Raw genomic sequence first — 144,179 nt, 5'->3', positions numbered from 1 at the left:
GGAAAATTTGACAAATCAACTCAATCTGTCTTCCTGCTCTCCTTATTGACTGCAAGCAACACCAGGGCCACCCCTGCTTTTTGTTCCGTAAACAGCTGTGCATGTTTACCAAAAACCACAATAGTACTTAACACTGAGTTAAAGCAATAAGAAAACAACATGATTTGCAGCTAAATTATTTTATTTTGTTGATTAGAAGATTATCACTTTGTCATCGCGAACAGGAAAGACAAAAAAACAAACAAAAAAAAACACCCGAAAAACATTGATTATGTAACTTTCATGAGTCAATCATAAAGGGAAGCGTGAAAGATGATAGATAGAAAGAACAACCAAGCAAGTGATAATAGGAGCTCCTCTCTATCTTCTCATTGGTGGTGTTGTAGAGTCAGATATCAGGATTAGCATAGGCATCCATAGCGAACTTTGTAGTCATGGCAGTTTCCAAATTCCTGGTCGTTATTCCGGCAAACAAAACCGAGGTACTGGTGATTTCTGAAAAATTATTTTAAGCAATTAAATAACATCCTGAATAAAGACGGTTAGATGAAGAGATAACATCAGCTGTAAAACATTGCAAAGGTGTCATGGTAACATTTATCATAAATATGGCGTGATTGTATGCCATGTGCTCTTATTACCACAGGGAATTGAACCCATGTCTTCCAGCACCTGTGTCTTCTACTCATAGAAGATATGTGTCCTGTGCTGGAAACACTTTACCATAAGCTTGTATATTTTGTCCTGTTAGTAAACTTACATATAAAAGATCTGTCCTGTTTCGATGGCTGGAGTCAAGGTGACAGTGGTAACAACCTCCATGTGAACAGGTCTTCTACAAATCTTTTTTGGGTGTTCCTTCCTCAGGTCTTTCAAAAGCTCCCAGTCTCCTGTTCCAGCGGGATGATCTCGATCAAACCACTGGGTCAAGCACACTGCAGTGAAATAAAAAAATAAAAAAAAGAGGTTGAGGACGAGCGGACTTGAATGGTAATGCTTATATTTCTATTTCACCCACACAACCCAAGAATTTAAAACAAAATCCACCTCGTTTTAGGGGTTGATCATCATCAATGGGAATTCCCCGGATGTCTGTTTAGGAAAAAAATTACAGTGTTGATTTTATGATTTACAGACAAGAATGGAAAAGAGAAATTGATGATTTTATATTACTTGGTAATTCTTTGGAACAAAGAAAAAGAGACGAAACATTTTCAACGGTTAAAAATATATGAATTATCTTTTTTTTTTTTAATCTCTAAAAACAAACATTGTTCTTCAGAGAGAAAGCATATGTAAATCTATGGACAGTAAAATGTTATAGCTTCTTTAAGCATTTGCTCAATATTGTCCATGTTAAGGGTAGATAGAAACAGGCTTGGCTAGAAACATCATTTTAAATGCAGATAGTTTGTTCATTCTGGATTTTCAGGATTGTTACTGGATTAACTCAATATTTGGGATACATGTTGAATTCATCAGATAAGGTGACATTATACATACAGAGCTCAATGATAAATGTTTTCTATGCAACGACTATGGTAAAAGATACAACATGTAACGATAAAAACAGACATTATTCATACATCCTACCTTGGTCTGTTGTTTCTGTGGAATAACGAAAAAATTTAGAACATTTTAGCAACATTTTGAACTGAGTTACCAACTAAAAAATACATCTACATCTCACCTGGAGCTTCAGTTGGTTCCGCATATATTTGGTTTCTTTCTGTAAGAAATAAATGCGTACATCCTTTCAATGCGTTTGTTTTTTATTTCTATAGGGATCAGAAAATGTTTAGAAATGTTTAAACTGGTTTTCATTAGAAGATAGACCCACCTGAAACCAGAATGGCAACAACGGTAAAAATAATCTGTAACAAAAAGGAAAAAAATAATAATTTGAATTACAGGTGTTTGAAAATGATTGGCATTTAAAAGAAGAGATAATACGTTACCAAATGAAGCATGTTTGCAGATCAGCAGAAATCCTGTGAAAAGATTAAATTAATCTTTGTCTAAAAACTGGCAAGAAAGAAATCAGCAAAATTACAGATAATAAAAGAGAGAAGAGATATTTACCAAAAGCCTTCTCAGAGGAACAATGTGGTGATGTGACCCTGTCCACCTGACTGAGTATGGCAACAGCACTGGTCATTTTATAGTCACTTTAACGCCTCAGGATATACGTGTCAGACGACATACCTAAAAGATCATGACCCTAAGGACAAAACTGAACCAACCAAAAAATTAAAGACTATGACTTAGAAATGTTGTGCAGACCTAGAATATTTGTGCAGAACTGCAGAGATAACAATGCTTCTGCTGAACTTCAACTTCTTTGAATTAGTTTACTACAGTCAGCTATGTTTGCTAGCTTGTTTGCTAACCCTTTATAAATACCTTGTTAAGTTAAAGGTTGGATTGAAGGCCTACAGCTGCTGGTTCTTTCATATCCACTGAACCTTTATTCATGGAATATTAAGTCAAGTTAAATGCACTTGCACTCAGCATCCCACAGTACAATATAGTGACTGCAAAGTCTGCATTTAACATAGCTGAACAATGGATGAATTGTGATGGAAGGGAGAAATCGTGCATTTTTTATTTATTTATTTATTGCAAAACACCCCAATGCAAGTCTAGCAATTAAAAGGTTTGACAAATTTGTACTTAAATGAAGCAATAAATGATTATTTATTCTACCTCTGAAAATCTAAGTGCCAGGAATGTGTATAAGACAAACCCTACTGGCAAAACTGGTTGTTGAGAGTAGATATTTTAGATAAACTATCTTTGGGCAAAATCCACCCAAACAGAAAAATGTTACTGATCTCGTGAAGTTACTTTAAAACAAGAAAAACAAGCTGCTACACTTTAGATAACAGACTTTTATAGGAACTATAGGAATTTTTCAAATGTTTATACATTAAAACCTATTTTAAACCTATTTTAAAACCTATTAAAATAGGTCAAGATATAATCAATGATTTATTTAAGGTTCAACAGGATATTTAACCTAAAACAAAGGGTTGTTGAAGTGAATTGTCCAATTATTTGGAGCATCTGCTGCTAATACCAACTAACTTCTGGGCACTCTCAAGGCTAATACACAGATTTAAAAAAAAAAGATCCTATGACATTTATGTAAATCAGATTATTTCAAATGTGACTGAGACCTTTACGTAAACTAAAAAAGCATATATGACATCTGTTTCACAAGTGTATATGATTGTTTAATCCATATTTCTGAAAACTACTGTACAACAATTCAGTTTTGTTATAATATCTAAACACTACTGCATGTTCAGAAGATGCTGCATCAAAATGCACCTATAGGTGGTGGGGGGCTTGGGGTGAATCATTATAGGGTTGATCAAAAATATACAGGGGTCCAGGACCCCCCAAAAAAGGTTGAGAATACTGCTCTTATTTGATGTAGCAGACTGTAACACTCATAGGACAGATACATTCTCATCCTCTCATTCATCACACAAATATTACACTATTTTACATTTCTCTGGTGACATATTGCTGTCCATATTTATGAATTAATTACTGAAGGATTAATTATGTCCTTTGAATTTGATGTTCTTTTCCAGATTTATTGACTTAATGAGAAAGTAGTTTACTTAAGGGAAATTAAAGCTGCAGTAAGTACTTTTTTTGGCTTCATTTGGCACAAAATCCATAATCACCTTTGAGCAAATTGTAATTTGAAGTGTTCTGAAAGGGAAACTCTTCTCTTGCCTCTTTATTTGACCTTTAGAAATCCAGGAGAGTGACGCGACTTTTGAGCCAATCAGAGATCTTTTTACAAACAGAGCTGTTTCGGAGTGTTACTATTGACTGCCCAACTGAAGTCGATGCACGTTCACGTCCTCCATAGTAAAGTACAATGGCGGACATTCCAGCAAGAGAAGTCCCCATCGCGGCACAAATGGAAAAAAAAAAGTCAGATGTGGAAAGTAACAGTCTAAATTCCCAAACATACTCGGGAAGAACAGACTTCATTGAGGACTGCTTTGAGGAGGCGGGGTCCACCCCATGTACTGGTTTTAGAGGGAGAACATGTGGTATAAATTGTGTGTAAACCTAAGAGAAGCATATTAAAGATGGAGAGAACAGACACAGTAGTCCTTCCTATCTCCTTTCCTATCCATTTTTCCTTCATCACCGAAAGTGTTTAAGTGGCGGCCATAAAAAAAATAAAAAAACATTTCAATTCTTTAAAAGCTAAGAAAAGGATGCTCAATGCTTACTTTATAACCTCCTTTAGCGTAGGAAACACTGATGCATCTTTTACCAAAGAAGACGAGATATGCTGCTGCACAATTCCTTGCGCCAACAATATTTAAAGGGGCCCATTAATCCGAGTGTTCACAAAAACTCACAATGACTGAAAACAAAGCACTCTGTCGTTCAAGTAAAAGGGATCACATTGTGTTTTATTCAATATATTTTATTCACCTAGGAATGCTCTGTGCAGTTACACATTTGTATGCCTATAATATTATGTAGACCTATAACTTGCATAAATGTAACAATTTCATAAAATTATACTTATTTTGTTTTAATGTTGATTTCTGAGTGGAAGGTGAGTGTGAGAAACCATTCTTAATGTGAGGTTCTTTTCATTTCACTTTTGTTTCTCGTAGCCTCTTTTCCTTTGATTTCAATTCAACCTTGTGATATTTGATATTATATCAGCGGTTAGAGGCACAGGATTCGCTTTTTGGAAATTTGAAGTTTGTTTACTATAGCAGATTTCACTAACCTTCACTGCCGTGGGATTATTGTCAAAGCAACTTGATCGCCACTACTTTAGAAAGTCTCCTATCACCTTTCCTTGACCCCATGGGGACATCCACTGGGTTAAGGAAAAGTGGATAGAAAAGCAGATAGGAGAGACTATTCGAACGCACTCTCCAGAAAACTCTCATTAACAAAAGTCCATACATTTGTCACTAGTCTCTCTTGAGAAAAAAGTCGCTAAGAGTTCCACAGTTGTGCGCGTTCACGAGGATACCTTAAGTACGTCTCATAATTCTACCTACTGCAGCTTTAAGCGGGAAATGAACATAAAACGTAGCTCACCAACAAGAACAGCACCAAACCCCTTTAATATTGAATCAAACTCTGTTTGATCCAATCACCTTCTTCTCTTGTGACCCATAACCAAACACCTATTGGCCCTGCACTGGTTAGCAAACCATTGTTTGGAAGAGACTTTAGCAGCTGACGCTGGCTTTATGATAACACCCTTTTCTTTGAATAGCAAAGCAAACACACCATGTTCAACTTGTCCTCTCACTTCAATAGCATTACATTGGTTTGTTAATACTGCAAAGACATGAACAATTACTCTGATAGCTCTAAGTAAAGGTGCTATCCAGCTCTGCTTCATCTCAGACCCTGCTTCTATCAGAGTGCATTGGTCAAGAGAACAAACATATCTAATCTAATAAAGGTGCTTTAAGTTTTAACAGTTCACTGAAAAGAAAAGGGTAGTACTCGCTTGTGTTTTTACTCCAGATTACTGACCTTTAAGTCTTAGAAAACAACAATTTCCTACAACTGAAGTCTTACAGGTGTAGAAGATATTAGGAACATCAACTCAATCTGTTTTACCGCTCTACTTATTGATTATTTTATAGCACTTAACATTGAGTTAATGCAATAGTAAAATAAAATAAAAAACAAGCTGAAATAAAGACCCCCATGATTTACTACTAAATTATTTTATTTTGTTGATTAGAAAAAGATCATCACTTTATAATCACTAACAGGAAGGATAGAACTGTAAGTAGCACAAGCTGTTTTTGTAAAACAAAAATCAGGCACCCAAAAATATTGGTTATGTAACTTTCATGAGTCAATCATAAAGGGAGCTATGAAAGATGATAGAAAGAAAAATCAAGCAAGTGATAATAGGAGTTCCTCTCTCTCTTCTCATTGGTGGTGGTGCAGAGTCGGATCTCAGCATGGGCATGAAAAACGAACTTTGTAGTCATAGCAACCTCCAGATTCCTGGTCCTTATTCCGGCAAACAAATCCCTTGTTCTGTTCGTGTCTGGAAAATAATTTTAAGAAATTAAATTCCATCCTAAATAAAGACGATTAAGACAAAGAGATAACGTAAGCTATAGCACATTGCCAAGGTGTCTTTCAAACATTTACTATATACAGTACATGGCTTGATTTTTTTGCCATGTGCCTTTATAATAACAGGGAATTCAACTTATGTCTTCAAACACCTCCACCTCTGTCCATAAAACCTGTGTCTGCAGAGTTAATTTATTCATAGAAGATATGTGTCCTGTGCTAGAAGCTGATTCTGCTGCTTTACAGTGGTAACAACCTCAATGTCAAGAGGTTTATAACAAACACTTTACCATAAGCTTGAATATTTTGTCCTTCATGTAAACTTACAGATAAATGTTCTGTCCAGCGTTGAGGGCTGCAATCAAGGTGTCAGTGGTAACAACCTCCATGGCAAGAGGGAATTCACAAATCTGTCCTGGGTTTTCATTCCTCAGGTCTTTCAAAAGCTCCCAGTCTCCTGTTCCACTGGGATCATCTCGATCAAACCATGCGGTCCAGCACACTGCAGTGAAAAACAAAGAGTTTGAGTCTGCGCTGACTTCAATAGTAATGCTTCCATTTCTATTTTACCCACACAACCCAAAAATCAACAAGTATGTAATTTAAAACTCAACCCACATGGTTCCATTTGTTTTCCATATAAGAGAATTTTCCGGATGTCTGTTTTAGAAAAAAAAAAAAAGACTCAGTATTTATTTAAATTTACAGAACCGGTTTTAATAAAAATACAGAAACAATTCGAAAAGAGAGATTGTAAATTTGATAAAAAATAAATAAATGTTCCTACCTTGTAATTCTTTGGGAAAAATGAAAAAGAGAAGAAAAATAGTTAAAAATATATGAATTTATTGTATCACATTTTAATCCCTAAAAACAAATGTTGTTCCTTGTGAAAGCACATTTAAATCTATAGACCGGGTAAGTTGTGTATTTTTTTCAGTATCTGCTCAATAGTGTCTGCATGTAAAGGGTTAATTATATCATATATTACCTGCACAGTAAGGAGGGAAGCAACGAAAACGAACTCTATAATCCTCACACTTCTTATCCTTCTGGTCTTTATTTTTGCAGATCAATCCTACAAATGGCCAAATCCTAGAAAATGACAAATACATTTGAGATGTACTTTTTAAACAAAAATGTTTTATTATCTGAAGAAACAAGCAACGCCATCATTTTTTAGAAAGACAATTAATGACTAATACTCACAGAACATTATTATCTCCTGGTGCAGGTGCATTTTGGCCACTCAGAGTTTGGGCCTCAATGTCCCTTGGTTGGGGACAAATTTTTCCAGGGTTCTCTTTGCGAAGGTCTTTGAATGTTTCCCAGTCTCCAGAACCACTGGGATTATCTCTATCAAACCACTCTGTCCAGCATCCTGACACAAGGATTTATTTATTTATTTATTTATTCAGTTCATTTCCGACATGGTTGCATTCACAGAAATTCATTTGACATTCAGAGCAAAATCACATCATTGTTTGTTTTTTTTTTTTTTTGTCCTTTTTCATGCCGGAAAGGGCGACGGAAAAAAGCATAATGCTTATCTCGATCCGTCCCCTAATTTGAACACAGATAATTTTACATCCAACCTCGTTTCTTCCCTTTTTTTTTTTTTTTTTTTTTTTTGTGATGTGTTCTCGTTGTATGGATGTATGAATGAAATTATCATGATTAAAAATGTACATTATTTAATCTTGCTGTGGCAGTAAGAATCGTTTATAAAACTCACAAAGATAAGGGAAATGTTATGTTTATGCACAGTTTAAATGTATTTTTTTGTGATTCCTTGGAAAACCAAAGTTTAGCAACTTACAGTATGTCTGAGAAAATAAGGAGGGTGAGCAAAAGAGGATTATGGGTTAACAAAAATTCAAATATGTAATGTAAAACAAAATCCACCTCTTTTCATGGGTCCATAACCATCGAAAATTCTCTGGTTGTCTGTTTAAAAATAAAACTCAACATTTATTGAAATTTACAGTATTGGTTTAATAAATTATAGACATAAATGGAAATGAGAGATTGTAGAATTTAAAAAAAAAGAAATGTCCTACCTGCTAATCCTTTAAGACAAATGAAAAGAGAAGGAAAATGTTCAACAGTTAAAAATATGTGAATTTAATGTATCATATTTTTAATCTCTAAAAACAAATGTTCAATAAAACTTTAAATGAATACAAAGATGAAAGTCAGGTTAAAAGTTTTTATAGCTTAACACTTTATGTTGATAAAGTCAGATTTAAAAATGTACAGATTTTTCTGACCATGAACGTAAGATAGAAACAGGCTTGGCTAGAAACATCATTTGAAATGCAGATTGTTTGTTCATTCTGGATTGTTACTGGAACTTGAAGGATTTCAGACATTTTTGGCCCTATACAGTATTTTCCAGATTAGATATTGAATTCATCAAACATTTATTTTGTGTAATTTACCGTACAGAAATCAATGATAAATTGTGTCTATGAAACATCTAATGTAAAAGATACAATATTTATTTATTTATTTTTTTTTTTTATTTATTTTTTTTTACCTTGTCTGCACATGCTGTTGAAGGTTAACACTACAAGAAGTGCAATCTTTTGACAGCAATGCATATTTTATTATTGCAATTAAATAAATTTATTTATTTCATTGCATAATTGTGACCGTCACCAGCCCTCCCTAGGGAAGGGTAAGAAATACTTTATTAAAGGGAGGATGTAAAAAAGAGAGGGCAGTGTTACACCAAGGTGAGGGGTTGGAGGGGGGTGGGGAAGTTAACAGGGAAGAGGGATACAAGATAGGATATGGAATGGGTGGGGAATAGTTTTAAGTGATGCGATGTGAAATTGTGGTTGTGTATATTGTGTCTATTGTTGTGTTGTCAAGCCAGTTTGGTGACCAGTGTGTGGTTTAGGAATAATGGTGGTGGCTGTGAACAGAGGAAGAGGTGAGTGGAAATTCCATAAAACAGGTATTTGGGAACAACGTGGCTAAGGTTGAGCCCAGTATGAGTGTTATCCCACAGCCCAAGGCCAGTGCATCCATGACAAATGTATTTCCAAGTACCGCCACTGCAAAACCCAAGAGCCGCCCCCGGGCCCGAAGAAGCAGTCAGGCCAGCAGCAAGAGCAGGCAGCCTAAGGGCCCCCGGCGACCACCCCACGGCCAAGCAGTCCCCCGAACGCCCCCAAGATCCCAAGCCGAGAGGCAGCCATCGCCCCCCCATACACACCCGAGAAAGCCCCAAGGAGCCAAGGACCCAGCGCACCACGCCACCGATCCCACCCCCAACCCCCAGACCCCCCATCCCATCGACCCCCCCACCCCGCCACCCCACCCCCGCGCCCAACCCCCCGAGGGGAGGGCCCAGAGAACTCCCTGCCCGAGGCCCCAGCGGAGGAGCCGAAGCCCACGCCCAGCAGACGACCAGAACCGCGCCGAACAGGCAGCCAGTGGGCACCCGCCGGCGAGCCCAGAGCCAGCAGGGGCCCGACCCCAGGCCAGAAGGACCCGGAACGGATGCAGCACCAGGAGCAGCCCGCCCAGGGAGGACGACCACACCCCAAGCCGCATAAGGCACCAGGGGGCCGCTGGGAGTCTCCCCGCCGGCCCCCAGGCACCCCAACCTAGCCCCCCACGGCGCCCCAGATCACCCTTCACTGATGCCGCCCGCGCCACGAGCTTCAGTTTTTTTTTTTTTTAAAGCCAGGGCCCCCTCCAAGGGCCAAGCCAGACCGCCCCGCCGGGATGTGGCCCCCTATTCCGGCCCCCGACACCCTACCTCACGGGGCACTGCCCAAGCAGGGGCCGTACCAGTAGGTACGCAAGGGCGCTGCACGCGCCACCCGCCCCGAAAGACCCCCGCCAGGACCGGCCCGGCCAGCAGGCCAAGCACCCCGGGCCCCAGGAGCACCCCCCGGGACCAGGACCCCCCAAGGGCAAGCCCCCGGGCCAAGCCCCCCGGGACGCATCCCCCACCCCCGCCCGGGACCCGGCCACGGCCCAGCAGGACCGCACAGCCCCGGACAGCCCACGGCCAGCAGCCCAGGGCCCGCCGCCCCCCGGACAGCGCCAGCCACGGAGCAGCGCCCCCCGCCGGCCCGCGAGCAACCGGCGATCCCCACCGCGGGGACGGAGGCACCCCAATGGCACACATCAAGTGCGGGACAGCAGCCCCCAGCCAAAGATGCCCCGGACCCACCCACCAGTCCGCAAACGGCAGGATAGACCCACCAGGCGGCCGACAGCAACCTCCACCACCGGAACAGCTAGCGCCGCCCCCCAGTAAACAGCATCACCCCGAGGCGCCAAGCAACCCCGCCCCAACCCCGGCGAGGACACCAGCACACCCCCAGCACACCCACCCCCCAAACCGGCGAGGCAGGCCGCCCCGGGCCCGCACACCGCGGGGCCCGCCCCCAAGGCCACCAGGAGACGAAACAAGCACCCAGCCACACCCAAGGGGAGGAAGCACCCCCGCGCCCCACCAGGCCGACACCGCCCGGAAAGACCCCGCAAGGAGAGACCCCAGCAAAGCCCCCCCGAGACCCACCGCCACGCCCGACCGCACCATCCTGATGTATTTTTACTCTAAGCAGTGGCCCAGCCACCAACAGAGGAGCCAGGCCCCCACCGGAGAGGCCCAAATATGTGAACCAACCCACCACCCTGTTATGGTGCCTCTCCATTCCCCAATGGAGAGGCACTTCCCTATCCCCTGTGTGAATGTGTGTTTAGTGAATGTATGGGGTGTAATTAAAAGAAGGGGGAAGGAGGGGAGCGGTGCTCCCCATCCTGCCTCTGTGGATATATGTGTATGTGGTGTAATAGGCCGGAGGGTGTAGGTGAGTACACCCTCCGGGGGGTGGCATGTTGAAGTGCGATTAAAATTGGAGGGATTAGTATGGTAACTAGAGGTGGGAGTGCCGCCCCCACGCCACTACATAGTGACACAGGTGGCGGCCCCCTCCACCCCCAGTCCCACCATCCAGCCCCCCAAGGGTTGGGTATGGGTGTGTGGTGCATTATGTGAGTGAGCCAGACCAGCTGGGAGTGAGGTGAAGTGTACATGTAGGAGGCCTGTCTGGTGCGAGCCGGGCCCGTCCGCATGGCGGGCCACGCGAGAGGGTAGATGGTGCAGACGGGCAAGCGGCACTGCGGGCCCCGGAGCAGCAAAGCCGGAGACCCCCCCCACGGCACCCCCCCAGACCGCGACGGCCCCGCGGAGCACGGCGGCACCCCCCACCCCCGGGCGCAGCCAGGCACCAACCCCATCCCCCGGTGCTCCAGGGGGCGACCCCCGCCGCACGCCGGCCCAGAGCGACGCCCCCCCGCCGCCAAGGAGGGCGGCCGAGCAGGGGGGAGGCCCGTGCCCGCACCAGGGCCAGCACAGGCCCACCCGGCGCCACGATATAACACTCTCGACCGGGAGGCGGCCCCGGCCCCCCCGACGAAAGAGGACACCATCTACCGCCAAGCAGGGCCACCCCGCCAGCCACGGACCGGCAAGCCCGAGTACCGAAGCACCCCCAGCCCGGTACCGCCATCCCACACCAACGGCGCCAGTAGAGCCCCCCCCCCCCCACGAAGGCGATCCCCGACGACCCACGCACCGGCACGAGACACCCCCCCGACGCCAGCACACCCCGGACGACAGCGGGCCCCAGGCCACCAGCCCCGCCCCGCCCCGCCCAAGGCTGCGCAGCGCCGCCACGCGCCGCGGCCGGTCCCCGGGCAGATGACAGGAGAGCACGCCCCCGGACACCCAGACCACGGATCCACCCCCGGGGCGCCCCCGCCCCGGAATGGCGCCCACGGCGCCCGGTGCACCCAGCCAGCAGACCAGCCAATCCCGACGCGGATCCACCAGGCCAAGAGCCACGCGCCGCGCCCCCGCACACCCACCCAACACGACCCCCGGGGAGGCCCCATAGCACCCCCCACCCCACACCCCTAGCCGTAACGGCCACACCCCAACCATTGCGGCCAAACAAAAGCCCCGGAGGGGGCCCCGCCTGGCTCGTCGCGCAAGCGACATCCATGGCAAGGGCGCGCCCTAGGGAGCCAAGCCGAGGACCCGCAAGGGCCGACGGAGCAACCCACAGCCACACCCCGCCACCCAGCGACCCAGGAGGCAATCCCCGACCCCGGGCAGCAGCCACCCCCAAAGCTACCCCCACCCCGGATCCCCCCGGACCGGAGCCAAGGACCCCACCACCCCAGGCCCCCCAACGAGACCACCCCCCAGCCAACCCACCCGGCACGGCACCGCCCGCCCCCCAGGCGGGAGCCACAGCCCCCCCACCAGTGCCCCAGACCAACGGGAGCCCCCCACACCCAACCCAACAGGATGGCGGGCGCAAGAGCAAAGGAGGAGGAGGGGGGGAGGACGAGACAGGGGGACAGGGAGCAGGAGGAAGGAGCGGCAGGGGAGCACGCAGGGCCCCAGCCCCAGAGACCAACCAGATGCGTATGCAAGGGGCAACAGCGCCAAATCAAACAGCCCCGGGACCTCGTGAACACCCAGAAGGAATGCACACCCGTGCCGAGGCAACAAGACACCCCGGCAACCCACCCCAGCCATCCCGGCCAAGACCACCCCAGAGGCCCAAGGCGGCCCAGGCCTACAGTTGGGCTAGTGCGTTAGTAAAGAGTGGTGCTGGCAGTCGCTGGCAGGCTAGATCATCAGGCTTTTAAAAATTTAGATTTAATGCAATTAAAAAAGGAGTCCAACGCTCCTCAAAGCACATTGTTTTTTTTTGTTTTCTGAGAGCAGACATCTTTTCCATGGAAATAAATTCTGTGAGGAGATTTTGCCATTGGTTTATGTTTAAGGATTTTTTGTCTTTCCAATTTAGTAATATTGTTTTTTTTGCTATGGCTAGTGCCGCAAGGATTGATTGTGATTGGTTTGCTGGAAGTTGAAGCAATGTCAGGTCTCCAATCAAACAAAGATTTGGAGATAAAGGAATCCTGCAGTCCAAAATGGAGGACAGTTTTTCAGTGATTAGAATCCAAAAGTGTTGAACTGGGGGGCAAAGCCATAAGGCTTGTAGATAGGAATCCGCTGTATTCTGGGTGCACTGAGAGCAGATGTCTGTTGCTGAGAAGCCCATTTTATGCATTTTCTGTTGGGTAATGTGGGATCTGTGGAGGACCTTGTATTGAATTAGCTGAAGGTTTGTGTTTTTTGTCATCTTAAAAGTATTACAACAAATTTCTGTCCAGAAATCAGTGCTCGGGGTGATTGAGAGTTCAGCCTCCCACTTCGCGATTGGTAAGTAATTACAGTTAGTGTTCGAGAGCGCTCTGTATATTTTTGAGAGTTTTTTTGATTTTGTTGAAATTTTTTTCATATATATAGCCAGTTCTGGAGGTTGTAAAGTAGTTAAGTCTAGTGGAGTAGTTTTCTTTATTGTCTCTGTTACTTGTAAGTACTGTAGAAAGTTACTTTTATTTATATCGAATGCTTGGGTTAGATTGTTATATGTCCTGAGCTTATCATTTTCGAAGAGGTCTTGGAGATGAATAATTCCGCTATCTTCCCATGTTTTTAGATAGAGTGGTGTTTTTTTGTTTCTTAAGTCAGGGTTGTGCCAGATTGGAGACAGCACGTTAGTTTTTAATTGAACATTTGTTATGTCCAGGGCTTTCCACCACGCAGTCAGGGTGGAGGCAATCAGTGGGTTTTTAAAGCAGTTATGATGTTTCAGGGTCATAGTGATAAAAGGGAGATCAGAGAGTTTAATATGTTTGCAGTCTAGCTGTCATGGTTAGTTGTGGGTATGGACCCAAATGCAGGGAAAGATGGAGGCAGGATGCAGGAATAGCGTTCTTGGAAAAAGTCCATGTTTATTAACCCAAACAAAAGTAACTTAAATCCAACGTGGAAGGAGGTACAGGGAACAAAACGCAGCAGGACACGAGGAGGAGAGACAACATACAAACACACAATGATCCCGCAGCCATACTGTGTCCAGACACTCAGCTAAATAGTGGAGGAGGCCTGATTGGGAATGGGCCACACCTGGGTGAAAACACGAGGGAGCTAATCATTCACCAGCCAAGCACACAGACATCACTGAGGGGTGGAGCCACAAACAGGAATCCCTGAAACACAGACGAGAGTTAACACAAACCAAATAAACAAAGACACAACATAACCCCCCCCTTAAGGAGCGGGTTCCAAACGCTCCAAAAACAAAACCTAACCACCCAAACACCAAACCAGGGTGGGTGGACGGGGGCCAGGAGGAGGGTCGAAACCAAGCTCAGGCAGCCTCCCATGAGGCGGAGCCGGCGAAGCAGGGGACCAGGAGTCCGGCGGCCTCCCCTGAGGCGGAGCCGGCGAAGCAGGGGACCAGGAGTCCGGCGGCCTCCCCTGAGGCGGAGCCGGCGAAGCAGGGGACCAAGAGTCCGGCGGCCTCCCCTGAGGCGGAGCCGGCGAGGCAGGGGACCAAGAGTCCGGCGGCCTCCCCTGAGGCGGAGCCGGCGAGGCAGGGGACCAAGAGTCCGGCGGCCTCCCCTGAGGCGGAGCCGGCGAGGCAGGGGACCACGAGTCCGGCGGCCTCCCCTGAGGCGGAGCCGGCGAGGCAGGGGACCAAGAGTCCGGCGGCCTCCCCTGAGGCGGAGCCGGCGAGGCAGGGGACCAAGAGTCCGGCAGCCTCCCATGAGGCGGAGCCGGCGAGGCAGACGGGAAGACCTCCGGCAGGCCGGGCGAAGAGGGCTCAGACGAGGCAGACGGGAAGACCTCCGGCGAAGAGGGCTCAGACGAGGCAGGCGGGAAGACCTCCGGCGAAGAGGGCTCAGACGGGCCAGGAGGGAAGACCTCCGGCGAAGAGGGCTCAGACGGGCCAGGCGGGAAGACCTCCGGCGAAGAGGGCTCAGACGGGACAGGCGGGAAGACCTCCGTCGGGCCGGGCGAAGACGGGACAGGGGGGAAGAACTCCGGCGGGCCGGACGAAGACGGGACAGGGGGGAAGAACTCCGGCGGGCCGGGCGAAGACGGGACAGGGGGGAAGACCTCCGGCGGGCCGGGCGAAGACGGGACAGGGGGGAAGACCTCCGGCGGGCCGGGCGAAGACGGGACAGGCGGGAAGACCTCCGGCGGGCCGGGCGAAGACGGGACAGGAAAGCTGGGAGTTGGCGGCCTGGTGCGGGGAGCCGGCACTGGCGGCGACGTTGGCGGCCTGGTGCGGGGAGCCGGCACTGGCGGCGACGTTGGCGGCCTGGTGCGGGGAGCCGGCACTGGCGGCGACGTTGGCGGCCTGGTGCGGGGAGCCGGCACTGGCGGCGACGTTGGCGGCCTGGTGCGGGGAGCCGGCACTGGCGGCGACGTTGGCGGCCTGGTGCGGGGAGCCGGCACTGGCGGCGACGTTGGCGGCCTGGTGCGGGGAGCCGGCACTGGCGGCGACGTTGGCGGCCTGGTGCGGGGAGCCGGCACTGGCGGCGACGTTGGCGGCCTGGTGCGGGGAGCCGGCACTGGAACGCTAGCCTGACAGCTAGGAGACACAGGGACGCTAGCCTGGGAGCTAGGAGACACAGGGACGCTAGCCTGGGAGCTAGGAGACACAGGGACGCTAGCCTGGGAGCTAGGAGACACAGGGACGCTAGCCTGGGAGCTAGGAGACACAGGGACGCTAGCCTGGGAGCTAGGAGACACAGGGACGCTAGCCTGGGAGCTAGGAGACACAGGGACGCTAGCCTGGGAGCTAGGAGACACAGGGACGCTAGCCTGGGAGCTAGGAGACACAGGGACGCTAGCCTGGGAGCTAGGAGACACAGGGACGCTAGCCTGGGAGCTAGGAGACACAGGGACGCTAGCCTGGGAGCTAGGAGACACAGGGACGCTAGCCTGGGAGCTAGGAGACACAGGGACGCTAGCCTGAGAGCTAGGAGACACAGGGACGCTAGCCTGAGAGCTAGGAGACACAGGGACGCTAGCCTGAGAGCTAGGAGACACAGGGACGCTAGCCTGAGAGCTAGGAGACACAGGGACGCTAGCCTGAGAGCTAGGAGACACAGGGACGCTAGCCTGAGAGCTAGGAGACACAGGGACGCTAGCCTGAGAGCTAGGAGAAACAGGGACGCTAGCCTGAGAGCTAGGAGAAACAGGGACGCTAGCCTGAGAGCTAGGAGAAACAGGGACGCTAGCCTGAGAGCTAGGAGAAACAGGGACGCTAGCCTGAGAGCTAGGAGAAACAGGGACGCTAGCCTGAGAGCTAGGAGAAACAGGGACGCTAGCCTGAGAGCTAGGAGAAACAGGGACGCTAGCCTGAGAGCTAGGAGAAACAGGGACGCTAGCCTGAGAGCTAGGAGAAACAGGGACGCTAGCCTGAGAGCTAGGTGAAACAGGGACGCTAGCCTGAGAGCTAGGTAAAACAGGGACGCTAGCCTGAGAGCTAGGTAAGACAGGGACGCTAGCCTGGGAGCTAGGAGACTGGCGGGGCTGACCCTTCCTTCTCGACCGACCTTTACCTCGTTGTAGGCTCCGGGGTCCTCCCAAAGCCAGTCGAGTTCCCCAGTAGGGATCCCTAACAGGCTCGTCCTCCCATCCATACAACAGATCTTCCCTTGCCTCCAGCAGGTAGCTCTGCCAGTAGGCAGTCCTTTCGGCCATGTCCATCTCACCCAAATCTGTCTCTGCTGGGTCCACTTGTGGCGGGATCATTCTGTCATGGTTAGTTGTGGGTATGGACCCAAATGCAGGGAAAGATGGAGGCAGGATGCAGGAATAGCGTTCTTGGAAAAAGTCCATGTTTATTAACCCAAACAAAAGTAACTTAAATCCAACGTGGAAGGAGGTACAGGGAACAAAACGCAGCAGGACACGAGGAGGAGAGACAACATACAAACACACAATGATCCCGCAGCCATACTGTGTCCAGACACTCAGCTAAATAGTGGAGGAGGCCTGATTGGGAATGGGCCACACCTGGGTGAAAACACGAGGGAGCTAATCATTCACCAGCCAAGCACACAGACATCACTGAGGGGTGGAGCCACAAACAGGAATCCCTGAAACATAGACGAGAGTTAACACAAACCAAATAAACAAAGACACAACACTAGCTGTTCTATTTCTAGCCAGGTGGTGTGGTATTCTTTTGGTTTTAACCATTCTGTTAAATATAGAATTTGGTTTGCTAGGTAATAATGCGTGAAATTAGGGGCTTCCAACCCTCCCTCGCTTTTATTTTTTTGAAGAGTTGAAAGGCTTATTTTGGGTTTTTTATTCTTAGCATAGAATTTTGTAATTGCAGAATCTAATCTTTTGAACCATTGCGTTGGTGGTTTCAGTGGGATCATAGAGAACAGATAGTTTATTTTAGGTAAGATTTTCATTTTAACTGAGGCTATTCTGCCAAGGAGTGAGATGGGGAGATTGTTCCATCTCCGCAGGTCTTCTGTGACTTTATCCAACAGAGGGTCTAGATTCAGTTTAATTAATTCATTTAGGTTTGGTGATATATTTAAGCCTAGATATTTAATTATATTTGTGGGGGAGGGGTATTGTGGGTTTTGGATTGCTGGGTTCCATGAATTTTTCGTTAAAGGAAGGATTGATGATTTTGACCAGTTAATGGAATAGTCTGATAGTTTAGAGAAGCTGTTTATTAGTTTAAATAATTCTTCTAATGAAGATTGGGGTTCTTCTAAATAGAGTAAAATGTCATCCGCATAAAGATTAATTTTGTGTTCTGAGATGGATGAGTGGATCCCTCTAATAACAGAGTTCTGACGAACAGCTGATGCGAGAGGTTCAACAAATATTGCAAAAAGCAAAGGTGAGAGTGGGCAACCTTGTCTCGTTCCCCTCTGCAGTGTGAAGCTTTGGGATGTTATTTTGTTTGTGGTTACTGAGGCCTTAGGTTTAGAGTATAGGGTGGAGATCCATTGTATGAATGAATCTCCAAAGCCAAATCTGTCAAGGACAGCAAGGAGGAACGACCAGTTGACTCTATCGAATGCTTTTTCTGCGTCTAGTGACAAGATTATTGTTTTCTTTTTAGAGTTCTGTGCCATGTTGATCAAATTAAACAGTCTTCTAACATTGTCTGTGGAGTGTCTATTTTTAATAAATCCTGTCTGGTCTTGGTATATAATTGACTGTATGACTTTCTCTAACCTGGAAGTGAGTGCTTTGGAAATAATTTTTATGTCTGTGTTAATAAGTGAGATGGGACGGTAACTTGAGGGTAACATGGGGTTTTTGTCTGGTTTAAGTAGTAATTTAATGTTTGCTGTATTCATGTGACCTCCTACATAACCTTTATTTTTAATCTCTGTTACTACTCTGAAAAAGAGCGGGGCCAGCATTGACCAGAAGTGTTTTAGTAATTCAGCAGGGAACCCATCTGGACCTGGTGCTTTGCCTGTTGACATGCTATCCAAAGCATTTTGTAGTTCTTGTAAGGTTAATGGTGAGTCTAAGGTGGTTTTCTGCTCTATGGTGAGCTGTGGTAGGTTTAAGTTATTGAGGAAGGTTTTCATATCTTCAGGGTCAGGGTTTAAGTTTGATGAGTATAGGTTTTGATAGTAATCATGAAAAACCTTATTAATGTCCTGAGGTAAGTTTAAAGTTTGACCTGAATTATCAGAAATTGCCGCTATGAAATAGTTTTCTTTGTTGTGTTTAAGCTGATTTGCTAAATATTTGCCTGATTTATTATTGTAGTCAAAGTTTTTGTACCGTAGTTGCTGTAAAATAAAATCCGTTTTCTTAGATAAAATTATGTCCAGATTAAGTTTTGTATTTTGGAGTTTTTTCCATAAAAGTTCAGACGGGTTAGCTGCGTATTCTTCCGTAAGTTTCTTAATTTTTTCTTCGATCGTTTTTTCTGCTATCTGTTCCTGTTTTTTCTTATAAGAAGAGTATGATATAATCTTCCCTCTGATGACAGCCTTGCCGGTTTCCCAGAGTAAGGACGGTGACACTTCCAGAGAATCGTTTGTTAATAGAAAGTCCTCCCATTCTTTTCTTATCATTTTACCAAATTCACTGTCATTAAGTAAGGAAGTATTAAAGCGCCACAGAGAGGATAATTTCTGATTAGGGTCACACTTCAGGGTGAGGGATATCGGGGCATGATCGCTAATGATTATAGGATGTATTTTAGAGGAAATCTTATGTGCAATGGATTTATTTGAGAGAAAAAAGTCGATTCGGGAGAAGGATTTATGCACAGGGGAGAAGAAGGTGTATTCTTTTTTAGTTGGATTGTTCAGTCTCCATACGTCACCTATTCCAAGATCATCCATGTAATTCATTAATACTTTAGTAGATCGAGACGGTTTTGTATTTGGGCACTTACTGGATCTGTCTAATGATGTGTTGAGTGTCAGATTGAAGTCACCTCCGATGATTACAGATGAATCTGCAGAAAGGTCCGATAGCTCCGAAAAAACTCTATGGAAGAATTCAGGGTCGTCGTTATTGGGGGCGTAGAGGTTTAGAATTGTGAAACATTTATTATAGATTACCACTTTGATAATAATATATCTACCCTCTGGGTCTATGGTGGAGTTGATTATGTTAAAGAGCAACCTTTTGTTGAAAAGAACCGAGACTCCTCTTTGCCTGGAATTGAAACACGAGTTATATATTTTGTTAAAATTTAAGTCTGTCAGAGATTTTTCTTCTGATTGAAGTAAGTGAGTTTCTTGAAAGAAAACAATGTCTGCATTTAATCTTGATACATAATCAAATATCTTGATCTTTTTAGCCTGCGAGCGAATGCCACGCACATTCCAAGATGTTACTGTAAACTGAGACATGGAAAGGAGTGCGGTTTAGTCCTTACGAATGTGAGCATAACCAAGAGTCTGAGAGCATTTGTGCACAGCTGTGTCGTGATAGACTTCAATGCAAGAAAGAAGGAGAAGAAATGCTTATCATGCGATACCACCACAAGGTAAGGGGCTGGGTTGAGAAGGTTAGTGAGAAGCACAAACATACAACAACAACAACCAGTACCAAAAGAATAAAACACGCAACGGGTAATTATATAAAGTGTAGGAAGGGGGGGGTATTGAGTGGATGTGAAAGAAAAAAAAAGGTTAGGGGTTGGAGAAGAAAGAGGTGACATGGGGGTAGAGAGTGTCATGTGAAACTGTACGAGCCTATACGTGTTTACCAACATCTGAGCAAACATACACATACATACATACACACACATTTAGTATATATACACATATCCATTATTTTATTTTATTTATCTTTTGAATTATTTCAATTATTTTATATATATATATATATATATATATATATATATATATATATATATATATATATATATATACACACATACATACATATTTAATTATTATTGTTTATATTTCTTTTTTTTTTTTTAATTTGGTTTTTTTTTTAAGTTTTGTTAACATACATATATATAGATATACATACACATAGAGTACATATATATACACACACACACACATACACATTTTACCTTTTAAATAGTGCTACCTGAACTACACCATGAGTGGAGAATTATCCTTTCAATATTAACTCATAAATCATCTGTGTGTTTTTTTTTTTTTTTTTTTTCTTTTTTTTTCTTTACATGTTTTATTTTATTTTTCTTAGTAGAGCCAGGGGGTGATGTTAGAATCCCTAAATAGTTGGCCATCTATGTAAAGCTTGTCTACGACCAGTTTGGAATTACGGCCTCTCTGTCGGTTTTCTTTGAAGATAGGATATAAGGTTTTTCGGCGTTCATTTATTTCTCGAGGGAATTGATCATTCATGCCGAATTGCGTACCTTTAAGTTCCCTACCTTTACTTTTAACCTGGATTTTCTGTTGAAAGTGTTCAAATTTGGCAATGATAGGGCGTGGGTGATTACCTCTGCGTGGACCGAGACGATGGACACGGTGAAAGGTGATGTTTTTCACGGCTTCTGCTGGGATTTTAAGCGCAGACGACATGAAGTTTTTCAGCAGAGCCTCTGGGTCGTCGTTGGGGGTTTCTGGAATACCTGAGAATATTACGTTGTCTCGCATACTGCGAGATTGGATATCCAGGACTGTCTCTTTAAGAAGCCTGTTTTCATTTTTCAGCTCTTTTACCTCCGTGGTCACCGCAGATAAAGCCAAATGGATATCTTGATTGACTTTCTGTAAGTCCTGAATTTGTTGGTATGCAAATTCCAGGCTGGTTTTCATTTCCTGAAAATCTTGGTGCAGCAAGTCGACCACACCCAGCCTCTTATTGATGGATTTTAGGACCTCGGTGTGGGATTCTGCCTCCAGATCTGACGTGTCTGTTGATGTCGATTCATTTTTTCGGCGTTTAGCGGACTTACCTGATGTGCTCGCGGCTTTCGGTCCGGATTCCATTACGTACTCGGCGTAATATCGGTCGATGAAGTCTTCGAGGTCCTCCACTCTGGCTGGTGAGAGGGCGCGTGGTCGGCTCTCGTTTGTGGCGTGGATTTAACGGTAAGAAGTGTTAATATTTACAAATAAACAAAGTTGGTATGCTAGTCAAGGCAGCTAGCCGCCATGTTGAATTTTCACAGACTGTCACGTGACTCTCAGAACATCTCGCGTCTCCTTACCTCTCCTTACCTCTCGCGTCTCCTCTTACCTCTCGCGTCTCAATATTTAAAGATGAAAACAGACATTCTGTATACCTTTCTCTGTTGTTTCTGTGCAATAAACAAATAAATTAGAACATGTTAGCAACACTTTGAACTTTAACAAAACAGCCTCATTAATGTGTTAGGACTGAATAATACATCTACATCTTACCTGAAGCTTCAGTTGTTCCAGCATTTATTTTGTTTCTTTCTGTAAGAAATAAATGTGTACATTCTTTCAATGTGTTCTATAGGATCAGAAAATGTTTAGAAATTGTAATTTCTTTTACATTTTTATTTTGGTTATTTACAAGATAGTCCCACCTGAAACCAGAATGGCAAAAATGGCAAAAAGGACCTAAAACAAGAATGAAAAATGACTAATTTGAATAACAGGTGTTTGAAAATGATTGGCATTTAATAGAATTAAGATGTTACCAAGCAAAGCATTTTTGTAGATCAGCAGAAATCCTGTGAAAGGATGAATGTTAATCTTTGGTAAAAGACTGGCATGAAATAAACCAGCAAAAAAAGAGAGCAGAGATATTTACCAAAAGCCTTCTCAGAGGAACAAGGTGGTGATGTGACCCTGTCCACCTGACTGAGTACGGCAACAGCACCGGCCACTTTATAGTCATTTCAACGCCTCAGGATAGACGTGTCAGAGGCCACACATGAAAGATCATGACCCTAAGGACAAAAGGACTTTTCCTCCAAAAGATCCCAGTGTTTAGATCTAAAAGTCAGTCTGTGCTCTATGTATCAGAGGAAAATGATCAAGACAGAGCTTTGGTTTACAATGCAATAATGAGTTTTCATGCATATGTTTCATTCTATTCCTTTATTTGCATACATTTTTGTTCAACAACAACTGTTACATGAGGGATTAAAGTGTTTTATCCTAAATATTAAAAGAGATTGTGAAGTTTGTATGAAAAAATACAATCCCCACCCGCGACAGAGCTGCTGGTTGCAGGTAAAACATTTTATTTTGCCATCAAAAGCCCTTTCTCAGTGTTGTTTTTGCTGTTTTAAAGAAGGAAACCACTGTTTAGATATTTGAAGTGCCACTAAAGCAAAACATTATTAGCTGTTCTGCTTGATATGTTTCTTTTTCACGAAAGGCTTGTTTCTGGTCAAACCAGCCTATGTTTTACTGCTGATAACTAAAGAATGGAAAAAGGTGGAAACAATTAGTTTTTTTTTTCCTGACAAAAGATGAGAGTCTAATCTTTCTTTTGGTGGTTTCTAGGTTTACATAGTCATTGCACACATATCCTGTGGGTCTTGAAAGATCAGGGAACGTCATCTAAAATGCCTGGCAACATGGGGTTGGCTGCTCTGAAAATGGCTGGCAGCCAATGAGTTAATTATCCATTTGGAAGCCCTCCGTCTTTGTTGCAAATCAGTTAGACATACCTGAACCAGCGAAACAAGTTGTAGAGTCACATTCTTAAGATTATTTGCAATATTACATTGTTAAATAAATAACACTTGTTTTCAAGCTTTATTTTCCAAAATAAAGACAATGGTATATAATACATGGCTGGGTACAGCGGTACTTCTGATTTCCTTAGTTGTTACTTTTGTTTTAATTGCAAGGAGTCTTAGTTGGGTTTTTGCCAAAGCATTTTGTGATTGTTTGCACATGTTTGTTTGAATTGTTCCATTTGTTAAATTATAAATACATTGATTGGTTTTTATACTTTTCCAACTGGTTGTGGTACACTACTTGCAGCTGGACCTTAGGGGTTGCAACAAACAATAAATTATTACTTTTCCTACCACTGAAAGTCTAAGTGGGGGCGACCGTGGCTCAGTGATAGAGTGGGTCGTCCAATAATTGAAGGGTTGGGGGGTTCAAATCCTGCTCTATCCAAGTCATTGTCGTTGTGTCCTTGGGCAAGGCACTTTATCCACATTGCCTTGTATGAATGGGTATGCAGAGGGGCCATAGGTGTGAAATGACAGCCACGCTTCTGTACCACCACTGGTATGACCGATATGAGTGACTGGTGTGAATAAATAATGGTTTCTATACCTTCTGTAATGCGCTTTCAGTCTCCTTGAAAAAAGTGCTCTATAAATCCAAACCATTATTATCCTTGTCATCATTAAGTGCCAGGAATGTGTATAAGACGAACCCTACCAACAAAACTGTTGAGAGTAGATATTTTATACAACCTATCGTTGAAAAATGTCACTGATCCCCTGGAGTTACCTTAGAACAGGAGTGCCCAACCAGTTGATTTTTGTCTATTGACAGGAAAATGACAGCAGTCAACCATAGCTAGCAGCTAGCAATCAGTCTGTCATCAGAACGGTCACGAGCACACTCTGAAACTTAAAGATGGCTGAGGGGAAACAAGCCAAGACCTACCATTTCACCCTAAATTGGAGGAAGATAAATCTTTTATTTATTTTCATTCAAAGCCTGTTTGTTTAATTCACAATGCAAAGGTGGCATTGAAAGAAAGGGAATCTGCATGGAGAGCATTATAAAACGGTACACCGAAGGTACGAGACGAATTTCCCTGCAAAAATGCCTTTACACACCACAAAAGTGAGTGAATTGAAAGCACCTCAGTTATAAAACTTGCAGCATGGCAGTCAATTTTAACCAAACCGAAGAAGGCCGCAACTATTGCTTCCTATCGCATCAGTCACGTTTTTGCTAAACATAAGAAGCCATTCAAAGATGGTGATGACGGTCTTTCTTGAGGCAGCAGATAGCCGATTTAAACAATTTAAAAAACAAAATGAAGATTGTGAAGGCCATTTAAAAAGTGCAATTCTCCCGCAATAGCACTACAAGGCCATGTGAGGGAATGGCTGTGGAAGAGCAACTGAGCTCCAGTATTGACGGGTTTCAATGCTTTTCCCTCAAATTTGACAAGTCGGCTGACGTGGTGGATGTGGCACAATTGTATGTTTTCATCAGGATGGTTTTTGAAGACATGAGCGCCATTTTGCCATTAAAAGGACACACCAGAGGTGAGGATATTTTGAATGCTTTTATGGGATTTGTTAGTGAGACAAAACAGCTGCTCTTCAAGCTGATCTCCATCACAACTGATGGATCGCCTGCTATGATGCGCCGCAGCAGTGGGTTCATTGCACTGTGCAAAGAAAGTAAATCTTCCTGGATATCTTGAATTGTCATTGTACAATTCCTTGGAGGGAAAAAGACTTTTTCATGCTCACTTGGAGAACATTCACACAGAGTGGTTAAGCAGAGGTATATTTTAGGCAATATCTCCGGAACTGTTGCCTAAAATCAAGGACTTCTTGAAGCTCTCTAAGCATTTAGATTACCATACAAAGCTAGAGGACCCCTAGTGGCTTTCAGATGTATCTTTCCTCAATGATCTTACTGGCAAGCTCACTGAATTGAATTTAGAGGGGCAGGGTAAGGGTAAAGGTGTAGTCAACATGATGACTTCAGTGAACACATTTAAAAGTAAGCTATAGTTGACACAACTTGTTGGTGCACATTATGAAGAGCATGTCCAGAGCATCTTTTCAGAGTTTGAAGACTATCAAAAGTCCCTTGATTCTGATAGCTCTTTTTGTATGAACATATTTGTGGAAATCTGCTCTCTTGCACATGAAAATCATCAACTCCAAGTACAGATAAACAATGACTGATGACAACCTTGCATCCTGCTTTTGCCTATGCAAACTGGCAACTGTGTGAAAGGAATTTGTCTGTTTATGCGTTGGGGAGAGGGAGGGTTCGTGATGTATTGTCTAGTGGTTGTGTGACAACGAGAAAAAAGTGTTGTATGGTTAGTTACTGCAGACTGGAAATGATGAGTGTGGGTTTGCAATTTTGACACAGGAATGTAGATCACAGGGGGTTGGCTACTTAAAAAGTAGATCTTGGGTGAAACAAGGTTGGGCACCCCTATTTTAGAACAAGAACAAACTGCTTCACTTTAGATAACAGGCTAAGGATATTTTAGACTTTGTCAAATGTATATACATTTTCTTTTTGCTATTACATTTTTGCAATAGGTCAAGGTGTAATTAAGGATTTACAGTATTTAAGGTTCAACAATTATTTTATTTTGTCCTCTTACCTGAAGCAGCAAACTGTGACAGTCAGAGGACAGACACATTCTCATTCTCTCATTCATCACACAAATATCACACTATTTTATATTTCTCTCATAACATATTTCTGTCCATATTTATAAATTAATCACCATAGTCTAAATTACATCCTTTGAGTTTGATTTTTTGCGAAAGTAGTTATGATTATGCACTTGAACAGCTCCAGTTTCTAATTACATACTGACTAATAATTTCCCTCCTTATTGTCCTTTAAAAGATTTGTCATCTACGGAAGGAAAACCAAAGCCATATGTAAGTTTTTTTTTTGGTTTTATTTGGTCCAAATTTTTTAATCACCTTGGGGCATACTGTAATTCAAAGTGTTCAGAAAGGAAGATTTTGTATCTTCTCTTGGCTCTGTATTCGAGCTTTAGAAATCGGGGAGCATGACACGACTTTTCAGCCTATCAGAGATGTTTTTACAAACAGAGTGCTCCACGAGCTGTTTTGGAGTGTTACTATTGGTTGCCCAAATGAAGTCGCTACGCGTTCACATCCTCTGCAGTAAAGTACAATGGTGGACATTCCAGCAGGAGATGTTCCCATTGTGGAATTAGACACAGGGGTTACGCGGTAAAAAAAGTGGAAAAAGGAACAGCGGCGTAGATACGCAACAGCCGCCTGTGTGAGCTTGTGGCGGGAGAGGAACTTACGCAGCACCTGCTGCTCATGGAGGTAACTACAGGGTGATACGTGCATTCATATCAGAGTCATAGTCTAAAACACCAAGTCCATACATTTGTCACTAGTCTCGGTACTAGGGTACTGGTAATGGACGATTGGTTTCTAAACAGGGAGGGGAGGAGTCTCACGATTCTACATACTGCAGCTTTAAGTGGGAAATGAACAAAAAACATAACTATGAACGCAGAACAGCATCAAACCACTTTAGTATTGAATTGAACTCTGAAAGTCATTAATCACCCTGTTCACTTGTGATCCATAACCAAATATCCAGTGGCCCTGAACTGGTTTGCAACCCATTGGTCGGAAGAAAGTTTAGCAGCTGACTCTGGCTTTATGATAACACCTACAGTAGCAAAGCAAACACACAATGCAGAACTCATCCTCTCACTTCAATAGCATTACATCAGTTTGTTAATACTGCAAAGACATGAACAAATACTCTGATAGCTCTAAGTAAAGGTGCTTTCCAGCTCTATCTAGTCTCAGACCCTGCATCTATCAGCATGCATTGGTCAAGAGAACAAACATATCTAATCTAATAAAGGTGCTTTAAGTTTTAACAGTTCACTGAAAAGAAAATCCTAGTACAAGCCTGTGTTTTTACTCCAGATTACTGACCTTTAAGTTTTAGAGAACAACAATTTTCTACAACTGTACAGTGACCAGCTCAATAAACGTCATCAATGTTGGGAAGTAAAACAACCAAGTCTTACAGGTGTAGAAGATAATAAGAACATCTACTCAATATGTCTTCCTGCTCTCCTTATTGACTGTAATTAACATCGGTGCAACCCCTGCTTTTTGTTCAGTAAACACTGTGCGTGTTTACCAAAAACCACAATAGCACTTAACACTGAGTTAAAGCAATACGATAATACAAAAAAAAAAAAACAAGCTGAAATAAAGACCCCCATAATTTGTTGCTAAATTATTTTATTTTGTTGATTAGAACAAGACTCAAGATCATCACTTTATCATCGCTACAAGGAAAGTTAGAACAATTTTGTAAGACAACAACCAGGCACCCGAAAATATGGATTATGTAACCTTCATGAGTCAATCATAAAGAGAGGCATGAAAGATGATAGATAGAAAGAAAAATCAAGCAAAAAATAATAGGAGCTTCCCTCTCTCTTCTCATTGGTGGAGATGGTTGCATGGGCATGAAAAACGAACTTTGTAGTCAAGGCAGCCTCCATGTTTCTGGTCCTTATTCCGGCAAACGAATCCCTTGTGTGGGTTGTTTCTGGAAAATGATTTCAAGCAATTAAATTACATCCTAAACAAAGACGATTAAGATAAAGTGATAACTTAAGCTGTAACACATTGCACAAGCTGATTCTGCTGGTTTTGCATTGGTAACAACCTCAATGTCAAGAGGTTTATAACAAACAACTAACCAGAAGCTTTTGTCCGGTTAGTAAACTTACTGATAAAAGATCTGTCCTGTGTTTCCAGCTGCAGTGGATGGTTTACCAGTGGTAACAACCTCCATGTCAAGAGGTTTTTCACAAATCTGTCCTGAGTTTTCCTTCCTCAGGTCTTTCAAAAGCTCCCAGTCTCCTGTTCCACTGGGATTATCTCGATCAAACCACTTGGTCCAGCACACTGCAGTGTAAAACAAAGAGGTTGAGGCTGAGCTGACTTCTGGACAACTGGAAAAAAATAAATTGTGAATTTGGAAAAAAAGAAGTGTTCCTACCTTTAAATCCTTTGGGACGAATGAAAAAGAGAAGAAAAATGTTCGATTAAAAATATGAGAATTTATAGGATGACATTTTAGTCTCTAAAAACAAATGTTCCTTTACAGAAAGCACATGTAAATCTATGGACAGGGTAAGATTTATATTTTCTTCAGTATCTGCTCAATATTGTCCATATTAATGGTTATTTATATCATATATTACCTGCACAGTAAGGAGGGAAGCAGCGAAAACGAACTCTATAATCCTCACACTTCTTATCCTTCTGGTCTTTGTTTTTGCAGATCAATCCTTTAGTTGACGAAATCCTAGAAAATCACAAATACAATAAAGATGTACTTTTTAAACAAACATTTATTGTTTTTTCATTATTTGAACAAACAAGCAACGCCATCCTTTTTTAGAAAGACAATTAATGACTAATACTCACAGAACATTATTATCTCCTGGTGCAGGTGCCTTTTGACCACTCAGAGTTTGGGCCTGAATGTGGCTTGGTTTCCGACAAATCTTTCCAGGGTTCTCTTTCCGAAGGTCTTTTAATGTTTCCCAGTCTCCAGTACCACTGGGATTATCTCTATCATACCACTCTGTCCAGCATCCTGACACAAGAGAGAAAATAAATTGTCATGACTAAGAATGTACATTACTGAATATTGTGGCTGTAAGCATTATTGATAAAACACACAATTATTTCTTAAATGTATTTCCCTTGGAAAACCAAAGTATAGCAACTTATGTCTGAGAAAATAAGGAGGTTGAGCAAAAGGGGGATATGGATTAAACAAGGTTGTGACAATGATTTGTTTGTTCAGAAACTATTAAATGTATTGGGGTTTGTCTCTTCTATTTCATAAACTTCTTTATAAATAACGTTTCAACAATTAGAGACAAAGCTCATGTGCTCCTGCAGCAGTGATCAATGATCTCTTAAACACAGCAGCTTTTATTTACACAGTTTCACTCCCATTGTTGTATGAGGCTGAGCTGACTTCATTACTAACGCTTCTATTTCTACTTTACCAACAGAACAAAAAAATCAACAAGTATATCAATTAAAACACAACTCACCGGGTCGTCTTCTGTCTGTATCATATGATAGGAGTTAATAATAAAAGTTAGTATTTATTCAAATAAAAAGTGTTGGTTTATTAATTATCGATACAATTGTAAAAGAGAGATTGTTGATAAAAAGAAATGTTACCTGCTAATCCTTCGGGATGAAAAAGAGAAGAAAAATGTTCAAGAGTTAAAATATATGATTTTTTGTATTATATTTTATTTCCTAAAAATAAATGTTCATTAATGGAATTCAAAGATAAGAGTCATGTTTACAGTTTTTATAGCTTAACACTTTATGTGGATAAAGTCAGATTTAAAAATGTACAGATTTTTCTGTAACTTGTAAAAGGTGAAAGTCATGGACCATGAATGTAAGATAAAAACAGGCTTGGTGAGAAACATTATTTTAAATGGAGTTTGTTAATTCTGGATTGTCAGGATTGTTATTGGATTATTTTGAAGGTTTTCAGAATATATTTATTCTCCATATATTCCACATGACTATACAGTGTACATTAACACAGAGAGCTCAATGATAAATGGCTTCTATACAACATCTAATGAAAAAAATACAACATTTAAAGATGAAAACAGACATTCTTCATACATCCTACCTTGGTCTGTTGTTTCTGTGGAATAAACAAATACATTAGAACATTTTAGCAATGTTTTGAACTTTAACAACACAGCCTGAGTCATTAATGTGTCAGAACTGAATAATACATCTACATCTCACCTGGAGCTTCAGTTGGTCCAGCATATATTTGGTTTCGTTCTGTAAGAAATAAATGTGTACATCATTTCAATGTTTTTTGTAACTACAGGGATTGGAAAATATTTAGAAGTTGTAAAATTGTTTTTTATTTGGAAATTTAGAAGATGAACCCACCTGAAACCAGAATGGCAACAATGGCAAAAAGAATCTATAACAAAAAGGAAAAAAAATAGTAATTTGAATTACAGGTGTTTGAAAATGATTGGCATTTAACAGAAGAGATAATACGTTACCAAACGAAGCATGTTTGCAGATCAACAGAAATCCTGTGAAAAGAATCAGTTCATCTTTGGTAAAAACTGGCAAGAAAGAAATCAGCAAAATTACAGATAATAAAAGTGAGCAGAGATATTTACCAAAAGCCTTCTCAGAGGAACAATGTGGTGATGTGACCCTCTCCACCTGACTGAATATAGCAACAGCAATGGTCATTTTATAGTCACTTTAACGCCTCAGGATATACGTGTCAGACGGCATACCTAAAAGATCATGACCCTAAGGACAAAAGAACTTTTCCTCCAGGGTAAAAGAATAAAAGGAAAATTTAAATTATCCCTTTGAAAATTCTCCATCTTAGTTTAAAACCAGTTAGACCTACCTGAACCCGCAAAACTAGTTGTAGAGTAATTTGTAAGATATTTTGGCTTTGTAATATTGCATTGTTAAAAAATAACATTTGTTTTCAAGCTGGTCAGTTGTATTTTGAATTAAGTCCACTTGTCTATATGCTTTTGTTTTACTCATGAACAGAATAAAAAGTTAGCGTTGCCACCGACTCTTGAAAAAACGATGAAAGTCAGTAAATTACGTGATGTATTTTGAAGGTGAGCGACTGCCAGCGGTTGACGACAGGGGGTAGAATGGGGTTATAGTAGATTAATGGATGTTAAGACCGCTAATAAAAGCTATAGTTAGTTACTGACAGCTATGATGGTGGGAAGTTAACATGCACAGGACTGGACGGAGGGCGCATGGTAGAGTAATTGGACACCGAACCGGGGGGTCCAAACAGTTACTAAAAAATAGCAACACAGTCACTAATTTTGCAATAGATTAGAATAGAGCTTTATTGATCCCCATATGGGAATTTTACAGGTTACAGCAACACCATAGGATAGCAAGAGTAAACATTACAAACAAAAATAAATACCAATTGTACACATATGCAATGTGGGAAAGACATAAATCAGAAAAAAAAAATAGAATTAATTAAAATGAAATTTAAAACAAAAACAAAACAATGGCATCAAAACAACAATACTCTACAAAGTTAGAGATGGTTAAATTTGCAGAAATTTGAGGACATTTTCCACCTTTGTTTGCTCTACTGTAAAGAAACAATCTTCATAGTTAAGTCAGATGAACTGAACTGACCAAAAATATGAAGATTATTACCAAGAATTATTGTGCAATATTGCAGAGATAACAAGGCTTCTCCTGATCTACAACTTCTGCGAATTAGTTTACTACAGTCAGCTATGTTTGTTAGCTTGTTTGCTAACCCTTTATAAATATGCTGTTAAATTAAAGGTTGGAATGAAGGCCCACAGCTGCTGGTAATTTCTTTAATAGCCACAGCAACTTAATTCATGGAATATTAAGTCAAGAAAAAGGCACTTGCACTCAGCATCCCACAACACAATATAGTGACTGCAAAGTCAGCATTGAACAAAGCTGAACAATGGATAAATTGTGATGAAAGAAAAATGTGTATTTTTTGCAAAATACTTCATTGTAAGCAGTGTTGTGCTGGTTACTGAATAAAAGTAACTAGTTACCGTGACTAGTTACTTCATTCACAAAGTAACTCAGTTACTATTTTGATTACTTACACCAAAAAGTAATGCGTTACTGGAAAAAGTAACATTTGAGTTACTTAGAATTAAAGAATGTATTATTTATTTTGGGTCATTTGTGTCAATACAGCTTCATATTAGTGCTGTAATATGATAATAATCCACTGTTGATCAACTGCTATAAAACAACATAAATGATGTGCATATAAAGCACAAAACAGCCGCTCCAAAATTAAAACAGAATTTTTTCAGCCTTAGCACAGTAAAGAAAGCTGTGCATATTCCAGGTGCACATTCTGCTGTTGAAAATGCTTATAAAAATAAATGTGGAAAAACTAATTCACAGCATTTTTCTCAGCTACACAATGCTAAACATTTCAGGCTAATGAGCTGCTGTTAATAACAGCGTTATTTCTTTAGAAAAATATTGCGTTACAGTACTAGTTACAGTCAAAAGTGACGTTGAAAGTCGTATTGAAAGTAACGCATTACCGCCCAACACTGATTGTAAGTCTAGCATTTTATAGGTTTGACAAATTTCACCTTAAAGCAATAAATGATTACTTATCCTACCGCTGAAAATCTACGTGCCAGGAATGTGTATAAGACAAACCCTACTGGCAAAACTGGTTGTTGATAGTAGATATTTTAGATAAACTATTCTTGGGCAAAATCCACTCAACAGAAAAATGTTACTGATCTCGTGAAGTTACTTTAAAACAAGAAAAACAAGCTGCTACACTTTAGATAACAGGCAGAGAATATTTTGGAGTTTTAAAAATGTTTATACATCTGGGCGACCGTGGCTCAGGTGGTAGTGGGTCGTATTCTGATCGAGAGGTTGGGGGTTCAATCCCAGTACCTGACTATGTGTCGAAGTGTCCTTGGGCAAGACACTGAACCCTAAGTTGCTCCCAGTGGTCAATTAGCGCCTTGCATGGCAGTCCTGTCCCATTGGTGTGTGAATGTGAGAGTGATTGGGTGAATGAGCTGATATGTAAAGCGCTTTGAGACTGCTTCAGTGTGGTGATAAAGCGCTATATAAAATCAAGTCCATTTACCATTTACCATTCTTTTAGTGAGTGATCTTATAACTGACCATCAATTAGGTTCATTATGCCTCATTGAGACTTGGCTCAAAAAAGAAGATTTAGTTACTCTTGATGAAGCCAGCTCTCCCAATTATGGTAATCACCATATTCCCCGTGAGAGTGGTCGGGGAGGAGGAGTGGCAGCAGTTTTTCACTCAAGCTTATCAGTCACCCTAATAACCAAACTTCATGACTCTGGCTTTATGATAACACCCTTTTCCTTGCGTAGCAAAGCAAACACACAACGCAGAACTTGTTCTCTCATTTCAATAGCATTACATTAGTTTGTTAATACTGCAGAGACATGAACAATTACTCTGATAGCTCTAAGTAAAGGTGCTATGCAGCTCTGCCTAGTCTCAGACCCTGCATCTATCAGCGTGCATTGGTCAAGAGAACAAGGCAAGGCAAGGCAAATTTATTTGTATAGCGCATTTCATACACAAGGCAACTCAATGTGCTTTACATGATAAAACATTCAACTGTTTAAAATCAATAAGAACATTTAAAATCATCAGTAAAATCAATTCAAATCATCAACAAACACATTACATCAACAACATGATCAAAAATCTCTCTCTCAATCATATGCAGTAGAGAAAAAAAGTGCCTTTAACTTTGATTTTAAAATGTTCACATTAGATGCTGACTTCAGCTCTGCTGGCAGTTTGTTCCACTTCTTTGAAGCAAAACAACTAAACGCAGCATCACCATATTTACTGTGAGCTCTGGGCTCCACTATCTGACCTGTGTCCATAGATCTGAGAGACCTGCTGGGTTCACACCTGACTAACATGTCACTGATGTATTCTGGACCAAACCCATTCACAGATTTATACACCAGCAGCAGAACTTTAAAGTCTATTCTGAGACTGACTGGGAGCCAGTGTAAAGACTTTAAAACTGGAGTAATGTGATTTGACCTCTTTGTTCTGGTTAAGACCCGAGCTGCAGCGTTCTGAACCAGCTGTAGACGTTTGATGCTCTTTTGGGGGATTCCTGCCAGAAGACCATTAAATAGTCCAGTCTGCTGGAGATAAAAGCATGGACCAGTTTCTCCTGATCTTTCTGAGTCATTAAACCTTTCACTCTGGAGATGTTCTTTAGGTGGTAGAAGATGTTTTTGTTATAGATTTGATCTGACTGCTGAATGTAAGATCTGAGTCAATCAGAACACCAAGGTTTTTGACTTGGTGTTTAGCTTTTAATGATCGAGACTCAAGAGAAAACAGCAATTCTCTCCAACTGTAGAGACACGCTCATCAATGATGGGAAGTAAAACAAGATAATAGGCACAACTCAACTCAACTCAATATGTCTTCAACATCTCCTTATTGACTGCAATTAACATCAGGTTCACCCATGCTTTTTGTTCTGTAAACACTGTGCTTGTTTACCATAAGATAACAAAAAAAAAAAAAACAAGCTGAAATAAAGACCTCGATGATTTGATGCTAAATTATTTTATTTTGTTGATTAGAACAAGATTCAAGATCATCACTTTATCATCGTGAACAGGAAAGTTAGAGTGATAGACGGTACAAGTGGTTTTTGTAACAACCAGGAACTCGGAAAAATATTGATTATGTAACTTTCATGAGTCAGTCATAAAGGGAGGCATGAAAGATGATAGATAAAAAGAAAAATCAAGCAAGTGATAATAGGAGTTCCTCTCTCTCTTCTCATTGGTGGATTTGCAGATGGTGGATCTCAGTTATCAGCCTGTGTATGAAAAGCAAACGTTGCAGTTATAGCAGCAACACAGACTTTATTGAAAATTACAGTGTTGCTTTTTTTTGTTTTTTAATTACAGACACAATTGGAAAAGAGAGATTGTAGATTTGACAAAAAAATAAATGTTCTTACCGGTATATCCTTTGGGACAAATGAAAAAGAGAAGAAAAATGTTCAACGGTTAAAAATATATGAATTTATTGTATCACATTTTTAATCTCTAAAAACAAATGTTGTTCCTATACATAAAGCACATGTAAATCCATTGATAGGGTAAGTTTTATATTTTTTTCAGTATCTGCTCAATATTGTCCATATTAAGGGTTATTTATATCATACATTACCTGGACAGTAAAAGAAGGAGCAGCGAAAACGAACTCTATAATCCTCACACTTCTTATCCTTCTGGTCTTTATTTTTGCAGATCAATCCTATAGTTGACAAAATCCTAGAATATCACAAATACAATAAAGATGTACTTTTTAAACAAACATTGATTATTTTTTCATTATTTGAACAAACAAGCAACGCCATCTTTTTTCAGAAAGACAAAGAATGACTAATACTCACAGAACATTTTAATCTCCTGGTGCAGGTGCATTTTGGCCACTCAGAGTTTGGGCCTGAATGCCAGTTGGTCTGCGACAAATCTTTCCAGGGTACTCTTTGTGAAGGTCATTTAATGTTTCCCAGTCTCCCAAACCACTGGGATCATCTCTATCATACCACCGCGTCCAGCATGCTGAGACAAAGTATAAAATGAATTGTCATTACTAAGAATGTACATTAATGACTATTGTGGCAATAAGCATTGTTGATAAAACATACAATTATTTTTTAAATGTATTTTGCATGTGTTCCTTGGAAAACCAAAGTATAGCGATTTATGTCTGAGAAAAAAAGGAGGATGAGCAAAAGAGGGATATGGGTTCAACAAGGTTGTGACAATGCTTTGTTTGTTCAAATTAAATACTTTCCATTACATCGAATAATAAATCTTATAATGTTTTAATAAAAGCATAAAAGGTCTGCGTGCGTGTGTGACGCGGTGTCTGTCCAAATACCACAAGTGTGTGCACACGTTATTTTGGAGTAATTTGGTGTTGTAAAACGTTCATTTTAATTTTAAGATTACGGTTCCCTCTCGGTATTGAGCGTGCGCTATTGAGCTTGCGGTATTGAGCGTGCTCCTTCCGGTTCCGGGTCATCGGTTCATGACGTCACTGTGTCGCAGTTAGTTTGGGTTTAAAAAAGAGGGTCAATATTAAAAAAGTTTTTGTACAGCTAAAAGTTATTTGAGTTAATATTTCATTATTATTTAAAATGATTCCTGTGACCCAAAACTTCCCGGGTCACGGAGTCCACTTCCTCCTCCATCTCCATTACTGTGTGCAGCGGCACCATATCTAAACTATCTGGTTCTTTAGACAGAGGAATATAACTCCACAACACAGCTCCACGATGATTATTATTGTTTGTTCTGTGCAAGGGTGAGTGATATACTAACAAACCTCTCAAGTCAAAAAGGGTGCATGCGCGCAGGTGATGCACGTGTGTACACACACACACACACACACACACACACACACACACACACACACACACACACACACACACACACACACACACACACACACACACACACACACACACACACACACACACACACACACACACACACACACACACACACACACACACACACGAAGTGAGGAGAAGGATGCTTAACACTCTAGTGAGTGTTTGAAACAGCTGACTCAGATGACAGTTTACTCCGCTGCTGCCGCACACACACACACAAACACGATAATCACCCCTGCACTAAGAAATGTTAAATGCTAAAAAAATATTTTTATTTGTACAAATTTGTCTTTTATCACATTCGACCTAAACCGACGCATTGGCACAAACTTTAATTATCAAATCATCATGTGCATGTCCCATAGAATTAAACCAAGGAAATTGCACACGCTATGTTACTTTGCACCCACAAATGTTTCTTTTATAACACGTATGTACACCTATTTGGACATCCAACCTTCAAACACATACTCATTTGGTCATAATTGACAACTCTACTTCAGCCCCCACTATATAAATACATACTTCACTAGTTCTCTTAAAAAAAAAAAAAACTATTAAATGTATTGGGGTTTAAAATCTTCTATTTTTCCTTGATCTCTTAGCAGCTGTAAACAGAGTCAGAATTGATCTAAATCCACACATCAGTGAAACACTTCATAAACTTATTCATAAATAATATTTCAACAATTAGAGACAAAGCTCACGTGCTCCCTGCAGCAGTGATCAATGATCTCTTAAACACAGCAGTTCCAAAAGGCAGCTTTTATTTACACAGTTTCACTCCCATTGTTGTATGAGGCTGAGCTGACTTCATTACTAACGCTTCTATTTCTACTTTACCCACAAAACAAAAAAATCAACAAGTATATCAATTAAAACACAACTCACATTCATCATATATCCGGAGGTCTGTTAAGAATGAAAGCCAGTATTTATTCAAATAAACAGTGTTGGTTTATGAATTACAGACATAATTGTAAAGCAAAGATTTATAAAAATGAATGTTCCTACCTGCTAATTTTTCGGAATGAAAAAGAGAAAAAAAAAATGTTCAACAGTTAGAATATATGATCATATTTTTATTATCTAAAAACAAATGTTCAAAAATGGAATACAAAGATAAGAATGAGGTTTACAGTTTTATAGCTTAACACTTTATGTGGATGAAGTCAGATTTAAAAATGTACAGATTTTTCTGTAACTTGTAAAAGGTGAAAGTCATGGACCATGAATGTAAGATAGAAACAGGCTTGGCGAGAAACATTATTTTAAATGCAGATAGTTTGTTAATTCTGGATTTTCAGGATTGTTACTGGATTATTTTGAAGGTTTTCAGAATATATTTATTCTCCATATATTCCACATGACTATACAGTGTAAATAAACACAGAGAGCTCAATGATAAATGGCATCTATACAACATCTAATGTAAAAAAATACAACATTTAAAGATGAAAACAGACATTCTTCATACATCCTACCTTGGTCTGTTGTTTCTGTGGAATAAACAAATACATTAGAACATTTTAGCAATGTTTTGAACTTTAACAACACAGCCTGAGTCATTAATGTGTCAGAACTGAATAATACATCTACATCTCACCTGGAGCTTCAGTTGGTCCAGCATATATTTGGTTTCGTTCTGTAAGAACATGTACATCCATTCGATGAGTTTTTTTTTTTTTTTTTTTTTTTTTTTTGCTACAGGGATCAGAAAATGTTGAGAAATTGTAACATTGGTTTTTATTTTGTAATTTAGAAGATGGATCCACCTGAAACCAGAATGGCAACAATGGCAAAAAGGATCTATAACAAAAAGGGAAAAAATAATAATTTGAATTACAGGTGTTTGAAAATGATTGGCATTTAATAGAAGAGATAATACGTTACCAAACGAAGCATGTTTGCAGATCAGCAGAAATCCTGTGAAAAGATTAAGTTAATCTTTGGTAAAAATTGGCAAGAAAGAAATCAGCAAAATTACAGATAATAAAAGAGAAAAGAGATATTTACCAAAAGCCTTCTCAGAAGAACAATGTGGTGATGTGACCCTGTCCACCTGACTGAGTATGGCAACAGCAATGGTAATTTTATAGTCACTTTAACGCCTCAGGCTATACGTGTCAGACGGCACACCTAAAAGATCATGACCCTAAGGACAAAAGGACTTTTCCTCCAGGGTAAAAAAGAAAGAAATATCTCAGTTATCCTTTTGAAAATACTCCACTTCTGTTTAAAACCAGTTAAACCTACCCAAACCCGCAAAATTAGTAGTAATTTCTAACATATTTTTGGTTTTGTAATACTTCATTGTTAAAAAAATAAGATTTGTTTTTAAGCTGGTCAGTTGTTCCTTGAAATAAGTTCACTAGCCTACCGCAGTGGTTCCCAAACGTTTGACAGTCCAGTACCCCTTCAGACATTTAACCTGAACCCATGTACCTCCTACTCTTGCACAATTAAAAAACATAATAATGTAATATCATATACATTGTAGCCCTACAGTGAATTTTACCTATCCTGTTGAGGAATAATATATACTGTAATAATAATAACTAGAATATTTGCATTTCCTGAAGAAAATGCAAGTGAGGATGCAGGTGCTGGCCCGCGTCGCACTGCATTAGCTTATCATTGGCATTAGCATTATCTAGCATTAGCCTAGCAATGCAATACCCTAGCATCAACATGAACATTAGCACAGCAGTAGTGTTAGCCTAGCGTTATTATTGACTCAGTATTAACTTTAACATAGCATTATTATTAGCCTAGCAATAGCATTACCCTAGCATTCGCATTAACATAGCAATAGCAAAAACCTAGCAATACCATGAACCTAGCATATAAATGCAATAAAATTAGCCTAGCATTAGCATCAACCTAGCATTAGCATCGAATTAACATTGACCAAGCATTAGCTTTAACCTAGCATTAGCATAGCATTAAGATTGACCTAGCATTAGCATTAACCTAGCATTAGCATTAACCTAGCAATAACAATAACCAAGCATAAACATTAGCACAGCATTAGCATTAACCAAGCAATAGCATTAACCTAGCGTTAGCATTAATAACTGCTCTGTTTAGTTTCCAATGTTGTGATTGTTTTTAATTTTCATTCACGTACCCCCTATGAGAATTTGCATACCCTTGGTGGTACCCGTACCCCATTTCAGGAACCTCAGGCCTACAATATATCTTTTGTTTTACTCATGAACAGAATAAAAAGTTAGCGTAGCCACCGACTCTTCTGCTTGAAAAACTGACGGAAGTCAGTAAATGACGTTATGTATTTTGAAGATGAACCGAATGCCAGCTGTTGACGACGGGGGGTAGAATGGGGTTATAGTAGATTAATGGATGTTAAAGGGGACATATCATGGTTTTAAATCCTTCCTTTTTACATATAAATCATACAGTTGTGGTCTATATAAAGCGGAACTGCAATGCTTGGGTCTGAATTCCTCATTATTATAGCTCCACCCCTTTTCTACCCCTTTTTTGATGTGCTTCTGAGAGCAACTCGTTTTGGTGCTGTCTCTTTAACACTAGAAGTCCCAGGGATTTCTATATCCCCCCAGAAGTCCCAGAGCAGGGTCAAATGAACTCTAGGACCAAACTGACGACTCTGATGGCTACAATTTGCATCTATTCATTTGTAAATGAATCACCTGAGAAATCAGCAGGGGGGAGAGCCTGACTCTAACAATGGAAGTCTGGAATGTTAGGGGGAAGTGCCCTGGAAGCTAAAGTCACAATGCCCCGTTTATTAACTCGTTCTGCTTGATGCTGGGGGAGAACAAACACAGACTACAAACATTGAAAGAAACAGAGTCACCTCTTCCAACACACCTGATTCAAATGATTATCAGGCTTCTGCAGAGCTGGATGATCATTTGAATAAGGTGTGCTGATTAGTGGCCCTCGAGGACCGGAATTGGACACCCCTGGAATACCCTGTTGTCATGCAGCCTTTTGTGCTGTGGGGAATAAATAGCTGGCTGCTTCCAACTGCTGACACTCCACACTTATTCTACTCAAAATGCAGAGAAGATTTACCACTCAAGAAGCGTTGGAATTGATCCTGAACAATGCAAACCCTTGTGACTCAGATGGAGAGGACATAAACCTTCAGCCAAATTCGGATTCGAACTCTGAGCTGTCTTCAGGTTAGATTTCCCAAACATCCTATTTTCATTTCCTGACTTTATTTTTATTTAAAACAAATTTAAAGAATAATTTGAATTTGTTCACATTGCAGATGACGAGACTGCTCCTCATCTGGAAAAAAGAGCTCGGTTGGAGAGTGAGCCCACAGAGACGGCGAAAGAGGGCACAGTGTGGCATGAAGAACATGTGGGTACAATTCTCCGTTTCACTCCAATGGAACCGTACGCTGCAGATGGAGAGCCAACAGCAAAGGCCAGAAGAAGAATCAGGAGTCGCCTTCAGAGCTTCCTCTGTTTCATTACTGTTGGCATGCTCCGTACCATTCAAGAATGGACTATTCAGCATGCACGGCAAATGGAGCAGACGGACTGGTTCATGATCCTCCATGAACTAATGGCATTTATTTCTGTTATTATTTTGAGGGGGGTGACCAAGGTTCCATCTCTGCATGACAGCTGGTCAGCATGCCTGGGAAACCCACTTATCACTGGAATTATGTCACGAAACCGTTTCCAAGACATCATGCGTCACCTACGATTTGATGACATGTTTACGCGCAGTGAGCGAGTGCAGACAGATATGTTTGCTGCAATTTCGGATGTGTGGGGATCGTTTGTTACCAACTGCATCACATGCTACAACCCTGGTCGACACATCACAATTGATGAACAGCTTTTCCCATCGAAGACTCGCTGCTGTTTCCTGCAGTACATTGCAACAAAACCCGACAAATTTGGCATAAAGTTTTGGGTGGCTTGTGATTTGAAAACAAAGTACATCTGCAATGTCCTCCCATATCTTGGAAAGGACCCCAGTCGTCCCAGTGAGGAGAGACTTTCTGAGAGTGTGGTGATGAAGCTGATGGAACCATTTATGGACAAAGGCAGGACTGTCACCACGGACAATTTCTTTACATCACTGACACTTGCACGACGACTGCTCAGCCGGAAAACCACCATCCTCAGGACAGTCAACAAGATTCGCCGGGAAATTCCTCAGTCAACTAGAAAGATGGACCGCAAGGAATTCACCACTCAGGTATGTTGTTGGTCTTTTTATTCCATCAACACCTCTGAGTGTGTCATTGTGTTTAAAACCGCTATAATAACAACAATTTCTTCTTTTTTAGGTGTTTTCCACCACTGGTGCCACGCTGACGGTGTATGCGCCCAAACGAAAAAAGACTGTCTACATTCTCAGCAGCATGCACAGCGTGGTTGAGACTGAGGAAACCATCAAAAGGAAGCCAAACACCATCACCCAATACAACACCACAAAGTGCGGAGTGGATGTGATGGACCAGATGGTGCGGGAGTACAGTGTGCGCACAGGAACACGGCGATGGCCAGTCGCCGTGTTCTACAACATGATCGACATGGTGGCACTCAATGCACATCTGCTTTATCAAGCATGCACCGGGGTGCAGGAGAGACGGGTGGACTTCCTGGTTCAGCTAGCAAGAGAGTTGGCTAACTCTCATGTGAGTGAAAAGAAGGCACTCAAAGAGCAACTGCGCCAACAACAACCGCCTACACCTGGCCCTGGGAAAAGGGCTAAGTGTCAGATCAACCATTGCTGCAAGAGCAATAGCGCAACTGTGCGATGTGTTCATTGCCACAAATACACATGTGGCAAATGTAAGAGAGAGATACCGTGGCAGTGCCAAGTATGTCACGAGTCTCAATAAGAGGATGAAGGAGATTCTTCTAAATATGTGCACAGTTGCTTTGTTATTATCATTATTTTTATTTTTTTTTTATTTTTTTTTACACAAATAAAAACCATTGAAAACAAATCACAGTTGTTCTTTTGCACATTTCTCACACCACACTGTCATTAAAAATAAATAATTTTTGTGTTCTCTTTGGGCCAAATGACACCTCTCTGGGTTTTATAGGTAAAAAGTTCATTTGACACCTCTGTGGGACTTCTAGTGTTAAATGCAAAAGAGACACTCCAAACCCCGCCCCCTCTTCAGGTGACACTCGGTTCAACTCCACCCTGCTCGGCCATTTTTGTAGTTTGATAGAAGAGATACGGCTATGTAGCGGCGCATAAACTTTTTATTCAGAGGTTATTTACAAAATGTCAACAACGGAAGACTTGTCCATCCAGCCTTACATGTTACAGCCAGAGTCGGACCCGGCGGAGCGAGATGAAAATGAAGATGATGAACCTGCAGAACCCTAACAAGTGAGCTAACACAAGCACCGAGCTAACGCTAGCGCCAAGCTAACGTCTCGAAATGCATTTTAATACAGTCTTTTCAAAGACAAAAATGGCAAAATGAAATGGCTAATGAAAACTTTAGACTTAAATTAAATCATGTAGGCCATATCATCAAGGATCTAAAACGAGCACACAGCGCTAACATATGAAGTCTGAAGACGGTGCAACTGCTAATGCTAACAGAACAATGACAGGGACGTCTTATCACACTTTTTAGCGTTATTTACAGCTTACCGTAAGTGCTCTGTTCGTCGTCTCCAAAGATAGAAGGAATTGACCCCTCAATCAGACAAAGTCTTTCGGCAAATCCTTCTTTATACTGGTGGAGGTTGCAGAAGCAGTCATCCTTGAAGTGCTTCGCGCACACAAAAATGACCTTACCCACAGATGTGGGTACATTTCCATGAAAAATAAAACTCAACCAGGCACTTTGAAAAGGTTCTGATGCTGGGAGACGGTGTAATGAAGCGTGTGGGTTACTACATCCAACAACCCAACATTTTGACTTATCCTCTCGTAACTTCAGCATCCTTGAGCTTGGACTACAAAATAAAAGCGAGAAATAAAATGGCGGATTGAAGTGTTGGACCTGGAGTTGATGTCCTAATTTGGCAGTTCCGCTGCAAATACTGTGATGTAATAGTTCAAAAAACGTAATAGAGAATAGAAAAATCAAAACAGATTGAAAAATAAGAGCAAAACAGAATATAAAGATATCAACGGAGCACCTGAAGAGACGAATTCGATTTTTTCTGTACTTCTAAGCACTCTAAATATACAACAAAATGCATTTAAGGGTTAAAAAAGTGGATTTAGCATGATATGTCCCCTTTAAGACTAATAAAAGCTATAGTTAGTTACTGACAGCTATGATGGTTGTTAGTTAACATGCACGGGACTGGACAGAGGGCGCACGGTAGAGTAATTGGACACCGGGAAAGAGTCAATAATTATGCTTTTAGCTTTTTTACAAAAATAAAACCAAGTTGCTAAGGGGTCTGAACAGTTACTAAAAAATAGCAACAAAGTTACTAATTTTGCAATAGAATAGAATAGACCTTTATTGATCCCCAAATTCACAGGTTGCGCAAACAGTAAGAATAAAAATAAATACCAACATAGGATAATTGTACACATATACAATATGAAACAGACATAAATTAGAAAAAAACAAAAAAAAATTGAATTAATTAAAATGAATCTTAAAACAAAAACAAAACAACGGCATAAAAAACAACAATACTGTAGAAAGTTAGAGATGGTTAAATTTGCAGAAATTTGAGGACATTTTCCAATTTTGTTTGCTTTACTGTAAAGAAACAACCGTCATAGTTAAGTCAGATGAACTGAACTGACCAAAAATATGAAGATTACCAAGAATTGTTGTGCAATATTGCAGAGATAACAAGGCTTCTCCTGATCTACGGTCAGCTATGTTTACTAGCTTGTTTGCTAACCCTTTATAAATATGCTGTTAAAGGTTGGATTGAAGGCCCACAGCTGCTAATTTCTTTCATAGCCACAGCAACTTAATTCATGGAATTATAAGTCACGTAAAATGCACTTGCACTCGGCATCCCACAACACACTATAGTGACTGCAAAGTCTGCATTTAACATGGATGAATTGTGATGAAAGCAAAATATGTGTATTTTTTTTATTTATTTGTAAATTACCCCATTGTAAGTCTAGCATTTTGAAGGTTTGACAAATTTTAACCTAAAGCAATAAATGATTACTTATCCTATTACTGAAAATCTACGTGCCAGGAATATGTATGTCTTATACATAAACCCTACTGGCAAAACTGGTTGTTGAGAGTAGATATTTTAGATAAACTATCTCTGGGCAAAATCCACCCAACAGAAAAGTGTTACTGATCTCGTGAAGTTACTTTAAAACAAGAAAACCAAGCTGCTACACTTTAGATAACAGACTGAGAATATTTTGGAGTTTTAGATATGTTTAAACCTTTTAGTTTAGCTATTAAATTGTTGCAAGAGGTTGAGGATTTATTGAAGGTTCAACAGGATATTTAGCTAATAGAACAAAACACTGATTCTCACAACATCAGCCTGGAAATTCTTGATTTTATTTGTAGGGAAGAAAATAGGTTTGAAAAACAAAGGGTTATTGAAGTGAATTGCCCAATTATTTGGAACATCTGCTGCTAATATCAGCTAACTTTGAGCAGAAGAAATGGTTCAGCCTAGACAGGACTCTGGGCACACTCAGGGCTAACACACACAGAGGTTATCCAGAGTTCTATTTCATAATATTTTGTGAGATATCTCACTCTGTTTCTCAACCGGGTTGGGAGGGGGGGAGTCCTTAGGGTTGACCCCCAAAAAAGGTTTAGAACCACTACTCTTACTTGATGCAGCAGACTGTAACAGTCAGAGGACAGACACATTTTCATCCTCTCATTCATCACAATTCCTCTGATGAATATATAAAGTAGGCGGATCTCACAAGGGGAGCAAAAAAAATGGGAGAGGGAAATGCAAATAAATTAATGCAGTAGGTGTAATGCAATTCATCAAATCTGGAATTGTTTGCGGTGACTGTTTTCTGCGCTGAAAATAGTATGAACCACAGAAAGGTGCAAACTCACACACAGAGGTCATGGCTGCAGTAAATGCTGATACAATAAACAGCGGAGATGAAAAAAATGGTCCTGTTAACCTTTCTGGTATAAGAAAAATAAATAAATAAAACAATAGGAAACATTAACAGCCACTGAATGAGAAAATTTAGTCCGGTGTGTGCGTGTCCGTTGCGGTGCAGAGGGTCACTGTGCACAGACCTCCATGGATGTCACTCCGGAAGCACCAATCCAGTTAGCTCCCGTTTCTTTCTCTGCATTGTTTTGATCATCAAACTCTCGTGTTGTGTTGAAGTCATGCCAGAATCAGCTGATCAGCTGCACGATTTACCCAACATTGGAACAACGTTCACATCTGAGTGTCCATGGCACAGCGCTGCTCTGCAAACCTGCTGGATTATGTTTTCCATGGACTGATAAGAGCAAAGTTACAGGAGCTGACGGGGCAGCCACATTAAATTAGGGGGGAGGACGCACCTGGTTTACGACCACTCATTTCAGATCTTAGTGACACACACTGGATCCCAAAGGTGGTACCATCCATCTCTCGATCAATTTTTGTTTGTTGGCTGCAGGTGCGTCTCGTGTGATGTGACAGACGTAACGTCTTAATTATTAGAAGAGCTTTTAAAACATCCATATACAGGGGCGGATCTAGGAATAATTCAATGGGGTGGCAAGGGGGGGCAGGAATTTTGTAGAGGTGGCAACATATAGCACACGTACATAAAGCATACTGAATTGTAGGGCCGGGTATAGTCAGGTACCTCGCGATGCGATCTATCGTGATAACAATTGCCGTGATAGCGATATCGCGACAATATGTTGCAGGAAAATGAATCCATGATCCATCAAGATAACTGTGACTGAAGAAATTCAGAATTCATCTACTGCACTGAATCAATTTCACAGGAATTACTAAACATTGTCAATCAATTGCACATGAATGACAGCCACGAGTAAACAGCACAGTATAAAAAGTCTGAATAAGTTTTATGGCATGGTTATAATGAGCCACTGCAACAGTGACTTCTTAACACACACTGACCACAACTAGTCACATGTCCTTGAGTTAATGTATTTGAAGGGCTACAAAAAATAACTTAAATTAGATGACACATGATCATGTCGGTCAACACATGCTAATTGCTCATTTATCGCAACATATCAAGCATGCATATAAAGCCAACATGTTGGCAGTTACTGTAAATGAAACTTTTCTCACACATAAAATCTCTATTTTCTTCCAAAATAGCCTTTTTGTTAGTTTAGTTTTATTAAAAGGGATTTAAAGCTTAAGGTTAGCCACAGGTGGAAGGAAAGTTGATGGTCTGTAGATGTTGCAGGAGATGAAGTAGGAAGGTGTTATTGCACAATATGATTTATTTTTAGGTTAACAAATGGTTTGATCATAATTATATTTGAAATTAATGTCATTAATCATCAATACCCACGGTAAGAATGAACAATTCCTTATTTTAATATATTTTTGAAAACTATAGGGAGCCATCACAAAAACAGTCAAAGAGCCACATGAGGCTCCAGAGCCGCAGGTTGCAGACCCCTGGACTAGCCAATAGCTGGACACTGTTAATATTTACTGGAGTGGAGACTAACATCCACACAATCTAGTAGTTTTCTTTAAATTACTGCGGTGAAATATGTTTTTAATTTTACAAAAATATGGCCTTAAATAAGTTGTTTTCACTGTAATAAACCGTAACCAGATGGGGAAAAAGTGTCACTGCCATGTTGTCATTACAATTATTATGTTTGATGCCATAAAATAAACTTATTTTAAGGGGCATATGATGAATTTGTGTAAAGCAAAAATAACCACACCGTTTATTTGTTATTTTGATTTGGTTTTAAAACGGAATAACCAAAGAACGAAGGGTACAGGGATTATGATGCCACATATAAATATGCTCCCCAAACGTGTGCACATTCAGCACACACAGCAGACACTCGCGTCAGTACACATTGCCTCACACACACTCAAATCTACACAATTCGTGAATACACAAGCTGCAGCGAACAAAACACACTCAAACGAGCAAAACCTGCATGTGCACAAACACTCACCGATGTCTGAAGGCAGTGGAACGTCGGTCACGGAGGGAGGTAGGGGAGAGAGACTCCAGGGCTGTTACTCCATTTTGGAACGACTTCTTTTCTGTACAAATGCATTTCCGTGCTGCTCTCGCGATACTTCCGCATCTTCTTCGTTGGTGTTTTAGAACGTTGGCTTCGCAGTCAGGAAGCGGCAGCGGGGCGTTACCGGTTGGCGGACCACGGCCGTAGAGTTCCGTGCCGTGTGTACAAATTAGGGTGGCAGCAGGGAGACAAGGCTTTGTTTTGGGGTGGCATCTGCCACCCTATGCCACCCCGATAGATCCGCCCCTGTCCATATAAAGTCTGGCGTGCTTCAGTCCAATGCATTATTTCTGTGCAGCGATACAATTGATGGATTACCTTTCAAATCGATTTTAGCTTAATATCATCTGAAAGGCTAAATTGCTGAGCACAGATTGACGTAGTTGGATCGTAGGAATATAAATCGATTCATCAATTTAATGGATGAATCATTACAACCTTACTGCATGACTAAAGTTGATGCGCGTTCACGTCCACTGTAGTAAAGTACAATGGCGGACATTCCAGTAGGACAAGCCCCCATCGCAGCGTGAGGCACAAGAGTTACACAGTAAACCAAGTGGAAAAAGGAAGACCGACGTAGAGAAACAACAGTTCAAAGTCCCAAACGTACTCGGGTCGAACGGAGGTTCGCTTTGAGCCCGCGCAGACCATCGTGAATGTGCAGGGTCTGCCCCACATAGTGATTTCAGAGGAACAGTGACAACAGATGGGATAAATCGCGTATAAACCTAAGAGAAGTATATCCAAGGTAGAGAGAACAGATGCAATTTATTTGGAGTCTGGATGCGGAATGGTGTGGGTCTGCTCTGACCTGCAGCTGGGATTACTGTTGCTGCCTGTGTGAGGTGTGTGGTGGGAGGGGAGCTCATTCTGTCGTTATTAATGCAATTATTTGGGTCTCAAATATTTTTTTGCATTTGAACACTTTTTGTCTTTGATTGAAAATATTATTTTTGAAGTATTTATTTATGTATTTTTCTTTGAATATTTTTAATAAAGACACAGATCTACCTCCATAAGTGTGAGCAACCATTCTCAATGTGTTTTATTTTCACTTTTGTTCCTCATAGCCAGGTAGCCTGTTTTCCTTTGATTTAAATTCAAACCGTGTGATATTTGATATATCAGAGACACAGGGGAAAGTGTGATACATGTCCTTTAAGTACTTCATTTTTGAAAATTTTAAGTTTTTTCACAATGGCAGACGTCATTAACCTTCACTGCCATGGGATTATTGTCAAAACATTGTGATCACCACTACTTTAGGAATTATCCTAACACCTATACTTGACCCCGTGACATCATCCATTGGGTTTAGGAAAAGTGGATATGAAAGGAGGTAGGAGGGACTATTCAGATGCACCCTCTGTCTAAAACATCAAATAATTCTCCAATAACAAAAGATAAAGTCAATACATTCATCACTAGTGTCTATTCAGAAACAAGTTGCTAAGAGCTCCACAGTTGTGCGAGTTCACAAGGATACCGGTAGGTCTCACAATTCTACATACTGCAGCTTTAAGAGAGAAATGAACAAAAAACAGAACTCACCACCAACAACAGCATCAAAGCACTTTAATATTGGATCAAACTCTGAAAGCCCTTAATCACCCTTTTATCTAGTAATCCAAAACCAAATCTCCATTAGCCCTGCATTAGTTTCCCACACATTGGTTGGAAGAGAGTTTAGCAGCTGACTCTGGCTTTAAAACACCCTGTTCCTTCAGAAGCAAAGCAAACACAACGTTGAACTCATCCTCTCACTTCAATGACATTACATTGGTTTGTTAATACTGCAGAGACATGAACAAATACACTGATAGCTCTAAGTTAAGGTGCTATCCAGCTCTCCCTAGTCACAGAAAAAGGATCGTACTAGTTTGTGTTTTCACTCCAGAATAATGACCTTTATTTTTTAGAGAACAGCAATTATCTACAATTGTAGAGACGCCATCAATGGTGGGAAGTAAAACAAGATAAAAGACACATCAACTCAATATGTCTTCCTGATGTCCTTATTGATTGCAATAAACATCAGGGCCACCCCTGCTTTTACCCAAAACCACAATAGCACCTAACACTGAGTTAAAGCAATAAGATAATTTAGAAAAAAACAAGCTGAAATAAAGAACCTGATGATTTGCTGCTAAGTGATTTTATTTTGTTGATAAGAACAAGACTCAAGATCATCACTTCATCATCGCTAACAGGAAAGATAGAACAATAGACGGTACAAGCAGTTTTTGTAAGACAACAACCAGGCACCGGAAAATATTGATTATGTAATTTTCATGAGTCAATCATAGAGACATGAAAGATGATAGATAGATAGAAAAATCAAGCAAGTGATAATAGGAGCTCCTCTCTCTCTTTTCATTGGTGGTGTTGCAGAGTCAGATCTCAGGATATGCATGGGCATGCAAAGCGAACTTTGTAGTCGAAGCAGCCTCCAGGTTTTTGTTCCTTATTCAGGCAAACAAATCCCTTGTGCGGGTTGTTTCTGGAAAATGATTTCAAGCAATTAAATTACATCCTAAATAAAGACAATTAAGACAAACAGATAACTTAAGCTGTAACACATTGCCAAGGTGTCATGGAAACATTTACCATATACAGTACATGGTTTGATTTTATGCCGGTGCCATTATAACCACAGGGAATTGAACCCAGGTCTTCAAGCACCTCTACCTCTGTCCATAAAACATGTGTCTGCAGAGTTAACTTATTCATAGAATACATGTGTCCTGTGCTGGAAGCTGATTCTGCTGCTTTACAGTGGTAACAACCTCAATGTCAAGAGGTTTATAACAAACACTTTACCATAAGCTTGAACATTTTGTCCTGCTAGTAAACTTACATATTGAAGATCTGTCCTGTGTTGATGGCGGCAATGGTTGGGTTGCCAGCGGTAACAACCTCCATGGCAAGAGGTTTTTCACAAATCTGTCCTGGGTTTTCATTCCTCAGGTCTTTCAAAAGCTCCCAGTCTCCTGTTCCACTGGGATCATCTTGATCAAACCACTTAGTCCAGCACACTGCAGTGAAAAACAAAAATGGTTGAGGCAGAGCTGACTTCAATAAAAATGCTTCTATTTCTATTTTACCCACTAAACCCAAAAATCAACAAGTAATTGAAAAACAAACCTGGGTGAGTAAGAATTAAACGGTTCAACAGTTAAAATTATATTAATTTATTGTATCACATTTTTAATTTCTAAAAACAAATGTTGTTCCTATAGAGAAAGCAGATGTAAATTTATGTACAGAGGAAGTTTGATATTTTTGTCAGTATCTGCTCAATATTGTCCACATGTTAAGGGTTATTTATATCATATATTACCTGCACAGTAAGGAGGGGAGCAGCGAAAACGAACTCTATAATCCTCACACTTCTTATCCTTCTGGTCTTTATTTTTGCAGATCAATCCGACACTTGGTGAAATCCTAGAAAATGACAAGAACAATTAAGATCTACTTTTTAAACAAACATTTTGTCTCATTATCTGAAGAAACAAGCAACACCATCATTTTTTAGAAAGACAATTAATGACTAATACTCACAGAACATTATTATCTCCAGGTGCAGGTGCATTTTGGCCACTCAGAGTTTGGGCCTGAATTTGGCTTGGTTGGGGACAAATCTTTCCAGGGTTCTCTTTGTGAAGGTTTTTTAATAATTCCCAGTCTCCAGAACCACTGGGATTATCTCTGTCAAACCAGTCTGTCCAACATCCTGACAACATGACAAAAAATAAATGGTCATGACTAAGAATGTACATTAATGAATATTGTGGCAGTAAGTATTGTTGATAAAACAGACATTTTTTTTTTTTTTTTTTTTTTTAAGTATTTTCCGTATTTTCCTTGGAAAACCAAAGTATAGCAACATACGTCTGAGAAAATAAGGCAGTTGAGCAAAAGAGGGGTATGGATTAAACAAGGTTGTGGCAATGATTTGTTTGTTCAATAATACTTTCCATAACATTTTCTTTAAAAAACTATTAAATGTTTTGGAGTTTGTCTCTAAACTTCTTTATAAATAATATTTCAACAATTAGAGACAAAGCTCACGTGCTCCTTGCAACAGTGATCAATGATCTCTTAAACACAGCAGTTCCAGAAAAAACTCCAATGTACAGCTTTTATTTACACAATTTCACTCCCATTGTTGTATGAGGCTGAGCTGACTTCAATAGTAATGCTTCTATTTCTATTTGACCCACACAACCCAAAAATCAACAAGTAAGTAATTTAAAAAGAAACCTGAGTGAGTAAGAATTCTCGAGATGTCTGTTTAGGAAAAAAGCAACTCAGAATTTATTGAAATTTACAGTGTTGTTTTAAAAAAAAAAGACATCTGACAAACAATTAGAAAAGAGAGATTGTAGATTCAATAAAAAGGAATGTTCGTACCTGGTACATCTTTGGGACACATGAAAAAGAGAAAAAAAAACATTACGGTTACACGATATTTATTGTATCACATTTTTAATCTCTAAAAACAAATGTTGTTCCTATACAGAAAGCATATGTAAATCTATGGACAGAGGAAAAAAGAAAATGACGAGAACAATTAAGATCTACTTTTTACACAAACATGTAATTTTCAAACATTTTGTTTCATAATTTAAACAAACAAGCAACACCATCATTTTTTAGAAAGACAAATTATGACTAATACTCACAGAACATCTTCATCTCCTGGTGCAGGTGCATTTTGGCCACTCAGAGTTTGGGCCTGAATTTGGCTTGGTTGGGGACAAATCTTTCCAGGGTTCTCTTTGCGAAGGTCTTTTAATGTTTCCCAGTCTCCAGAACCACTGGGATTATCTCTATCATACCACTGCGTCCAGCATCCTGAGACAAGAGAGAAAATAAATCATTGTGACTAAGAATGTACATTAATGAATATTGTGGCAGTAAGTATTGTTGATTAAACACACATTGAGGAAACTAGGATGAGCAGAAGAGGGTTATGGGTTAAACAAGGTTGTGACAATGATTTGTTTGTTCAAAAATTAAATACTTTCCACAACATCTATCTAATGAATCAAAGATTGTCCGTCTGTGTGTGTGTGTGGCCCGAATATTTACCTGAGGGGGTGTCTGTTCACCGGAAACTTTTTTACAAGCATTACGTTGGAGTTATTTGGTGTTGCAAAACGATCATTTTAGCTTTATTTTGCACGTGGATTATTCCGAATGGTTTACAAGAAATGAAACAAATTCCGCATTTGAACTCAGTGTGGGGGCGGTAGCGCACCAATCTGTTCATTTACACCCTCTGACAATCAATAGAAGTGTTTGTAGAGCCGACGCAGTGTTTGGTCAACCTGAAACTTTGTTAAGAGCCTTCCCATGGCCCGAGGGTGTGCATCCGTTATTTTGGACTTATTTGATCATTTCAAAACATTCATTTTCATTTTAGTTTGACCGCTTGCACAGACGGACCGGACCCGGAAGTTATGACGGGACCCGGAAGCAGCGACTGTGCTCAAAGCGAAACAAGCACATTTCTAAATACTGACATTTTCACCACAAGCTGTATAACCTAATGCGCACCGTGGATATACATGATAAACGCACACAAAGCCGTTTAGAGAAAGACAACGGAAGAATGCCCGGACGTTTCAAATAGTTCCAGGAAGTTGTTGACGGCCAATAGCCGACCTATCTGGTTCTTCAGACAGAGAACGCATTTCAACCTGATGTGAGGAGCGGGTGCACACGCGGCTGATGCGCGTACGTGTATGTGTGAGACTGTGCCCACGGAGGAGCCCACGAACAGGTAGCAGGACACACACGCGACATTCAAGAGAAGAGCTCTTGAATGTCAGGGCAACAACCCCGGGAGATTTATTTCCCACTTTCATCGCTTCCTCTGTGGATTTACTGGACATTTTACTCAAAGGTGCGCTCACCTTTGCTCACGCAGTGAAGCGCCGGAGGAGAGGAAAAAGAGCTGGTGCGCTGGTGCGCCTCCGCCAGCGCGGCCGACGCACACCGTTACCGGGGATATTCCTCTCTAACGTGCGCTCACTGTGTAACAAAGTGGACGAACTCCAGCTGCTGTTAGGTAGAAACAGAGACTTCTCCTCATCTTCTGTTCTGTGCTTCATGGAAACGTGGCTGTGTGGAGCGGTACCGGACTCTGCGCTGCAGCTGGCCGGCTTCCAACTTCACAGAGCGGACCGAGACGCGGAGCTCACCGGGAAGAAGAAAGGTGGAGGAATCTGCTTTTATGTGAACAGTAACTGGTGTAACGACGTGACAGTGATCCTCCAGCACTGCTCTCCTCACCTGGAATCCTTTATTATCAACAGCAAACCCTTCTATTCTCCCCGTGAGTTCGCTTCATTCATCCTGGTTGGTGTGTACATCCCACCGTCAGCTGATGTGCGCGAGGCACAGCGCACACTCGCCGACCAGATCCTGTGCATGGAGCGGACCTACCCGGACTCTTTTATCATTGTGCTTGGTGACTTTAATAAAGGGGACCTCTCACACCAGCTCCCCAAATATAGACAATTAATTAAATGTCCGACCAGAGAGGAGAAGACACTGGATCACTGTTACACCACACTAAGCAGTGCTTATCACGCCGTTTCCCGTGCTGCACTGGGCCAATCGGACCATTTGATGGTCCATCTGATTCCTTCATACAGACAGAGGCTGAAGCTCTGTAAACCTGTGGTGAAGGAATCTAAACAATGGTCCAGTGAAGCAGTGGAGAAACTCCAGGAGTGTTTGGACTGGACTGACTGGGATGTTTTCAGGTCTGCGAACAGTTCTCTGGATGAGTTTACAGACGCTGTGACGTCCTACATCAGCTTCTGTGAGGACAGCTGCATTCCATCAAAGACCAGGGTGAGTTATAACAATGACAAACCCTGGTTCACAGCTAAGCTCAGAGGGCTGAGGACAGACAAAGAGGACGCTTTCAGGAGTGGAGACAGAGCCAGGTACAGGGAGTCGAAGTACACGTTTGAAAAGGAGGTGAGAAGAGCCAAACGTTTGTACTCAGAGAAGCTACAATATCAGTTCTCTGCAAATGACTCGGCTTCTGTCTGGAGAGGGCTCAGGCAAATTACAAACTACAAGCCCAGAGCCCCTGCTGCTGCTAATGACCTCTGCCTGGCCAACAGTCTGAATGAGTTCTATTGTAGATTTGACAGACAATGGGACAGACCTGACTCCAACCCCCCTCACACCTCTGACCAGCCTCACTCCAACACCTTCACCCCCCACATCAAAGCTACAGTTTCACCCCAGCTGCCTACGGAGGCTCTCTCCCCTATCTTCCCCCCCTCCTCCCCCCCTCCTACAGAGACACCTTTCTCCATCAAAGAGAGAGATGTGAATAGACTTTTCAGGAGACAAAACCCCCGTAAGGCTTGTGGACCGGACTCTGTCTCTCCCTCTACCTTGAAGCACTGTGCTGATCAGCTGTCTCCAGTGTTCACAGACATTTTTAACACCTCACTGGAGACATGCACCGTACCAGCCTGTTTTAAGGCCTCCACCATCGTTCCTGTCCCTAAAAAGCTGAGGATCACAGGACTTAATGACATCTGTGGTCATGAAGTCCTTTGAACGCCTCATGCTCTCCCACATCAAGGACATCACCGACCCCCACCTGGACCCCCTGCAGTTTGCCTATAGATCCAACAGGTCAGTAGACGATGCTGTAAACCTGGCTCTCCACTTCATCCTCCAGCACCTGGACTCCCCAGGCTCCTACGCCAGGATCCTGTTTGTGGACTTCAGCTCTGCTTTTAATACAATAATCCCAGCTCTCCTTCAGGACAAGCTTTCCCAGCTGAACGTGCCAGACTCCACCTGCAGGTGGATCACAGACTTCCTGTCTGACAGGAAGCAGCACGTGAAGCTGGGAAAAACCATCTCTGCTCCCCGTACCATCAGCACTGGATCTCCTCAGGGCTGTGTTCTTTCTCCTCTGCTCTTCTCCCTGTACACCAACAGCTGCACCTCCTCTCACCAGTCGGTCAAACTCCTGAAGTTTGCAGACGACACGACCATCATCGGTCTCATCGCTGATGGAGACGAGTCCGACTACAGGTGGGAGACAGACCGGCTGGTGTCCTGGTGCAGCCAGAACAACCTGGAGCTCAATGCTTTAAAGACAGTGGAGATGATAGCAGACTTCAGGAAGAACCCAGCCCCCCTCACCCCCCTCACCCTGGGAGACTCTACAGTGAGCTCTGTAGAGTACTTCTGCTTCCTGGGGACCATCATCACTCAGGACCTCAAGTGGGAGCTGAACATCAGCTCCCTTATCAAAAAAGCTCAGCAGAGGATGTACTTTCTGCGGCAGCTGAGGAAGTTCAGTCTGCCAACAAAGATGATGGTGAACTTCTACAGCTCCATCATCCAGTCCATCCTCTGCTCCTCCATCACCATCTGGTACGCTGCAGCTACGGCCAAGGACAAGGCCAGACTGCAGCGTATCATCCACTCTGCAGAGAAGGTCATCGGCTGCAATCTGCCCTCCCTCCAGGACCTGTGCGCCTCCAGGATTTTGAGGCGTGCAGGAAAGATTGTGGCCGACCCCTCCCACCCCGGTCATAAACTGTTTCAATCTCTCCCTTCTGGTAGGAGGTTTCGGTCCATCAGGACCAGAACCTCCAGACACAAAAACAGCTTCTTTCCCTCTGCCACCATCCACATGAACACACCCCAAGTCACCCACTGAACCCCCCCCCCCCCACCCGATCACCACCTCCACCAGCTTGATACCTGCTGCACTGTATATATATATTTATATTTATCCTATTTATCCTTTATTCTCTATCTATCCTTTATTTATCCCTCATCCTTTATATTTATCATTATTATTATTATTATTGTTGCTGGGTTGTTCTTTGTTGTGTTGTTTTTATTTCTTTTATTTCTTTTTGTTGCTTGTTTTGTGCACCAACCACCAAGTCAAATTCCTTGTACTGTCCTCAAAACTGTACATGGCAAATAAAACATTTCTGATTCTGATTCTGATTCTGATTCTGAGACTGTGCCCACGGAGGAGCCCACGAACAGGTAGCAGGACACACACGCGCGGCTGTTGCGTGAGTGTCGGCCTGTTCTTTCTATGTGGTACCACAAAGAGGAAAGATTGTAACAGCACCTTAGCACCTACAATAAACAGCACTAACCATAATAACACACACACAAACTTTTTTTATCAATTCATCATGCGTATGTCCCATAGAAATAAACCAGGGAAATCGCACACGCTATTTTACTTTGCACCTGCAAATGTTCCCCTTTATAACACTACGCATACTTATTTGGCAATAATTGACAACTCTACTTAAGCTCCCACTATATAAATACATACTTCCAACGGACACTGCACTAGTTTTCTTAAAAACTATTAAATGTATTGTGGTTTGTCACTCCAAAACTTAAAAATCTTCTCTTTTTCCTTGATCTCTTAGCATTTACAAATATCAACAGCTGTAGACAGTCAGAATTGATCCCTATATCTACACATTAGTGAAAGACTTCATAAACTTATTTATAAAAAATATTTCAACAATTAGAGACAAAGCTCATGTGCTCCCTGCAGCAGTGAGCAATGATCTCTTAAACACAGCAGTCCCAGAAATTTTTGCAACATGCAGCTTTTACTGTATTTACACAGTTTCACTCACTTTCTATTTGACCCACACAACCCAAAAATCAACAAGTAAGTAATTTAAAGAGAAACCTGAGTGAGTAAGAATTCTCGAGATGTCTGTTTAAGAAAAAAAACAAATCAGAATTTATTGAAATCCGGGGTGTTTTTTAAAAAAAAAAACAGACATCTGACAGACAATTAGAAAAGAGAGATTGTAGATTAAATAAAAAGGAATGTTCGTACCTGGTACATCTTTGGGACACATGAAAAAGAGAAAAAAAAACATTACCGTTAAAAAATATTAATTCATTGTATCACATTTTAATCTCTAAAAACAAATGTTCCTATACAGAAAGCATATGTAAATCTATGGACATAGGAAGTTTGATATATGTTTCAATATCTGCTCATTATTGTCCATGTTAAGGGTTATTTATATCATACATTACCTGCACAGTAAGGAGGGGGGCAGCGAAAACGAACTCTATAATCCTCACACTTCTTATCCTTCTGGTCTTTATTTTTGCAGATCAATCCGACACTTGGTGAAATCCTAGAAAATCACAAGTACAACTACTTTTTAAAAAAACATTTTGTCTCATTATCTGAAGAATCAAGCAACACCATCATTTTTTAGAAAGATGATTAATGACTAATACTCACAGAACATTATTATCTCCTGGTGCAGGTGCATTTTGGCCACTCAGAGTTTGGGCCTGAATGTGGCTTGGTTGGGGACAAATCTTTCCAGGGTTCTCTTTGCGAAGGTCTTTTAATGTTTCCCAGTCTCCAGAACCACTGGGATTATCTTTATCAAACCAGTCTGTCCAGCATCCTGATACAAGACAAAAAATAAATTGTCATGACTAAGAATGTACATTAATGAATATTGTGGCAGTAAGTATTGTTGATAAAACACACAGTTATTTTTTTTTAAGTATTTTCCGTATTTTCCTTGGAAAACCAAAGTATAGCAACTCATGTCTGAGAAAATAAGGAAGATGAGCAAAAGAGGGGTATGGATTAAACAAGGTTGTGGCAATGATTTGTTTGTTCAATAATACTTTCCAAAACATTTTCTTAAAAAAAACAATTAAATGTTTTGGGGTTTGTCTCTAAACTTCTTTATAAATAATATTTCAACAATTAGAGACAAAGCTCATGTGCTCCCTGCAGCAGTGATCAATGATCGCTTAAACACAGCAGCTCCAGAAGTAACTCCAACGTACAGCTTTTATTTACACAGTTTCACTCCCATTGTTGTATGAGGCTGCGTTGGCTTCATTAGTAACACTTCTATTTCTACTTTACCCACAGAACAAAAAATCAACAAGTATATAAATTAAAACAACTCGCCGTGTCGTATTTTGTCTGTATCATATGACGGGGTGTTTGTTAAGAATAAAAGTATTTTTTCAAATAAACCGTGTTGGTATATGAATTACAGATGTAATTGTAAAAGAGATATTGTAGATTTATAAAAAGAAATGTTCTTACCTGCTAATCCTTCAGAATTAAAAAGAGAAGAAACATGTTCAACAGTTAAAATACATCATTTTTTGTATTATATTTTTATTTCCAAAAACAGATGTTCAATAAAACTTCGATGGAATACAAAGATAAGAGTCAGGTTTACAGTTTTTTTTTTTTTATAGCTTAACACTTTTTGTGAATAAAGTCAGGTTTAAATGTACAGATTTTTCTGTAACTTGTAAAAGGTGAAAGTCTTGGACCATGAATGTAAGATAGAAACAGGCTTGGCTAGAAACAACATTTAAAATGCAGATAGTTTGTTAATTCTGGATTGTCAGGATTGTTATTGGGTTATCTTAAAGGTTTTAATAATTTATTTATTCCCAATATTTTCCACATAAATACAGCGTCATTATACATAGAGAGCTCAATGATAAATGGCTTCTATGCGACGTCTAGAGTAAAACATACAACGTTTAATGATGAAAACAGACATTCTTCATACATCCTACCTTGGTCTGTAGTTTCTGTGGAAAAAAACAAATAAATTAGAAAATTTTAGCAACGTTTTGAACTTTAACAACGGCCTCAGTCATTGATGTGTGAGAACTGAATAATACATCTACATCTCACCTGGAGCTTCAGTTGGATCAGCATATATTTGGTTTCTTTCTGTAAGAAATAAATGTGTACATCCTTTCAATGTTTTTTGTATCTACAAGGATTGGAAAGTATTTAGAAGTTGTAAAATTGTTTTTTATTTGGAAATTTAGAAGATTAACCCACCTGAAACCATAATGACAACAATGGCAAAAAGGACCTACAACAAAAAAGGAAAAAATCATAATTTGAATTACAGGTGTTTGAAAATTATTTGCATTTAATAGAAGAGGTAATACGTTACCAAACGAAACATGTTAGCAGATCAGCAGAAATCCTGTGAAAAGATTAGGTTATTTTTTGGTAAAAACTGGCAAGAAAGAAATCTGCCAAAATACAGATAATAAAAGTGAGCAGAGATATTTACCAAAAACCTTCTCAGAACAACAATGTGGTGATGTGACCCTGTCCACCTGACTGAGTATGGCAACAGCACTGGTAATTTTATAGCCACTTCAATGCCTCAGGATATACGTGTCAGACGGCATACCTAAAAGATCATGACCCTAAGGACAAAAGGATTTTTACTCCAGGGTAAAAACTAAAGGAAAATTCAAAGTATCCCTTTGAAAAAGCTCCATCTTAGTTTAAAACCAGTTAAACCTACCTGAACCCGCAAAACTAGTTGTAGAGTAACTTGCAACATATTTTGGTTTTGTTATACTGCATTGTTAAAAAATAACATTTGTTTTCAAGCTGGTCAATTGTATTCTGAATTAAGTGCACTTGTCTATATGCTTTTGTTTTACTCATGAACAGATTAAAAAGTTAGCGTAGCCACCGACTCTTCTGCTTGAAAAATTGATGTTAGTCAATTACGTTATGTATTTTGAAGGTTACTGACTGCCAGCGGTTGACGACAGGGGGTAGAATGGGGTTATAGTAGATTAATGGATGTTAAGACTGCTAATAAAAGCCATAGATAGTTAACATGCACGGGACTGGACGGAGGGGGCAGGTTGAGGACATTTTGGAGTTTTAAAAATGTTCATACATCTTTTTTTAGTGATTGATCTTATAACTGACCATCAATTAGGTGTATTATGCCTCACCAAGACTTGGCTCAAAAATGAAGATTCTGTTGCTTTTAATGAAGCCAGCCCTCCCAATTATGGTAATCACCATATTCCCCATGAGAGTGGTCGGGGAGGTGGAGTGGCAGCAGTTTTTCACTCAAGCTCATCAGTTACCCCAAAAACCACACTTAACCAAAATTAATTCGAAAGCCTCTCCCTTGAAAATTTTAATCCCAAAAACAAGATAGAAAAACCCACTTTACTGGTTATAGTTTACCGTCCTCCTGGTCCATATTCCGAGTTTCTCTGACTTTCTCACTGATCTGGTGCTGAGCACTGATAAAGCTATTATAGTAGGTGACTTAAACATTCACGTTGATGAAAACAGCTTAAATAAATTGTTTATTTTAGTATTAGATTCAATCGGCTTCACACAACATGTAAACAAACCAACTCATTATCTTGATTATGCCCTGGACCTTGTTCTAACATACGGTCTCAATATTGATCACCTGACAATATATCCTAAAAATCCTATTATATTAGATCACTTCCCGTTATCCTTTGAATTCAGAATATCAGCCTGCTTAAATTCTGAGAGCAGAGTACACTATAGAAGATCACTGTCTGAGAAAGCTGTAGCTCAATTTAAAGATTTAGTTCCATCATTGCTCACCTCTCATCCATATTATATCTCAACTGAGAGTAGCTATTATTGTCCTACGACAAAGAAAATAGATTATCTTATCAGTTGTCACAGCACTCAGCTCTGGATGCTATTGCCCTGCTTAAAAACAAGACGATATGTCATAAAAAGGTTGCCCCCTGGTATAAATCTGATTTGCGTCTTCTAAAACAGGCAGTGCAAAAATTAGAAAGGATGAATGGACTATCCTTCTATCCTATTCTGTTTGCCCTTCTGTTCACTAACCCAACCAGTAGAAGCGGATGGCTGCCACCTCTGAACCTGTTTCCGCTGGAGATTTCTTCTTATAAAAGAGAGTTTTTTCTTCCCACTGTCCCCAAATGCATGTTCATGTGGATCTTGATGGGTTCTTTCTTACTATGGACTTTATTTTTCGTTAAGCACTTTGAGATGACTTTGTTGTAATTTGTGCTATATAAATAAAGTTTAATTGAATTGAAATAACTGCATTTGAACCCTTATTTTTTCCTTGAAAATGTGTTTTCTTTTTTTTGTAATTGAAAATGCTTCTTTTATTTAAGTCGTCTTTTTTGTATTTTGGTCATATTATGGGTGGGTCATTTGTGTCATTATTAATGCAATTTTTTGGGTCTTAAATATTTTTTTGCATTCGAACACGTTTTGTCTTTGATTGAAAATATTTATATTTGATTGAAAAGGGTTTTTTTTTTATTTGAAGTACTTTTTTATTATCTAAAAATTTTTTGAAAAACATAAATCTACCTCGATAAGTGTGAGCAACCATTCTCAATATGACGTTTTATTTTCAATTTTGTTCCTCGTAGCCTGGAAGCCTCTTTTACTTGGATTTCAATTCAAACCTTGTGTTATTTGAAATTATATCAGCGGTTAGAGAGACAGGGGAAAGTGTTATACATGCACTTTAAGTAGTCCATTTTTGAAATTTTGAAGTTTCTTCACAATGGCAGACTTCACTAACCTTCACTGCCGTGGGATTATTGTCAAAACAACGTGATCGGCACTTTTTTAGGAAATCTCTTAACATCTTTCCTTGACCCCATGACGTCATCCATTGGGTTTAGGAATAGTGGATACGAAAGGAGATAGGAGGGATTATTCAGATGCACCCTCTGTCTAAAACACCAAAAAATTATCCAATAACAAAAGATAAAGTCCATACATTCAGAACTAGTGTCTATTTAAAAAAAAAAGTTGCTAAGAGCTCCACAATTGTGCGCGTTCACAAGGATACCGGTACGTCTCACGATTCTACATACTGCAGCTTTAAGAGGGAAATTAACAAAAAACAGAACTCAGCACCAACAACAGCATCAAACCACTTTAACATTGAATCAAACTCTGAAAGCCCTTAATCAACCATTTATCTTGTAATCCATAACCAACTCTCCATTAGCCCTGCATTGGTTTGCAAAACATTGGTTGGAAGAGAGTTTAGCAGGTGACTCTGGCTTCATGATATCATTTTCCTTCAGTAGCAAAGCAAACACACAAAGTAAAACTTGTCATCTCAATTCAATGACATTACATTGGTTTGTTAATACTGCAGACACATGACCAATTACTCTGAAAGCTCTAAGTAAAGGTGCCATATGCATATGCATTGGTCAAGAGAACAAACATATCTAATCTAATAAAGGTGCCATATGTTTTAACAGTTCACTGAAAAGAAAAGGATAAAACTGGCTTGTGTTTTTACTCCAGATTAATGACCCTTATTTTTTAGAGAACAGCAATTCTCTACAACTGTAGAGACACGCTCATGAAACGCCATCAATGATGGGAAGTAAAACAAGATAATAGGCACATCAACTCAATATGTCTTCCTGATCTCCTTATTGACTGCAATAAACATCAGGGCCACCCCTGATTTTACCAAAAACCACATTAGTACTTAACACTGAGTTAAAGCAATAAGATAATAAAAAAAAAAAAAAAAACTAGCTGAAATAAAGTCCCCCATGATTTGCTGCTGAATGATTTTATTTTGTTGATTAGAACAAGATTCAAAACCATCACTTTATCATCGCTGAAAGTTAGAAGGCTAGAAGTGGTTTTTATAACAACCAGGAACCCGAAAATATTGATTATGTAATTTTCATGACTCAATCATAAAGGGAGGCATGAAAGATGATAGATAGAAAGAAAAATCAAGCGAGTGATCAAGTGATAATAGGAGCTCCTCTCTCTCTTCTCATTGGTGGTGTTGCAGAGTCAGATCTCAGGATATGCATGGGCATGCAAAGCGAACTTTGTAGTCGAAGCAGCCTCCATGTTTCTGGTCCTTATTCCGGCAAACAAATCCCTTGTGCGGGTTGTTTCTGGAAAATGATTTCAAGCAATTAAATTACATCCGAAATAAAGACGATTAAGACAAAGAGATAACATGAGCTGTAACACATTGCCAAGGTGTCATGGTAACAATTATCATATACATGGCTTGATTTGATGCCATGTGCCTTCAAAACCACAGGGAATTGAACCAAGGTCTTCAAACACCTCTACCTCTGTCCATAAAACCTGTGTCTGCAGAGTTAACTTATTCATAGAATATATGTGTCCTGTGCTGGAAGCTGATTCTGCTGCTTTACAGTGGAAACAACTTCAATGTCAAGAGGTTTATAACAAACACTTTACCATCGGCTTGAATCTGTTGTCCTGCTAGTAAACTTACATATAAAAGATCTGTCCTGTGTTGATGGCGGCAATGGATGGGTTGCCAGCGGTAACAACCTCCATGGCAAGAGGTTTTTCACAAATCTGTCCTGGGTTTTCATTCCTCAGGTCTTTCAAAAGCTCCCAGTCTCCTGTTCCACTGGGATTATCTCGATCAAACCACTTAGTCCAGCACACTGCAGTGAAAAAATAAAATGGTTGAGGCTGAGCTGACTTCAATAATAATGCTTTTATTTCTATTTTACCCACACAACCCAAAAATCAACACGTAATTGAAAAACAAACCTGGGTGAGTAAGAATTAAACGGTTCAACGGTTAAAAATATATTAATTTGTTGTATCACATTTTTAATTTCTAAAAACAAATGTTGTTCCTATAGAGAAAGCAGATGTAAATTTATGGACAGAGGAAGTTTGATATTTGTTTCAATATCTACTCATTATTGTCCATGTTAAGGGTTATTTATATCATATATTACCTGCGCAGTAAGGAGGGGAGCAGCGAAAACGAACTCTATAATCCTCACACTTCTTATCCTTCTGGTCTTTATTTTTGCAGATCAATCCGACACTTGGTGAAATCCTAGAAAATGACGAGAACAATTAAGATCTACTTTTTAAACAAACATGTACTTTTCAACCTTTTTGTTTCATAATTTAAACAAACAAGCAACGCCATCATTTTTTAGAAAGACAATTAATGACTAATACTCACAGAACATCTTCATCTCCTGGTGCAGGTACATTTTGGCCACTCAGAGTTTGGGCCTGAATTTGGCTTGGTTGGGGACAAATCTTTCCAGGGTTCTCTTTGTGAAGGTTTTTTAATAATTCCCAGTCTCCAGAACCACTGGGATTATCTCTGTCAAACCAGTCTGTCCAACATCCTGACAACATGACAAAAAATAAATTGTCATGACTAAGAATGTACATGAATGAATATTGTGGCAGTAAGTATTGTTGATAAAACAGACATATTTTATTTTTTATTTTTAAGTATTTTCCGTATTTTCCTTGGAAAACCAAAGTATAGCAACTTATGTCTGAGAAAATAAGGCAGTTGAGCAAAAGAGGGGTATGGATTAAACAAGGTTGTGGCAATGATTTGTTTGTTCAATAATACTTTCCATAACATTTTCTTTAAAAAACTATTAAATGTTTTGGGGTTTGTCTCTAAACTTCTTTATAATAATATTTCAACAATTAGAGACAAAGCTCACGTGCTCCCTGCAGCAGTGGCTTTTTTCAAACTATTAATGAAGCTACTCATCGTTTAAATCATACTCTTGATCTTGTTCTAACATATGGCCTTGATATTACTGAACTAAAAGTCTACCCTGAAAATCCTCTGCTATCAGATCACTTTTTAATATCTTTTAACATTATCCTAGAGGATCTCGCACTGTGCAATAAAATAGTTACGAGTAGAAATCTGTCCAATAGTGCTGTGGCTAAATTTAAAGAGGCCATTCCTGCTGCCTTAAACTCAGTGCACCATCCAATAAATAACTATGAAATTAATTATAACCCCTCTCAACTGGATCTGCTTGTCGATAGCTCTGCTAGTCTACTAAAATCCACTTTGGTCTCAATTGCCCTATTGAGGGAAAAAACTATTAAACGTCAGAGGAAAGCTCCGTGGTTTAGCTCTGAAACTCACACATTCAAACAAACAACCCGTAAATTAGAGAGAATGTGGAGCTCCAATAAAACAGAGGAGTCACGAATACTCTGGCAAGAAAGCCATAGTAAATATATGACAGCCTTACGACATACTCGATCTACATACTATTCCTCACTAATTGAAGAAAATAAAAATAATCCGAGGTACATTTTCAGCACTGTAGCCAGGCTAACACAAAGTCAGAGCTCTATTGAGCCCATGATTCCTCTAGCCCTCAGCTGTGAGGACTTTATGACATTTTTTACCGATAAAATTCATAAGATTAGAGATAAAATTAGCCACTCCATGCCTTCACCTGGGCCTGCTGTACCATTAAATGTAAATAGGCCTAACCTAAACTGTTTCACACATATAGGACTTCAGGAACTTAACTCTATTATTTCATCCTCCAAACCATCGACCTGCCTTTCAGATCCGATCCCAACTAAGCTGTTTAAAGAAGTTATTCCCCTGGTCTGCCCATTTTTGTTGGAGACAATAAATATATCCCTATCAATAGGCTACGTGCCACAGTCCTTTAAAGTAGCTGTAATCAAACCCCTTCTCAAAAAACCCACTCTTGATTCCAGCACTTTAGCAAACTACAGGCCTATATCTAATCTTCCTTTTATTTCAAAGATTCTTGAGAAAGTTGTGGCGGCTCAGCTCTGTGAATTTCTTCAAAAAAACAGCCTGTTCGAGGACTTCCAGTCAGGTTTTAGAGCTCAACACAGCACAGAGACTGCTTTAGTTCAAGTAACTAATGATCTACTCTGGGCTTCAGATGAAGGACGACTCTCAGTGCTGGTTTTATTAGATCTTAGTGCAGCTTTTGACACTATAGATCACTATATTCTACTAGAGAGATTAGAGGAATTACTTGGAATTACAGGGACTGCCCTAAACTGGTTTAAGTCTTACCTATCTGATAGGTACCAGTTTGTACACGTGAATAATAGGTCTTCTGTGTACACTAAAGTAAGCTACGGGTTCCTCAGGGCTCTGTGCTAGGTCCAATCCTCTTCTGTATCTATATGCTCCCCCTTGGTAATGTTATGAGAAAATACTCTGTTAACTTTCACTGCTATGCTGATGATACCCAACTGTATGTATCAATGAAGCCAGGTGAGACAAATCAGCTATCTAAACTTGAGGCCTGTCTAAAGGACATCAGGGCCTGGATGGACCAAAATTTTCTTCTTCTCAACTCAGACAAGACTGAGGTCATTGTACTGGGCCCACGACACCTTAGAGAAACCTATGCTAGCCTAACTGCCCTAGATGGCATTACTCTGGCACAAAGCACAACTGTTAGAAACCTTGGGGTTCTATTTGATCTGGACTTATCCTTCAACTCTCACATAAAACAAACTTCAAGAACTGCCTTCTTTCATCTCCGTAACATTGCCAAAATCAGATCTATCCTGTCTCAGGGCGACGCCGAAAAGCTAGGCCATGCTTTTGTTACCTCTAGACTGGATTATTGTAATTCTCTTTTAGCAGGCTGCCCGAGCAAGTCACTTAAGACACTTCAGCTGGTTCAAAATGCTGCAGCACGTGTACTGACTAAAACTAGGAGAAGAGATCACATTACTCCTGTATTAGCCTCTCTGCATTGGCTTCCCATAAAATATAGAATAGAATTCAAGATTCTTCTTCTCACTTATAAAGCCCTAAATGGACAGGCACCAGTCTATCTCAAGGAGCTTGTAGTGCCATACAATCCCCCCAGAACACTACACTCTCAAAATGCTGGACTACTCGTTGTTCCATTTGTCTCTAAAAGTAGTATAGGAGGAAGAGCTTTCAGTTATCAGGCCCCACTTCTCTGGAACCATCTACCAACCACGGTTCGGGGGGCAGACACCCTCTCTACCTTTAAGGTTAGGCTCAAAACATTCCTCTTTGGTAAAGCTTTTAGTTAGGAACCAGCTCATAGCTCATAGTTAAGATGCAATAGGCATAGACTGCCGGTGGGGGGGGGGGTCTGGCATGCTCGGTTGGAGAGAGGTTGGAGAGGGCGTTAAGAGAGAGGTCATTTAGGTTAGAGAGGGACCGGAGAGGGTCCCATTCCTCTCTCAAACACTCCCTCTATGTCTGCTTCTTCCCTTGTGTGTTTGCTCTTGTACTCCTTTTGGCTTTTGTCTTGCAGGTCCGTGGGACCCTCAGTGTGGAGTTACAGAGTCTCAACAACTCTGTCTCCACCCTCTCCTCTGCACACACCCAACACAGCATAACGTGGATGGCTGTTCATCATAGCAATGGGATCCACACAAGGTTCCTGCTGCTTAACAGAAGGTTTTCCTTGCCGCCATGATGACTTCATGTTGGGTGTGGGATACAAATGTATGTGTATATACGTATATATACATATGTGTGTATCCATAAAATGAAGAGTCCGTCCTTAAGACTGCTCTACTGTAAAGTGCCTTGAGATACCATTGGTTATGATTTGGCGCTATACAAATAAAGATTGATTGATTGATCAATGATCTCTTAAACACAGCAGCTCCATAAAAAACTCCAATGTACAGCTTTTATTTACACATTTTCACTCCCATTGTTGTATGAGGCTGAGCTGACTTCAATAGTAATGTTTCTATTTCTATTTGACCCACACAACCCAAAAATCAACAAGTAAGTAATTTAAAAAGAAACCTGGGTGAGTAAGAATTCTCGAGATGTCTGTTTAGGAAAAAAGCAACTCAGAATTTATTGAAATTTACAGTGTTGTTTTAAAAGAAAAAAAAAACAGACATCTGACAGACAATTAGAAAAGAGAGATTGTAGATTTAATAAAAAGGAATGTTCGTACCTGGTACATCTTTGGGACACATGAAAAAGAGAAAAAAAAACATTACGGTTAAACGATATTTATTGTATCACATTTTTAATCTCTAAAAACAAATGTTGTTCCTATACAGAAAGCATATGTAAATCTATGGACAGGGGAAGTTTGTTATTTGTTTCAATATCTGCTCATTATTGTCCATGTTAAGGGTTATTTATATCATATATTACCTGCGCAGTAAGGAGGGGAGCAGCGAAAACGAACTCTATAATCCTCACACTTCTTATCCTTCTGGTCTTTATTTTTGCAGATCAATCCGACACTTGGTGAAATCCTAGAAAATGACGAGAACAATTAAGATCTACTTTTTAAACAAACATGTATTTTTCAAACATTTTGTTTCATAATTTAAACAAACAAGCAACGCCATCATTTTTTAGAAAGATGATTAATGACTAATACTCACAGAACATTATTATCTCCTGGTGCAGGTGCATTTTGGCCACTCAGAGTTTGGGCCTGAATTTGGCTTGGTTGGGGACAAATCTTTCCATGGTTCTCTTTGTGAAGGTTTTTTAATAATTCCCAGTCTCCAGAACCACTGGGATTATCTCTGTCAAACCAGTCTGTCCAACATCCTGACAACATGACAAAAAATAAATTGTCATGACTAAGAATGTACATGAATGAATATTGTGGCAGTAAGTATTGTTGATAAAACAGGCATTTTTTTTTTTTTTTTTGAAGTATTTTCCGTATTTTCCTTGGAAAACCAAAGTATAGCAACATACGTCTGAGAAAATAAGGCAGTTGAGCAAAAGAGGGGTATGGATTAAACAAGGTTGTGGCAATGATTTGTTTGTTCAATAATACTTTCCATAACATTTTCTTTAAAAAACTATTAAATGTTTTGGGGTTTGTCTCTAAACTTCTTTATAAATAATATTTCAACAATTAAAGACAAAGCTCACGTGCTCCCTGCAGCAGTGATCAATGATCTCTTAAACACAGCAGTTCCAGAAAAAACTCCAATGTACAGCTTTTATTTACACAATTTCACTCCCATTGTTGTATGAGGCTGAGCTGACTTCAATAGTAATGCTTCTATTTCTATTTGACCCACACAACCAAAAAATCAACAAGTAAGTAATTTAAAAAGAAACCTGAGTGAGTAAGAATTCTCGAGATGTCTGTTTAGGAAAAAAGCAACTCAGAATTTATTGAAATTTACAGTGTTGTTTTTTAAAAAAAAAAACAGACATCTGACAGACAATTAGAAAAGAGAGATTGTAGATTTAATAAAAAGGAATGTTCGTACCTGGTACATCTTTGGGACACATGAAAAAGAGAAAAAAAAAACATTACGGTTAAACGATATTTATTGTATCACATTTTTAATCTCTAAAAACAAATGTTGTTCCTATACAGAGAGCATATGTAAATCTATGGACAGAGGAAGTTTGATATTTGTTTCAATATCTGCTCATTATTGTCCATGTTAAGGGTTATTTATATCATATATTACCTGCACAGTAAGGAGGGGGGCAGTGAAAACGAACTCTATAATCCTCACATTTCTTATCCTTCTGGTCTTTATTCTTGCAGATCAATCCGACACTTGGTGAAATCCTAGAAAATGACGAGAACAATTAAGATCTACTTTTTACACAAACATGTATTTTTCAAACATTTTGTTTCATAATTTAAACAAACAAGCAACGCCATCATTTTTTAGAAAGATGATTAATGACTAATACTCACACAACATTATTATCTCCTGGTGCAGGTGCATTTTGGCCACTCAGAGTTTGGGCCTGAATTTGGCTTGGTTGGGGACAAATCTTTCCAGGGTTCTCTTTGTGAAGGTTTTTTAATAATTCCCAGTCTCCAGAACCACTGGGATTATCTCTGTCAAACCAGTCTGTCCAACATCCTGACAACATGACAAAAAATAAATTGTCATGACTAAGAATGTACATGAATGAATATTGTGGCAGTAAGTATTGTTGATAAAACAGACATTTTGTTTTTTTTTTTTTTAAGTATTTTTTGTATTTTCCTTGGAAAACCAAAGTATAGCAATTTATGTCTGAGAAAATAAGGCAGTTGAGCAAAAGAGGGGTATGGATTAAACAAGGTTGTGGCAATGATTTGTTTGTTCAATAATACTTTCCATAACATTTTCTTTAAAAATCTATTAAATGTTTTGGGGTTTGTATCTAAACTTCTTTATAAATAATATTTCAACAATTAGAGACAAAGCTCACGTGCTCCCTGCAGCAGTGATCAATGATCTCTTAAACACAGCAGTTCCAGAAAAAACTCCAATGTACAGCTTTTATTTACACAATTTCACTCCCATTGTTGTATGAGGCTGAGCTGACTTCAATAGTAATGCTTCTATTTCTATTTGACCCACACAACCCAAAAATCAACAAGTAAGTAATTTAAAAAGAAACCTGGGTGAGTAAGAATTCTCGAGATGTCTGTTTAGGAAAAAAGCAACTCAGAATTTATTGAAATTTACAGTGTTGTTTTTTAAAAAAAAAAAAAACAGACATCTGACAGACAATTAGAAAAGAGAGATTGTAGATTTAATAAAAAGGAATGTTCGTACCTGGTACATCTTTGGGACACATGAAAAAGAGGAATAAAAACATCACGGTTAAACGATATTTATTGTATCACATTTTTAATCTCTAAAAACAAATGTTGTTCCTATACAGAAAGCATATGTAAATCTATGGACAGGGGAAGTTTGATATTTGTTTCAACATCTGCTCATTATTGTCCATGTTAAGGTTTATTTATATCATATATTACCTGCGCAGTAAGGAGGGGAGCAGCGAAAACGAACTCTATAATCCTCACACTTCTTATCCTTCTGGTCTTTATTTTTGCAGATCAATCCGACACTTTGTGAAATCCTAGAAAATGACGAGAACAATTAAGATCTACTTTTTAAACAAACATGTATTTTTCAAACATTTTGTTTCATAATTTAAACAAACAAGCAATGCCATCATTTTTTAGAAAGATGATTAATGACTAATACTCACAGAACATTATTATCTCCTGGTGCAGGTGCATTTTGGCCACTCAGAGTTTGGGCCTGAATTTGGCTTGGTTGGGGACAAATCTTTCCAGGGTTCTCTTTGTGAAGGTTTTTTAATAATTCCCAGTCTCCAGAACCACTGGGATTATCTCTGTCAAACCAGTCTGTCCAACATCCTGACAACATGACAAAAAATAAATTGTCATGACTAAGAATGTATATGAATGAATATTGTGGCAGTATGTATTGTTGATAAAACAGACATTTTTTTTTTTTTTTTTTTTTTGAAGTATTTTCTGTATTTTCCTTGGAAAACCAAAGTATAGCAACTTATGTCTGAGAAAATAAGGCAGTTGAGCAAAAGAGGGGTATGGATTAAACAAGGTTGTGGCAATGATTTGTTTGTTCAATAATACTTTCCATAACATTTTCTTTAAAAATCTATTAAATGTTTTGGGGTTTGTCTCTAAACTTCTTTATAAATAATATTTCAACAATTAGAGACAAAGCTCACGTGCTCCCTGCAGCAGTGATCAATGATCTCTTAAACACGGCAGTTCCAGAAAAAACTCCAATGTACAGCTTTTATTTACACATTTTCACTCCCATTGTTGTATGAGGCTGAGCTGACTTCAATAGTAATGCTTCTATTTCTATTTGACCCACACAACCCAAAAATCAACAAGTAAGTAATTTAAAAAGAAACCTAGGTGAGTAAGAATTCTCGAGATGTCTGTTTAGGAAAAAAGCAACTCAGAATTTATTGAAATTTACAGTGTTGTTTTAAAAAAAAAAAAAAAAACAGACGTCTGACAGACAATTAGAAAAGAGAGATTGTAGATTTAATAAAAAGGAATGTTCGTACCTGGTACATCTTTGGGACACATGAAAAAGAGAAAAAAAAACATTACGGTTAAACGATATTTATTGTATCACATTTTTAATCTCTAAAAACAAATGTTGTTCCTATACAGAAAGCATATGTAAATCTATGGACAGGGGAAGTTTGATATTTGTTTCAATATCTGCTCATTATTGTCCATGTTAAGGGTTATTTATATCATATATTACCTGCGCAGTAAGGAGGGGGGCAGCGAAAACGAACTCTATAATCCTCACACTTCTTATCCTTCTGGTCTTTATTTTTGCAGATCAATCCGACACTTGGTGAAATCCTAGAAAATGACGAGAACAATTAAGATCTACTTTTTAAACAAACATGTACTTTTCAAACATTTTGTTTCATAATTTAAACAAACAAGCAACGCCATCATTTTTTAGAAAGATGATTAATGACTAATACTCACAGAACATTATTATCTCCTGGTGCAGGTGCATTTTGGCCACTCAGAGTTTGGGCCTGAATTTGGCTTGGTTGGGGACAAATCTTTCCAGGGTTCTCTTTGTGAAGGTTTTTTAATAATTCCCAGTCTCCAGAACCACTGGGATTATCTCTGTCAAACCAGTCTGTCCAACATCCTGACAACATGACAAAAAATAAATTGTCATGACTAAGAATGTACATGAATGAATATTGTGGCAGTAAGTATTGTTGATAAAATAGACATTTTTATTTTTTTTTTTGAAGTATTTTCCGTATTTTCCTTGGAAAACCAAAGTATAGCAACATACGTCTGAGAAAATAAGGCAGTTGAGCAAAAGAGGGGTATGGATTAAACAAGGTTGTGGCAATGATTTGTTTGTTCAATAATACTTTCCATAACATTTTCTTTAAAAATCTATTAAATGTTTTGGGGTTTGTCTCTAAACTTCTTTAGAAATAATATTTCAACAATTAGAGACAAAGCTCACGTGCTCCCTGCAGCAGTGATCAATGATCTCTTAAACACAGCAGTTCCAGAAAAAACTCCAATGTACAGCTTTTATTTACACAATTTCACTCCCATTGTTGTATGAGGCTGAGCTGACTTCAATAGTAATGCTTCTATTTCTATTTGACCCACACAACCCAAAAATCAACAAGTAAGTAATTTAAAAAGAAACCTGAGTGAGTAAGAATTCTCTAGATGTCCGTTTAGGAAAAAAGCAACTCAGAATTTACTGAAATTTACAGTGTTGTTTTAAAAAAAAAAAAACAGACATCTGACAGACAATTAGGAAAGAGAGATTGTAGATTTAATAAAAAGGAATGTTCGTACCTGGTACATCTTTGGGACACATGAAAAAAAGAAAAAAAATATTACCGTTAAACGATATTTATTCATTGTATCACATTTTTAATCTCAAAAACAAATGTTGTTCCTTCACAGAAAGCATATGTAAATCTATGGACAGAGGAAGTTTGATATTTGTTTCAATATCTACTCATTATTGTCCATGTTAGGGTTATTTATATCATATATTACCTGCACAGTAAGGAGGGGGGCAGCGAAAACGAACTCTATAATCCTCACACTTCTTATCCTTCTGGTCTTTATTTTTGCAGATCAATCCGACATTTGGTGAAATCCTAGAAAATGACGAGAACAATTAAGATCTACTTTTTAAACAAACATGTATTTTTCAAACATTTTGTTTCATAATTTAAACAAACAAGCAACGCCATCATTTTTTAGAAAGACAATTAATGACTAATACTCACAGAACATTATTATCTCCTGGTGCAGGTGCATTTTGGCCACTCAGAGTTTGGGCCTGAATTTGGCTTGGTTGGGGACATATCTTTCCAGGGTTCTCTTTGTGAAGGTTTTTTAATAATTCCCAGTCTCCAGAACCACTGGGATTATCTCTGTCAAACCAGTCTGTCCAACATCCTGACAACATGACAAAAAATAAATTGTCATGACTAAGAATGTACATTAATGAATATTGTGGCAGTAAGTATTGTTGATTAAACACACATTGAGGAAATTAGGATGAGCAGAAGAGGGTTATGGGTTGAAAAAGGTTGTGACAATGATTTGTTTGTTCAAGAATTAACAAATACTTTCCACAACATCTATCTAATGAATCAAAGATTGTCCGTGTGTGTGTGTGTGTGTGGCCCGAATATCTACCTGAGGGGGTGTCTGTTCACCGGAAACTTTTTTACAAGCATTACGTTGGAGTTATTTGGTGTTGCAAAACGTTCATTTTAACTTTATTTTGCACGTGGATTATTCCGAATTTTTTACAAGAAATGAAACAAATTCCGCATTTGAACTCAGTGTGGGGGCGCTAGCGCACCAATCTTTTCATGTACACCCTCTGACAATCAATCGAAGTGTTTGTAGAGCCGACGCAGTGTTTGGTCAACCTGAAACTTTGTTAAGAGCCTTCCCAAGGCCCGAGGGTGTGCATCGGTTATTTTGGACTTATTTGATCATTTCAAAACATTCATTTTCATTTTAGTTTGACCGCTTGCCCAGACGGACCGGACCCGGAAGTTATGACGGGATCCGGAAGCAGCGTTTCTGCTCAAAGCGAAACAAGCACATTTCTAAATGCTGACATTTTCACCACGAACTGTATAACCTAATGCGCACCGTGGATATACATGATAAACGCACACAAAGCCGTTTAGAGAAAGACAACGGAAGAGTGCCCGGACGTTTCAAATAGTTCACGGAAGTTGTTGACGGCCAATAGCCGACCTATCTGGTTCTTCAGACAGAGAACGCATTTCAACCTGATGTGAGGAGCGGGTGCACACGTGGCTGATGCGCGTACGTGTATGTGTGAGACTGTGCCCACGGAGGAGCCCACGAACAGGTAGCAGGACACACACGCGCGGCTGATGCGTGAGAGTGTCGGCCTGTTCTTTCTATGCGGTACCACAAAGAGGACAGATTGTAACAGCACCTTAGCACCTACAATAAACAGCACTAACCATAATACACACACAAACTTTTTTTTATCAATTCATCATGCGTATGTCCCATGGAATTAAACCAGGGAAATCGCACACGCTATTTTACTTTGCACCTGCAAATGTTCCCCTTTATAACACTACACATACTTATTTGGCAATAATTGTCAACTCTACTTAAGCCCCCATTATATAAACACATATTTCCAATGGGCACTGCACTAGTTTTCTTAAAAACTATTAAATGTATTGGGGTTTGTCACTCCAAAACTTAAAAATCTAATATTTTTCCTTGATCTCTTAGCATTAACAAATATCAACAGCTGTAGACAGAGTCAGAATTGATCCCTAAACCTACACATTAGTGAAAGACTTCATAAACTTATTTAAAAAAATATTTCAACAATTAGAGACAAAGCTCACGTGCTCCCTGCAGCAGTGGCTTTTTTCAAACTATTAATGAAGCTACTCATCGTTTAAATCATACTCTTGATCTTGTTCTAACATATGGCCTTGATTTTAATGAACTAAAAGTCTACCCTGAAAATCCTCTGCTATCAGATCACTTTTTAATATCTTTTAACATTATCCTAGAGGATCTCGCACTGTGCAATAAAATAGTTACGAGTAGAAATCTGTCCAATAGTGCTGTGGCTAAATTTAAAGAGGCCATTCCTGCTGCCTTAAACTCAGTGCACCATCCAATAAATAACTATGAAATTAATTATAACCCCTCTCAACTGGATCTGCTTGTCGATAGCTCTGCTAGTCTACTAAAATCCACTTTGGACTCAATTGCCCTATTGAGGGAAAAAACTATTAAACGTCAGAGGAAAGCTCCGTGGTTTAGCTCTGAAACTCACACATTCAAACAAACAACCCGTAAATTAGAGAGAATGTGGCGCTCCAATAAAACAGAGGAGTCACGAATACTATGGCAAGAAAGCCATAGTAAATACATGACAGCCTTACGACATACTCGATCTACATACTATTCCTCACTAATTGAAGAAAATAAAAATAATCCGAGGTACCTTTTCAGCACTGTAGCCAGGCTAACACAAAGTCAGAGCTCTATTGAGCCCATGATTCCTCTAGCCCTCAGCTGTGAGGACTTTATGACATTTTTTAACGATAAAATTCATAAGATTAGAGATAAAATTAGCCACTCCCTGCCTTCACCTGGGCCTGCTGTACCATTAAATGTAAATAGGTCTAACCTAAACTGTTTCACACATATAGGACTTCAGGAACTTAACTTTATTATTTCATCCTCCAAACCATCGACCTGCCTTTCAGATCCGATCCCAACTAAGCTGTTTAAAGAAGTTATTCCCCTGGTCTGCCCATTTTTGTTGGAGACAATAAATATATCCCTATCAATAGGCTACGTGCCACAGTCCTTTAAAGTAGCTGTAATCAAACCCCTTCTCAAAAAACCCACTCTTGATTCCAGCACTTTAGCAAACTACAGGCCTATATCTAATCTTCCTTTTATTTCAAAGATTCTTGAGAAAGTTGTGGCGGCTCAGCTCTGTGAATTTCTTCAAAACAACAGCCTGTTCGAGGACTTCCAGTCAGGTTTTAGAGCTCAACACAGCACAGAGACTGCTTTAGTTAAAGTAACTAATGATCTACTCTGGGCTTCAGATGAAGGACGACTCTCAGTGCTGGTTTTATTAGATCTTAGTGCAGCTTTTGACACTATAGATCGCTATATTCTACTAGAGAGATTAGAGGAATTACTTGGAATTACAGGGACTGCCCTAAACTGGTTTAAGTCCTACCTATCTGATAGGTACCAGTTTGTACACGTGAATAATAGGTCTTCTGTGTACACTAAAGTAAGCTACGGGGTTCCTCAGGGCTCTGTGCTAGGTCCAATCCTCTTCTGCATCTATATGCTCCCCTTGGTAATGTTATGAGAAAATACTCTGTTAACTTTCACTGCTATGCTGATGATACCCAACTGTATGTATCAATGAAGCCAGGTGAGACAAATCAGCTATCTAAACTTGAGGCCTGTCTAAAGGACATCAGGGCCTGGATGGACCAAAATTTTCTTCTTCTCAACTCAGACAAGACTGAGATCATTGTACTGGGCCCACGACACCTTAGAGAAACCTATGCTAGCCTAACTGCCCTAGATGGCATTACTCTGGCACGAAGCACAACTGTTAGAAACCTTGGGGTTCTATTTGATCAGGACTTATCCTTCAACTCTCACATAAAACAAACTTCAAGAACTGCCTTTTTTCATCTCCGTAACATTGCCAAAAATCAGATCTATCCTGTCTCAGGGCGACGCCGAAAAGCTAGTCCATGCTTTTGTTACCTCTAGACTGGATTATTGTAATTCTCTTTTAGCAGGCTGCCCGAGCAAGTCGCTTAAGACACTTCAGCTGGTTCAAAATGCTGCAGCACGTGTACTGACTAAAACTAGGAGAAGAGATCACATTACTTCTGTATTAGCCTCTCTGCATTGGCTTCCCATAAAATATAGAATAGAATTCAAGATTCTTCTTCTCACTTATAAAGCCCTAAATGGACAGGCACCAGTCTATCTCAAGGAGCTTGTAGTGCCATACAATCCCCCCAGAACACTACGCTCTCAAAATGCTGGACTACTCGTTGTTCCATTTGTCTCTAAAAGTAGTATAGGAGGAAGAGCTTTCAGTTATCAGGCCCAACTTCTCTGGAACCATCTACCAACCACGGTTCGGGGGGCAGACACCCTCTCTACCTTTAAGGTTAGGCTCAAAACATTCCTCTTTGGTAAAGCTTTTAGTTAGGAACCAGCTCATAGCTCATAGTTAAGATGCAATAGGCATAGACTGCCGGGGGGGGTCTGGTATGCTCGGTTGGAGAGAGGTTGGAGAGGGCGTTAAGAGAGAGGTCATTTAGGTTAGAGAGGGACCGGAGAGGGTCCCATTCCTCTCTCAAACACTCCCTCTATGTCTGCTTCTTCCCTTGTGTGTTTGCTCCTGTACTCCTTTTGGCTTTTGTCTTGCAGGTCCGTGGGACCCTCAGTGTGGAGTTACAGAGTCTCAACAACTCTGTCTCCACCCTCTCCTCTGCACACACCCAACACAGCATAACGTGGATGGCTGTTCATCATAGAAATGGGATCCACACAAGGTTCCTGCTGCTTAACAGAAGGTTTTCCTTGCCGCCATGATGAATTCATGTTGGGTGTGGGATACATATTTATGTGTATATACGTATATATGCATATGTGTGTATCCATAAAATGAAGAGTCCGTCCTTAAGACTGCTCTACTGTAAAGTGTCTTGAGATACCATTGGTTATGATTTGGCGCTATACAAATAAAGATTGATTGATTGATCAATGATCTCTTAAACACAGCAGTTCTAGAAAAAACTCCAATGTACAGCTTTTATTTACACAATTTCACTCCCATTGTTGTATGAGGCTGAGCTGACTTCAATAGTAATGCTTCTATTTCTATTTGACCCACACAACCCAAAAATCAACAAGTAAGTAATTTAAAAAGAAACCTGGGTGAGTAAGAATTCTCGAGATGTCTGTTTAGGAAAAAAGCAACTCAGAATTTACTGAAATTTACAGTGTTGTTTTTAAAAGAAAAAAACAGACATCTGACAGACATTTAGAAAAGAGAGATTGTAGATTTAATAAAAAGGAATGTTCGTACCTGGTACATCTTTGGGACACATGAAAAAAAGAAAAAAAATATTACGGTTAAACGATATTTATTGTATCACATTTTTAATCTCTAAAAACAAATGTTGTTCCTATACAGAAAGCATATGTAAATCTATGGACAGGGGAAGTTTGATATTTGTTTCAATATCTGCTCATTATTGTCCATGTTAAGGGTTATTTATATCATATATTACCTGCGCAGTAAGGAGGGGAGCAGCGAAAACGAACTCTATAATCCTCACACTTCTTATCCTTCTGGTCTTTATTTTTGCAGATCAATCCGACACTTGGTGAAATCCTAGAAAATGACGAGAACAATTAAGATCTTCTTTTTAAACAAACATGTATTTTTCAAACATTTTGTTTCATAATTTAAACAAACAAGCAATGCCATCATTTTTTAGAAAGACAATTAATGACTAATACTCACAGAACATTATTATCTCCTGGTGCAGGTGCATTTTGGCCACTCAGAGTTTGGGCCTGAATTTGGCTTGGTTGGGGACAAATCTTTCCAGGGTTCTCTTTGTGAAGGTTTTTTAATAATTCCCAGTCTCCAGAACCACTGGGATTATCTCTGTCAAACCAGTCTGTCCAACATCCTGACAACATGACAAAAAATAAATTGTCATGACTAAGAATGTACATTAATGAATATTGTGGCAGTAAGTATTGTTGATTAAACACACATTGAGGAAATTAGGATGAGCAGAAGAGGGTTATGGGTTGAACAAGGTTGTGACAATGATTTGTTTGTTCAAGAATTAAATACTTTCCACAACATCTATCTAATGAATCAAAGATTGTCCGTCTGTGTGTGTTTGTGGCCCGAATATCTACCTGAGGGGGTGTCTGTTCACCGGAAACTTTTTTACAAGCATTACGTTGGAGTTATTTGGTGTTGCAAAACGTTCATTTTAACTTTATTTTGCACGTGGATTATTCCGAATGGTTTACAAGAAATGAAACAAATTCCGCATTTGAACTCAGTGTGGGGGCGCTAGCGCACCAATCTGTTCATTTACACCCTCTGACAATCAATCGAAGTGTTTGTAGAGCCGACGCAGTGTTTGGTCAACCTAAAACTTTGTTAAGAGCCTTCCCAAGGCCCGATGGTGTGCATCCGTTATTTTGGATTTATTTGATCATTTCAAAACATTCAATTTCATTTTAGTTTGACCGCTTGCCCAGACGGACCAGACCCGGAAGTTATGACGGGATCCGGAAGCAGTGTTTGTGCTCAAAGCGAAACAAGCACATTTCTAAATGCTGACATTTTCACCACAAGCTGTATAACCTAATGAGCACCTTGGATATACATGATAAACGCACACAAAGCTGTTTAGAGAAAGACAACGGAAGAGTGCCCGGACGTTTCAAATAGTTCCCGGAAGTTGTTGACGGCCAATAGCCGACCTATCTGGTTCTTCAGACAGAGAACGCATTTCAACCTGATGTGAGGAGCGGGTGCACACGTGGCTGATTCGTGTATGTGTGAGACTGTGCCCACGGAGGAGCCCACGAACAGGTAGCAGGACACACACGTGCGGCTGATGCGTGAGAATGTCGGCCTGTTCTTTCTATGCGGTACCACAAAGAGGAAAGATTGTAACAGCACCTTAGCACCTACAATAAACAGCACTAACCATAATACACACACACAAACTTTTTTTTATCAATTCATCATGCGTATGTGCCATGGAATTAAACCAGGGAAATCGCACACGCTATTTTACTTTGCACCTGCAAATGTTCCCCTTTATAACACTACACATACTTATTTGGCAATAATTGACAACTCTACTTAAGCCCCCATTATATAAAAACATACTTCCAATGGGCACTGCACTAGTTTTCTTAAAAACTATTAAATGTATTGGGGTTTGTCACTCCAAAACTTAAAAATCTAATCTTTTTCCTTGATCTCTTAGCATTAACAAATATCAACAGCTGTAGACAGAGTCAGAATTGATCCCTAAACCTACACATTAGTGAAAGACTTCATAAACTTATTTAAAAATAATATTTCAACAATTAAAGACAAAGCTCACGTGCTCCCTGCAGCAGTGATCAATGATCTCTTAAACACAGCAGTTCCAGAAAAAATTCCAATGTACAGCGTTTATTTACACAATTTCACTCCCATTGTTGTATGAGGCTGAGCTGACTTCAATAGTAATGCTTCTATTTCTATTTGACCCACACAACCCAAAAATCAACAAGTAAGTAATTTAAAAAGAAACCTGAGTGAGTAAGAATTCTCGAGATGTCTGTTTAGAAAAAAAGCAACTCAGAATTTACTGAAATTTACAGTGTTGTTTTTTAAAAAAAACAGACATCTGACAGACAATTAGAAAAGAGAGATTGTAGATTTAATAAAAAGGAATGTTCGTACCTGGTACATCTTTGGGACACATGAAAAAGAGAAAAAAAAACATTACGGTTAAACGATATTTATTGTATCACATTTTTAATCTCTAAAAACAAATGTTGTTCCTATACAGAAAGCATATGTAAATCTATGGACAGAGGAAGTTTGATATTTGTTTCAATATCTGCTCATTATTGTCCATGTTAAGGGTTATTTATATCATATATTACCTGCGCAGTAAGGAGGGGAGCAGCGAAAACGAACTCTATAATCCTCACACTTCTTATCCTTCTGGTCTTTATTTTTGCAGATCAATCCGACACTTTGTGAAATCCTAGAAAATGACGAGAACAATTAAGATCTACTTTTTAAACAAACATGTATTTTTCAAACATTTTGTTTCATAATTTAAACAAACAAGCAACGCCATTATTTTCTAGAAAGACAATTAATGACTAATACTCACACAACATTATTATCTCCTGGTGCAGGTGCATTTTGGCCACTCAGAGTTTGGGCCTGAATTTGGCTTGGTTGGGGACAAATCTTTCCAGGGTTCTCTTTGTGAAGGTTTTTTAATAATTCCCAGTCTCCAGAACCACTGGGATTATCTCTGTCAAACCAGTCTGTCCAACATCCTGACAACATGACAAAAAATAAATTGTCATGACTAAGAATGTACATGAATGAATATTGTGGCAGTAAGTATTGTTGATAAAACAGACATTTTTTTTTTTTTTTTTGAAGTATTTTCCATATTTTCCTTGGAAAACCAAAGTATAGCAACATACATCTGAGAAAATAAGGCAGTTGAGCAAAAGAGGGGTATGGATTAAACAAGGTTGTGGCAATGATTTGTTTGTTCAATAATACTTTCCATAACATTTTCTTTAAAAATCTATTAAATGTTTTGGGGTTTGTCTCTAAACTTCTTTATAAATAATATTTCAACAATTAGAGACAAAGCTCATGTGCTCCCTGCAGCAGTGATCAATGATCTCTTGAACACAGCAGTTCCAGAAAAAACTCCAATGTACAGCTTTTATTTACACAATTTCACTCCCATTGTTGTATGAGGCTGAGCTGACTTCAATAGTAATGCTTCTATTTCTATTTGATCCACACAACCCAAAAATCAACAAGTAAGTAATTTAAAAAGAAACCTGGGTGAGTAAGAATTCTCGAGATGTCTGTTTAGGAAAAAAGCAACTCAGAATTTATTGAAATTTACAGTGTTGTTTTAAAAAAAAAAAAAAAACAGACATCTGACAGACAATTAGAAAAGAGAGATTGTAGATTTAATAAAAAGGAATGTTCATACCTGGTACATCTTTGGGACACATGAAAAAGAGAAAAAAAAACATTACGGTTAAACGATATTTATTGTATCACATTTTTAATCTCTAAAAACAAATGTTGTTCCTATACAGAAAGCCTATGTAAATCTATGGACAGAGGAAGTTTGATATTTGTTTCAATATCTGCTCATTATTGTCCATGTTAAGGGTTATTTATATCATATATTACCTGCACAGTAAGGAGGGGAGCAGCGAAAACGAACTCTATAATCCTCACACTTCTTATCCTTCTGGTCTTTATTTTTGCAGATCAATCCGACACTTTGTGAAATCCTAGAAAATGACGAGAACAATTAAGATCTACTTTTTAAACAAACATGTATTTTTCAAACATTTTGTTTCATAATTTAAACAAACAAGCAACGCCATCATTTTTTAGAAAGACAATTAATGACTAATACTCACAGAACATTATTATCTCCTGGTGCAGGTGCATTTTGGCCACTCAGAGTTTGGGCCTGAATTTGGCTTGGTTGGGGACAAATCTTTCCAGGGTTCTCTTTGTGAAGGTTTTTTAATAATTCCCAGTCTCCAGAACCACTGGGATTATCTCTGTCAAACCAGTCTGTCCAACATCCTGACAACATGACAAAAAATAAATTGTCATGACTAAGAATGTACATTAATGAATATTGTGGTAGTAAGTATTGTTGATAAAACAGACATATTTATTTATTTATTTATTTTTTTTGAAGTACTTTCCGTATTTTCCTTGGAAAACCAAAGTATAGCAACTTATGTCTGAGAAAATAAGGCAGTTGAGCAAAAGAGGGGTATGGATTAAACAAGGTTGTGGCAATGATTTGTTTGTTCAATAATACTTTCCATAACATTTTCTTTAAAAAACTATTAAATGTTTTGGGGTTTGTCTCTAAACTTCTTTATAAATAATATTTCAACAATTAGAGACAAATCTCACGTGCTCTCTGCAGCAGTGGCTTTTTTCAAACTATTAATGAAGCTACTCATCGTTTAAATCATACTCTTGAACTTGTTCTAACATATGACCTTGATATTAATGAACTAAAAGTCTACCCTGAAAATCCTCTGCTATTAGATCACTTTTTAAAATCTTTTAACATTATCCTAGAGGATCTTGCACTGTGCAATAAAATAGTTACGAGTAGAAATCTGTCCAATAGTGCTGTGGCTAAATTTAAAGAGGCCATTCCTGCTGCCTTAAACTCAGTGCACCATCCAATAAATAACTATGAAATTAATTATAACCCCTCTCAACTGGATCTGCTTGTCGATAGCTCTGCTAGTCTACTAAAATCCACTTTGGACTCAATTGCCCCATTGAGGGAAAAAACTATTAAACGTCAGAGGAAAGCTCCGTGGTTTAGCTCTGAAACTCACACATTCAAACAAACAACCCGTCAATTAGAGAGAATGTGGCGCCCCAATAAAACAGAGGAGTCACGAATACTCTGGCAAGAAAGCCATAGTAAATACATGACAGCCTTACGACATAGTCGATCTACATACTATTCCTCACTAATTGAAGAAAATAAAAATAATCCGAGGTACATTTTCAGCACTGTAGCCAGGCTAACACAAAGTCAGAGCTCTATTGAGCCCATGATTCCTCTAGCCCTCAGCTGTGAGGACTTTATGACATTTTTTAACGATAAAATTCATAAGATTAGAGATAAAATTAGCCACTCCATGCCTTCACCTGGGCCTGCTGTACCATTAAATGTAAATAGGCCTAACCTAAACTGTTTCACACATATAGGACTTCAGGAACTTAACTCTATTATTTCATCCTCCAAACCATCGACCTGCCTTTCAGATCCGATCCCAACTAAGCTGTTTAAAGAAGTTATTCCCCTGGTCTGCCCATTTTTGTTGGAGACAATAAATATATCCCTATCAATAGGCTACGTGCCACAGTCCTTTAAAGTAGCTGTAATCAAACCCCTTCTCAAAAAACCCACTCTTGATTCCAGCACTTTAGCAAACTACAGGCCTATATCTAATCTTCCTTTTATTTCAAAGATTCTTGAGAAAGTTGTGGCGGCTCAGCTCTGTGAATTTCTTCAAAAAAACAGCCTGTTCGAGGACTTCCAGTCAGGTTTTAGAGCTCAACACAGCACAGAGACTGCTTTAGTTAAAGTAACTAATGATCTACTCTGGGCTTCAGATGAAGGACGACTCTCAGTGCTGGTTTTATTAGATCTTAGTGCAGCTTTTGACACTATAGATCACTATATTCTACTAGAGAGATTAGAGGAATTACTTGGAATTACAGGGACTGCCCTAAAACTGGTTTAAGTCTTACCTATCTGATAGGTACCAGTTTGTACACGTGAATAATAGGTCTTCTGTGTACACTAAAGTAAGCTACGGGTTCCTCAGGGCTCTGTGCTAGGTCCAATCCTCTTCTGTATCTATATGCTCCCCCTTGGTAATGTTATGAGAAAATACTCTGTTAACTTTCACTGCTATGCTGATGATACCCAACTGTATGTATCAATGAAGCCAGGTGAGACAAATCAGCTATCTAAACTTGAGGCCTGTCTAAAGGACATCAGGGCCTGGATGGACCAAAATTTTCTTCTTCTCAACTCAGACAAGACTGAGGTCATTGTACTGGGCCCACGACACCTTAGAGAAACCTATGCTAGCCTAACTGCCCTAGATGGCATTACTCTAGCACGAAGCACAACTGTTAGAAACCTTGGGGTTCTATTTGATCTGGACTTATCCTTCAACTCTCACATAAAACAAACTTCAAGAACTGCCTTCTTTCATCTCCGTAACATTGCCAAAATCAGATCTATCCTGTCTCAGGGCGACGCCGAAAAGCTAGTCCATGCTTTTGTTACCTCTAGACTGGATTATTGTAATTCTCTTTTAGCAGGCTGCCCGAGCAAGTCACTTAAGACACTTCAGCTGGTTCAAAATGCTGCAGCACGTGTACTGACTAAAACTAGGAGAAGAGATCACATTACTCCTGTATTAGCCTCTCTGCATTGGCTTCCCATAAAATATAGAATAGAATTCAAGATTCTTCTTCTCACTTATAAAGCCCTAAATGGACAGGCACCAGTCTATCTCAAGGAAATTGTAGTGCCATACAATCCCCCCAGAACACTACGCTCTCAAAATGCTGGACTACTCGTTGTTCCATTTGTCTCTAAAAGTAGTATAGGAGGAAGAGCTTTCAGTTATCAGGCCCCACTTCTCTGGAACCATCTACCAACCACGGTTCGGGGGGCAGACACCCTCTCTACCTTTAAGGTTAGGCTCAACACATTCCTCTTTGGTAAAGCTTTTAGTTAGGAACCAGCTCATAGCTCATAGTTGAGATGCAATAGGCATAGACTGCCGGTGGGGGGGGGGGGGGGGGGGGGGGGGGGGGGGGTCTGGCATGCTCGGTTGGATAGAGGTTGGAGAGGGCGTTAAGAGAGAGGTCATTTAGGTTAGAGAGGGACCGGAGAGGGTCCCATTCCTCTCTCAAACACTCCCTCTATGTCTGCTTCTTCCCTTGTGTGTTTGCTCTTGTACTCCTTTTGGCTTTTGTCTTGCAGGTCCGTGGGATCCTCAGTGTGGAGTTACAGAGTCTCAACAACTCTGTCTCCACCCTCTCCTCTGCACACACCCAACACAGCATATCGTGGATGGCTGTTCATCATAGGAATGGGATCCACACAAGGTTCCTGCTGCATAACAGAAGGTTTTCCTTGCCGCCATGATGACTTCATGTTGGGTGTGGGATACAAATGTATGTGTATATACGTATATATGCATATGTGTGTATCCATAAAATGAAGAGTCCGTCCTTAAGACTGCTCTACTGTAAAGTGCCTTGAGATGCCATTGGTTATGATTTGGCGCTATACAAATAAAGATTGATTGATTGATCAATGATCTCTTAAAAACAGCAGTTCCAGAAAAAACTCCAATGTACAGCTTTTATTTACACAATTTCACTCCCATTGTTGTATGAGGCTGAGCTGACTTCAATAGTAATGTTTCTATTTCTATTTGACCCACACAACCCAAAAATCAACAAGTAAGTAATTTAAAAAGAAACCTGGGTGAGTAAGAATTCTCGAGATGTCTGTTTAGGAAAAAAGCAACTCAGAATTTATTGAAATTTACAGTGTTGTTTTTTAAAAAAAAAAAACAGACATCTGACAGACAATTAGAAAAGAGAGATTGTAGATTTAATAAAAAGGAATGTTCGTACCTGGTACATCTTTGGGACACATGAAAAAGAGAAAAAAAAACATTACGGTTAAACGATATTTATTGTATCACATTTTTAATCTCTAAAAACAAATGTTGTTCCTATACAGAAAGCATATGTAAAGCTATGGACAGGGGAAGTTTGATATTTGTTTCAATATCTGCTCATTATTGTCCATGTTAAGGGTTATTTATATCATATATTACCTGCGCAGTAAGGAGGGGAGCAGCGAAAACGAACTCTATAATCCTCACACTTCTTATCCTTCTGGTCTTTATTCTTGCAGATCAATCCGACAGTTGGTGAAATCCTAGAAAATGACTAGAACAATTAAGATCTACTTTTTAAACAAACATGTATTTTTCAAACATTTTGTTTCATAATTTAAACAAACAAGCAATGCCATCATTTTTTAGAAAGATGATTAATGACTAATACTCACACAACATTATTATCTCCTGGTGCAGGTGCATTTTGGCCACTCAGAGTTTGGGCCTGAATTTGGCTTGGTTGGGGACAAATCTTTCCAGGGTTCTCTTTGTGAAGGTTTTTTAATAATTCCCAGTCTCCAGAACCACTGGGATTATCTCTGTCAAACCAGTCTGTCCAACATCCTGACAACATGACAAAAAATAAATTGTCATGACTAAGAATGTACATGAATGAAAATTGTGGCAGTAAGTATTGTTGATAAAACAGACATTTTTTTTTTTTTTTTTTTTTTTAAGTATTTTCCGTATTTTCCTTGGAAAACCAAAGTATAGCAACTTATGTCTGAGAAAATAAGGCAGTTGAGCAAAAGAGGGGTATGGATTAAACAAGGTTGTGGCAATGATTTGTTTGTTCAATAATACTTTCCATAACATTTTCTTTAAAAAACTATTAAATGTTTTGGGGTTTGTCTCTAAACTTCTTTATAAATAATATTTCAACAATTAGAGACAAATCTCACGTGCTCTCTGCAGCAGTGGCTTTTTTCAAACTATTAATGAAGCTACTCATCGTTTAAATCATACTCTTGAACTTGTTCTAACATATGGCCTTGATATTAATGAACTAAAAGTCTACCCTGAAAATCATCTGCTATCAGATCACTTTTTAATATCTTTTAACATTATCCTAGAGGATCTCGCACTGTGCAATAAAATAGTTACGAGTAGAAATCTGTCCAATAGTGCTGTGGCTAAATTTAAAGAGGCCATTCCTGCTGCCTTAAACTCAGTGCACCATCCAATAAATAACTATGAAATTAATTATAACCCCTCTCAACTGGATCTGCTTGTCGATAGCTCTGCTAGTCTACTAAAATCCACTTTGGTCTCAATTGCCCTATTGAGGGAAAAAACTATTAAACGTCAGAGGAAAGCTCCGTGGTTTAGCTCTGAAACTCACACATTCAAACAAACAACCCGTAAATTAGAGAGAATGTGGAGCTCCAATAAAACAGAGGAGTCACGAATACTCTGGCAAGAAAGCCATAGTAAATATATGACAGCCTTACGACATACTCGATCTACATACTATTCCTCACTAATTGAAGAAAATAAAAATAATCCGAGGTACCTTTTCAGCACTGTAGCCAGGCTAACACAAAGTCAGAGCTCTATTGAGCCCATGATTCCTCTAGCCCTCAGCTGTGAGGACTTTATGACATTTTTTACCGATAAAATTCATAAGATTAGAGATAAAATTAGCCACTCCATGCCTTCACCTGGGCCTGCTGTACCATTAAATGTAAATAGGCCTAACCTAAACTGTTTCACACATATAGGACTTCAGGAACTTAACTCTATTATTTCATCCTCCAAACCATCGACCTGCCTTTCAGATCCGATCCCAACTAAGCTGTTTAAAGAAGTTATTCCCCTGGTCTGCCCATTTTTGTTGGAGACAATAAATATATCCCTATCAATAGGCTACGTGCCACAGTCCTTTAAAGTAGCTGTAATCAAACCCCTTCTCAAAAAACCCACTCTTGATTCCAGCACTTTAGCAAACTACAGGCCTATATCTAATCTTCCTTTTATTTCAAAGATTCTTGAGAAAGTTGTGGCGGCTCAGCTCTGTGAATTTCTTCAAAAAAACAGCCTGTTCGAGGACTTCCAGTCAGGTTTTAGAGCTCAACACAGCACAGAGACTGCTTTAGTTAAAGTAACTAATGATCTACTCTGGGCTTCAGATGAAGGACGACTCTCAGTGCTGGTTTTATTAGATCTTAGTGCAGCTTTTGACACTATAGATCACTATATTCTACTAGAGAGATTAGAGGAATTACTTGGAATTACAGGGACTGCCCTAAAACTGGTTTAAGTCTTACCTATCTGATAGGTACCAGTTTGTACACGTGAATAATAGGTCTTCTGTGTACACTAAAGTAAGCTACGGGTTCCTCAGGGCTCTGTGCTAGGTCCAATCCTCTTCTGTATCTATATGCTCCCCCTTGGTAATGTTATGAGAAAATACTCTGTTAACTTTCACTGCTATGCTGATGATACCCAACTGTATGTATCAATGAAGCCAGGTGAGACAAATCAGCTATCTAAACTTGAGGCCTGTCTAAAGGACATCAGGGCCTGGATGGACCAAAATTTTCTTCTTCTCAACTCAGACAAGACTGAGGTCATTGTACTGGGCCCACGACACCTTAGAGAAACCTATGCTAGCCTAACTGCCCTAGATGGCATTACTCTGGCACGAAGCACAACTGTTAGAAACCTTGGGGTTCTATTTGATCTGGACTTATCCTTCAACTCTCACATAAAACAAACTTCAAGAACTGCCTTCTTTCATCTCCGTAACATTGCCAAAATCAGATCTATCCTGTCTCAGGGCGACGCCGAAAAGCTAGTCCATGCTTTTGTTACCTCTAGACTGGATTATTGTAATTCTCTTTTAGCAGGCTGCCCGAGCAAGTCACTTAAGACACTTCAGCTGGTTCAAAATGCTGCAGCACGTGTACTGACTAAAACTAGGAGAAGAGATCACATTACTCCTGTATTAGCCTCTCTGCATTGGCTTCCCATAAAATATAGAATAGAATTCAAGATTCTTCTTCTCACTTATAAAGCCCTAAATGGACAGGCACCAGTCTATCTCAAGGAGTTTGTAGTGCCATACAATCCCCCCAGAACACTACACTCTCAAAATGCTGGACTACTCGTTGTTCCATTTGTCTCTAAAAGTAGTATAGGAGGAAGAGCTTTCAGTTATCAGGCTCCACTTCTCTGGAACCATCTACCAACCACGGTTCGGGGGGCAGACACCCTCTCTACCTTTAAGGTTAGGCTCAAAACATTCCTCTTTGGTAAAGCTTTTAGTTAGGAACCAGCTCATAGGTCATAGTTAAGATGCAATAGGCATAGACTGCCGGGGGGGGGGGAAGGTGGCATGCTCGGTAAGAGAGAGGTCATTTAGGTTAGAGAGGGACCGGAGAGGGTCCCATTCCTCTCTCAAACACTCCCTCTATGTCTGCTTCTTCCCTTGTGTGTTTGCTCTTGTACTTCTTTTGGCTTTTGTCTTGCAGGTCCGTGGGATCCTCAGTGTGGAGTTACAGAGTCTCAACAACTCTGTCTCCACCCTTTCCTCTGCACACACCCAACACAGCATATCGTGGATGGCTGTTCATCATAGGAATGGGATCCACACAAGGTTCCTGCTGCATAACAGAAGGTTTTCCTTGCCGCCATGATGAATTCATGTTGGGTGTGGGATACAAATGTATGTGTATATACGTATATATGCATATGTGTGTATCCATAAAATGAAGAGTCCGTCCTTAAGACTGCTCTACTGTAAAGTGCCTTGAGATACCATTGGTTATGATTTGGCGCTATACAAATAAAGATTGATTGATTGATCAATGATCTCTTAAAAACAGCAGTTCCAGAAAAAACTCCAATGTACAGCTTTTATTTACACATTTTCACTCCCATTGTTGTATGAGGCTGAGCTGACTTCAATAGTAATGTTTCTATTTCTATTTGACCCACACAACCCAAAAATCAACAAGTAAGTAATTTAAAAAGAAACCTGGGTGAGTACGAATTCTCGAGATGTCTGTTTAGGAAAAAAGCAACTCAGAATTTATTGAAATTTACAGTGTTGTTTTTTAAAAAAAAAAACAGACATCTGACAGACAATTAGAAAAGAGAAATTGTAGATTTAATAAAAAGGAATGTCGTACCTGGTACATCTTTGGGACACATGAAAAAGAGAAAAAAAAACATTAAAGTTAAACGATATTTATTGTATCACATTTTTAATCTCTAAAAACAAATGTTGTTCCTATATAGAAAGCATATGTAAAGCTATGGACAGAGGAAGTTTGATATTTGTTTCAATATCTGCTCATTATTGTCCATGTTAAGGGTTATTTATATCATATATTACCTGCGCAGTAAGGAGGGGAGCAGCGAAAACGAACTCTGTAATCCTCACACTTCTTATCCTTCTGGTCTTTATTCTTGCAGATCAATCCGACACTTGGTGAAATCCTAGAAAATGACGAGAACAATTAAGATCTACTTTTTAAACAAACATGTATTTTTCAAACATTTTGTTTCATAATTTAAACAAACAAGCAATGCCATCATTTTTTAGAAAGATGATTAATGACTAATACTCACAAAACATTATTATCTCCTGGTGCAGGTGCATTTTGGCCACTCAGAGTTTGGGCCTGAATTTGGCTTGGTTGGGGACAAATCTTTCCAGGGTTCTCTTTGTGAAGGTTTTTTAATAATTCCCAGTCTCCAGAACCACTGGGATTATCTCTGTCAAACCAGTCTGTCCAACATCCTGACAACATGACAAAAAATAAATTGTCATGACTAAGAATGTACATGAATGAATATTGTGGCAGTAAGTATTGTTGATAAAACAGACATTTTTATTTTATTTTTAAATATTTTCCGTATTTTCCTTGGAAAACCAAAGTATAGCAACTTATGTCTGAGAAAATAAGGCAGTTGAGCAAAAGAGGGGTACGGATTAAACAAGGTTGTGGCAATGATTTGTTTGTTCAATAATACTTTCCATAACATTTTCTTTAAAAAACTATTAAATGTTTTGGTGTTTGTCTCTAAACTTCTTCATAAATAATATTTCAACAATTAGAGACAAAGCTCACGTGCTCCCTGCAGCAGTGATCAATGATCTCTTAAACACAGCAGCTCCATAAAAAACTCCAATGTACAGCTTTTATTTACACATTTTCACTCCCATTGTTGTATGAGGCTGAGCTGACTTCAATAGTAATGTTTCTATTTCTATTTGACCCACACAACCCAAAAATCAACAAGTAAGTAATTTAAAAAGAAACCTGGGTGAGTAAGAATTCTCGAGATGTCTGTTTAGGAAAAAAGCAACTCAGAATTTACTGAAATTTACAGTGTTGTTTAAAAAAAAAAAAAAACAGACATCTGACAGACAATTAGAAAAGAAAGATTGTAGATTTAATAAAAAGGAATGTTCGTACCTGGTACATCTTTGGGACACATGAAAAAGAGAAAAAAAAACATTACGGTTAAACGATATTTATTGTATCACATTTTTAATCTCTAAAAACAAATGTTGTTCCTATACAGAAAGCATATGTAAATCTATGGACAGAGGAAGTTTGTTATTTGTTTCAATATCTGCTCATTATTGTCCATGTTAAGGGTTATTTATATCATATATTACCTGCGCAGTAAGGAGGGGAGCAGCGAAAACGAACTCTATAATCCTCACACTTCTTATCCTTCTGGTCTTTATTTTTGCAGATCAATCCGACACTTGGTGAAATCCTAGAAAATGACGAGAACAATTAAGATCTACTTTTTAAAAAAACATGTATTTTTCAAACATTTTGTTTCATAATTTAAACAAACAAGCAACGCCATCATTTTTTAGAAAGACAATTAATGACTAATACTCACAGAACATTATTATCTCCTGGTGCAGGTGCATTTTGGCCACTCAGAGTTTGGGCCTGAATGTGACTTGGTTGGGGACAAATCTTTCCAGGGTTCTCTTTGTGAAGGTGTTTTAATGTTTCCCAGTCTCCAGTACCACAGGGATTATCTCTGTCAAACCAGTCTGTCCAACATCCTGAGACAAGAGAGAATAAATCATCGTGACTAAGAATGTACATTAATGAATATTGTGGCAGTAAGTATTATTGATCAAACACACAATGAGGAAATTAGGATGAGCAGAAGAGGGTTATGCTTTAAACAAGGTTGTGACAATCATTTGTTTGTTCAAGAATTAACAAATACTTTCCACAAAATCTATCTAATACTGTATATCAAAGATTGTCCGTCTGTGTGTGTGTGGCCTGAATATTTACCTGAGGGGGTGTCTGTTCACCGGAAACTTTTATACAAGCATTACGTTGGAGTTATTTGGTGTTGCAAAACGTTCATTTTAATTTTATTTTGCACATGGATTATTCCGAATGGTTTACCAGAAATGAAACAAATTCAGCGTTTGAACTCAGTGTGGGGGCGCTAGCGCACCAATCTGTTCATTTACACCCTCTGACAATCAATAGAAGTGTTTGTAGAGCCGACGTGGTGTCAGGTCAACCTGAAACTTTGTTAAGAGCCTTCCCAAGGCCCGAGGGTGTGCATCCGTTATTTTGGAGTTATTTGATCATTTCAAAACATTAATTTTCATTTTAGTTTGACCGCTTGCCCAGATGGACCGGACCCGGAAGTTAAGACGGGACCCGGAAGCAGCGACTGTGCCATTTTCACCACAAGCTGTATAACCTAATGCGCACCATGGATTTACATGCTTAACACACAAAGAGAAAGACAACGGAAGAGTGCCCGGACGTTTCAAATAGTTCCCGGAAGTTGTTGACGGCCAATAGCCGACCTATCTGGTTCTTCAGACAGAGAACGCATTTCAACCTGATGTGAGAAGCGGGTGCACACGCGGCTGATGCGCGTACGTGTATGTGTGAGATTGTGCCCATGGAGGAGCCCACGAACAAGTAGCAGGACACACACGCGCGGCTGATGCGTGAGAGTGTCGGCCTGTTCTTTCTATACGGTATCACAAAGATGAAAGATTGTAACATTAAACTAGGGAAATCGCACACGCTATTTTGCTTTGCACCTGCAAATGTTCCCCTTTATAACACTACACATACTTATTTGGCAATAATTGACAACTCTACTTAAGCTCCCACTATATAAATACATACTTCCAACGGACACTGCACTAGTTTTCTTAAAAACTATTAAATGTATTTGGGTTTGTCACTCCAAAACTTAAAAATCTTCTATTTTTCCTTGATATCTTAGCATTAACAAATATCAACAGCTGTAGACAGAGTCAGAATTGATCCCTATATCCACACATCAGTGAAAGACTTCATAAACTTCTTTATAAATAATATTTCAACAATTAGAGACAAAGCTCACGTGCTCCCTGCAGCAGTGATCAATGATCTCTTAAACACAGCAGTTCCAACATGCAGCTTTTATTTACACAGTTTCACTCCCATTGTTGTATGAGGCGGAACTGATTTATACTATATCAATTAAAACACAACTCACCCTCTTTTATGCGTCTATCACATATCCGGATGTCTGTTAAGAATAAAAGTCAGTATTTATTCAAATAAAAAGTGTTGGTTTATAAATTGCAGATACAAATGTGAAAGAGAGATTGTAGATTTATAAAAACAAAAGTTCCTACCTGCTAATCCTTCAGGATGAAAAAGAGAAGAAAAAGTTCAACAGTTAAAATATATGATTTTTTGTATTATATTTTATTTCCTAAAAATAAATGTTCAATAATGGAATACAAAAACAAGAGTCAGGTTAACAGTTTTTATAGCTGAACACTTCATGTCGATAAAGTCAGATTTAAAAATGCACAGATTTTTCTGTAACTTGTAAAAGTTGAAAGTCTTGGACCATGAATGTAAGATAAAAACAGGCTTGGCCAGAAACATCATTTAAAATGCACAAAGTTTGTTCATTCTGGATTGTTCCTGGAACTTGAAGGATTTCAGACATTTTTGGCCCTATATTTTCCAGATTAGATATTGAATTCATCAAACGATTATTTTGTGTAATTTAACGTACAAAAATCAATGATAAATTGTGTCTATGCAACATTTAAAGATGAAAAAAATAGAAACAGGCTTGGCTAGAAACATCATTTAAAATGCAGATATTTTGTTTATTCTGTATTGTCAGGATTGTTATTGGATCAACTTGAAGGTTTTAAGATTGCATTCATTCCCATTATTTTCCACATGACTATTCAGTATAATTTATCATACAGAACTAATAATAATAATGCATTGGATTTTATATAGTGCTTTATCATAGACACTCAAAGCGCTTTACAGAAGTAAGGCATTATTCTTTCACTTCACACTTTGTAGTGGTAAGTTACTATTGTAGCCACAGCTGCCCTGGGGCAGACTGGCAGAAGCAACACTGACACTCACACACAATGATGAAGTGTCTTGCCCAAGGACACAATGACAGTTACCACTGGAGCAACTGTCCCCCAGAAAATGTTTAAAAATTGTAAAATTTGTTTTTATTCAGTAATTTAGAAGATGGACCCACCTGAAACCAGAATGGCAGCAATGGCAACAAGGACCTACAACAAAAAGTTAAAAATAGCTAATTTGATTTACAGGTGTTTGAATAGATTGGCATTTAATAGAATTAATACGTTACCAAACGAAGCATGTTTGCAGATCAGCAGAAATCCTGCAAAAAGATGAAGTTAATCTTTGGTAAAAACTGGCATGAACGAAATCAGCAATATTACAGATTATGAAAAGAGAGAAGATATATTTACCAAAAGCCTTCTCAGAGGAACAATGTGGTGATGTGACCCTGTCCACCTGACTGAGTATGGCAACAGCAATGGTCATTTTATAGTCACTTCAGCATCTCAGGATATACGTGTCAGATGGCACACCTAAAAGATCATGACCCTAAGGACAAAAGAACTTTTCTTCCAGGGTAAAAAAGAAATAAAAATCTTAATTATCCCTTTAACCACAAGGTAGACCTACCTGAACCAGCAAAACAAGTAGTACAGTAATTTGTAATTAAAAAACAACATTTGTTTTCAAGCTGGTCAGCTGTTGCTTGAAATAAGTTCACTAGCCTATACTGTTTGCTTTTGTTTTGCTCATGAACAGAATAAAAAGTTATCATAACCACCGACTCATACTAATATACATGTTTGTCATTTTAAAGTTGGATGCCAATGCTTAAGAACATATGAGAGTGAGCTCGGATGTGGGTGATGTGTTGAAATAAATGTAGTGTGTGGGTAATGTGGCTGGCTTTTAGTCCAGCAGGGGGAATGAGGATGGAAATTAGCTTTGGCTACAATCTTGCATATAGAGGGTTTTTACCGACATTCTGGGAAGAAACATGTTGAAGGCACTCGGAGGTAAACACTGCGATGGATAAACCACAGAAAAGCTCCTCAAAATGCATTAGACAGTAGATGCAAAGGCATACAGGGAAGGACTTGATCCACAGGAAAGGACACAATATTTGCAAAAGTTAAGCTTTATTGGTGGTGCAGATCCATACTCGTTGGCTCCCGTTGGATCAATGACGACCTGGAGAGTCTTCAGTCTACCATGTATCCTGATATCGTCAACTACCTGGTTTTCACCAAGCCCATCCACAGTGGAAGACCTTAAATCTTATCAATGTTTGAAGGCCTATAACCAGATGGTGTGTGAATGGGAGAGGGAGATGCAGTACCAAGTCATCAATAACAGATGTGCCGTGAAGGCCAAAGTAAGTAATGTAATAACGTCTTTAACCAACCTAACCTTAACTGTATGATATCATGAATAAATACCCAAGGTGTAATGTTGGCCAAGAGTTTTTCATTTCAAGGACCTCCAGTTTAATCCGTGTATCATTCGTTCATTCGTTTTTTATTATGTAACAAAAACATAAAAAATGAAAAAAAACCCACTCGATTTGATATTCGTTTCCAAAACCAAAATGAAAAAATGGAACATGCCTTGTTTTTCAAATTCAAGCTTTTTTGCTTCCGTACAGAAAATGGAAAACAAACACCTTTATCCATTTTCTCCATTACCGATTGGCCAAAGTACATGACACGGAAGTGTACTTTCATCCGACGCTAACAGCTATGCTAATGGCAGTTCGGCATGACAAGATCGCTGCTTCCAACTGTGCATCCGAAAGGTGTCCTTTTCGCTTTAGCTGGTGTTAGGCACAGAACCTCCTCACGGACACAGAGACTCCTAAGTGTTGCAGAGCTAAAGATATCACGGAATGTGTAACGCTTCACTTCCATTTTTAATTTTCTTAACCGAAGCAAAAGAGCTTGAATTTGAAAATCAAGGCATTTTCTGTTTTTTCATTTTGGTTTTGGAAACAAATATCAAATCATGAGTGGTTTTTTTTTCCGTTTTTCATGTTTTTGTTACATAATGAAAAACAATGAATGATACATGGATTCAGTTTGATTTGCATTAGTCCACAGTCTACATTTCTATATACACTGTACATTATAAATTACAAAGTAAAGTCAATCACTGTTTAAATTCACTTACTTGACAAGAAATGGCCCGAACAAATTTGGATATTTTTCAAATTTTTTCCACGCAGGTTCTGGTTTTGCTTTGTTACAAGTTTTGGAAGTCTATAAAACCAGCCATTTTGGCTCAGAATAGACGCCCGTTTCACCTAGTTAACAGTATAGTAGTTACATAGTATGTCTTATGTTTTACAGTTCTGTTTTGTTTACATTAATAATAATACATATCACAAACATTAATCCTTAAGTCCAGCCCCTTGAGAGAGACAAAAGGTTTATTACATGCCAAAATGCATGAAAACTGTGAACTTATGTAGTAAATGATGATAAATAGGTTATCCTGAAACAAAGTATATGCACTGTATGTGTAATGGGGGTTGGGGAGTTGCTGGGGAAAGTTTGAATAACAGTGAATTGACCAAAAGTTTATGGAGGGAGAGTAAAGCGACCGGGTGTGAGCACCCCTTAGTTACCAAGGAGGACAGCAACCATGATGTCACAAATTTATTAAAAAGATTAAGGTAAAACAGATTAAAATGCCCACAAATTAAAATCAACGTATGCTAAAATCCATTAACGATGTGGGCTAAGGAACGAATAAAATAGGGGAAAAAGTCACTGTCCACAATAAAGTGCAATGTGCAGCTACGCCCAGGTCCTCCGCTCCCCCTTGTCCCAAGGCGGTAGATCCCACTGGTCACAGGCTCAGGGTCCCCTGAAAATGCAAAACATAGGCCAGCACGGGGGTCCGAGACTACGTCCGAAGGAGGGGTGTTGCCACGTCACTTACAGGGCAAGGCAGAGTTCCCCTCTGCCTCTGCGTGTATGTGGCTTTTAACACTCCAATCAGTCTCGATACTTCCCGCTGGCTCCAGCCCTCCACACGCTGGGACACCTACACAGAACAACTACCGGCAGTCAAACGTCCCACAACAATATCCCCGATCTGACTTTGTCCAACAAGTGTTACTACGTTCCCATAGGGTACTCACACGGAAGGCAGAGTCCTCCTCTGCCCCTGCGTGTATATCGCCTCGCAACACTTGTGATCCCGGCGTGCTTGTGGTCCCCGATGCGTGTGCCGTCCTGTGCCCTGGGAACCTGGAGGGCAGAGTCCTCCTCTGCCCCTGGGAACCTGGGGAGGACCCACAGCTTCCCTGCTGCTCCTTCTCCTGTCTGTGTCGTTTTTCCTCCCCCCTGCTCCTTCTCCTGTCTGCCCCTTTTATTGTGCTCCAGCCACAGGTGCTGATTAACCTCAGGTGTGTTGATTAGCCTCAGGGGTTGGACATAGTCATGTGATGGGGTTGATCAAATTACAGCATGTGACTGGCAAGGTTCATAAAACAAAAGCTAAAATGCACTGCAAAAATAAAACCAATACAAAACACACTAAAAACACAGCACACAATACAAAATAAAATACCATTTCACAGCAGGATCACATATGTACAGAATACTAATAAACAGTATTGTTTATTAGTTAAAACTGAATTGTATCTTGAGTGATGAGAGATGATGTAAATGTGAGTTATGAGAAATTATATAATTAGCAAAATGTGTGTAAAATCAGGAAACTGAACTAAGGAAATATGTAGTGGTCATGTGATTGTGATGATGTATGTCATTAAATCAGAAGTATTCTGGAGAGCTGTGAGCACAGATCGTGTCCCGACTTCTCTGTTTCACCTGCATTATACAGGTACTTTTATTTGCTATTGTGGTCCTTCATCCTTGGGACCCGTAACAGTTACAATTTCAGAAATTGGGAGAATTTTCTCACTTTTTTTTGCTTTGCTGTAAAAAAAAACAACCTTCATGGTTAAGTCAGATGAACTGAACTGACCAAAAATATGAAGATTCCTGCCTAGAATTGTTTTTGCAATATTGCAGAGATAACAATGCTTCTGCTGATCTTCAACTTCTTTGAATTAGTTTGCTACAGTCAGCTATGTTTGCTAGCTTGTTTGCTAACCCTTTATAAATACGTTGTTAAGTTAAAGGTTGGATTGAAGGCCTTTAGCTGCTGGTAATTTTTTTCATAGTCAATGAACCTTAATTTATGGAATATTAAGTCAAGAAAAAGGCACTTGCACTCAGCATCCCACAACCTAATATAGTGACTGCAAAGTCTGCATTTAACATAGCTAAACAATGGATCAATTGTGCTAAAAGCAAAATATGTGTATTTTTTTGGGGGAAAATACCCACTTTGCATTAAGCAATGGTTTTAGCAATGATTATATAGTTAGATCAACACCCAATTGATTATTTAGAACCTTCAATCCTTAGCAATGACTATATAGTTAGATCTACACCCAATTGAATTGAACAGTATATCAGTCCCTCCTTCGTCCTATAGACCCCTATACAAATGTAAACGATTGTCGAGTGTGCCCAACCAATAGGCTTTGACTTCCTGGAGCGAGGACTGTCAATCAAAGTGAATGCGTGTGCTGCATAAACTGTGCACAGAAACAAGGCCGTGTGTCTCAAACAGGTATCACTCTGAGCAGCATAGCGTCATGGAGGAGCACTCCAAAACTCCAAAGTTACCCATTCCACGATTGCCAACATATAAAGCTTCTACTAAAAGACAAAAGAAAAGTCTGGGTAAAAAACTTGTGGATAAATGTCTTCGTGACCACAAAATAATTTATCTCGCAGCTGCTTTTCAAAGACTTGCTGCTTTTAAAAGGATACCGAACGGACTAGGATTTGAGGAAATTAGGATGAGCAGAAGAGGGTTATGGGTTAAACAAGGTTGTGACAATGATTTGTTTGTTCAAGAATTAAATACTATCCACAACATCTATTTAATGAATCAAAGATTGTCCGTCTGTGTGTGTGTGTGGTCTGAATATCTACCTGAGGGGGTGTCTGTTCACCGGAAACTTTTTTACAAGCATTACGTTGGAGTTATTTGGTGTTGCAAAACGTTCATTATAGCTTTATTTTGCACGTGGATTATTCTGAATGGTTTACAAGAAATGAAACAAATTCCGCATTTGAACTCAGTGTGGGGGCGCTAGCGCACCAATCTGTTCATTTACACTCTCTGACAATCAATAGAAGTGTTTGTAGAGCCGACGCAGTGTTTGGTCAACCTGAAACTTTGTTAAGAGCCTTCCCATGGCCCGAGGGTGTGCATCGGTTATTTTGGACTTATTTGATCATTTCAAAACATTCATTTTCATTTTAGTTTGACCGCTTGCCCAGACAAATCGGACCCGGAAGTTATGACGGGACCCGGAAGCAGCGACTGTGCTCAAAGCGAAACAAGCACATTTCTAAATGCTGACATTTTCACCACAAGCTGAATAACCTAATGCGCACCTTGGATATACATGATAAACGCACACAAAGCCGTTTAGAGAAAGACAACGGAAAAGTGCCCGGACGTTTCAAATAGTTCCAGGAAGTTGTTGACGGCCAATAGCCGACCTATCTGGTTCTTCAGACAGAGAACGCATTTCAACCTGATGTGAGGAGCGGGTGCACACGTGGCTGATGCGCGTACGTGTATGTGTGAGACTGTCCCCACGGAGGAGCCCACGAACAGGTAGCAGGACACACACGTGCGGCTGATGCGTGAGAGTGTCGGCCTGTTCTTTCTATGCGGTACCACAAAGAGGAAAGATTGTAACAGCACCTTAGCACCTACAATAAACAGCACTAACCATAATAACACACACACACAAACTTTTTTCATCAGTTCATCATGTGTATGTCCCATGGAATTAAACCAGGGAAATCGCACACGCTAATTTACTTTGCACCTGCAAATGTTCCCCTTTATAACACTACACATACTTATTTGGCAATAATTGACAACTCTACTTAAGCCCCCACTATATAAATACATACTTCCAACGGGCACTGCACTAGTTTTCTTAAAAACTATTAAATGTATTGTGGTTTGTCACTCCAAAACTTAAAAATCTTCGATTTTTCCTTGATCTCTTAGCATTAACAAATATCAACAGCTGTAGACAGAGTCAGAATTGATCCCTAAATCTACACATTAGTGAAAGACTTCATAAACTTATTTATAAAAAATATTTTAACAATTAGAGACAAAGCTCATGTGCTCCCTGCAGCAGTGATCAATAATCTCTTAAACACAGCAGTCCCAGAAATATTTGCAACATGCAGCTTTTACTGTATTTACACAGTTTCACTCACTTTCTATTTTACCCACACAACCCAAAAATCAACAAGTAAGTAATTTAAAGAGAAACCCGGATGAGTAAGAATTCTCGAGATGTCTGTTTAAGAAAAAAAACAAATCAGAATTTATTGAAATCCGGGGTGTTTTTAAAAAATAAAAAGACATCTGACAGACAATTAGAAAAGAGAGATTGTAGATTCAATAAAAAGGAATGTTCATACCTGGTACATCTTCTGGACACATGAAAAAGAGAAAAAAAACATTACAGTTAAACGATATTAATTTATTGTATCACATTTTTAATCTCTAAAAACAAATGTTGTTCCTATACAGAAAGCATATGTAAATCTATGGACAGAGGAAGTTTGATATTTGTTTCAATATCTGCTCATTATTGTCCATGTTAAGGGTTATTTATATCATATATTACCTGCGCAGTAAGGAGGGGAGCAGCGAAAACGAACTCTATAATCCTCACACTTCTTATCCTTCTGGTCTTTATTTTTGCAGATCAATCCGACACTTGGTGAAATCCTAAAAAAATCACAAGTACAATTAAGATCTACTTTTTAAAAAAACATTTTGTCTCATTATCTGAAGAATCAAGCAACACCATCCTTTTTTAGAAAGACAAATAATGACCAATACTCACAGAACATTATTATCTCCTGGTGCAGGTGCATTTTGGCCACTCAGAGTTTGGGCCTGAATGTGGCTTGGTTTGGGACAAATCTTTCCAGGGTTCTCTTTGCGAAGGTCTTTTAATGTTTCCCAGTCTCCAGAACCACTGGGATTATCTTTATCAAACCAGTCTGTCCAGCATCCTGATACAAGACAAAAAATAAATTCTCATGACTAAGAATGTACATTAATGAATATTGTGGCAGTAAGTATTGTTGATAAAACACACAGTTATTTTTTTTTAAGTATTTTACGTATTTTCCTTGGAAAACCAAAGTATAGCAACTCATGTCTGAGAAAATAAGGAAGATGAGCAAAAGAGGGGTATGGATTAAACAAGGTTGTGGCAATGATTTGTTTGTTCAATAATACTTTCCATAACATTTTCTTTAAAAAACTATTAAATGTTTTGGGGTTTGTCTCTAAACTTCTTTATAAATAACATTTCAACAATTAGAGACAAAGTTCACGTGCTCCCTGCAGCAGTGATCAATGATCTCTTAAACACAGCAGCTCCAGAAGTAACTCCAACGTACAGCTTTTATTTACACAGTTTCACTCCCATTGTTGTATGAGGCTGAGCTGGCTTCATTAGTAACACTTCTATTTCTACTTTACCCACAGAACAAAAAATCAACAAGTATATAAATTAAAACAACTCACCGTGTCGTAATCTGTCTGTATCATATGACGGGGTGTCAGTTAAGAATGAAAGTATTTTTTCAAATAAACCGTGCTGGTTTATGAATTACAGATGTAATTGTAAAAGAGATATTGTAGATTTATAAAAAGAAATGTTCTTGCCTGCTAATCCTTCAGAATTAAAAAGAGAAGAAACATGTTCAACAGTTAAAATACATCATTTTTTGTATTATATTTTTATTTCCAAAAACAGATGTTCAATAAAACTTCGATGGAATACAAAGATATGAGTCAGGTTTACAGTTTTTTTTTTTTTTTTATAGCTTACCACTTTTTGTGAATAAAGTCAGGTTTAAATGTACAGATTTTTTTGTAACTTGTAAAAGGTGAAAGTCTTGGACCATGAATGTAAGATAGAAACAGGCTTGGCTAGAAACAACATTTAAAATGCAGATAGTTTGTTAATTCTGGATTGTCAGGATTGTTATTGGATTATCTTAAAGGTTTTAATAATTTATTTATTCCCAATATTTTCCACATAAATACAGCGTCATTATACATAGAGAGCTCAATGATAAATGGCTTCTATGCGACGTCTAGAGTAAAACATACAACGTTTAATGATGAAAACAGACATTCTTCATACATCCTACCTTGGTCTGTAGTTTCTGTGGAAAAAAACAAATAAATTAGAACATTTTAGCAACGTTTTGAACTTTAACAACAGCCTCAGTCATTGATGTGTGAGAACTGAATAATACATCTACATCTCACCTGGAGCTTCAGTTGGATCAGCATATATTTGGTTTCTTTCTGTAAGAAATAAATGTGTACATCCTTTCAATGTTTTTTGTATCTACAGGGATTGGAAAGTATTTAGAAGTTGTAAAATTGTTTTTTTATTGGAAATTTAGAAGATGAACCCACCTGAAACCAGAATGACAACAACGGCAAAAAGGACCTACAACAAAAAAGGAAAAAATCATAATTTGAATTACAGGTGTTTGAAAATGATTTGCATTTAATAGAAGAGGTAATACGTTATCAAACGAAACATGTTAGCAGATCAGCAGAAATCCTGTGAAAAGATTAGGTTATTTTTTGGTAAAAACTGGCAAGAAAGAAATCTGCCAAAATATAGATAATAAAAGTGAGCAGAGATATTTACCAAAAACCTTCTCAGAAGAACAATGTGATGATGTGACCCTGTCCACCTGACTGAGTATGGCAACAGCACTGGTAATTTTATAGTCACTTCAATGCCTCAGGATATACATGTCAGACGGCACACCTAAAAGATCATGACCCTAAGGACAAAAGCATTTTTACTCCAGGGTAAAAACTAAAGGAAAATTCAAAGTATCCCTTTGAAAAAGCTCCATCTTAGTTTAAAACCAGTTAAACCTACCTGAACCCGCAAAACTAGCTGTAGAGTAATTTGCAACATATTTTGGTTTTGTTATACTGCATTGTTAAAAAATAACATTTGTTTTCAAGCTGGTCAATTGTATTCTGAATTTAGTCCACTTGTCTATATGCTTTTGTTTTACTCATGAACAGATTAAAAAGTTAGCGTAGCCACCGACTCTTCTGCTTGAAAAATTGATGTTAGTCAATTACGTTATGTATTTTGAAGGTTAACTGACTGCCAGCGGTTGACGACAGGGGGTAGAATGGAGTTATAGTAGATTAATGGATGTTAAGACTGCTAATAAAAGCAATAGATAGTTAACATGCACGGGACTGGACGGAGGGGGCACTTGAGGACATTTTGGAGTTTTAAAAATGTTTATACATCTTTTTTTAGTGAGTGATCTTATAACTGACCATCAATTAGGTGTATTATGCCTCACCAAGACTTGGCTCAAAAATGAAGATTTTCTTGCTCTTAATGAAGCCAGCCCTCCCAATTATGGTAATCACCATATTCCCCATGAGAGTGGTCGGGTAGGTGGAGTGGCAGCAGTTTTTCACTCAAGCTTATCAGTTACCCCAAAAACCAAACTTAACCAAAATTCATTCGAAAGCCTCTCCCTTGAAAATTTTAATCCCAAAAACAAGATAGAAAAACCCACTTTACTGGTTATAGTTTACCGTCCTCCTAGTCCATACTCCGAGTTTCTCTGACTTTCTCACTGATCTGGTGCTGAGCACTGATAAAGCTATTATAGTAGGTGACTTAAACATTCACGTCGATGAAAACAGCTTAAATAAATTGTTTATTTTAGTATTAGATTCAATCGGCTTCACGCAACATGTAAACAAACCAACTCATTATCTTGATTATGCCCTGGACCTTGTTCTAACATACGGTCTCAATATTGATCACCTGACAATATATCCTCAAAATCCTATTATATTAAATCACTTCCCGTTATCCTTTGAATTCAGAATATTAGCCTGCTTAAATTCTGAGAGCAGAGTACACTATAGAAGATTGCTGTCTGAGAAAGCTGTAGTAAGATTTAAAGATTAAGTTCCATCATTGCTCAGCTCTGATCCATAATATATCTCAACTGAGAGTAGCTATTAATGTCCTTTGACAAAAAAAATAGATTGTCTTATCAGCAGTGCAATGTTGTCACAGCACTCAGCTCTGGATGCTATTGCCCCGCTTAAAAACAAGACGATGTCATAAAAAGGTCGCCCCCTGGTATAAATCTGATTTGCGCCTTCTAAAACAGGCAGTGCAAAAATTAGAAAGGATGAATGGACTATCCTTCTATCCTATTCTGTTTGCCCTTCTGTTCACTAATCCAACCAGTAGAAGCGGATGGCTGCCACCTCTGAACCTGTTTCCGCTGGAGATTTCTTCTTATAAAAAAGAGTTTTTTCTTCCCACTGTCCCCAAATGCATGTTCATGTGGATCTTGATGGGTTCTTTCTTACTATGGACTTTATTTTTCGTTAAGCGCTTTGAGATGACTTTGTTGTAATTTGTGTGCTATATAAATAAAGTTTAATTGAATTGAAATAACTGCATTTGAACCCTTTTTTTCTTTCCTTGAAAATGTGTTTTCTTTTTTTGTAATTGAAAATGCTTCTTTTATTTAAGTCGTCTTTTTTGTATTTTGGTCATATTATGGGTGGGTCATTTGTGTCTTTATTAATGCAATTTTTTGGGTCTTAAATATTTTTTTGCATTCGAACACGTTTTGTCTTTGATTGAAAATATTTATATTTGATTGAAAAGGGTTTTTTTTTTTTTTATTTGAAGTACTTTTTTATTATCTAAAAATTTTTTGAAAAACATAAATCTACCTCCATAAGTGTGAGCAACCATTCTCAATATGACATTTTATTTTCAATTTTGTTCCTCGTAGCCTGGAAGCCTCTTTTCCTTGGATTTCAATTAAAACCTTGTGTTATTTTAATTTATATCATCGGTTAGAGAGACAGGGGAAAGTGTTATACATGCACTTTAAGTAGTCCATTTTCGAAATTTTGAAGTTTCTTCACAATGGTAGACTTCACTAACCTTGACTGCCGTGGTATTATTGTCAAAACAACGTGATCGGCACTTTTTTAGGAAATCGAACATCTTTCCTTGACCCCATGACGTCATCCATTGGGTTTAGGAATAGTGGATACGAAAGGAGATAGGAGGGATTATTCAGATGCACCCTCTGTCTAAAACACCAAAAAATTATCCAATAACAAAAGATAAAGTCCATACATTCATCACTAGTGTCTATTTAAAAAAAAAAGTTGCTAAGAGCTCCACAATTGTGCGCGTTCACAAGGATACCGGTACGTCTCACGATTCTACATACTGCAGCTTTAAGAAGGAAATTAACGAAAAACAGAACTCAGCACCAACAACAGCATCAAACCACTTTAACATTGAATCAAACTCTGAAAGCCCTTAATCAACCATTTATCTAGTAATCCATAACCAACTCTCCATTAGCCCTGCATTGGTTTGCAAAACATTGGTTGGAAGAGAGTTTAGCAGGTGACTCTGGCTTCATGATAACATAATTTTCCTTCAGTAGCAAAGCAAACACACAAAGTAAAACTTGTCATCTCAATTCAATGACATTACATTGGTTTGTTAATACTGCAGACACATGACGAATTACTCTGAAAGCTCTAAGTAAAGGTGCCATATGCGTATGCATTGGTCAAGAGAACAAACATATCTAATCTAATAAAGGTGCCATATGTTTTAACAGTTCAATGAAAAGAAAAGAATAATACTGGCTTGTGTTTTTACTCCAGATTAATGACCCTTATTTTTTAGAGAACAGCAATTCTCTACAACTGTAGAGACACGCTCATGAAACGCCATCAATGATGTGAAGTAAAACAAGATAATAGGCACATCAACTCAACATGTCTTCCTGATCTCCTTATTGACTGCAATAAACATCAGGGCCACCCCTGATTTTACCAAAAACCACATTAGTACTTAACACTGAGTTAAAGCAACAAGATAATAATAAAAAAAAACTAGCTGAAATAAAGTCCCCCATGATTTGCTGCTAAATGATTTTATTTTGTTGATTAGAACAAGATTCAAAACCATCACTTTATCATCGCTGAAAGTTAGAAGGCTAGAAGTGGTTTTTATAACAACCAGGAACCCGAAAATATTGATTATGTAATTTTCATGACTCAATCAAAAAGGGAGGCATGAAAGATGATAGATAGAAAGAAAAATCAAGCAAGTGATATTAGGAGCTCCTCTCTCTCTTCTCATTGGTGGTATTGCAGAGTCAGTTCTCAGGATATGCATGGGCATGCAAAGCGAACTTTGTAGTCGAAGCAGTCTCCAGGTTTCTGGTCCTTATTCCGGCAAACAAATCCCTTGTGCGGGTTGTTTCTGGAAAATGATTTCAAGCAATTAAATTACATCCTAAATAAAGACGATTAAGACAAAGAGATAACATGAGCTGTAACACATTGCCAAGGTGTCATGGTAACAATTATCATATACATGGTTTGATTTGATGCCATGTGCCTTCAAGCACCTCCACCTCTGTCCATAAAACCTGTGTCTGCAGAGTTAACTTATTCATAGAATATATGTGTCCTGTGCTGGAAGCTGATTCTGCTGCTTTACAGTGGTAACAACCTCAATGTCAAGAGGTTTATAACAAACACTTTACCATAAGCTTGAATATTTTGTCCTGCTAGTAAACTTACATATTGAAGATCTGTCCTGTGTTAATGGCAGCAATGGTTGGGTTGCCAGCGGTAACAACCTCCATGGCAAGAGGTTTTTCACAAATCTGTCCTGGGTTTTCATTCCTCAGGTCTTTCAAAAGCTCAGAGTCTCCTGCTCCACTGGGATCATCTCGATCAAACCACTTAGTCCAGCACACTGCAGTGAAAAACAAAAATGGTTGAGGCAGAGCTGACTTCAATAATAATGCTTCTATTTCTATTTTACCCACTAAACCCAAAAATCAACAAGTAATTGAAAAACAAACCTGGGTGAGTAAGAATAAAACGGTTCAACAGTTAAAATTATATTAATTTATTGTATCACATTTTTTAATTTCTAAAAACAAACGTTGTTCCTATAGAGAAAGCACATGTAAATTTATGGACAAGGGAAGTTTGATATTTGTTTCAATATCTGCTCATTATTGTCCATGTTAAGGGTTATTTATATCATATATTACCTGCGCAGTAAGGAGGGGAGCAGCGAAAACGAACTCTATAATCCTCACACTTCTTATCCTTCTGGTATTTATTTTTGCAGATCAATCCGAAACGATGTGAAATCCTAGAAAATGACGAGAACAATTAAGATCTACTTTTTAAACAAACATGTATTTTTCAAACATTTTGTTTCATAATTTAAACAAACAAGCAACGCCATCATTTTTTAGAAAGACAATTAATGACTAATACTCACAGAACAATATTATCTCCTGGTGCAGGTGCATTTTGGCCACTCAGAGTTTGGGCCTGAATTTGGCTTGGTTGGGGACAAATCTTTCCAGGGTTCTCTTTGTGAAGGTTTTTTAATAATTCCAAGTCTCCAGAACCACTGGGATTATCTCTGTCAAACCAGTCTGTCCAACATCCTGACAACATGACAAAAAAATAAATTGTCATGACTAAGAATGTACATGAATGAATATTGTGGCAGTAAGTATTGTTGATAAAACAGACATATTTTTATTTTTTTATTTAAGTATTTTCCGTATTTTCCTTGGAAAACCAAAGTATAGCAACTTATGTCTGAGAAAATAAGGCAGTTGAGCAAAAGAGGGGTATGGATTAAACAAGGTTGTGGCAATGATTTGTTTGTTCAATAATACTTTCCATAACATTTTCTTTAAAAAACTATTAAATGTTTTGGGGTTTGTCTCTAAACTTCTTTATAAATTATATTTCAACAATTAGAGACAAAGCTCACGTGCTCCCTGCAGCAGTGATCAATGATCTCTTAAACACAGCAGTTCCAGAAAAAACTCCAATGTACAGCTTTTATTTACACAATTTCACTCCCATTGTTGTATGAGGCTGAGCTGACTTCAATAGTAATGCTTCTATTTCTATTTGACCCACACAACCAAAAAATCAACAAGTAAGTAATTTAAAAAGAAACCTGGGTGAGTACGAATTCTGGAGATGTCTGTTTAGGAAAAAAGCAAATCAGAAATTATTGAAATTTACAGTGTTGTTTTCAAAAAAAAAAAAAAAACAGACAATTAGAAAAGAGAGATTGTAGATTTAATAAAAAGAAATGTTCGTACCTGGTACATCTTTGGGACCTATGAAAAAGAGAAAAAAAACATTACGGTTAAACGATATTTATTGTATCAGATTTTTAATCTCTAAAAACAAATGTTGTTCCTATACAGAAAGCATATGTAAATCTATGGACAGGGGAAGTTTGATATTTGTTTCAATATCTGCTCATTATTGTCCATGTTAAGGGTTATTTATATCATATATTACCTGCACAGTAAGGAGGGGAGCAGCGAAAACGAACTCTATAATCCTCACACTTCTTATCCTTCTGGTATTTATTTTTGCAGATCAATCCGAAATGATGTGAAATCCTAGAAAATGACGAGAACAATTAAGATCTACTTTTTAAACAAACATTTGTTTTTCAAACATTTTGTTTCATAATTTAAACAAACAAGCAACGCAATCATTTTTTAGAAAGACAATTAATGACTAATACTCACAGAACTTTTTCTCCTGGTGCAGGTGCATTTTGGCCACTCAGAGTTTGGGCCTGAATTTGGCTTGGTTGGGGACAAATCTTTCCAGGGTTCTCTTTGTGAAGGTTTTTTAATAATTCCCAGTCTCCAGAACCACTGGGATTATCTCTATCAAACCAGTCTGTCCAACATCCTGACAACATGACAAAAAATAAATTGTCATGACTAAGAATGTACATTAATGAATATTGTGGCAGTAAGTATTGTTGATAAAACAGACATATTTTTATTTTATTTTTAAATATTTTCCGTATTTTCCTTGGAAAACCAAAGTATAGCAACTTATGTCTGAGAAAATAAGGCAGATGAGCAAAAGAGGGGTATGGATTAAACAAGGTTGTGGCAATGATTTGTTTGTTCAATAATACTTTCCATAACATTTTCTTTAAAAAACTATTAAATGTTTTGGGGTTTGTCTCTAAACTTCTTTATAAATAATATTTCAACAATTAGAGACAAAGCTCACGTGCTCCTTGCAACAGTGATCAATGATCTCTTAAACACAGCAGTTCCAGAAAAAACTCCAATGTACAGCTTTTATTTACACAATTTCACTCCCATTGTTGTATGAGGCTGAGCTGACTTCAATAGTAATGCTTCTATTTCTATTTGACCCACACAACCCAAAAATCAACAAGTAAGTAATTTAAAAAGAAACCTGGGTGAGTACGAATTCTGGAGATGTCTGTTTAGGAAAAAAGCAAATCAGAAATTATTGAAATTTACAGTGTTGTTTTCAAAAAAAAAAAAAACAGACAATTAGAAAAGAGAGATTGTAGATTTAATAAAAAGGAATGTTCGTACCTGGTACATCTTTGGGACCTATGAAAAAGAGAAAAAAAACATTACGGTTAAACGATATTTATTGTATCAGATTTTTAATCTCTAAAAACAAATGTTGTTCCTATACAGAAAGCATATGTAAATCTATGGACAGAGGAAGTTTGATATTTGTTTCAATATCTGCTCATTATTGTCCATGTTAAGGGTTATTTATATCATATATTACCTGCGCAGTAAGGAGGGGAGCAGCGAAAACGAACTCTATAATCCTCACACTTCTTATCCTTCTGGTATTTATTTTTGCAGATCAATCCGAAACGATGTGAAATCCTAGAAAATGACGAGAACAATTAAGATCTACTTTTTAAACAAACATTTGTTTTTCAAACATTTTGTTTCATAATTTAAACAAACAAGCAACGCCATCATTTTTTAGAAAGACAATTAATGACTAATACTCACAGAACAATATTATCTCCTGGTGCAGGTGCATTTTGGCCACTCAGAGTTTGGGCCTGAATTTGGCTTGGTTGGGGACAAATCTTTCCAGGGTTCTCTTTGTGAAGGTTTTTTAATGTTTCCAAGTCTCCAGAACCACTGGGATTATCTCTGTCAAACCAGTCTGTCCAACATCCTGACAACATGACAAAAAAATAAATTGTCATGACTAAGAATGTACATGAATGAATATTGTGGCAGTAAGTATTGTTGATAAAACAGACATATTTTTATTTTTTTATTTAAGTATTTTCCGTATTTTCCTTGGAAAACCAAAGTATAGCAACTTATGTCTGAGAAAATAAGGCAGTTGAGCAAAAGAGGGGTATGGATTAAACAAGGTTGTGGCAATGATTTGTTTGTTCAATAATACTTTCCATAACATTTTCTTTAAAAAACTATTAAATGTTTTGGGGTTTGTCTCTAAACTTCTTTATAAATAATATTTCAACAATTAGAGACAAAGCTCACGTGCTCCCTGCAGCAGTGATCAATGATCTCTTAAACACAGCAGTTCCAGAAAAAACTCCAATGTACAGCTTTTATTTACACAATTTCACTCCCATTGTTGTATGAGGCTGAGCTGACTTCAATAGTAATGCTTCTATTTCTATTTGACCCACACAACCCAAAAATCAACAAGTAAGTAATTTAAAAAGAAACCTGGGTGAGTACGAATTCTGGAGATGTCTGTTTAGGAAAAAAGCAAATCAGAAATTATTGAAATTTGCAGTGTTGTTTTCAAAAAAAAAAAAAAAAACAGACAATTAGAAAAGAGAGATTGTAGATTTAATAAAAAGGAATGTTCGTACCTGGTACATCTTTGGGACACATGAAAAAGAGAAAAAAAACATTACGGTTAAACGATATTTATTGTATCAGATTTTTAATCTCTAAAAACAAATGTTGTTCCTATACAGAAAGCATATGTAAATCTATGGACAGAGGAAGTTTGATATTTGTTTCAATATCTGCTCATTATTGTCCATGTTAAGGGTTATTTATATCATATATTACCTGCGCAGTAAGGAGGGGAACAGCAAAAACGAACTCTATAATCCTCACACTTCTTATCCTTCTGGTCTTTATTTTTGCAGATCAATCCGACACTTTGTGAAATCCTAGAAAATGACGAGAACAATTAAGATCTACTTTTTAAACGAACATGTATTTTTCAAACATTTTGTTTCATAAATTAAACAAACAAGCAACACCATCCTTTTTTAGAAAGACAATTAATGACTAATACTCACAGAACTTTTTCTCCTGGTGCAGGTGCATTTTGGCCACTCAGAGTTTGGGCCTGAATGTGGCTTGGTTTCCGACAAATCTTCCCAGGGTTCTCTTTGTGAAGGTATCTTAATAATTCCCAGTCTCCAGAACCACTGGGATTATCTCTGTCAAACCAGTCTGTCCAACATCCTGAGACAAGAGAGAAAATAAATCATCGTGACTAAGAATGTACATGAATGAATATTGTGGCAGTAAGTATTGTTGATTAAACACACATTGAGGAAACTAGGATGAGCAGAAGAGGGTTATTGGTTGAACAAGGTTGTGACAATGATTTGTTTGTTCAAGAATTAAATACTATCCACAACATCTATCTAATGAATCAAAGATTGTCCGTCTGTGTGTGTGTGGCCTGAATATTTACCTGAGGGGGTGTCTGTTCACCGGAAACTTTTTTACAAGCATTACGTTGGAGTTATTTTGTGTTGCAAAACGTTCATTTTAACTTTATTTTGCACGTGGATTATTCCGAATGGTTTACAATCAATAGAAGTGTTTGTAGAGCCGACGCGGTGTCAGGTCAACTTGAAACTTTGTTAAGAGCCTTCCCAAGGCCCGAGGTTGTGCATCCGTTATTTTGGACTTATTTGATCATTTCAAAACATTCATTTTCATTTTAGTTTGACCGCTTGCCCAGACGGATCGGACCCGGAGGTTATGACAGGACCCGGAAGCAGCGACTGTGCTCAAAGCGAAACAAGCACATTTCTAAATGCTGACATTTTCACCACAAGCTGTATAACCTAATGCGCACCTTGGATATACATGATAAACGCACACAAAGCCGTTTAGAGAAAGACAACGGAAAAGTGCCCGGACGTTTCAAATAGTTCCCGGAAGTTGTTGACGGCCAATAGCCGACCTATCTGGTTCTTCAGACAGAGAACGCATTTCAACCTGATGTGAGGAGCGGGTGCACACGTGGCTGATGCGCGTACATGTATGTGTGAGACTGTGCCCACGGAGGAGCCCACGAACAGGTAGCAGGACACACACGTGTGGCTGATGCGTGAGAGTGTCGGCCTGTTCTTTCTTTGCGGTTCCACAAAGAGGAAAGATTGTAACAGCACCTTAGCACCTACAATAAACAGCACTAACCATAATAACACACACACACAAACTTTTTTTATCAATTCATCATGCGTATGTCCCATGGAATTAATCCAGGGAAATCGCACACGCTATTTTACTTTGCACCCGCAAATGTTCCCCTTTATAAGACTACACATACTTATTTGGCAATAATTGACAACTCTACTTAAGCTCCCACTATATAAATACATACTTCCAAAGGGCACTGCACTAGTTTTCTTAAAAACTATTAAATGTATTGGGGTTTGTCTCTCCGAAACTTAAAAATCTTCTATTTTTCCTTGATCTCTTAGCATTAACAAATATCAACAGCTGTAGACAGAGTCAGAATTGATCCCTATATCCACACATCAGTGAAACACTTCATAAACTTCTTTATAAATAATATTTCAACAATTAGAGACAAAGCTCACGTGCTCCCTGCAGCAGTGATCAATGATCTCTTAAACACAGCAGTTCCAACATGCAGCTTTTATTTACACAGTTTCACTCCCATTGTTGTATGAGGCGGAACTGATTTATACTATATCAATTAAAACACAACTCACCCTTTTTTATGCATTCATCATTTATCCGGATGTCTGTTAAGAATAAAAGTCAGTATTTATTCAAATAAAAAGTGTTGGTTTATAAATTGCAGATTCAAATGTAAAAGAGAGATTGTAGATTTATAAAAACAAAAGTTCCTACCTGCTAATCCTTCAGGATGAAAAAGAGAAGAAAAAGTTCAACAGTTAAAATATATGATTTTTTGTATTATATTTTATTTCCTAAAAATAAATGTTCAATAATGGAATACAAAGACAAGAGTCAGGTTTACAGTTTTTATAGCTGAACACTTCATGTCGATAAAGTCAGATTTAAAAATGCACAGACTTTTCTGTAACTTGTAAAAGTTGAAAGTCTTGGACCATGAATGTAAGATAGAAACAGGCTTGGCCAGAAACATCATTTAAAATGCACATAGTTTGTTAATTCTGGATTGTTCCTGGAACTTGAAGGAGTTCAGACATTTTTGGCCCTATATTTTCCAGATTAGATATTGAATTCATCAAACGATTATTTTGTGTAATTTAACGTACAGAAATCAATGATAAATTGTGTCTATGCAACATTTAAAGATGAAAAAAAATAGAAACAGGCTTGGCTAGAAACATCATTTAAAATGCAGATATTTTGTTTATTCTGTATTGTCAGGATTGTTATTGGATCAACTTGAAGGTTTTAAGATTGCATTCATTCCCATTATTTTCCACATGACTATTCAGTATAATTTATCATACAGAACTAATAATAATAATGCATTGGATTTTATACAGTGCTTTATCATAGACACTCAAAGCGCTTTACAGAAGAAAGGCATTATTCTTTCACTTCACACTTTGTAGTAGTAAGTTACTATAGTAGCCACAGCTGCCCTGGGGCAGACTGGCAGAAGCGACACTGACACTCACACACAATGATGAAGTGTCTTGCCCAAGGACACAATGACAGTTACCACTGGAGCAACTGTCCCCCAGAAAATGTTTAAAAATTGTAAAATTTGTTTTTATTCAGTCATTTAGAAGATGGACCCACCTGAAACCAGAACGGCAGCAATTGCAACAAGGACCTACAACAAAAAGTTAAAAATAGCTAATTTGATTTACAGGTGTTTGAATAGATTGGCATTTAATAGAATTAATACGTTACCAAACGAAGCATGTTTGCAGATCAGCAGAAATCCTGCAAAAAGATGAAGTTAATCTTTGGTAGAAACTGGCACGAACGAAATCAGCAATATTACAGATTATGAAAAGAGAGAAGATATATTTACCAAAAGCCTTCTCAGAGGAACAATGTGGTGATGTGACCCTGTCCACCTGACTGAGTATGGCAACAGCAATGGTCATTTTATAGTCACTTCAGCGTCTCAGGACATACGTGTCAGATGGCACACATAAAAAATCATGACCCTAAGGACAAAAGAACTTTTCTTCCAGGGTAAAAAAGAAATTAAAATTTTAATTATCCCTTTAACCCCAAGGTAGACCTACCTGAACCAGCAAAACAAGTAGTACAGTAATTTGTAACATATATTGCAATACTGCATCGTTAAAAAACAACATTTGTTTTCAAGCTGGTCAGTTGTTCCTTGAAATAAGTTCACTAGCCTATACTGTTTGCTTTTGTTTTGCTCATGAACAGAATAAAAAGTTATCATAACCACCGACTCATACTAATATACGTTTGTCATTTTAAAGTTGGATGCCAATGCTTAAGAATATATGAGAGTGAGCTCGGATGTGGGTGATGTGTTGAAATAAATGTAGTGTGTGGGTAATGTGGCTGGCTTTTAGTCCAGCAGGGGGAATGAGGATGGAAATTAGCTTTGGCTACAATCTTGCATATAGAGGGTTTTTACCGACATTCTGGGAAGAAACATGTTGAAGGCACTTGGAGGTAAACACTGCGATGGATAAACCACAGAAAAGTTCCTCAAAATGCATTAGACAGTAGATGCAAAGGCATACAGGGAAGGACTTGATCCACAGGAAAGGACACAATATTTGGAAAAGTTACGCTTTATTGGTGGTGCAGATCCATACTCGTTGGCTCCCGTTGGATCAATGACGACCTGGAGAGTCTTCAGTCTACTATGTATCCTGATATTGTCAACTACCTGGTTTTCACCAAGCCCATCCACAGTGGAAGACCTTAAATCTTATCAATGTTTGAAGGCCTATAACCAGATGGTGTGTGAATGGGAGAGGGAGATGCAGTATCAAGTCATCAATAACAGATGTGCCGTGAAGGCCAAAGTAAGTAATGTAATAACTAGGGATGTAACAATTCACTCAACTCCCGATACGATTCGATTCACGATACTGGGTTCACGATACGATTCTCTCACGATTTTTTCATTTACAAAATGGGACTGTAGACAAATTTTTTTTTTGGGAAAAAAACAAGAAAATACTGTATTATTTTATTTTTATTTTTCATTGTCAAAAGAATTCCTTTATAAACTATTCAAAACAATGCAATTTAACTAAAAATAAATCTTGAATTAAATAAATAAAGGAATAATACAAATGAAAATGAAGCCTATTAATTTAAATTCTGGTTCTATAATAAACAATGCAAAACTGCATAATAGTTCTTTTTCTTTTAAAAGTGCAACTGAAAATGTATTTTGTGCCTTAACAATTGGACTTTAAAAAAAAAAAAAACCGTCATTGCACTGATTTACGTCATATTTGTTTGAACCAGCAGACTGGTAACCCAGTGGTCAGTTGGCATGCAGATATCTTGCAGTGAAGAAGAGAAGCTATGCTAGCAGACAGAGCTAATAGAAAAACGTGACTTTTACAGATATTCAAGTAATATTACAGATATTCTTTCGGTGCTAAAGGGGTAATGAATCATTTATTAACATATTTAAGAGTAGAAGGCAGCCAGAAAGAAAGTATTAGCAGACTCTGCCCGCCGCCAACACTTCCGGATAGGTTAAAAAAAGTACTGCGATTCAATTGTCAGAAAATCGATATCAACCGTGATACCTATGAATCGATTTTTAACTGCCTTACGATTAATCTTTACATCCCTAGTAATAACGTTTTTAACCAACCTAACCTTAACTGTATGATATCATGAATAAATACCCAAGGTGTAATGTTGGCCAAGAGTTTTTCATTTCAAGGACCTCCAGTTGAATCCGTGTATCATTCGTTCATTCGTTTTTTATTATGTAACAAAAACATAAAAAATGAAAAAAAAACCACACTCGATTTGATATTCGTTTCCAAAACCAAAATGAAAAAAATGGAAAATGCCTTGTTTTTCAAATTCAAGCTTTTTTGCTTCCGTACAGAAAATGGAAAACAAACACCTTTATCCATTTTCTCCATTACCGATTGGCCAAAGTACATGACACGGAAGTGTACTTTCATCCGACGCTAACAGCTATGCTAATGGCAGTTCGGCATGACAAGATCGCTGCTTCCAACTGTGCATCTGAAAGGTGTCCTTTTGGCTTTAGCTGGTGTTAGGCACAGAACCTCCTCACGGACACAGAGACTCCTAAGTGTTGCAGAGCTAAAGATATCACGGAATGTGTAACGCTTCACTTCCATTTTTAATTTTCTTAACCGAAGCAAAAGAGCTTGAATTTGAAAAACAAGGCATTTTCTGTTTTTTCATTTTGGTTTTGGAAACAAATATCAAATCATGAGTGTTTTTTTTTTCCGTTTTTCATGTTTTTGTTACATAATGAAAAACAAATGAACAAATGATACACAGTTTCAGTTTGATATGCATTAGTCCACAGACCACAGTCTACATTTCTATATACACTGGACATTATAAATTACAAAGTAAAGTCAATCACTGTTTAAATTCACTTACTTGACAAGAAATGGCCCGAACAAATTTGGATATTTTTCAAATTTTTTCCACGCAGGTTCTGGTTTTGCTTCGCTAATTGTTTGACATTGTTCTCCCTGATTTGTTACAAGTTTTGGAAGTCTATAAGTCTATAAGTCTATGGAAGGTTGCTGATTGGTCTGTAGTTAGCCATTATAGAGGCATCCAGTGTTCTCTTTTTTAACAGAGGTTTCACAGCAGCTACTTTCAGAGATTTTGGTACGGTGCCTGATTTGAATAAGCAGTTAATTATCTGACACAAATCAGTGACAATTGACTTTACAACAGTTTTAAAGAAGTTTGAGGGCATTGTGTCAAGGCAACACGTTGATGAATTCAGCTGCTGAACAGTTTCCTCTATTGTTTTTGGGTTCACTGTAATAAACTCTTACATTGTAGTTGATTGATCCCTCAGTGGTTGAAGCTGTTCAAGCGTCTTGTTATTTTGCTGGTTTGTTCTGATGTTTGACCTTATTGATTGTATTTTTTCATTGAAATATAGACCAAATTCATTGCATTTTCCAGCTGACAGTAATTCAGGGGCTATCTGATCTGGGGGGGTTGTGAGCGTTTCAATTACAGAAAACAAGTTGTTGACATTTTTGGCAATAATTTCAGAAAAGTATTGCTGCCTTGCTTTGAACAAGCCATCATTGAACTTTCGCAGACTTATTTTGTATAGTTCTAGATGAATTTGGAGTTTTGTTGATCTCTATTTACGCTCAGCTCTTCTACAGTCAGATTTCAAATTCTGCATTATCTAAGTTCTCCCAGGTGTTTTCTGTGTGTTTAGATTTCTCTTAGTTTTGATTGGAGCCACCACATCTATGACATTACAGACTTTTGTATTAAACTCATCCAAAAGATCATCAATTGTCTGTGCACTTGTGTTGTCATTTATGTACCTTTTCTTTAAACACACAGAAGAAGCTGCTACTCTTTAGATAACAGACTGAGGACATTTTGGAGTTTTACGAATGTTTATACATTTTAATTTTGCTATCAAATTGTTGAAACAGGTCAAGGTGTAACCAAGGATTTATTTAAGGTTCAACAAAGAATTGACCTCGTAGAACAGCTAGGACACTGATGTACACGACATCAGTCTGGAAATCATTGATTGTATTTGTGGGGAACTAAATAGATTTGAAATACAAAGGGCTATTGAAGTGAATTGTCCAGTCATTTGGAACATTTGCTGCTAAAACCAGTTAACTTCAGGCAGAAGAAATGGTACATCCTAGACAGGCCTTCAGATTAGCAATGTTTGAACTGCACGTCACTGGCAAAAGTCAATAAGTCCAAGAGGGAGGTAACAGGTTTAGTAGCTTAACATCCTCTATTGGGTGGATTTGTGGCATTTTGCAGGTTCTTGTTAATATGTATTAGCTGTATTTTATTGGTGGCACATTTCTGTGAATCTTTTTTGTTAAATTAATTTATTGCAAGACAAATAATAAAAGTAATAACAAAAAACTACAGTAAAACAACAAGAAAAAACAACAGATAAAGCAAAGGACAGAAGCAGATTAACTATACAGTTAATATATAGATACCAAAACAAAAGGAAGATGGTGTGTGCGCGTGCAAACAGATTTTCTTAAAGTGAAGTCGTCAGAGGTGGAGAAATAAATGATAAATGAAAAATTATTAATTTATTTTCATAGCTATTCGTACCACTATCACCATCTTGCCGTTGCCACTACTACTTCTGTCTTTTTTTTTTTTTTTTGACCAATTACACGTCCTATTCAGGCCTACAATAATAATTTTTAGAAAACTAATCTAATGCCATATCAAAAAATAATCTCTCATTGTTGAGGATGTAAAGCAAATGTGATGCTGTTTCATGGAGGTTATTGGAGCCTTTCCTGTAAACAGGTGGATATCATTTGTTTAACTAATCACCCTTGTAACATGAGTTAGACATTTTGTTAGGAAGTAGTAGTAACTACAGTATGCAACACATACTGTAGTTTGCAATTGTCTAAACATGCTATGTGGTAGGAAAACAGGTCAGATATTTGATCCCTATAGAAAAACAAATTTTAAAGATACTGTAACTTGTGTTTTTACTTCTCTTGATCGCCTTTAGGAACAGCTTACTGCACAGCCTTGCTTGGGTTTTCCTGGAGTATGCGTGTCCTTGTTTGGTGTCCTCCCTTTGTGGTGGGTGTGTGTTTCTAATTAATTGTCCTTAGAGAAGAAAGACAACAAAGCCAGGGATGGTCCCTGTCGATTCATACATCAGCATTAAACTTTGTCATCTTAAGAGGCCGGTGTAATATTTTAAACTAAATTGTGCTTTGGACTGAATGCCAAGGAACAAATGACAGCAAGGTGTAGCCTCATTTATCATCCTCCCAACCCACACACACATGCACGCTTCCTTCTGTGTCTTTACTCTCACAAACATTGAGTTTTTCCTACTCGCTCTTCTCTATTGTCTCCATGGAAATCAATAATGCCTTCTCATGCTAAGAGCTAAATCCAGATTTTTATTGCTATTCTTTAGCTCCATTGAAGAAAAATCTGCTGATGAAACAGCATTTAAAAGGATCACACACAGAACAATCATAGCTATATAACTGTAAGTTTGTTATTATTTGTTATTTCTTGGCAGCATTAACAATGTTCTAAGAAAGGAAGGTACAGTAACTGCAGAGTTTAAACCCTATTTCTTAGCTTGTGTGTGAAAAGGCCATCACGTTTGTTTTGACAATCAGACGCACTTCCACTAGGTGACATTATAATCAGACGACCGCAAAGGTTAGCGACGTTAAAAAACGGTTAAAAAACTACAAATTTCCAAAAATGGACTACTAAAAGCACATTTATAACACTTTCCACTGATATAATCTCAAAAATCACACGGTTTAAATGTAAATCAAAGGAAAAGAGGCTACCAAAAGAGGAACACAAGTGAAACTAAAAGAACGTCACATTGAGAATGGTTGCTCACACTCACCTTCCACTCAGAAATATGAATTATGTTGAATAAAACATAATGTGGCTAAAAATGTCTCCGTTACTTGTCGGTCATTGTAACTTTCCGTAAGCGCTCGGGTGTGCGTTTCCCTTTAAACGTTGTCGCCGCAAGGAATTGTGGGTCAGCATTATCTGGTCTCCTTTGGTAAAGGACACAACAGTATTTCCTAGGCTAAAGGAGGTAAAAAAGGAAATATTGAATGGGGGTGAAGGAACAGTGGATAGGAAAGGAGATAGGAGGGACTATTCGAACGCAGCCAGTTTCATGGTGAACTGTCTTTCTGTTGGATTTGCATCATTAATTGAACCTCAACATTTCAACACAAAATATGGACATAAAGGAGCATAGGGAAGAATCAAGAAATCAGACTCCATAGTGACACCACGGTCATTAGTGTAGCTGCAGGCATCAGCCAAGCCGCCGCGGGAGCAGCACTTTAACTCTTTAGGACCGGAGCACAGCTGATTAGACACTGTAACTAGAGGATGGATATCTGACTGAAGCCTGACAGGACCCAATGGCACCGGACGGCTCGGGTGAGGACAGACATTTATAACTGGTGGTTGTTAGCGCGCAGCGTTCTTCCCTTCCTGCTGCAGCTGATGTAGTCCAGAAGAATGCAGCTTCAACTGGTCAAAGCAGGATCCCATGGAGGGACAATGGATCAGAGGAGGACAATTATAAAGGAATACACCATTTAAACATTCCTTTTTCTGCTCAATAACATGGATTATCCTTATCTTTGATAGATGGAATATGTAAATAGATCCAATGGGTCTCTTGTGTGCACTGCGCCCCTGTTTGTGTTTCACTTTTACTTGTTACCCATGAGTTGATCTGATGTTGATATTAACAGCTTTTTGTGAATAAAATCAGTGCTTACTGTTAAAACAAACGTAAATATTTAATTTTTACTGTTGGGTCGGATTCGGACGAGAAAATGCGGCCTGATCCGTACTCCTTCTGTGACACGGTTATTTACTTTTTTTAATCGCCATTCATGTGACTGTTCACTGCACGACCTGTGCACATGCCTCTGAATTCATCTGTGGAACCAAACAGTAGTTTAGTCCACCATGCTGGTCTTCTTTCAGTCTCCAAGCTGTCTTCTCCTAATTTTTCTTTATTTCCAGTATTGGGATGCCTCTCCAAGCCGTCGAGAACGCGCATCAGCATCACTTGACGTCACGTCTGCAGAACTGCGCAGGAAATTTGTGCCCGGAACAGCAGGACAAAATGCATCACACAATCTGTTCAAGGCAGGGAGAAATGTGTGTGGGCTCATTCTCTTTGGTTGGTAGCACCCCATCAACCATTAGCGTTAAAATACTTAAAATGAGTGTTCATTTTTTCACAAATCCTCCCCTTTGCTCCTTTAAAACTCACATTTTTTAGGAAACATTTTTGTACTTTAACTTTTTAAAGTTATTCAGAGTTGCAGAAAATTGTGTGTAGAACCAAATAATTTGTTTGTAGTCCCGATTCTACATTCTACCTGCTTTCTGACCATTCAAACATCCAAGCAGTAGATTGCTCTCTATTATTAAAACATGAACTCCATCTGATAAACCCTTGCAGTAATCTAACTGATCATTGAATATCATGGCTCTCCTGCACTTGTGATATGTTTTTTTTTTTTTTTTTTTTTTTTTTTTCATTTTACTAAAAAAATAAATAAAATAGCAGTTACTGTTTGCAAAGATGTTTACTGGCTAGAAAACAAAAACAAAAAACTAACATTGTTTCTTAATTTGGAGGACTGAGTCATTGGAACAATCGTTATTTATAATTATGAGCCAAACGAGGCACACATTAATGCATACCAAGTCACTAAATATTGACTACATATAAAAACCTGGTTGTGTCATTGAATTGCTCACAAAGAATTATTATGTATTCCATAGGGTGAGCAGGGAAGCTATAAGGACTTGTTATTTTCCTCAGGTCTAAAAAAAAAAAAGCCCCTCCAGACCCCCCCCAGTGACCCTGAGCTACACAGTTGCCAGCTCCCCTTTCTCTACACACACAATCACAGACGCACAATTACTGCACTTAAGTGTGCGTCTGTAAGAAGTGTCTCCACCAGCGAGGCTATTACACGTCATCATCCGTCTTATATTCAGCCTTCTGACAACATTTCAATCAAATCCTGCCCTCAAGAGCTGCACCGGAACCCGTCTCCACAGGGAAGGTGGTTACCATGGCAACTGTGGTTGAGGGCTGCCTACCAGAGAACACATCAACTTTTGAATTTGAAAGAATTAATTTTCTCACTCCATCCTCTAGGGTTATGGGTCATTTTTGTCTGGTAAAATGTAACACTGGACAGCTTGTATGAACATCTGCACCAGTGTTGGTTCATTTAATGATCCTTAAGTCACATTTTAAAGCACCTAATCCTTGTTTATATGTGTGTGTTTTGGAATAAATGTGTTTGAAAGCGAACCCTGGAGTCATGTATTCATTGGTCAGTTAGAAACAGATCATCATGGCCATATTCAGGCTCTCTTACGTCCAGGGTTGGAATGAATTATAATTGTAATCATGTAATTGATCATTAATACAATTATGATGTAATTCTAACAGCAATTGGAAATGAAAAAAAACCTGTTGTTGTTGTAATCGTAATTTAATTGTAATTGATTTAAGATAATTGGCTTTTGAATTGTAATTGGCATGGAAATTCTTTATAAACAGTCATTTATAATTTAAACGCAAACCATTGAAGCCATGTTACAGTTGTACAGTTTACACATACGTACTTAATTATTGAAATATGTTTCATATAAACGTTTACCACTATCTGCCACTTCTCTTGAGAATCATTTTATAATTTAAAAAAATGAAATTGAAACTGAGGAGTATATCGAAAAAAAAAAAAAGGTTGAGACGCTCACACCAAAATTATTAATATTAATATTAATACCACTATTTTCATGTATAAGGAAGCCTAACAAAATAACCAAAAGATGAAAAACAAATTGCTCTATAGATAATATTTTTTTGTGTATTTTACAGCTGATGTAAGACACGGTCAAAACTGACCAGTTATCATAAAAGATGCTAACATAAAGGAAGGTTAAGTTTTATTGGGTTAATTTTTTCAGGCTGAGGAATTGTGATTCATTGTAATTTAACTGTACTTGACATTCAGGGGAAAAATAATAATAATTGGAATTGGGAAAAAATGCCGGTCACCGTAATCTTAAGGGAGTTGGAATAGAACACGAATAATTATAATTGTAATTTAAAAATGTATTTGACCCAAGCCCTGCTCACATCACATTTATATTTTCAAAGAATTTCTCCTTAATCTGAATGAACCTACATTTAATAACAGCCATAATATGCACGAATACACAACTTACTAGGCTACTCTTCATCCTATCATAATGATGTGTTTGGCTTCATTTTGCCGTCTGTGCTGCATTTGTATTTTAATGAGTCCTTCTCCATGCCTCTGCTGCCCCACAGCAGAAACCATCCACCATGTCCTTCATGGAGCTCGCTTGCTATGTTTTCTTCACATCCTCTTTCTTTCTCTGTGAGTGATTAAAGAGGGTGTTTAGGCATGGCAATGGCAGGAGGTCCGCTGAGATATGTGTTTCTAATTAGAGCACGCACTATCTGCTGATGTTCAAAAGCAAAAGGAGTGCCTGATTAAAAACCTAGTTGCAGTAAATAAGCTTTGTGTGTCTTGAAAAAGCAAACAAATTGAGAAAAGTGGATGGAGGGAGGTTTCCAGAGCTTCTATTAGTGATGAATCACTTTCGGTAGAAGAATTTATGGAGACAACTTAAAAGTAACTAAACCCCATGAAGTAGTGCTGTTGATTGATCCTGTGCCAACTCTCAAAATTTTTGTCAAAGTATTTCAATTTGGCATATTTAGTTGTAAAATGTCAGAGTGACTGCTAGGGATGGGAATTGATAAGAATTTAGCGATTTCGATTCCATTATCGATACTGCTTATCGATTGGATTCCTTACCGATTATCTCATCGATTCTCATTGGGTGAGGGAATTAAATAATACAAATTGATTTATTTGCTTTAACTCTTTATTATATTATATTTGTCTCTTTAATTTCCTGCAGGGATATCAACTATTTTAATCTACGAGGTATAGATTGTTTTCACTGGATAATAATATATACAAAAGCGCTATATAAAATTGATTGAATTATTATTATGATTAAAACATATGACACATTTTGGCTACAAACATGTGAGAATATTTACAGTGCTCCTTTAGAACTTGAACAACTTGATCCAAAACTAATTAAGACATAAAACAAATAATTATTCTGTAAAAAGAACATATTACCCAAAAGTACAGTTGCACTTATTATGTATTTAAAAGGTAAAGCTTTAGTTTAACCTTTGTTTACATTTTTATAAATGGACCTTCAGAGACGCCATCCCCGTTGTTACATGTGACATCAGACATGTGTGAACGTGTGAAAGAGCAAAATAAAGACAACAATCAGTACCAGTCCGTCTCCCGTGTCTGATTACTTGTTATGAGGACATAATCTGGCGATGAGGTGTGTGTTCTTGCGGAAGTTTGTTGTTTTCGGAAGAAAAATCCGTGCAAGAAGCAACTTTTGCGCGAGTTTACAGAACCCGGAAGTGAGTAGCGTAGCAACAGAGATGCTACAAACACAGCACGGAGGACAGCACAGCTGCGGGTGGAGGAGGTGGACAACAAACAATTATATGATGGAAGGAGCCTTACTTGGTGCTAGCATAAACACAATATACAGGACCTGGAGGAGTTTATCGTTACGCATTTGCGACATAAGAGGAACCGATGAGCGGAATTGAAATACAAGCAAACAAACAATTCCTAGGAATTGGATTACTGGGAAACGGTTCTCAGAAAGAACTAAACTAGTGACTGCCCTCTATGGGTTGAAACCTGGCTATTACAATTGATTTTTGCTATTGGTTGAAAACAAAATCATGTGACGTTTTGGGACTATCTTGAGTCATAAAGAAGCACTAACTCCATTTCCATTACCCTTGCAAATGCGCAAAATCTAAATAGTGCAATAAAAACTGGTAATTGAAACACCTGAATTTCGGAAAAAAAACACTGAAATATCGCTAAAAGGTTTGTACGCTTTCATTGGGAGGAATTTCAGATGTTTCAATATTGAAATGTGTTGCAAAAGCGCTATGGAAACACTTATCCTGCAAATACATGTCAAAGGACACGACGTACCTGGTCGCGTGACCACTTCTCTTCAAATAAACATGACGTGGTACATGTAGACAAAAGAGGAGAGCAAGCCATTTCTTAGCATTATACTTAAAAAAAATTTACTGAAACATTAGGTGTGAAACAATGAAGGAATACAGAGTGTTATAAGGAGGCTTCACAGGAGTTGCGATCCTCCTCCCCAAAACAGCCTTCAATGGAAACATGTTGGAAGAGCAATTATGCTTCATCGACATTTAGAAATATTACTTTTATTTTGCAAAAATCTGTAATGGAAAGTCAGCTACTGTTAGCCCCGCCCCTTTTATAAAAACTAGCACCTGTGGGCTCTAGAATCTGTGGTGTAGAGTGAACAGAGCTATATATTGAGTAATGAGTAGCTAGTTAACACTGCATAGATTGTTCATTGAAGTTTGTATAGTATAGACTGGGCGTGTCTAAACTGCTCTAGGAATCCCGCCCATAATCAAGCATTTTTTGAATTTCTCTCCTAGTTGCAGGTCAGGAGAAAGCAGGAGTTTTAGTCACTCTTTAAGTTAAACTCATAACAAATGTGCATCCATTCGGTCACTGCTGCTGGTTCATCACACTCTGGTTGTTTTATGGAAATGCAAGATGAGTGTAAGTGATCAATTATTAACCAGGAGGAATATGTATGCAAGTGTTTTCATTTGTAGCCGACAGGCCTGTGTTGTCAGCGATGAGCTATGGACTGATTCATTACGCTGGAGGATCGTGTTTACCCAGCTTGGCTCCGTTATTATTTTTCATTCACAGTCCGTTCAGTGTGTCTGCTTGTTCACGGTGAACGATGTTACAGTCAACTGCCAATCTGTTCTCTGTTGAGAAGGAACCTGCCTGCTGACTAATGGCTTGAGGCAGAGGTCCAAGGAGAGACTCACGGTGCGGTTAGATTAGTCTTTGGAAAGGTGGAAGAGGCCTTGAGAGTGCACTGTCAATGAAATGCATTGAAATCTATTGTATCTGTCCACACTATATATCTATAGAAAAGTCGTAGGAGGTAAAGGCTAAAGGCGCCATCCACTCTCACACATTTTACAGCAATGTCGGTAACACTAATGAAAAAAGGGTGCAAAATGACATGCCATAGTTGCCTACTCAAAAGGTTGCATGAAGAGTTATTAAAGTTATTGTTTAATGCCACCCACCTAGGCTTGTGTTACAGACTTATTGTGTGACTGATGATAAAATATCAACTTCCAAACACAAAAACAAGCCAGTGAAATGCTTTTTATGTGTTATATTGCCAGTGTTAATTTGAACTTCGAACAGATTCGAGATCACCAAGTCACCAACTATTGAATAGATCTCATATTAGAACGATCCACCCAGCAGGTCAACTTACTCCATAGACCTGGGTAGTGCTTTGTCTCTGTTTCACTTTCTACTGCAACTGAAAACCCTGACTATATCTCCATATGCAAGGCAGCTTTTCATGCGTCCAAGTCCCAGATGAGCCACCAGACAAGATCAACCAAAATACATGCACAAATTATAATAGGTGTTTTTGTCCCACCACATTAACAAACACCTAACGCAAATGGCAGGTGGACTAGTGCTTTACCATCATTTACTGTATATTCAAATCAATGCTCATTGCAGCTGTCGAATAAAATAAAAAGTGCTTTATATTATTTTATATTTACTGCATTTGATGGACCCACATAGAACATGATCTGTGAAAATAGACAGAATTTGCAGCAGTTTTTCTCTTTAATCTTTAACAGGTAGATTGAATAGAGAATGTAAAGTACAAGCTATGTATCATACTACAGTGTTTCTCATCATTTTCAGCCCACGACCCCCAAAATAAAGAAGGTGGTTGAACACAGACGTGATCATGTGGAGACAGGGCCTGAACAAAAATACAAACGGAACACTTTTGTTTTTATTCCCATTTTTATGAGCTGAACTCAAAGATCTAAAACATCTTCTATGTACACAAAAGACCTATGTAAAATATTGTTCACGAATCCATCTAAATCTGTGTTTGTGAGCACTTCTCCTTTGCAGAGATAATCCATCCCACCTATCAAGATGCTGAGTAGACAGCATGATTATTGCACAGGTGTGCCTCAGGGTGGCCACAATAAAAGGCCACCTGAAATGTGCAGTTTTGCGTTATTTGGGGAGTCTGGTGGGGGAGTCAGAAAACCAGTCAGTATCTGGTGTGACCACCATTTGCCTCACGCAGTGCAACAGATCTCCTTCACATAGAGTTGATCAGGTTGTTGATTGTGGCCTGTAGAATGTTGGTCCACTCCTCTTCATTGCCAGATATTGGCAGGAACTGGAACACGCTGTCGCATACGTTGATCCAGAGCATCCCAAACATGCTCAATGGGTGACATGTCCAGTAAGTATGCTGGCCATTCAAGAACTGGGACTTTTTCAGCTTCCAGGAATTGTGTACAGATCCTTGCAACATGGGGCCGTGCATTATCATGCTGCAACATGAGGTAATGGTCGCGGATGAATGGCACAACAATGGGCCTCAGGATCTTGTCACGGTATCGCTGCGCATTCTAAACGCCATAAATAAAATGCGTGTGACCATAACATACGCCTGTCCATACCATAACCCCACCGCCACCATGGGCCACTCCATCCACAACGTTGACATCAGCAAACTGCTCACCCACACAACGCCACACACGCTGTCTGTCATCTGCCCTGAACAGTGAAAACCAAAATTCATCCATGAAGAGAACATCTCTCCAACGTGCCAGACGCAAGTCGGTTACAACGATGAACTGCAGTCAGGTCGAGACCCCGATGAGGACAACAAGCATGCAGATGAGCTTCCCTGAGACGGTTTCTGACAGTTTGTGCAGAAATTCTTTGGTTATGCAAACCAATTGTTGCTGCAGCTGTCTGGGTGGTTGGTCTCAGACGATCATGGAGGTGAACATGCTGGAATGTGGAGGTCTTGGGTTGGTGTTGTTAAACGTGGTCTGCGGTTGTGAGGCCGGTTGGATGTACTGCCAAATTCTCTGAAATGCCTTTGGAGATGGTTTATGATAGAGAAATGAACATTTAATTAACGAGCAGCAGCTGTGGTGGACAGCATGCTCCCTCAGAACTTCTGACATCTGTGGCATTGTGCTGTGTGATTAAACTGAATATTTTTAGAGTGGCCTTTTATTGTGGCCAGCCTAAGGCACACCTGACCAATATTCATGCTGTCTAATCAGCATTGTGATGTTTATATTTTTGTGTTGTGTGTTGTTTATATTTTTGTTCAGCGTAGTTAAAAGTTGCAAATTATGGGCAAATGGTATTAAACAAAAAAGAAAAAATATTGGCTTAAAAGCGGCAAAAAAAAATGGGGGTTGGGGTAATGTAAATTAAAAAGTATGAACAAATAGTTTAAACTGGAAAAAAATGAACGTTGTAAATCGTGAATGTGACAATAATGGGTCAACATATGCAACATTGGGTGGGAAAAGTGGTGGAAAGGGTTTATAAGTGCCAAAAATGTCTTGAAAGTGGAAAAAAAAATGTGCAGAAAAGACATTGAAATTTGGCGGCGAAGTGGCAGATATGGGAGTAATGTAGCAAAAATGCATTTAAAAGAGCAAAAGTATCAAAATAGGTTAAAAAATGGCAAGTTAAAACAAAAATAGTAAAAAAAAAAAAAAAAAAGCAAAAAATAGGCTCAAATCATTCAAAAAACATTCCTAGTTTCTTGAAGACATCCAGTACCCCCTCCCAGTGTCTTGTGACCCCAAATAGCATCCTCATCTCAAAATTGAGAACCCCTGGCTTATTACACAAAAGCAAGTAATATGGTGCTTCACGCTGAGCTTTTACTTTTCTTAAATTTTGCTGCTTCCTGAAACTGCAGCACATGATTGAGCTTCTTGTAAACATCCCATTGCAGCGAGTTACATTCCCAAATTGGATCGCCGGCCTGAAGTTGTATATGTTTTTGAAAGAGTGGGTTTTATACAGAATAAAATAGTGAAGCTATCTAATGGGGAACACTCATTTCTGTCCGTTTCCCTCAATGTAAGGTAGAAGAAGTACATCCACGAAGCCTTCTCTTTGTCTTTGGAATAGAATTACACTAGGGTAAATACACACGTGTTGGTGGGTCCAAGGACTGTGTTGACAGAAAGGTGTCTTTATTCAGGAATGCAGTATTGCATTGTCAGTGGTTTGTGACAGATATGAATGTCACACTGGAACATAATGGAGGGCATTCCTTTATGAAGTCACTTTCAATCTCCGGTTCTGCCTCACTGTGACCAGCATGCAGAGAGTCTTTTAATGAATCAGAATGCCTGGATGTACGCCGACATGCCTTCCTATGCAATATGCTTATAATACGGTCCAATGGATGCTCATTCCCAGGAAAATGACCTCTGCACTACAACAGAACACCCAAATTTTGCTATTTTAACCCTTTTCTTAACCTTGGGGTCAATTTGACCCAATTTAATGTTTATCATTCAAAAAATAAACTGACTTTTTTTTTTTTACAATGGATTAAACATACAATTATCGCAATGACATTTCTTTTAATGTGCTGAATACATATTGTACGCATTGGTGTTCCCCTGAGGTCAATTTGACCCCAGGCTGTTTTAGCTGAGTTTTAGGTCAGTTCTTTCACAGTAAAAGTGGCGTAGGAGAGAATGTGTCTGAGACCAAAAACTTCATAATGAACAACCCCAAATATGTTACAAAAAGGAGATACAAATAAGTAAATAAATATGTTTATGAAAGGAAAAGGGGGTGGGCTCACCAACATCAATCAATATGGTTCATTGTGTGAGAGTCAGAAATGTGCACCCCAAATTAGAAAAGATTTGGATGAAAGATACACTAACTCTGAAGATCGTATCATCACCACAATCAATAGGATTTATACTCTTATGGTCATTAATATGATAAGATTTGGATGAAAACTATTCAAAATAATTTAATTTTAATTAAAAAGCTTGGCCTGATGGGGGCGCTAGAGAATAGGTGAAGGCTTCATTATCAAGTGTTATTTATATATTCAACAAATAAACCAAATGTCTGACACTAAAACTTGGTAAACAGATTTCTGAAAATCATTTTCTGGAGGCAAATATCCCTGGGGTCAGATTGACCCCCAAGGGTAAAATGTGTTAGTTATTTACAATATTATCAACCCTCCTATTATCCTCAAATATTACTAACAGTTAATAAACATTTAACAGCAAGAAGGCCTTAGATGACGATAAAATTCTTCTTCTTCTTCTTCTTCTTCTTCTTCTTCTTCTTCTTCTTCTTCTTCTTCTTCTTCTTCTTCTTCTTCTTCTTCTTCTTCTTCTTCTTCTTCTTCTTCTTCTTCTTCTTCTTCTTCTTCTTCTTCTTCTTCTTCTTCTTCTTCTTCTTCTTCTTCTTCTTCTTCTTCTTCTTCTTCTTCTTCTTCTTCTTCTTCTTCTTCTTCTTCTTCTTCTTCTTCTTCTTCTTCTTCTTCTTCTTCTTCTTCTTCTTCTTGCATTACTGCCCAAAGGTTATACTAAGACACTGTACCAGTCTGAATGTTTTATTTTTGTGTGTTTATATTGTATTGTTTATTCCTGCAGCCAATTTTGGACCTACATTTACAAAGAAGCTGTTGAGCCCATTTACCATGTCATTCAATGCAGCATTCGAGTCAACAAAGAACCAATTCTTATAATATTTAGTAGTTTTACATGAGCCTTAATGATTGTTTTTGTTAACTTATGTTTTAGTACAGTCATCTTTGTTATCCTGCTTATTATCTTCTTATAAACACTTTATATTTGTGTTCCACCTCTTTAGTTCTGTACTTTATCTATGGTCTGTATTTGTGTTTCAGTGTTACCCATAAAAGGAAGAATTTGCAGTTAAGATAGACACAATTTACAGTACATTACAGATTCCCCCTTTTTGTTTTCAAAAACTTCATTTCAGGCAGGTTATGCATCCGTGTGTCACTTCTGAGATGTTTGTGGGATAACGTTCAGGTTTACATCATGTTTTCTAAAATAAAAAATAAAAAATAAAAAAAATAAAAAAACATTGCTTTGAACTGAACTTAGGTTCAATAACCAACTCTAAACAACAATGTGACACTTCCTGGTTTGGTATGTAAATGCACTCCTAAATTGACAAATCATGAGTGCCAAATGTTTACAACCATAAGACAACTACAAGAAATTAAATCCACAACATGACTTATTGATGAACAATTTGCCTTATTATGATTGCATATTTTCTGGTAGTGTCTAAATGATCTACCCTAAGTGTACTTATCATGCTGCTGGATGTTGGTGCAGTTTTACAGTGAACCTGAACTGACACCTAGTGGTAACAGACAGGTAACAAACTAAAAAATCAATCATCCTGAGGTAATTCATTGACCCCACTATAGATATATCTGCTCTAGTTTGTCTTTAAGATTTACACTGTAGCCGACATTTGTGCATAATAAAAGGTCCTGTAAGATAAGAATTAAAGTCATTCTCTGCCTGATTACAAGCTCTAGCAAAACATGCTCAAGTCTGAAAAACTGTGACAATGAGAGAAAATTAGGTATAATTAGAATCATGCAGGCAGTCATAACATACCACATACAGTAAGTTACTTAGAGCATTTTCATTGTGTAATTATCTACTGACTCACACAACATTATCAGTAATAATAATTACAAAAATAGGATCAAGTTTTCTATTTTGGCGACAGAAAATTACAATGTGTTTATATATATATATATATATATATATATATATATATATATATAGCTTATTTTGTTTTAAAATGCTTGTTTTAGTAGTCTCGTCTCTGCTTACGCTACTCCTCAGAACAGCATTAAAAGCACACTTAGATTTTTCTAATAGTGTCCTAACCGAGACCTTTTCCTAAATATCCACACTAAAGAACTCACTCACACGTGCTGTCTCCTAGAGGAGAACAAGCCAAAAGTGGTACATTTTCTGCAACTGTTTGCTCCTAAATGTGCCTGTGTGGCATTTTGCATCAGCAAATTTAACCCTGATTTTTATTTCTGGTCAGACAAAGATGGTATTATGTGCCATCTTTGGTAATAGTGTAACGGTTGTAAATGAGGTTAGGGCCGTATAAGTCTTGACTTCAGCCTAAACCCCTTTGGTCAGAATCATTTAGCTCTTAAAATACTTAAAGTACATGTGTTCTCATTGTAATGCACAAGATCTCTGAGAACATGTGACATAAATGTTTATAATGACCAAAGAAATAAACTACTACTACTGCTACATCATTTGAATTAAAATTATTGAGATTTATATCATATATCACCATTTTAAGAAAAATATAGAGATATGAGTTTTTTAGTCCACATCACCCTGCCCTAATAATAATAATAATGTAATAAAAATGCAAGACAAAAATGGTTTGCACTTCTATCACAAGAGGGCACTATTGTTCTGTTTTTGCTGTAATTTCGCCTGCAGTCTGTGTGCAGTGTGCACCTAATGATGGATACAAACAATGGAGTGCTTCAGTACATTTATTGTCAGACCAATCAATCAGTGCGAGACTTGATTTGTCCAAAAAATAAAACATAATTATAAAAAAATCTGTCTGAAAAAGTAATTAAACAGAGGAGCAGGTCCATATTACAGATTCAGTGTGGAGGTCAGTGGAGCATAAGACTGTTTCCTCCCTGCAGGATATTAACACCAGCACATCCGTCCTCAACAAGTGAAATCAGCCACTTCCTGCAGACGCCCTTTCCCTCACCCTTTTCCCGCTTTATTGTTCATCTCTGATGTGTGACGGCGTGCATCAGAGAATGTCTCTGTCCTGACACATGATTGGTGCAGGCCCCCTGCTGTGCTCCCTCTCCTCCAGGAACTAGACATTTCTGCCTCGTTCCTGTCTTCTGTGCTGACCTCGCAGTCAAATATGTACATATTTACAGTCGGGGGAGTGAAGAAAGGGGTGCTTTAAATTCAGAGAGATGCCGGCCTTAATGGCTGCATTGGAGGGATGGTGATATCTGTTGATTTGTGATCAATTGTGCCAGGAAGGCACAGAGGTATATGTGGAGGTTATAAAGGAGGGCGGGGGGAGGGCTGGAGGCCCAGAAAAAGAAACCACCGAGACATAATTAGGCCTCTTCCACACAGGAATGGATTTTCCTCAAGACGGAAAGGTTTCTTTATCGTTTTTGGTCTTTTTCCACATTTGGGAGTAGCTATTGCCTGAGGATAGAACAAGAAAACTCAGAGTTGGTTGGTCTGTAGCACCAAGTTAGCAAAAGGAGATTAAATAAATGATAATAAAAAAACAAACACTGCATGCAATTAAAAAAAAAAAAAAAAAAACATATAGTCTCTAGTGTGTTTGTACAGGGTATCCCTAATCCAGTTTTTCTCGTGTCCCACTAGGGGTACGCAATAGCACTACAGGGGGTACTTGAGAGAGGGAGATTGGAAAATTAACAAATAAAAGCAAATATGTGAGGGTTTACAATGTTTTTATTTGAAAATGATAATCCTAATAATGATGATGGAAATGATTATTATTCGAACATGAACTGAAAATACAAGGGTCAGTATTGGTCCCACACCAGGTTAGAGATGACCAGAAATGTTAAAAACTATATATAAATGAATTTATTCAGTAGTTTTATTCCACTTATTTACAAAATAAGACTCTTTAAAATGTGTGTCATCACTCATTCATTCCATGCTCTATAGTTGTTTTTTCATAGTATTCTGTGCAAAAGGGGGGACTTGGGCGAAAAATGTTAGGGAACCACTGCCATAATGAATATGATGTAGGCAAAAAACTTACAAAGAAAGATGATTTTTGTACCTAATCACACTCTGTGATGGTTGAGTGTCAACAATAAAATTGGTCTACTTGTTTAGTCTAATATGGATTTGAGATTCAATAATGTGTTTTTTTGCTGATTTGATAGCTATGAACCATTAAAATGTATTAAATAAACAATAGCAAACCAATGACAGGCCACAGGCTCCAAGTCAAATCTGTCTGATTCTCTGCCCAACATCTCCTTTTCGCTTCAGAACCAAAAGTGGGTCCATCCTTCACTTTACCGTACAAAGAGAGAAAAGGGAGACTAAATATTTGTTTTGAGGTCCTCCCCGCTCAGCTCTGAGCCTCTGCGTAGCTCTTAAGAAAACTTTCTCCCGCTTGGAGAGCGAGCAGGGCAAACAGTCCCACATCTCGCCGTCTGGCTCACGGAGGACCCTTGTCATGTTTGTTTGTTCAGACAGCCGCCATGACAGACGGAGCAACACTGAGGAGGAAGAAAACTGAGGGATAAGTGGGACAAAAACAAAAATATGACAGCAGGAGGAGGTGGGTGGACTGATGGAGGTCTTTCTCACAGATGGTGTGCTCTTCCTACTCCCAAAAGCTTTTTTTCTCTCTCTCTCTCTCTCCCCTGACACGGGTCAAACTGAATACAGAAATAACTCCTGGCATATGTTGGAACCTGCTCCCTGACTGTAAAAGACAACACGGACCCCACAGGACTACACACTAGGCCTGGGCAATATATCGAGATTCAATATGTATCAGTATTTTTGCGATTTAGTGAATTACAATATCACATATATCTATATATTTTTATCTTATAGCTTATTTTGGATGAAAATACTCATTTTAGGAGTCGCCGCTTTCACTGCTGTCTCTTACAGGAAAAATATTGTGCAGCAGTTTGTTTATAAATGTGTCTGTGTCACATGCAAATTTAACCTAGAATTGGCTTTCTGGTAAGACTTTATTGAGTTAAAAATATCAAGATTAATATTGTATATTGCCATTTTGAGAAAAAAATATCGAGTGGGATTTGAATATTGGTCCATATCGCCCAGCCCTACTACACAGTGAACTATGAGCATGACAGTCCCATTCAAATAGTGGCTCACATGTGGCTCAGTATCAAAATTTGAGGGAGACAAATCTCTGGTTCACAAAGTAATCCATCTGAAATCATAACAGGAAGTTAATACGACTGACACTGAACGCAACACTATCTACAAAATGAATGAATTCATTTAACAAGAGGGATTTCTTTTCAATTAAAGATAAAAAAATAGCATGTATTAGTTCCACAAAGGGGACATTTGCAGAGTTTAAGCAGAAGATAAATAAATAAAACATATATATATACACACATGGGCCTGATATGTGATTAAACAACTTTTAAAATCACAAAGCTTTCACATTATTCTAAAGCTGTTGCTTTTCATATTAAGTATTTCTACCAAGACGTCAATAACATTATTATTTATCATTAAATGTGTTTGTGTTGGTTTGATCTGTCCAAATTGAAATTATTATTTGGTAGCTTTGTTTTAAAGCTCCCTATTGGGTGCTTTTACCCTCATTTGTTTGCAAAAGCAAGATAAATCTCTTTATTTGGACCATTAACAGTTTGATTTGATGGACAAATGTTATCTGTCAGTGTTTTTAAGTGAATAATTGGTTAAGAAATGAACTCGACTTGGCTGTCCATCTGTTTCGCTGTGTGTGTGTGTGTGTGTGTGTGTGTGACTTCACCCTCCCCTCAGCTCAAACCTATTTTGTGTTGTCTGTAGGAGCAGAGGGGTCTGAAGGAGCAGATCAGAGGATGCTGTAGAGGTTCACTGAGCACTGGGGTGAGATTAGCTCTCTCACAGAGGAATCAAACTGACCTGCGAGGCATGCCATCAGAAGGACAGATGGATAAGAACTATTGACCTGCTGACCTGCATCACATTCTCACTAACTCGTGCTAATTTACATGCAAATGGTACAAAATGCCCTGCTGGACTGTTCCCCTTCACTAAATGTGCGTTTGATTATTTTACATTCTATCTTATTTTTTATTTTTTTAATTTTATTTCTTCTACGTCAACCCATCACATTCCGAGCATGCACATCAGAGACTTATGTACACCAGCACACACAGACACACGCACACACCAGCTAACACTCTCCCTTGTGGCGTGCCCTCATGGTGGTCGGTTGCACTTCTAAAGGCTTAATCTGTTGGTCCCACCTCCCTGGTTAAGAGAACAAAGGCTCCCTCTCCCCTTACACAAAGGACACTCACACACCCACCCAACACATACGTCCGATTTCAGTCCCAGACGGACCACCCATCCTTGAAGACCACTGCCTCACCAGCAGCGGCCGTGTATCCATGACAAGGGTGTCGAGCAACTCTCCTCACATTGCTCCCAGCATTTAAATCTCTTTTCTATTTTCTCTAGGGTGGCTAATTCACACACTCTTTGTTGGAGTTTTGGTTGTGGGACAGAAAAGGCAATCAAGGGACAGCATGTTGAGGAGGCCCCTGGCAGGCTTTGATGTCAAAGTTTGCTCAGATATGCGGCCTCAGTGTCGGAGAGATTAGACCGTCTCAGCCCAGAACCGAATTATTGCCATTCTCATAAAAAAAGAAAAGGATCAGATAACCAGTTGTACTCTAAAGAGCAACTACTTACGACAAGCACTTTAAAGGTCAATAGATGCCGCATTGGACGATAAAGGACAAAGTTGGATTTAAACACCACATCACAATGCTGTGGGTTGTTTCTGTGTGTTTCTTTTGTGTTGGTGAATTTCAAATAAGCTTTTTTGTTAAGATCTCATCACGAGGAGACAAATCCTCATCCAAAGTTTGACAAACAGCCAGTAAATATCATAAAAGTGCCAGCAGGATTCAAGCATTAGGGTGGGAAAACTAATACAATAAGAGCAGTGTTTACACATCAGTGTGTGTGTGTGTGTGTGTGTGTGTGTGTGTGTGTGTGTGTGTGTGGAGAAAAAAAATTCATTGAGCAAAGCTAATTGATACAAAACAAATGCTAACTTGGTGTATTTGTTAATTAGTTTTATCTTGAGGCTGAGGCATGTGTTAAATAGAAGATGTGCAAACCTAAACATAAATATACGGTCGTATTCAAATATAACAGGATCGGAATAAAAACAGCACGCTTGGTATTTTGTCACCTACATTTTTAAAAGTAAAAAAGAAAAGACCATAAATATTAGAAGCATTACGTTGCAAAATGTGAAATATTAATAAAATGGAATATCTTCATTTAAGGCAATATTTGCTTGTTTTTTGCCTGGTAGGATATTTCTTCCCTTTGTTTTTTTTTTTTTTTTTTGTTTTTTTAATTTATTTATTTAATTGTTTTTCTTTAATAAGGTATTATAACTTGTTACTGAGATTTTACCACTGGTTTTGAGTATGTACTTAAATGCATGAAGCTAGAATTAATATAACAATGAGGTTGTATCAACACTGCATTTGATTATATTGTAAATAAAAGTTGATCATTGACATAATAAAAAATCGTTTAATTTCAGAGATCGTCAGACTTACTTTTGTCCATGGAAACTTGTGGAAGAAGGTCATCGGTCAGGAGGCACGAATTCAAATCCCTTCAAGTGACTGAAAAAAAATAATGAAAAAAATACACAACCATAAGGTAAACAGCACAAAACTCCAAAAAAAGCTGTGTAATTAATCCAATTTTACAAATTGTATTTTTGTCTTCTCCAATATCAGCTCAAACTATATGCAATCCTACATCTTGAGTCTGATTAAAAAGTTATTGTCTGACTGATTAAAGAACAGACAAGGGTTAGAAACAAGACTTTTTTCCTGTCATGGTTTTGTTTGGTTTTGGAGGACCCAGTTGCAGACATGAAGAGGAGGCAGGAGTGGTTAGGGGTAATTCTGGAAAACACTAAAATCAACTAAAATAGCACAATATGGAATAAAATAATCACTAAAAAAAGGAGCCATAAGTGGACTTAATCCAACAACGTATGAATGGCACACCTTGAAACAAATTCAGTGAGTTATAAAATAGAACATAATGGTGAAAAATGAACATTTACAGTAACTAACAAAACATGAAAAAAAAACAAAAAAAAAAAACATCCACGGATCCCAAAACATAACCATCCCTAGTTATTAGATTTTTATAACAGATTTTAGAATTGGAGCATCAACCCTGTAAAATGTCTCCTCCACATTAAAGCTTTCCACATGGACAAAGGATGCACTTTCCAAAATTGATTTCAGATGTAAAAGTCCAAGCAGAACTCAGCTATTCCTTGGTGTTGGTGTGTATTGTAATGATAGACCCCCACGGGCCCCCAGGCTGCATATTCCCCTGTGACGAGCAGAAGAAGATGCATTTGTTTGAGCTGAGATTTCTTCCCGTTTACTCACAGCCTCTGACGATTTTCCCAAGCAGATCTCCATAATCCGCAAACAATTATCATATTTGTCTCATGCAGACGACTCAGGTTTTTGTTTGCCGATTTGAAATTAACAATTTACACAGCTGGCTTTGTAGCGAACACCTTTTCTCATCTGGCAGCTTTAAAAATCTGAATTTGGGGGTGACCGATGGTGCAAAACAAAGCAAGGGATGCACACACAGAAAGACCACGAATATTATTCACATTAAAGTGCAATAACACATGAGTGCTAAGATAGCATACGGTATATATTTAAAATAGAATAACAAAATAATTCAAAAGCCAACAATATATATATAAAAAAAAAAAAGAAAACCAATAAATTAAAGACTCAACATTTTTGGCAAAAGTTTTCCAAATGAACAGAATTGCATGTTATTTATATTCATGACCCGGCGTTTTCTGTCAGCCTGTGAGCAATAATCACTTCCTTGTGTAAACAAAGCAAATGAGGCAGAGTCCCAAAGGTCATAAAACTGCCAAAGCACAGAGAGAAAGTACAAAATTACTTCTTAGGCTTCAGCAGGAAAGAAAAAACAGAGCCTTTTGGTAATTTGCAATGTAAACATATGCAGAAACAAAAAGAAAACTGAGATTTAAGATGTCAGCCATATGTTAGCTCCACTGCAGAGCAAAAGTAAAGGTTTACAAAGTGGAATAATGAAAGTTTGTTGATCCAAAATGGAGTTTGCGAGTCAACGCAAATGGCAAAACTAAAGTGGATTAACGGACACGGATAGGTCATGGTCTCTTAGACTCCTTTGACGTCATTGCAGTTTCTTATTCTTTGTCCTGGAGAGCCACTGTCTTCACTAGTCAAGGTAAAACTTTGATTAAAAGCATTTTTAACGCAAAAACACATCAGGGAAAAAAAACAATATTTAATAGGTTTACAGTTAACTTACTGCTACTGTGAAATTCAGTCATTCAGGCTGTATTTGTGTTGTTTTCTTTTGATTACGTCAACCAAGAAGGTAATATTTTCCCCAACGTTCATTTATGTTTGTTTGTCTGTTAGTAAGATTAAGTAAAAACAACTAGCCAGATTTTGACAACATTTTAACCAAAGATAGACCCTAGGCCATGAAAGATTTCATTAAATTTTGTAGGGGATCCAGATCAATATCCTGATTCTAAATCAGTTTCAGAAATTTTTAAAATCTTTATCTCTCATCTTTGGTGAAATTTCATATCTCAGTTTGTAAACTGGCCAATTGTTATGAATTTTGACTCAGTTTTGTTGGTTGGTTCTGAAATTACCTCAGAGTTTCATTCGGAACGGATAAGGAATGCCCATTTCGTCGCAGTTTTTCTGGCAAAGACGATATATGGCACTTGGCGGAGGTTTGCATTCTCTGAGTACTTGTGCTTTAAATGAGCTGTTTTGATTTTTTTTTAAATGCATTTAAAATGCTTCTTTTTTAAACCTTGTTATTTCATTTTATTTATTTTATTTGCTATATAACAATGCGTTGTTGGGCCAATGTAAAAAAAAAAATTGTATTCTAAATAATCCTACTTTGAATCACAAACTTTATTTCCTTTATTTATTTATTTATTTTATTTATTCAGTTCATAAAGACTATCCCACTCAGTTATGTTTCACATATATTTTGACATCTGGAATGCTTTGAAGCTGGAGATCGGAATTTTAAATTAAAAAATCTCCAAGTTCCGAGTTGCCTGGAACGCAGCAAAATAGTGTATCGCTGCCCAACAGCGAGTGCCAAACATTATGACAGGATCTGGCTTTTTAGCTCCTAAAATGCAACTACAGGGTTCTATTTCATAATATTTTGTGATATGTCTCACTATGGGATGCATCCTCCAACTGCAGCCCTCGGAATCATTTATATCAATCTGCCAATCCTGATTGGCCAGAGAAACCTGTCCGTCCGCCAGGGACGCGGCCACCTCCTATAAAAAGAGGGGGCTGACAGACACCCTCCATTCAAACACCTCTTCTCGCTCTTAGCATATCTTGCGTTTTTTAACAGCTTTAACTGTCTACAGGCAGATCTTTGGTGTCCAGTCGACGAACGCTAGTAAGTAAAGACGCATTGCTTGGACCACACCAGGTCGAGGAGAAGCCAGCGCTTACCTTGCTCTGCTCAATCAAGTGCTGTCCTCTGTTCATCACCGGTAGGTATTGAACCACCAGCTCTATCCCAACGCTGATGCTCCAGCGCACGTTGGTCTTCCTTGCGGCTCTCTCACTCCGGTGACTGCCCCGCTCCACGCTACGTACCGCAAGGTCCGGAGCTCCCAGACATCAGCTGTAGTCTCAGTCCCACTGTCCTCGACGCATCTGGGCTCGTGTGCACATTACATTGGTCCTCTCACTGGATGCTCACGACAGTGAAGAGCCAAGCTCCAAGCTCCAAACCATGGTATCCAAGCTTTCGGACGCCAGCACACCAGCTGTTGTCTCGAGCCAAACGTTGTCCTTGACGTCTTTCGACGCTCCACCACACGTTGCCCTGCACCAGCTGGTTTCATGATAAACGCGGGATGGAGCATGTCTTTCCCAGTTTAGGATTTTGTCCTCCAGGGGCTACCCCTGCACTCGGGGTCTTTCACAACTTTCACTTTCTTGGTGGGACGAGCAAAAGCTTTCACCGCATGCCTTGCATTTTTTCCAAAGGGGAAAAATCTGTTCAATTTAGGCTATGTCCTCGTTGATCCAGGTTGATGGCATCTGCCATCCCCGTAATCTGCCTTGGTCACCTCCACAGGGAAATATTCCAGCTGTGGATGACCTCATGTGGGCTGACGCACGGAGAGTGTTGGTTACACCAGTGTGCGGTGCGGCTCTGCATCACTGGCAGGCCTCGTGTTTCCTGAAGCACGGTGTGCCTATGGGCATTGTTACGTTCAGGAAGGTGGTCGCCACAGATGCCAGCTTGACGGGTGGGGTGGGGTTCACGCGGGTTGGTCTGTAAGAGGCCGCTGGATTGCCGATCTCCTACACTCTCACATTAATATTTTGGAGCCCTCAGCTGTGTTCTCTTGCTGATGCGTAAACTTATCCTGTGAAGCAGCGATCGTCTCCTCTCATTGAGGGCTATGCACGCCCCGGGGATCCTGAACACGGTCGCAGACCTGTTGTCCAGGGGCGTGCCGGTATATACGGGAAATGGATGCTACACCCGCAGATGGTGTAACTGTTGAGGGCCCATTTTGGACGGGCCGAGTAGTGCGCAAGGTTTTACTCCCTGCCCAGCAAGAATGCTCCCCTTGACGTAGATGCACTGGCAAACAGTTTGGCTGTGCATGCTTCTTTACGCATTCCCCCTGTCGGCTCTGATACCCCCCACCATGTTCAGGGTGAGCGAGCACGATAATACACTGATCCTGGTGGCTCCACATTGGCCTTCCATGCACTGGCTGACGGAGATCTACCAGTTGCTGTGTGCTCGTACCTGACAGCTCCCGCTGCACAAAGACCCGTTGTCGCAGGCGAGGGTCACAATTTTCCACCCACGCCCAGAATGCCTCAGCCTCGGGACTCTCAGAGTGTGATTTCCACCATACAGAGTGCTCGAGCCTCCTCCACTAGATCTCTTTATGATTGCACGTGGAGGATATTTGAGGGGTGGTGTCTCCAGAGGAGTCAAATCCCCTTTCAGTGCCTGGTGGGGTGATTTTGTCATTCCTGCAGGACCTGATTGACAAGCGCAAAGCCTTTTTCTCTGTGAAAATATGTTTGGTGGTGATAGCCGCCTGTCATGTTGGCTTTGGGGACAAACCAGCGAGTCAGCACTGATCTACCAGTTTATGAAGGAAGCGCGTAGGTTCCTCCTCATGTCCAGACCACTGGTACCACCCTGAAAGCTGGCTGTGGTTTGGGAGGAATTTAAACGTCCTCCGTTCGAACCACTGGAGAAGGCAGGCCTGAAGTTTGCCTCTATAAAGGCTGTTTTGTTACTGGCTCTGGCATTAGCTAAGCAGGTCAATGACATCCTTGCGCTCTTGGTCCATGCGTCATGCACTCAGCTCCTCCCGGGCGATGTGAGGATCATTCTGAAACCCAACACATTGTGTCGAAGGTGGTGCGCTCATGTTCTTCCATTGACCTGTTGACTTTTTCTGCCTTGAAAGATAGGCAGTGGGCTCATGTGTTATGTCCAGTTCGTGCGGTGCGCGCTTATCTGGACATGACAAAGAGCCTCAGGAGAAGCGATCAGCTGTTAGTCTCCTGGAATAATCCCAGTAAGGGGAAGCCTGTTGCTAAGCAACGCCTGTCACACTGGGTTGTGGAGGGTATTGCTTGGCTTATACAAGTCAGGGTCTGCGGCCGCCTGAGGGTCTGCGCGCACACTCAACTCGGGGTCTCGCCACATCCTGGACTTTGTTCAGGGGATTGTCTCTCTAGGACATCTGTGCGGCAGAGAGTTGGACCTCGCCCCTCACGTTTGTCTGCTTTTACATGCTGGAAGTTTCTGCCCCATGTTGTCCTGATGTATACAAACTTCTGCCCTGCGGGCTGGTATCCGCTCGATAAGCACGACGGCAATGCGGGAGCTACCATATCCCGTAGTGAGACATCTCACAAAATATTATGAATTAGAACTTTAGGTTATTTACATAACCCCAGTTCTGAGTAATATGAGTGAGAAGTCTCATCAGACAACCCTTCTTGCTCGAATGAGTGAGAAGAGCTGCTTATTTTGAATGGAGGGTGTCTGTTCACTACCTCCTTTCATATATTGGCAGATTGATATAAATGCTTCTGAGGGCTGCAGATGGGGGATGCATCACATAGTGAGACACTCATATTACTCATAGAACCGGGGTTATGTAACTAACCTAAAGTTTTTCTAGTCTCTTCAAAATCCACTCTACACACTTCTTTAATCAAAAAGGCCATTGAGCTTTAGAAATCAAACCAATACTGCATTAATACATGAAGAGTTGATTTTAAATTTATACTTTTTAAATATTT

The 144,179-nt window shown here is 39.0% G+C and overlaps 2 protein-coding genes across 2 annotated transcripts; both read right to left on the bottom strand.

The window, feature by feature from the left end:
* Positions 1-49,792: 49,792 nt before the first annotated feature.
* Positions 49,793-95,326, bottom strand: LOC114458057 (mucin-5AC-like). Its single transcript, XM_028440302.1, has 45 exons — positions 95,286-95,326; positions 95,162-95,194; positions 95,048-95,081; positions 94,161-94,169; positions 94,019-94,051; positions 92,387-92,558; positions 92,151-92,254; positions 91,945-91,953; positions 91,094-91,265; positions 90,858-90,961; positions 90,652-90,660; positions 86,911-87,082; positions 86,675-86,778; positions 86,469-86,477; positions 82,676-82,847; positions 82,440-82,543; positions 82,234-82,242; positions 81,379-81,550; positions 81,143-81,246; positions 80,937-80,945; positions 78,972-79,143; positions 78,736-78,839; positions 78,531-78,539; positions 73,651-73,822; positions 73,415-73,518; positions 73,208-73,216; positions 72,356-72,527; positions 72,120-72,223; positions 71,914-71,922; positions 71,053-71,224; positions 70,817-70,920; positions 70,611-70,619; positions 69,755-69,926; positions 69,519-69,622; positions 69,312-69,320; positions 68,460-68,631; positions 68,224-68,327; positions 68,018-68,026; positions 64,255-64,426; positions 64,019-64,122; positions 57,273-57,281; positions 50,954-51,125; positions 50,733-50,836; positions 50,250-50,427; positions 49,793-49,892 (listed from the first exon to the last, which is right to left on the bottom strand). The coding sequence occupies exons 2-45, from the start codon at positions 95,171-95,173 to the stop codon at positions 49,793-49,795; spliced, it is 4,062 nt and encodes a 1,353-aa protein (XP_028296103.1). The 5' UTR covers positions 95,174-95,194; positions 95,286-95,326.
* An 11,783-nt stretch (positions 95,327-107,109) lies between these two features.
* On the bottom strand, positions 107,110-141,623 carry LOC114458056 (mucin-5AC-like). Its single transcript, XM_028440301.1, has 19 exons — positions 141,589-141,623; positions 141,336-141,474; positions 141,067-141,151; positions 112,241-112,409; positions 112,005-112,108; positions 111,800-111,808; positions 111,651-111,677; positions 110,952-111,123; positions 110,716-110,819; positions 110,511-110,528; positions 110,365-110,391; positions 109,671-109,839; positions 109,435-109,538; positions 109,230-109,247; positions 109,082-109,108; positions 108,383-108,554; positions 108,147-108,250; positions 107,665-107,842; positions 107,110-107,341 (listed from the first exon to the last, which is right to left on the bottom strand). Exons 1-19 carry the CDS (start codon positions 141,621-141,623, stop codon positions 107,242-107,244), a joined length of 1,761 nt encoding a protein of 586 aa, XP_028296102.1. The 3' UTR covers positions 107,110-107,241.
* Positions 141,624-144,179: the final 2,556 nt, after the last annotated feature.

The sequence above is a fragment of the Gouania willdenowi genome, chromosome 24, assembly GCF_900634775.1.
Source record: "Gouania willdenowi chromosome 24, fGouWil2.1, whole genome shotgun sequence".
NCBI classification, from domain to species: Eukaryota; Metazoa; Chordata; class Actinopteri; order Blenniiformes; family Gobiesocidae; genus Gouania; species Gouania willdenowi.
Note: the sequence above shows the minus strand (reverse complement) of the source record. Positions and strands in the feature narration are given on the sequence as shown.

What these genes read in the sequence shown, in the direction of transcription:
- LOC114458056 (XM_028440301.1), bottom strand. Translation starts at nt 141,623, where the DNA reads ATGGTTTGGAGCTTGGAGCTTGGCTCTTCACTGTC. An exon ending in CCAGGAGATAATATTGTTCT is followed by an intron (nt 108,251 to 108,382) that starts GTGAGTATTAGT and finishes GTCATTTTCTAG; the next exon opens with GATTTCACATCGTTTCGGAT. An exon ending in CTCCCCTCCTTACTGCGCAG is followed by an intron (nt 107,843 to 108,146) that starts GTAATATATGAT and finishes TTTTCACTGCAG; the next exon opens with TGTGCTGGACTAAGTGGTTT.
- LOC114458057 (XM_028440302.1), bottom strand. An exon ending in CCAGGAGATAATAATGTTCT is followed by an intron (nt 82,544 to 82,675) that starts GTGAGTATTAGT and finishes GTCATTTTCTAG; the next exon opens with GATTTCACAAAGTGTCGGAT. An exon ending in CCAGGAGATAATAATGTTCT is followed by an intron (nt 70,921 to 71,052) that starts GTGAGTATTAGT and finishes GTCATTTTCTAG; the next exon opens with GATTTCACAAAGTGTCGGAT.